The sequence below is a fragment of the Ovis canadensis genome, chromosome 12, assembly GCF_042477335.2.
Source record: "Ovis canadensis isolate MfBH-ARS-UI-01 breed Bighorn chromosome 12, ARS-UI_OviCan_v2, whole genome shotgun sequence".
NCBI classification, from domain to species: domain Eukaryota; kingdom Metazoa; phylum Chordata; class Mammalia; order Artiodactyla; family Bovidae; genus Ovis; species Ovis canadensis.
Window position 1 is genome coordinate 16,957,216 of NC_091256.1, and position 144,179 is coordinate 17,101,394.

At 37.7% G+C, this 144,179-nt stretch overlaps 1 protein-coding gene across 2 annotated transcripts; it reads right to left on the minus strand.

The window, feature by feature from the left end:
- Positions 1-8,238: 8,238 nt before the first annotated feature.
- On the minus strand, positions 8,239-121,129 carry LOC138416344 (complement factor H). Of its 2 annotated transcripts, none has more exons than XR_011247633.1 (22): positions 120,580-121,068; positions 102,070-102,255; positions 101,624-101,729; positions 98,677-98,753; positions 93,804-93,995; positions 88,868-89,038; positions 83,936-84,109; positions 80,046-80,234; positions 79,449-79,625; positions 53,060-53,242; positions 51,157-51,333; positions 47,139-47,315; positions 46,043-46,228; positions 45,752-45,931; positions 41,415-41,582; positions 35,751-35,933; positions 26,328-26,537; positions 25,455-25,628; positions 23,520-23,696; positions 22,247-22,498; positions 9,078-9,459; positions 8,239-8,643 (listed from the first exon to the last, which is right to left on the minus strand). XR_011247633.1 is itself a non-coding variant. In XM_069545282.1 (22 exons), the coding sequence occupies exons 1-22, from the start codon at positions 120,635-120,637 to the stop codon at positions 8,447-8,449; spliced, it is 3,699 nt and encodes a 1,232-aa protein (XP_069401383.1). In that variant the 5' UTR covers positions 120,638-121,129; the 3' UTR covers positions 8,239-8,446. The 2 variants fall into 2 exon arrangements, 1 of the variants encoding a protein (XP_069401383.1); XM_069545282.1 differs by having other exon boundaries at positions 9,078-9,260; positions 22,325-22,498; positions 120,580-121,129.
- Positions 121,130-144,179: the final 23,050 nt, after the last annotated feature.

The window sequence follows — 144,179 nt, forward strand, 5'->3', positions numbered from 1 at the left end:
TTACTTGTTTCTTTTCCCTTGATGCTTTTAATATTGTGTTTTATACCTTGTGCTTTTAATCTTTGTGTTTAATATCTGTTAGCTTGATTAGTATGTGTCTCAGCATCTTTCTCCCGGGGTTTATCCAGTGTTAGACTCTGTGCTGCTTGGACTTGATTGACTATTTCCTTTCCCATGTTGAGGAAGTTTTCAACTATAATCTCCTCAAAAATGTTCTCAGTGTCTTTCTTTCTGTGTTCTTCTTCTGAGACCCCTATAACTCAAACACTGGTGAGTTTAATACTGTCATAGGTTTCTTCTCATTCTTTTTCCTTTATTTTTCTCTTCAGCAGTTATTTCTGCCATTCTGTCCTCTAGCTCATTTATCTGTTCTTATACCTCAGTTACTCTACTATTGGTTCCTTCTAGAGTATTTTTAATTTCATTAATGTGTTATTCATCTCTCTTTATTTCTTCTATGTCTTTGGTAATTGTATTAATTGTGTTAATTGTTTCTTGTGTCTTCTACATCTTACTTTTGAGGCTTTGGAATATCTTTACTGTCATTATTCTGAATTATTTTTTAGGCAGTTTGCTTATTTCCTCTTTGTTTATTTGGTCTTGTGAGTTTCTACCTTGTTTCTTCATTTGTCCTATATTTCTGTCTTTTTTGTTTGTTTGTTTTTCTAACTTGCTCCATGTGAAGCCTCCTTTTCCCAGACTTTAGGGATGTATCCCTTCTTCTTTTTGGTTTTTGCTCTCAGTGGGAAAGGTTGTTTCAGTGGTTTGTGTTGATTTCTTGTTAGGGGTGACTTGAGCCTGTGTTGTAGTGGAGGAAGTGAGTTGTTTTATTTATTTATTTATCTTTCCTGATGCAGACGGCTGTGTGAGGCAGTATAATTTGGAGTGTCTGTGGGAACCCTGTGGCTGATATTGTTTTTGTGCTTTTGCCTTGCCACTCGATTGGGTAAGGTGTCCTGCAGACTATTCCATTGGCAGCCCAGTGATACCAGGCTCTGTTTACAGTTCTAGGCCTTCATGGATTTTGTCAGTAATTAATTTCCTTAATTTCCATGGGAAGGGGGGTGCAGTTAGGAGTTCTCTAGCAGTCTCGGATCTTGGACTCAATGCTCCCATCTCACTTTTTCCGTCTCAGGCACAATTTCCCATCCTGAAATTCTCCATCTCTTCCTTTCATTTTTTATGTCTTATCTTTTGTCCCACTTCATTCCAGTGAGCTTAGCTTGCCACCATGGAGGCCTGTCGTCTTCTGCTATCTCTTAGAGGCTGCTTTGTAAGCATCGTTCAATATCTTGATGAGTTTTTGGTGTATTTGTGGGGAAGCTGGAAACCTCCCCATCTTACTCCTCTGCCATTTTTTTCTACTTCTTTTTATGTATTGCTGTATTATATAAAATTGTGTAGAATTCTATATAAAAGATCCTGTGCATTTAAGAAGTAGCATAACATTTTTGGAAATGGCACAGTATTTAGAGACAGACTAATAAGAATTTAAGTTGTGTCATACCAATGGGATAGATGTGAGGTCTTCAGCGATATACTTTGAGTTGTGTGGCTTCCATCTCATCTGTGAAATATCTACAATCATATACTCAGTATATGAGCTTCCTTTTTATGGTCTTCCCTCATAGCTCATTAGTAAAGAATCTGCCTGCAATGCAGATCCAGGTTCAGTTCGTGGGTTATGAAGATCTCCTGGAGAAGGAAATGGCTTCCCACTCTAGTATTCTTGCCTGGAGAATCCCATGGACAGGAGAGCTTGGCATTCTACAGCCCATAGAGTCACAAGAGTCAGACATGACTTAGCAATTAAACTACCACCATACCCAGTAATAAGGCCCTTTGTGAAGATCACACATATTAATTATACAATATCTTGAAATGTAGTATAGATAAGTATTCAGTTGTTACGAAAACTTAGTTTTTCTTAATTTGATATCTTCATAGGCAATTATCTTACCACTAAACATTCCTGGGGATACAAACTTCAAGGGAAAATAGAAATGTAATCCTCACTAGCAATTCATATCTCCAGATACAAACTGCGATTTCCTAACTCTAAAGAAGAATATAGTGGAGAATGGATTAAGAAACCACACACATAATTCTTCAAATTACTTCATTAGAATATGAACTCTATATTTTAAAGCAGATTTAGATTCATAGCAAATATGACCATGAAATACAGAGTTTCCAAACTTCCCACCAGACACACACACACACACACACACACACACACACACACACACACACGCAGATTGAGATTTGTTTTAAGGATCTGGCTCATGTGATTGTGATGACTGGTAGGTCTGAAACCTGCAGGGCAGCTGGCAGTCTGGAAAATTCAGGAAGGGTGAGTGTTGCAGTTTTTACTTTGGAAGCCTTGAGAGACAGAGTTCCTTTTTCCTGGAAGGAGTTCAGTGTTTTCTCTTAAAACTTTCAACAGAATGGATGAAGTACACCCATGTTATGAATGGTAATTTACTTTATTCAAAGGCTGTGATTAAATTTTAATCACATCTTTAAGATACCTTCAGAGAAACAGCCAAACTGGTTTGACCAAGCTACTGAGTACTGTGACTCGGCCAAGTTGATACCAAATTAACCACTATACAAAATATCCAAGGTGACCTTGGATATTTAGTTCAGGAGACTGCCAACCCAATTATGGAAGATTCATCTAATTTCTTCTCGCTGCTTGCATAAAATACATAAGATGAGCTGTAAATGGAAGAATGAATCATCAGTCATTAAGAAGTCCGTGGGAGATAATTCAAAATTTCTCAGTGGAGCTAGTGGTAAAGAACCTGCATGACAATGCAGGAGACTTAAAGATAGGCATTTGATTCCTGGGTTGAGAAAACCCCCTGGGGAAGGAAATCACAACCCACTCTAGTATTGTTGCTTACAGCATCCCATGGACAGAGGACCTGGTCAGGCTACTGTTCCTGGGGTCACAGAGAGTTGGACACGACTGAAGCGACTTAGCACGGCACAGCACAAGACAGAAATAGAGATGCTGTTATCCAGTGATGATCTGTGTTTTATCCACATGGCTACGAACTTATACATATTAAATCACAAGAGACTGAAAAGGTTTTTGAGAACTTTATATTAGCAGAAATGCATTCAGCATGGACTGAAAGGGACAGGCATCATACACATAAAGGAGGAATGCCTCCAAAGATAGAGTTCTGATAACAGGGCTTCTTTCAGCTGAGAAAGTAGGCTCACTTCTATGGTGCGTTGAAAAGTTGTGGCTGTCCCCCATTCACTTTTTTTTTTTTTTCATAGAGATGTGTTCTCTCAATTGGAATCTAATGAGATTTCTCCTCATGGGTTTTGAGTTTAAGACTTGAGACTCATTTTTTTTTCCACTTTCTCCTCCATTTTTCAATGGTAATGTCTATTCTATGTATGTATTAACATTGTACTTTTGAAGCACATTTCTTGTTTTCTGGTTCATAGGGTCACACGTGAACAGGAATTTTTCCCAAGGATGGACAAGAAACTGCGTCTCACCCATAGCTTATTTGCAAGACATTTAATAAAATGTGGGCCTTAGATTTAACACTGAAAAGGGTGAAAACTTTGGGAGATGTTGGGATTGAGTGAATATATTTGACACTTGGGAAAGACAGGAAGCTGGGAAAGACAGGAAGCTGAGAAGCTACAATGTGTACTGTTATGTGTCAAACAGTGTCCTCAAAGAGTTTTTAGAATCCTTACAGCCAAGACCTAAAAGTCTTAACTTTATTTGCAATTAGATGTCTAACAGATGCAATCAAATTAAGATGCGATCATTTTGTGACACTTAGATTATTCCCATGTTGTGGCTGTTCTTTTCAGAAAAGGCAGAACTACAGCCACAGAAGCCAAATTACTGGTTCTCAGAGGTTAGGGTTTGATGAAGAGGATTGCCTGCAGAAGATTCTTCCGGGGTTATTGAACAGATGGTGCTAGTGGTACAGAACCTGCCGGCCAATGCAAGAGATGTAAGAGCGTAGGTTTGATCTCTGGGTGGGGAAGATCGCCAGGAGGAGGAAATGGCAACCCACTGCAGTATTCTTGCCTGGAGAGTCCCATCGACCCAGGAGACTGGCAGCCTACAGTCCATAGGGTCTCACAGTCAGACATGGCTGAATGCACAACAGCCTGTAATTTGACTAGATGATGCTTATGCAACTGTATACATTGGTCAAAGTTTCAACTCTGTGCAACTCAATTCCTCCATTAAATATAATTACTTTTAAGAGTGATTTTGAAAACATTTTATTTTATTCAATATATTTTCATAATTAATAAAAGATCTTAGACTTAATTATCCTTGATGGATTTAAAAGATTGATTTCTCATAAGGCATTAGTGTAAACCCAAATTTCCTTCCAGGTGTTAGACTTGGGCTGTATAATTGATCATTTGCATCTTAGTATGTGTATAAGGCCACTTCTCCCAAAGAGAATTGACTGTGTGTAGGATCTGTTCATAATTGTTTAATTTAAAAAAAAAGAAGTTTGACATATACAGACTACTATATATAAACTAGATGACTAATAAGGACCTACCATGTAAGACAGGGAACTCTACTCCATACTCTGTTACAGCCTATATGGGAAAAGAATCTTAAAAAAGTGTGTATCTTTAACTGAGTCACTTTGCAAGGCATCTGATACTACACATTATAAATCAACTATGCTCCAATAAAGATTGGTTTTAAAATAAAAAAAAAATAAGTCTGAGATTTGTTCATATTCTCATATTTGCATGTAATGATCCATGCATAGTACATACTCATTTTTAGCTTAGAAAATCATAACCTTTCACTGAAACTGAAAAAACAATTTGTGTTCTTACTGTCCAGATTACTTCCTTAGACTCACTCTTCATTATTTTTCCCAGACTTGCATCTTGTATGTAATCCTTTTTCCCCTGGTGTTTCACATTGCAGACTTACAAAATATGTCTAGATTCTCCTCTCTAGTACTTATTTAAGGTGCCAGATCATGATCTGTTCTCTAGTACCTCAAGTGATGATGCTTTCATTTATCTCCTAGAGGTACATATTTATAGATATATATTTTTTGTCCTATGTTTTCCAAAAAGATTAGATATCTTAGTACAATTAAGAAAAGACTAAAAAGAAAATTGTAACAAATTTTATGTATAAGTGGCCTTCTGAAATACTGGGACAATTGTAAAACAATTCCACTGTTTTACCTCCCACACCTGCACACCAGATTCATGCAAAATGTTAACTTTACAGCACTATTTTGACTTCTTTAAAAGCAAAACCTTCAAATATGCTTAGTCAAAGTCCATCACAGCTTGGAAATTAATACTCCTTACTCAGTGTAAGCATATAAATATGGATGAATATGAATCAAATTTAAATCTCCTATTCCCTAGCTTACCTTCAATAACCAGGACTACACTGATAAAAGATATGATGCTTTTCTTGTCTTTATGTGTGTATATATATATACACACACACACATACATATACATATATGTATATGTATGTATTTACACAAGGGGCTAAAGTAACTATAAAAAAGAATGAATTTTTGTCATTTTATACAACGTCATTAGACTTGGAAGGTATTATTCTTTGTGAAATTTCTCACACAGAGAAATACAAGTACCATATGATATCACCTATATGTGGACTTAAAAGAAAAAGTAATTGAAGGAGACACATGTACTCCAATGTCATCACAGCACTGTTTATAATAGCCAGGACATGGAAGCAACCTAGATGCCTATCAGCAGATGAATGGATAAGAAACCTGTGGTACATATACACAATGGAGTATTACTCAGCCACTAAAAAAGAATACATTTGAATCAGTTTTAATGAGGTGGATGAAACCGGAGCTGATTATACAGAGTGAAAGCCAGAAAGAAAAACACCAATAAAGTATACTAACACATATATATGGAATTTAGAAAGATGGTAACGATAACCCTGTATGTGAGACAGCAAAAGAGACACAAATGTATAGAACAGTCTTTTGGACTCCGTGGGAGAGGGAGAGGGAGAGGGTGGGATGATTTGGGAAAGTGGCACTGAAACATGTATAATATCATATATGAAACGAATCACCAGTCCAGATTCGATGCAGGATACAGGATACTTGGGGCTGGTGCACTGGGATGACCTAGAGGGATGATATGGGGAGGGAGGTGGGAGCGGGTTCAGGATGGGGAACATATGTGCACCCGTGGCAGATTCGTGTTGATGTATGGCAAAACCAATATTGTAAAGTAATTAGCTTCCTATTTAAATAAATAAGTTTAGATTTTAAAAAATTTTTAAAAATGAATGAATATAACAAAACAGCAACAGATTCACAGATACAGATAATGAGCAAGTGGTCACCAGTGGGGAAAAGGAAGCAGGGAGGGACAATAGCCGTATTTGATTAAGAGGTATTATGTATAAAATAAAGAATCTCCAAGGACAAACCATACAACACAAGAAGCATAACCAATATTTTACAATAACTCTAAACACAGTATAATCTTTAAAAATTGTGGATCTCTGTGCTATACACCTGAAACTTGTAAATCAACTACATGTCAACTACAAATTATTTAAAAACAAATTATTTTAAAGATTTGCTAAAACTTTTTAGGTGAAAGTTGATCATGAACAGAGTCTGCAAATTAAACTCATCTTTACACAGAATGACAATAAATGCAGAAAAATGATAGAAATGATCTTTAAAAATCACCATTTTCTAGACAACAGTGAAATAACTGTTTGCAGCCTTGTCATAAATAGATTCTACAACCATTAGTTGAAAAATTTGGAGAAATACTATCTGCAAAAATGTTAACATTTATAGCAAAGATAACTTGTTAACTTTAACAATTTCATTTAAGGGTGAGAAAACCAGCCGTTACCAGCAATTCAGATTTAAATCAATTAGCACCAATGCTGATGGCCATGCTTCTTAGACTAACAAGGTCACTTGACTTGATGCAGTACAAAGTAATAAGATATCACCTTAAATATTCTAGCTTGATTATTTAAATCTACTTTAATAATAAAATTTTTATGATATTTAGAAATTTAAAATGTTTATAGTTAACTGATTTAAGCTTAATATGCTGTTTAAAATGTATGAACAGAAAGATCACCTTTCAGACTGGTGGTGAATGTTTCTAAAATGCTCTGTACCAGCAAAATCAGGAAAACGTTACTAGACCTGGAGTTTATTACCAAATTGATCTCTAAAGCTCCTGTTGTGTCATTTTGCATATTTATTTTAGAAACTATTTTGAGGTTCAAAGTTGATATACACTGAAGACAGAAAAATTCAAGAATTCATGTAAGTAAAAAGAAGTGAAACACCTTTTACACCGATTATCTGTGAATTCACCTCTAGCTATACTAAATAGTTTCTTACATTTCTTGCCAGTATTTTTCTATAAAAGTTATTCAGTGTTTAAAGCAGAGTGTCTTTATGTGTGTCTGTATATTTAATGTTGAATTTTTAAATCACTTATATGCCATGTTATAGTAGTTATGCCATGTGATTGTCATTGTTCTTTATTTGAATTATGTGTACTTTGATAAGCATCTTGTAAAATATTAAGAGATCCAACCAGTCCAGCCTAAAGGAAATCAGTCCTGAATGTTCACTGGGAGGACTGATGCTGAAGCTGAAACTCCAATATACTGGCCACCTGATGTGAAGAGCTGACTCCTTTCAAAAGACCCTCATCCAGGGAAAGATTGAAGGAGGGAGGAGAAGGGGACGACAGAGGATGAGATGGTTGGATGGCATCACTGACTCAATGGACATGAGTTTGAGTAAGCTCTGGGAGTTGCTGATGGACAGGGAGGCCTGGAATGCTGCAGTGCATGGGGTCGCAAAGAGTCGGAAACGACTGTGTGACTGAACTGAACTGAAAATATTATGTATTTCATCATTTTTGGTTTATTCATCTACTGATGAGCAAAAGTAAGATAAACTACTTATATTTAATTGCTGACATAAGTATGACATAGTTTGCTTTTAAATGTTTGATAAGTGATATTATCAATATGTTGAATGTTTTCCATTTCATTCCACACTTTTTTCCCATGTCTTCTAAAACAGAGTTTCAGAAACCCTCAGAAGTAATGGAGAAAGCTTTAAGAAAGTTAGGAAACTGATGGATGGAAGGAGGCATGGAAGTGATTGAATCTCATTTCTTGCTGTAAATGTTTCATGAACAGGACACATAACATTTTGATTTGCCAAGTTTAATGAGGTACTTTTAAGAAGTGATTCACTGGACCCATCTCTCAATTACACTGTCCCCATAATATTTAACACAAATCTGATTTATGATTCAATATGAGTTAAAAAAAAATATTGATAAAATAAACAAAATTGAATTAATAAGGAAAAATCTGAATACATGTACATATTTCAGTTTTACAACTGCATTGAGTCTATCCACATTGAGGATACACCACCTTTCCTTCCCGACAAGTTGTTCGAAATGTATGTAGTGCTGTCCGTGGACGATAACCATATCGACACGTAAATTCAATAGTATCCTCTGTTTTGGAGTAAAGTTTTTTATCGTTTTTCCATTTTAATTGTATGTGATGTTTTCTCATTGTTTCTTCTGAAATTACACATGCCTCTAAAATTAAAGAAAATAAACATAAACCTTTGAGTAATATGCAAATATTTTCTACAGAATTTCAGGGTTTCAAGAACTTTGATCCAAAAATTCTTCCTCAAACCTTTTCCAAACCAATACACTTGAAATGTATAATGTAGGTTTCATCATAGTTAAAAAATGAATGTTATAAGCATGAGATACTTTGTTTAGTGTAATCATTAAGTGTTACAAGATTCATAATGTCAGTTATCATATGAAGAGCTTTCATAAAGGAGCCATAGTTGCTTGAACATGAACTTTTCTAACTTTATTTCTATATACAGATATTAATCCTTGGTGCACAAGCACTAACTGGTTGTTATTTAATCCGTAAAAACTCTATTATAAACAGTTAAACATTATGCTGTGTACAAGGACTATCCTAGGATCCAAGAGAAGTTTAAAGCATTTACCTAAGCATTTTGGTGGTTCTGACCACTCTCCATTCCGACATACTACGTTTCTGTTTCCCTGAAGTTCATAGTAGACCTGACACCGGTACTCAACAATCATTCCTGAAGGATATACTGATTGCAGGAGTGAGGTAATGTCTCCGTTGTCTATTGGTGGAGGAGGCCCACATTTTCCTTTAGAGTCTAAAAAATAATGGCGTTTGCTTTATTCAAAGACAACTCCTACAGTTTTAAACAAATAAAATAAAAATGCAGCCAAATATGTCATATCAAAACTTAAGATTTCTGATGACAGAAATGTTTTATAGAAGGAATTTTAATCACTTAATCAGAAACACACATTTTAAGACCTTATTTTACTACCATGGAAGCACATATAGTACTTTAACGAATATGTCTGCTTTGCAGTGTCCTGATGTTCAAACATGTTTCCTTTCAGAGTATATGCTGGGAAGATGGATAGCTAAGATTAAAAAAAAAATTACCCTTTTATACAACATGTGGCAGTGCCTGTGAAAGGAAACTTTGGCTTCCATTTCTGGACAAGATGAGGTAAAAATATTTGTGCTTACAGCATCTGCTAAGTATTCCTTCTGCCAAATAAAGGCCCTGAACATATTATAAAAACCAACACAGGTGACTGTGAAACAAGTAGTAAGTCAATCTGCTTAGGGACCTTGGGATTCAAAGAGTTACACTGAAGAGAGTCCTTGGGGGTTTCATTTTGCCTTCTATGTTCCCTGAATGGGCCACTGAGACAGCAACCCAGAAATAATACAAGTTCAGAAAGAAAAAAAGTCTCACGAAGCAGTTGATCTCTTTAAGAAAACACCCAGAAAACAGTAGCCTAGCAAGACACAAATAGTTTTCACAATACTGAATTAGTCTACAAATACTACACTAAGTGTGCACACTAACTTCTTGTGTGCACCAGGACCCAGAGACCCAAAACAGACTAAGCCAGAATTATGTCTGAGTGTCTCCTGCAGAAGTACGGGTGAGCAGTGCACTGCGACAGGGGCAGGGGCTCTGGGTGCAGTAGACTTCCGTATTGCATAAGCCCTCTTGGAGGAGGCTGCAATTAACTCCACCACAGAGCTGCCAGAACCTACACAAGACAACAGAAACAGACTCTTAGAGTGCACAAACAAACCTTGTGCACAAAAGAACCCAGGAGAAAGAACCAGTGACCCTACAAGAGACTGACCCAGACTTGCCCATCAGTGTCCAGGAGTCTTCAGCAGGGGCATGGGCTAGTGGTGGCCTGCTGCAGGTTTGGGGGCATTGAGTGCAGCAGTGCATGCATAAGACCTTTTGAAGGAGGCCACCAGTATCCTCTTTACCTCCACCACTGTTTGGCCACAGGTCAAAAAACAAGGAGGGAACACGACCCCACCCATCAACAGAAAATTGAACTAAAGATTTACTGAGCATGGCCCCTTCCATCAGACCAAGACCCAGTTTAATCCTGAGTCAGTCTGTCTCATCAGGAAGCTTCCATAAGCCTGTTATCCTCATCCATTAGAGGGCAGACAGAATGAAAACCACAATCACAGAAAACTAACCAATCTGATCACACGGATAAGTGCCTTGTATAACTCCATGAAACTCTGAGCCATGCCATATAGGGCCTTCAAGTTGGACGGGTCATGGTGGAGGATTCTGACAAAATATGGGCCACTGGAAAAGGGAATGCCAAACCACTTCAGTATTCTTGCCTTGAGAACCCCATGAACAGTATGAAAAGGCAAAAAGATAGGACACTGACATATGAACTCCTCAGGTGGGGAGGTGCCCAATATGCAGGAGATCAGTGGAGAAATAATTCCAGAAAGAATGAAGAGAAAGCAAAACAACATCCAGTTGTGGGTGTGACTGGTGATGGAAGTAAAGTCTGATGCTGTAAAGAGCACCACTGCATAGGGACCTGGAATGTTAGGTCCGTGAATCAAGGCAAATTGGAAGTGGTCAAACAGGAGATGGCAAGAGTGAACATCGGCATTTTAAAAATCAGCCAACTAAAATGGACTTAAATGGGTGAATTGGAATCCCTAAGAAGAAATGGAGTAGCCATGATAACCAACAAAACAGTCTGAAATGCAGTGCCTACATGCAATCTCAAGAATGACAGAATGATTGCTGCTCATTTGCAAGCCAAACCATTGAGAAGCACAGTAATCCAGGTCTATGCCCTGAACAGTAATGTTGAAGAAGCTGAAGTGGAATGGTTTTCTGAAGACATACAAGGACTTCTAGAACTAGCAAGCAAAAAGCTGTCTTTTTCATTATATTGGACTGGAATGCAAAAGTGCGAGGTTGAGATATCTGGACTGGCAGGCAAGTTTGGAGTTAAGAGTACAAAATGAAGCAGGGCAAAGAGTAACAAAGTTTTGCCAAGAGAACACACTGGTCTAGGAAACACCTTCTTCCAACAACACAAGTGAAAACTCTACACATGGACATCACCAAATGTCCATGGAAAACTCTACACATGGACAATACCAAAATCAAATTGATTATATTCTTTGCAGCCAAAAATGGAGAAGCTCTATACAGTCAGAAAAAACAAGACTGGGAGCTGACTGTGGCTCAGATCATGAACTCCTTGTTGCCAAATTCTTACTTAAATTGAAGAAAGATGTGAAAACTACTAGACATTCAGGCACGACCTAAATCAAATCCCTTACATTTAGAGTGGAAGAGACAAATAGATTCAAGGGACTGATAAGACAGAATGCCTGAACAACTATGGACAGTGGTTCCTGACTTTATACAGGAGGAAGGGATCAAAATCATCCCCAATAGAAAGAAACATAAAAAAGGCAAAATGTTTGCCTCAAGAGGCCTCACAAATAGCTGAGAAAAGAAGAGATGCTAAAGGCAAAGGAGAAAAGGAAAGAAAAAACGATTTGAATGCAGTGTTCCAAAGAACAGCAAGGAGAGATAAGAAAGCCTTCCTCAGTGATCAGTGCAAAGAAATAGAGGAAAACAACAGAATGGGAAAGACTGGAGATCTTTTCAAGAAAATTAGAGATATCAAGGGCATTTCATGCAATGATGGGCACTATAAAGAACAAAAATGGTATGGACCTAACAGAAGCAGAAGATATTAAGAAGAGGTGGCCAGAATACACAGAAAAACTATACAAAAATATCTTCATGACCCAGATAACCACAAAGGTGTGATCACTCACCTAGAGCCAGACATCCTAAAATACAAAGTCAAGTAGGCCTTAGGAAGCATCACTGTGAACAAAGCTAGTGGAGGTGATGGTATTCCAGTTGAGCTATTTCAAATCCTAAAGATGATGCTCTTTAAGTGCTGCACTCAATATGCCAGCAAATTCAGCAGTAAACAAAGGTCTGCAAAATGTCAATTTTCATTCCAATCCCAAAGAAAGGCAATCCCAAAGAATGTCACAACTACCGTACAATTGCATTCATCTCACACACTAGCAAAGTAATGCTCAAACTTCTCCAAGCTAGGCTTCAACATTACGTGACCCATGAGATTCCTGATGTTCAAACTGGATTCAGAAAAGGCAGAGAAACCAGAGATCAAATTGCCAACATCCACTGGATCATCAGAAAAGCAAGAGAGTTCCACAAAAAAATCCACTTCTGTTTTATTGACTACACCAAAGCCTTAGACTGTGTGGATCACAGCAAACTGTGGAAATTAAATAGATGGTAACGCCTGACCTGCCTCTTGAGGAATCTGTATGCAGGTCAAGAAGCCACAGTTAGAGTCAGACATGGAAGAACAAACTGGTACCAAATCAGGAAAGGAGCACATAAATCTGTATACTGTCACCTGCTTACTTAACTTATATGCAGAGTACATCATGCAAAATTCCAGGCCAGATGAAGCACAAGCTGGAATCAATATTGTCAGCAGAAATATCAACAACCTCAAATATGCAGATGGCACCACCCTTATGGCAGAAAGTGAAGAAGAACTAAAGAGTCTCCTAATGAAAGTGAAAGAGGGGAGTGGAAAAGTTGGCTTAAAAATCAACATTCATGTTTGGGAATGCATGTAAGAATTAAAGATTTTAAAATTTAAAAAAAATAAATTATATATATATATATATATATATATATATATATATATATATATATATAAATCAACATTCAGAGAACTAAGGTCATGGCATCCAGTTCCATCACTTCATAGCAAACAGATGGTGAAACAATGGAAACAGTGAGAGCTTTTATTTGGGGGCTCCAAAATCACTGCAGATGGTGACTGCAGCCATGAAATTAAAAGATACTTGTTCCTTAGAAAAAAGTTATGACCTACCTAGACAACATATCAAAAAGCAGAGACATTATTTTACCAACAAAATTCCACCTAGTGAAAACTGATTTTTTCAGTCATCATGTATGGACGTGAGAGTTGGACTATAAAGAAAGCTGAGCACCGAAAAATTGTTGCTTTTGAACTGTGGTGTTGGAGAAGACTCTTAAGAGTCCCTTGAAATGCAAGGAGGTCAAACCAGTCAATCCTAAAGGAAATCAGTCCTGAATATTCATTGGAAGGACTGATGATGAAGCTGAAGCTCCAATACTTTGGCCAGCAGATGAAAAGAACTGACTGGAGAAAACCCTGATGCTGGGAAAGATTGGAGGCAGAAGGATAAGGGGATAACAGAGGATGAGATGGTAGGATGGCATCATTGACTTGATGGACATGAGGTTAGTCAAGCTCTGGGAGTTGGTGAAGGATGGGAAAGCCTGGTGTGCTGCAGTCCATGGAGTTGCAAAGAGTCAGACACAACTGAGAGACTGAACTGGACTGATTTAGTCTAAAAACACACGATGGCAGAAACCTCAGACCAATCCTTTCCATGCCTTGATCTACAGGGTCCAAGGAAGCAGCCCCTATTTCCACCCACATAATGAGAGAACTCTTGAGAGTCCCTTGGACTGCAAGGAGGTCCAACCAGTCCATCCTAATGGAGATCAGTCCTGGGTGTTCATTGGAAGGACTGATGTTGAAGCTGAAACTCCAATACTTTGGCCACCTCATGTGAAGAGTCAACTCATTGCAAAAGACCCTGATGCTGGGAGGGACTAGGGGCAGAAGGAGAAGGGGACGACAGAGAATGAGATGGCTGGATGGCATCACCGACTCGATGGACATGAGTTTGAGTGAAATCCCCGAATTGGTGATGGACAGGGAGGCCTGGCATGCTGCAATACCTGGGATCGCAGAGTCAGACATGACTGAGCGACTGAACCGAACTGAGCTGAATGATTGAATAAGAAACCTCTGTCCTTTCTCCTGGTGTCAGAGGCCAGGTGGGAACCTTGGACTTGCACCCTACATGGCAGTAATGGAGGCCTGATTAGTGAAGGAGACCAATAACATCCTTAGTCTCAAGATATAAAAGCTCAAATGTCTGAATACAGTTGAAGATCATTTATCAGACCAAAGACCAGGTAAACCTCAAAAGAAAAAAAGCAATCAACAGAAGACAACACTGAGATGACACAGATATTGAAATCATTGGAAGATGGTTTTTAAAAATCTAGTCCAATTGGTAGAACTAGAAAATAGATTATTAGAAAACCACATGGTTTGACAATATATTGCAGATGGCAGAATGATCAGTAAGTTTGAATATTAACTAACCTTGAAAATAGACTGAAAAGAAAATGGACATAGCTTCAAGGACCTGTGGAAGATAGCAAAGAAGGTTGAACATGAAGTTGAAAATAAAGAATAAGAGATAAAAAAAATAATGGCTGAGTTCCCTGTGCCATCATTCTCTGATGGTCTAAATGTAAAGGAAATCCAAAAGAATGGGGATATGTGGATATGTGGATATGTGTAGCTGATTCATTTTGATGTACAGTGAAACCAACACTATATTGCATAGGAAATACATTCCAAAAAAAATTTTTTTAAATAATGGCTGATAATATCTCAAATAGGGCATATGACTTAGCGACTAACCAAAGAAACAGCTACATGCTAAAACTGCTCAGTGAATTCCAAATGGGACAGAGCCAAAGAACTTAATGTCAAGATACATCATAATCAGTTCCTGTTGTGTTGTTCAGTCGCTCAATTGTTTCTGACTCTTTGCAACCCCATGGATTGTAGAAAGCCCGGCTTCCCAGTCCTTCATTAACTCCCAGAGTTCGTTCAAAGTCATGTCCATTCTGTTGATCATGCCATCCAACCATCTCATCCCCTAATGTCCCTTCTCCTCCTGCACTTAATCTTTTCCAATATCAGGTATTTTTCCAAAGAGTCAGCTCTTCTCATCAAGTGGCCAAAATACTGGAGCTTCAGCTTCAGCATCAGTCCTTCCAATGAATATTCAGGACTGATTTCTTTTAGGATTGACTGGCTTGATCTCCTTGCATTCCAGGGGACTCTCAAGAGTCTTCTCCAGCACCACAGTTCAAAAAAATCAGTTCTTTCGTACTTAGCCTTCTTTGTGGTCAAACATTCACATCCATATATTACTGCTTGAAAAACCATAACTTTGACAATATGAACCTTTGTTGGTAAAGTGATGTCTCTGCTTCTTACCATGCTGTCAAGGTTTTCATAGCTTTTCTTCCAAGGAGTCTTTTAATTTCATGGCTGCAGTCAGCATCCACAGTGATTGTGAAGCTGAAAAGAATGAAGTCTGTCACTGTTTCCATTTTCCCCCATTTTTGACAGACAGTGATGGAACCCGATACCATGATCTTCGTTTTTTGAATATGGCTTTAAGCTAGCTTTTTCAATCTCCTCTTTCACCATTATCAGGAGGCTCTTTAGTTCCTCTTTGCTTTCTGCCATTAGTGTGATGTCATCTGTGTATCTGAGGTTATTGGTATTTTTCCTGGCAATCTTGATTCCAGCTTGTGCTTTTTCCAGCCTGGTGTTTTGTGTGATGTTTAAAGTAGCAGGGTGATAATATACAGCCTTGAAACACTCCTTTCCCAATTTTGAACCAGTTTGTTGTTCCATTCCGGTTCTAACTGTTGCTTCTTTACTTGCATACAGGTTTCTCAGGAGGCAGGCACAGTGGTCAAGTATTCCCATCTCTGTAAGAATTTTCCACAGTTTGTTGTGATCCACACAGTCAAAGATTTTAGTGTAGTCAATGAAGCAGAGTGTTTCTTCAATCCCTTTCCTTTTCCTATGATCCAATGGATGTTGTCAATTTAATTTCTAGTTCTACTGTCTTTCTAAATTTAGCTTGTACATCTAGAAGTTCTCAGTTCACATGTTGTTGAAATTTAGCTTGAAGGACTTTGAGTATTAACTTGCTAGCATGTGAAATGAGCCCAGTTATGTTGTGGTAGTATGAACTTTCTTTGGCATTGTCCTTCTAGAGACTGGAATAAAATCTGACTTTTTTCAGCCCAATAGCCACTGCTGAGTTTTCCAAATTTGATGGAATATTAAGTGCAGTACTTTCACAGCATCATCTGTTAGCATTTGAAATAGTTCAGCTGGAATCCCATCACCTCCACTAGCTTTGTTTGTAGTGATGCCCACTTGAATTCACACATCAGGATTTCTGTCTCCAGGTGACTTGTGGTCATCTGGGTCATTAAGTCCTTTTCTGTACAGCTCTTCTGTATATTCTTGCCACCTCTTCTTAATACCTTCTGCTTCTCTTAGGGGCATACTCCTTCTGCCCTTTACTGTGCCCATCATTACATGAAATGTTCCCTTTCTCTCTAATTTTCTTGAAGACATCTCTAGTCTGCCCCATTGTATTGCTTTCCTCTATTTTTTTGCATTGCTCACTTAACAAGGCTTTCATATCTGTCCTTGCTATTCTTTGGATTCTGCATTCAGATGGGTATATTTTCCCTTTTCTCCTTTGTGCTTTGCTTCTCTTCTTTTTTCATCTCGTATAAGGCCTTCTTAGAAAGCCATTTTGCATTGTTGCATTTCTGCTTCTTGGGGATGGTTTTGCTCACTACCTCCTGTACAAAGTTACAAACCTCTATCCCTAGTTCTTCAGGCACTCTCTCAGATCTAATCCCTTAAATATTTTTATCCTTTCTGCTATATAATCATAAAAGACCCAAATGGCCTAGTGGTTTTCCCTGCTTTCTTCAATTCAAATCTGAATTTCACAATAAGGACCTCATGATCTGAGCCACAGTCAGCTTCCAGTCTTGGTTTTGCCAACTGTGTAGAGCTTCTCTATCTTTGACTGCAAAGAATATAATCATTCTGATTTCAGTACTGACCATCTTGTGATGTTCATGTGTAGAATTGTCTCTTGTATTTTGAAGAGGGTGTTTGCTATGACCCATGTCTTCTCTTGTCAAAAGTCTTTTAGCCTTTCCCCTGCTTCATTTTGCACTCCAAGGTCAAACTTGCCTGTTACTCCAGGTATCTTTTTATTCATACCTTTGCATTCCAGTTCCCTGTATGAAAAGCAGATTTTTTTGGTTTTGATGTTTTGATCTAAAATGTAATATAAGTCTTCATAGAACCAGTAAACTTCATATACTTTGACATTAGTGGGTGGAGCATAGACTTGGATTACTGTGATTTTAAGTGACTTGCCTTGGAAATCAATGGGGATAATTTTGTCGTTTTTGAGAATGCACCCAAGTACTGTATGGAAGGCTACTCCATTTCTCCTAAGGAATTCTTGCCCATAGTAGTAGATATAATGGTCATCTGAATTGTTTGCCCATTCCTGTCCATTTCAATTCACTGATTCATTAAGTCTTGATGTCATAATGAGTTTTTGTTTTTTTTTTTTTAATGTGTAGAGCTTTGTCGTATAGTCTGAAGTCAGGCAGTGCCATTCCTCCAGTTCCATTTTTCTTTCTCAAGATTGCTTTGTCTATTTTTGGTCTTTTGTGTCTCCATTCAAATTTTAAGGTGTTTTTTTTTTTCCTAGTTCTGTGAAAAATTGCCATTGGCAATTACATACGGATTGCACTAAATCTGTAGATTGCTTTTGGTAGTACAGTCATTTTGACAATATTGGTTTTTCTAATTGAAGATAATGGTATATCCTTCTATCTGTTTTTGTCTTTAATTTCTTTCATTAGCATACTACAGTTTTCAGATTACAGATCTTCTGTCTCCTTAGGTTTATTCTCCAAAGAAGACATTCAGATGGGCAAGACACCCATGAAAAGATGTTCATATCACTAATTATTAGAGAGATTCAAATCAAAACTACAGCATGATATCCCTCAACATGAGTCCAAAGAGCTATGCTGGCTGGCGAGTATGTGAAGAGAAGGTAACCCTCCTACACTGTTAGTTGAGACAGCCACTATGGAGACAAGTATTTATGCTCCTTTGAAAACTAAAAATAGAGCTACCATATGACCTTGCAATCTTGCCCCGGGCATGGATCTGGTGAAAAACTTGGTCTAAGAGGAAACACACACCCTAATGTTCATTGAAGCACTATTTACAATAGTCATGATATGGAATCAACCTAAATGTCCATCAACAGAGAAATGGGCAAAGAAGATGTGGTACATATACAATGGAATATTACTCATCCACTAAAAGAATGGAATAATGTCATTTGCAAAAATATGGATGGGCCTAGAGAGTGTTATACTGAGTGAAGTCAGAGAAGGAGAAAAATTGTAAGACATCCCCTATATATGGAATCTTAAAAGAAATTTTGCAAACAAACTCATTTGTGGAACAGAAACAGACTCACAGACTTAGAGAAGGAATTTATGGTTGCCAGGGGGAATGATGGGAGAAGAGACAGGGAATTGGGGTGGACATGAACACACTGCTATTTTTTAAGTGGATGACAAATAAGGACCTACTGTATAGCACAGGGAACTCTGGAGTGTAATGTGGCAGATTTGACAGGAAGGGAGTTTGAGTGAGAATGCTCACATGCATATGTGTGGCTGAGTCCCTTCTCTGTTTACCTGAAGTGAGCACAACAGTGTTAATCGGATATATGTCAAAACTAAGTAAAAAGTTACACAAGATATGTCATGTTCAAATTCCTGAAACTTACAGAAAAAAATCTCATCAGCAGCTTCATAGATATGCAATACTTATTTGGGATAAATATTATGCAATACATATTTGGAAAAAAAGGTTCAAGCATCAGTGGAAATTTCATTAATGAGCATAGAGCCAGAAGGATGTGAGAAAATTTTTCCAAAGCTGGATGAAAATAATTGTCAAGTCCAAATTCTATATCATATAAACTATCCTTTTGAATTAATGGGAGAAAGAAAGAATTTCCTGAACAAAGCAAAACTGAGAGAATTTGTCTCCAGCAGAACTATACTTAAGAACTTTTCAAAAGAAAGCAAAGTAGAAAAAGAAGTTGTGTTTTTTTTTTTAAGGTAAATATAATAAGAATATGATTTCCCTGGGATTTCTTTGGAAGGAATGATGCTAAAGCTGAAACTCCAGTACTTTGGCCACCTCATGCGAAGAGTTGACTCATTGGAAAAGACTCTGATGCTGGGAGGGATTGGGGGCAGGAGGAGAAGGGGATGACAGAGGATGAGATGGCTGGATGGCATCACTGACTTGATGGATGTGAATCTGAGTGAACTCTGGGAGTTGGTGATGGACAGGGAGGCCTGGCATGCTGTGATTCATGGGGTCGCAAAGAGTCGGACATGACTGAGTGGCTGAACTGACTGACTGATGATTTTCCTGCTGATTTTACTATAGTTGTACAAAACTGTCATCTGATATGGTGCTCAATGTATATAGAGAGGATACTACAGACATTTATGTTAAAAATTTTGAGAGAACCAATAAGTCTAAATGGAAGCAAGCATTCCACATTTCATCTGAGGTGGTAAAATGTCAGCAACAGTAGGGAGTGATAAACTACCTGCTGCTGCTGCTAAGTCACTTCAGTCATATCCGACTTTGTGCGACCCCAAAGTTGGCAGCCCATAAAGCTCTCCTGTCCCTGGGATTTTCCAGGCAATAGTGGACTGGGGTGCCATTGCCTTCTCTGGATAAACTACCTATGTGTATTTTAATACCTAGAGAGACTAAGAAAACCATGTAAAGACATATACTCAAAAACAATGCAGATCCAAGTCAAATTATTTTATAATGTTCAAAAATCCACAAGACAGTCAAGAAAAGAAAAACGTTGAGAATTGAAGGAAACACACACAAAACAAATAAGAAAATGGCAGACTGTCCTTAATAGTTAATAAGTTTCGCAAAATATAAATGGTCCTAAATACATCAATTAAAAACCTGAAAATGGCAGGGTAGACACCTAAACAAGACTCAGATGTATGTTGTCTAAAACAAAAGTCGCTTCAAAAATGAAAATATGTTCAAGTGGAGATTGCAAAAATTACACACCAGGCAAAAGTTAACTTGAAAAGTTAGAAGTGGCTAATGTACATGGAATAATAGACTGGTTTCAAATAGGACAAGGCTGTATATTGTCACCCTGCTTATTTAACTTCTATGCAGAGTACATCATGAGAAACGCTGGGCTGGAAGAAGCACAAGCTGGAATTAAGATTGCCAGCAGAAATATCAATAACCTCAGATATGCAGATGACACCACCCTTATGGCAGAAAGTGGAGAGGAACTAAAAAGCCTCTTGATGAAAGTGAAATTGGAGAGTGAAAAAGTTGGCTTAAAGCTCAACATTCAGAAACCTAAGGTCATGGCATCTGGTCACATCACTTCATGGCAAATAGATGGGGAAACAGTGGAGCAGTCTCAGACTTTATTTTTTGGGGCTCCAAAATCACTGCAGATGATGACTGCAGCCATGAAATTAAAAGACGCTTACTCCTTGGAAGAAAAGTTATGGCCAATCTAGATAGTATATTGAAAAGCAGAGATATTACTTTGCCAACAAATGTCCATCTAGTCAAGGCTATGGTTTTTTCAGTGGTCATGTATGGATGTGAAAGCTGGACTGTGAAGAAATCTGAGTGCCAAAGAATTGATGCTTTTGAAATGTGATGTTTTAGAAGACACTTGAGAGTCCCTTGGACTGCAAGGAGATCCAACCAGTCCATCCTAAAGGAGATCAGTCCTGGGTGCTCACTGGAAGGACTGATTATTCTGAAGCTGAAACTCCAATACTTTGACCAGCTCATGCAAAGAACTGACTCATTGGAAAAGACCATGATGCTGGGTGGGATTGGGGGCAGGAGGAGAAGGGGACAACAGAGGATGAGATGGCTGGATGGCATCACCAACTTGATGGACATGAGCTTGAGTGAACTCCAAGAGTTGGTGATGGACAGGGAGGCCTGGCGTGCTGCAATTCATGGGGTTGCAAAGAGTTGGACACGACTGAGCGACTCAACTGAAATGAACTGAGCTGAATGTACTTCTTGTTTTGGATTCCCATCCTGTCTGATCTCTAAACACTGAAGTGTCCCAGTACCAAGTTCAGACTCTATTTTTATGTGTACACTCATTTCCTGAATGAGTTCAGCTAGTTATCGCTCAGTCGCCAAGTCGTGTCTAACACTTTGTGACCCCACGGACTGCTCATGCGAGGTTTCCAGGTCTCTGACCTCTCCCGGAGTTGCCTAAGTTCATGTCCATTGAATCAGTGATGTCACCCAAACATCTCATCTTCTGTCACCCCCTTCTCTGTTTGCCTTCAACCTTTCCCAGTTTCAGGGTGTTTTTCAAGGAATCAGCTATTCACATTGAAGATAACCTTACTAGCATGGGAGATGACTGCAATTGTCTGGTGATCTGAACATTGTTTAGCACTGCCCTTCTTGGGAATTGGTGACGATTGACCTTTTCTACTCCTGTGACTACTGCTGGGTTTCCCAAGTTTGCTGACGTAATGAGTGTAGCACTGTAGCATCATCCTGTAGGATTTTAAATAGCTCTGCTGGAACTCAGCTAGTAACCTACCTTTAAATATCATCCATAGGTACAGCTCCCCACATCTATGTCAGATTTTGTGATCAGGCCCCAGCTGCTTATTCCATGTCTCAAAGTGGAATTTCTTGTGCTGTTAAATGTAACTATGGTTATCTTTTACACACTTATCTTCAGAAAACAACTGATTATCTTAATGTTTTAAGACAGGAAATGTCCCATGATTCCAACTGCTCAAATTTGGTCAACACTGTGATACAATAAACATGTTAGATTACATAATCGGACCACAAAAAAACTGGATTTTGAGCACTATTTTTTTTTTGCAACTAAAAATTATTCCAGAAAGGCTACTTCATCCTTATTTTGATTCAATATAGTTTGTTATTATATTCTCTAAATTGGGCGGACACGGTGAGTAAGATACTCTACCTTTGCACTGAGGTGGTTTTGTCCAAGTTCCATTTAAACATACGACATCTATTTCCCCAAAGAGGTCATAATTCCCAATGCATTCATAACGTGCTCTCTCACCACTTTGATATCTAGACTTCTGATTTTGTATAATAGCATTTTCCACTTGAGGTGGATTCACACAGGAAACATCTGAATAGAAAGGGAAAAAAGTATATCTAATCTAATGATTATCATGAACAGCAAGGATGAATTAGAATGTCAAATACATTCCATGGTTGTTTTGATTGAACAGTTAATCTGTCATGAAAGACTGCTAATTGTCATCAGTTTATATGTAAGGTTAAGGGAAAGGAAACAAAGCAATATTTTTCAGCATGAATTAAACTTCTGTATCTTAAATCTCTTCCCTATACTTCACTATAAAAGTGATACACAATTTTTAGGGCACTGAAAAAAAAGAGTTTTCCTGGAAATCTCTTTTTGAGCTTAGTAAAATAGAAATTATAAAGTATATAAATTCAAAATATATTTATAAACCATAAGCAAAGCATAATAAAAGTATCTTTGACATCAAGATTTGGTTTACATTCCTCCTGTTTTTGAGATATAACTTTAGGGCCTTTCAGAATATAAACACAGGAGGTTCTTCTTTAGAGACTTGATCAAGAATTAACACACTCTGAAGAATACTATAGTTGCAAAGAGAAGATGATTAATTAAAGATTTGGACAGAAAATCTGGAAAAATATTAGAAAAATAAAGTGTAAATTTACAAAACTATACTTTAATTATATTTTGGGGCAAATGCTAAGGACACCACCATCAATGATGTGCATTCCTAACTGTGATTCAGGGGAAGAAGAAGCTGTAACTGCAAGAGGCTGTAGCCATGGGTCCTAAACTGAAATATACACAGAATTCCTTGGGAATCATCAAAACATTGTCCGAGTTGCAGCCCCAGAGGTTTAGATTCAACAAGTCTGAGTGAGCCTGTGAATCTGCTTGCATATCTAACAGTTTACAGAATGTGCTGAGAATGCTCTGCCAGGACTGTGCTTTGAGAACTATTGGGCTACAACACCAAACACTGGGAAAACTGGTTTTGACCTGGCCTAAAAGTAATCTATGTCCATTTAATGATAGTGGAGGCAATTTTCTGCATTATATTACTTCAGATACTTATATACATTTTAAAATTTTACCAAAGTACCTCTGCATGCTGGCCTTCCTATCCATTTGCTCTTAATACACTGTATAGTATTAGATCCATCCAACTGATAATATGATAGACACTTAAAAGCCACTTGTTCTCCTGACTTATAGGAATCCTTCTCCTGATCTATGAGTACAGCATCATCAAAGGTGGGCAAGTTAACACAATTTGTGCCTGAAAGAAAAAAGAATACGCATTTGTTTAATACATCTTTAAAGATTCATAGTGATATTGATTATATTAGAGAAAATAAAGTCACATATCAAACCACGAATATTCTACAGCATTTCTCTTATACCTTGAGACAAATGTCAGAAATCTTGATTTAGTCACGTTTGACCATCTCTATATTATCAAAAATACATTATGGGAATGGTGACATTCTAAGAGGTAGAGCTGGATACTTCTTATATTTAAATTCTCTTCTCCCATGACAGCCCACCTAAATTATGAATGTTTCTATTTTTTGCTTTTATCAAAATGTTACCTTGAGTTATGTTAAATGTCTTAGAAAACTGCATATTACAAAGAGATGATTGACAAATTAACAGCAAATTGAGTAGTGATAAGAGCAGAGTTCAGCCATAGGACAGGAACAGAGACCAGAAATCTGAGATGTATATCAGAGGATGTTCAAACTGCACCCAAGATGATGAGAAAGAGATCGTTCAGAGTTATCAAACTGCCAGCCTCCACTGGATGACAAAAAAAGCAAGGGAATTCCAGAAAAACATCTACTTCTGCTTCATTGACTACACTAAAGCACTTGATTGTGTAGATCACAACAAACTGTGGAAAGTTCTTGAAGAGATGGGAATACCAGACCATCTTACCTTCCTCCTGAGAAAACTATGCAGGTGAAGAAGTATCAGTTAGATCCGTACATGGCCAATTGACTGGCTCAAAATTGGAAAAAGAGTACTTCAAGGGTGTATATTGTCATCCCGCTTATTTAACTTAAATGCAGAGCACATCATGCAAAATGTCTGGCTGGATGAAGCTCCAGCTGGCATCAAGATTGCCGGGAGAAATACCAATAACCTCAGCTATGCCTCAGATGACACCGCCTTAATGGCAGAAAGTAAAGACGAACTAAAGGGCCTCTTGGTGAAGGTGGAAGAAGAGACTGAAAAAGCTGGCTTAAAACTCAACATTCAAAAAATGGAGATCATGGCATCTGGTCCAATCACTTCATGGCAAATAGAGGGGGGAAAATGGAAACAGTGACAGACCTCGTTTTCTTGGGCTCTAAAAGCACTGTGGATGGTCACTGAAGCCATGAAATTAAAAGATGCTTGCTCCTTGGAAGAAAAGCTATGACAAACCTCAACAGTCATGTATGATTTGAGAGTTGGACAGTTCAGAAGAGTCAGGCCGAGTTCCAAAGAATTGATACTTTCGAACTATGGTGCTGGAGAAGACTCTTGAGAGTACCTTGGACTGCAAGATCAAAGCAGTCAGTCCTAAAAGAAATCGACCCTGAATATTCATTCAAAGGACTGATGTTGAAGCTGAAGCTCCAATACTTTGTTCACCTGATACGAAGAGCCAACATATTGGAAAAGACCCTGATGCTGGGAAAGATTGAGGGCAGGAGGAGAAGGGGACAGCAAACGATGAGATGGTTGAATGGCATCACCAATTCAATGGACATTAGTTTAAGCAAACACCAGGAGACGGTGAAGGACAGGGATGCCTAGCTTGCTACAGTCCATAGGGTCACAAAGAGTCAGAAACGACTGAATGACTGAACTACAACAACAAATCAAACTTTTATTATTTCTAGGGTTATTAATTCTCTACCAGAATTCAGAACTTTTCATAGATACTTTGTTAAATTCTACAATTACTGCTTAATTTCATATTTTGGCCATTTATGCTTTGAATTAAAAGATATTTGTCAGCTTTAGAATAAAAGGAAAAATACTATACTTATGCAATCTTGTGGACGAGACCATTGCCCCCCTAAACATCTTATAGATGCAGGTCCATCAGTTCCAAACCCTTCATCACAGTCATAAGTAACTTCTTCTCCATATTGGTAACTGTCGTTCTTGTGAGATACAACACCATTCTCAATATAAGGTGGAACTCCACAGGGAAGTCCTGGGAAGACATGAAAGAATGAATTCATGTTTTGCTATCTTTGAAATTTAATTTGATGTACTGGTCAACATAGTTGGTAGTGTTACTTGAAAATAATAAATCCTTATACAGGAACTTCCATGACATGGGAGGCAAATGCACAAATTTTTCCTAAAATTACCATTCTGGTGTGTGTCCACTTGAGCAAGAACTTGAAACTGAAATTTCCAATATATGAAAGAAACCATCAGTGCTTCTCTAACCAGTCATGAATAATGAAAGAAAAACACATTGAGACTCCACACATCATCTTAGGAAACGTACTATATATTGTAAGAAATTAAAAGGGACATTTTAGGGAAGACATAGGACATTTTTTTGAAACTTAAATAGATAGGAATATAAATAGGTTTACTAATATAAATAGTTAGGTTTGGTTTTATTGCATATCCAGGGCTAATACAAAATAATTGCCAGATTGAAAAGCGATTCTCTATAGAACAAATAATATTAATAACAAAAATGATTAATTTTATATGTCAAATTTGATTTAATATATAAATATATACATTTTATTTTAATACATAAATGACCTATAAATAGATAAGTTACTTGATGTATTTAGAAATCTAATGGATCGAGTCTCATGACTTTGATGACAATTGATTAGTTTTAATGAATGGTACTGAAAATAGATTTTGGTTTGCCTAGTGTCCTCACCTACACACTGAGGTGGAGAGCTCCACTTTCCCATGTGGCATATTATCACATTATTTTCAGGTATCTCGAAGCCTTCTTTACAAGTATAACTTAACTTCGTGCCATGTGCATACAGCCTTTGTTCACGTATTTCTCTCCTTTCTCCTGCAGAGCTAGATGAGTTAACGGTCCCATGGTCTATTTGAGGTGGTTGAGAACATCCAATTTTTTCTAAATGAAGTACAGAGGTCAAAGAGTAAAGTACAAATATAATCTTTAAATTTAACATGTTAATACAATCAAATATTACTTTGGATTTTAAAATAAGAATAAAAAGAAAAGAATACTCAGAACAATTTACAGAATTTTAAAACTGACAGATATTTGAAACTTGCAAGCTATTTGTCTCCATAAACACTATGCTACTACCACTTGTTCAATATGCCCCTTCATCCTTTTTTAAATGAATTTCTTATTGAAATGTTGGATGTATAACAGTATGTTAGCTTCAAATGGGCTACAGAATGATTTTACTTTTACATACATTATAAAATGACTAACAATATGTCTAGTAACAATATTTTCTAACAAATTTACTACAATATTATTGACCATATTCTGTATGCTGTATATTATATCCCCCTGGCTTCCTTATTACATAACTGGAGTTTGTACTTTATTTTTTTTTTATTTTTTTTTTATTTTTTTTATCTTTAATTCTTACATACGTTCCCAAAAATGACCCCCCCTCCCACCTCCCTCCCCACAACATCTCTCTGGGTCATCCCCATGCACCCGCCCCAAGCATGCTGCATCCTGCGTCAGACATGGACTGGCGATTCAATTCCTACATGATAGTATACATGTTAGAATTCCCATTCTCCCAAATCATCCCACCCTCTCCCTCTCCCTCTGAGTCCAAAAGTCCGTTATACCCATCTGTGTCTTTTTTCCTGTCTTGCATACAGGGTCGTCATTGCCATCTTCCTAAATTCCATATATATGTGTTAGTATACTGTATTGGTGTTTTGCTTTCTGGCTTACTTCACTCTGTATAATTGGCTCCAGTTTCATCCATCTCATCAGAACTGATTCAAATGAATTCTTTTTAACGGCTGAGTAATACTCCATTGTGTATATGTACCACAGCTTTCTTGTCCATTCATCTGCTGATGGACATCTAGGTTGTTTCCATGTCCTGGCTATTATAAACAGTGCTGCGATGAACATTGGGGTACATGTGTCTCTTTCAATTCTGGTTTCCTCGGTGTGTATGCCCAGCAGTGGGATTGCTGGGTCATAAGGTAGTTCTATTTACAATTTTTTAAGGAATCTCCACACTGTTCTCCATAGTGGCTGTACTAGTTTGCATTCCCACCAACAGTGTAGGAGGGTTCCCTTTTCTCCACACCCTCTCCAGCATTTATTGCTTGCAGATTTTTGGATCGCAGCCATTCTGACTGGTGTGAAGTGGTACCTCATTGTGGTTTTGATTTGCATTTCTCTAATAATGAGTGATGTTGAGCATCTTTTCATGTGTTTGTTAGCCATCCGTATGTCTTCTTTGGAGAAATGTCTATTTAGTTCTTTGGCCCATTTTTTGATTGGGTCGTTTATTTTTCTGGAGTTGAGCTGCATAAGTTGCTTGTATATTTTTGAGACAAACAATTTGTATGGAAATACAAAAAACCTCGAATAGCCAAAGCAATCTTGAGAAAGAAGAATGGAACGGGAGGAATCAACTTGCCTGACTTCAGGCTCTACTACAAAGCCACAGTCATCAAGACAGTATGGTACTGGCACAAAGACAGACATATAGATCAATGGAACAAAATAGAAAGCCCAGAAATAAATCCACACACATATGGACACCTTATCTTTGACAAAGGAGGCAAGAATATACAATGGAGTAAAGACAATCTCTTTAACAAGTGGTGCTGGGAAAACTGGTCAACCACTTGTAAAAGAATGAAACTAGATCACTTTCTAACACCGTACACAAAAATAAACTCAAAATGGATTAAAGATCTAAATGTAAGATCAGAAACTATAAAACTCCTAGAGGAGAATATAGGCAAAACACTCTCAGAAATAAATCACAGCAGGATCCTCTATGATCCACCTCCCAGAATTCTGGAAATAAAAGCAAAAATAAACAAATGGGATCTAATTAAAATTAAAAGCTTCTGCACAACAAAGGAAACTATAAGCAAGGTGAAAAGACAGCCTTCTGAATGGGAGAAAATAATAGCAAATGAAGCAACTGGAGTTTGTACTTTAAAATCCCCTGTATCTATTTTGCCAACCCCCTCCTCCTTTCTTGCAACTCACTAATTTTCTGTATCTGTATGAGCCTGTTTTCCTTTGATTTTTAGATTCCACAAATAAGTGAAATCATGTGGCATTTGTCTTTTTCTATCTGACCTACATCTCTTAGAATAAATACATCCTAGACATATCCACCTTGTTGCAAATGGAAATCTTTCATATTTTATGGCTTGGTCATAGTTCATATAGTGTGTATATATATAACGCCTTCTTTATCTACGTATATATCAGTGGACTCTTTAGGCGGCTTCCAAACCTTGGTTATTGTGTGTAATGCTGCAGTGAACACTGGAGTGCATATATCTTTTTAGATTAGTGTTTTCGGTTCCTATGAATAAATACCCAGTAGTGGATTAGCTGGATCATATGGCAGTTCTAGTTTTAATTTTTAAAGGAAATTCCACATTCTTTTTCACAGCAACTCTGCCAGTTTACAATCCCACCAACCGTGGCACATAGATTCCCTTTTCTCCACATCTTTGACAACACTTGATGTTGTCCTTTTCATGGTAGCCATTATGACAGGTGTGAAGGGACATCACACTATGGCTGCAATATGTTTTTCCTGGATACAGTAGTCTTGCCTGCAAGTTTTTTTTTTCCTTTCATTACTTTGTATATGTTGTGCCAGTCCACTGTGACCTAAAAAATATTCTTCAGAAGCTGTTGATACTTGTTAGGGTCTCTGGAAGGAGACGGTGACAGAGGATGATATGGTTGGGTGGCAGCACCGTTTCAATGGACATGAACTTGGGCAAACTCTGGGAGATGGTGAGAGACAGGATAGCCTGGCATGTTGCAGTACAGGGGGTCGCAGTGAGTTGGACATGACTTGGCAACTGAACAACAAATTTCTTTTAATTAATTTTTAATTTAATTTTTTAATTTTAATTGGAGGCTAATTACTTTACAATATTGTGGTGGTTTCTGCCATACATTGACACGAATCAGCCATGGGTGTACCCCCATCCCGAACCCCCCTCCCACCTCCCTCCCTATCCCACCCCTCTGCATTGTCCCAGTGCACCAGCTTTGAGTGCCCTGTTTCATGCGTTGAACTTGGACTGATGATCTATTTCACATATGGTAATATACATGTTTCAATGCTATTCTCTCAAATCATCCCCCCTCACCTTCTCCCACAGAGACTAAAAATCTGTTCTTTATATCTGTGTCTCTTTTGCTGTCTCGTGTATAGGATCTTTCTAAATTCCTTATATATGCATTAATATACTGTATCGGTGTTTTTCTTTCTGACTTATATCACTCTGTATAATAGGCTCCAGTTTCATACACCTCATTAGAACTGATTCCAATGCAGTCTTTTTAATAGCTGAGTATTATTCTGTTGTGCATATTTACCACTACTTTCTTATCCATTCGTCTGCTGATGGACATCTAGGTTGGCTCCATGTCTTAGCTATTGTAAACTGTGCTTTGATGAACATTGGGGTACATGCGTCTCTTTCAATTCTGTTTTCTTCAACGGGTATGCCCAGCAGTGGGATTACTTGGTCATATGGCAGATCTGTTTTCTTTTTTTTTTTTTTTAAGGAATCTCCACACTGTTACCCATAGTGGTTGTAGTAGTTTGCATTCCCACCAACAGTGTAAGAGGGTTCCCTTTTCTCCACACTTTCTCCTGCATTAGACTTTTAGATAGCAGCCATTATGACTGGCATGAGATGGTACCTCATTGTGGTTTTGATTTGTAGTTCTCTGACAATGAGTGATGCTGAGCACTTTTTCATGTGTTTGTTAGCCATCTGTATGTCTTCTTTGGAAAAGTGTCTGCTTAGTGCTTTGGCTCATTTTTGGATTGGGTTGTTTTCCTGGTATTGAGCTGCATGAGTTGTTTCTATCATTTTGAGGTTAGTTCTTTGTCAGTTGCTTTGTTTGCTATTATTTTCTCCAATTCTGAAGGCAGACACCTTGCTTAGAATTTTCTTCGTTGTGCAACAGCTTTTACGTTTAATTAGGTCTCATTTGTTTATTTTTGCTTTTATTTCCATTACTCTGTGAGGTAGGTCATAGAGGATCTTGCTGTGATTTATGTCAAAGAGTGTTTTGCCTATGTTTTCCTGGAGGAGTTTTATAGGTTCTGATCTTATATTTAGATCTTAAATCCATTTTGAGTTTACTTTTGTGTATGGTGTTGGAAAGTGTTCTAGTTTCCTTCTTTTATAGATGGTTGACCACTTTTCTCAGCACCATTTGTTAAAGAGATTGTGTTTACTCCACTGTATATTTTTGCCTCCTTTGTCAAAGATAAGGTGTCCGCAGGTGCATGGGTTTATCACTGGGCTTTCTATTTTGTTCCATTGATCTATATTTCTGGCTTTGTACCAGTACAATACTATCTTGATGACTGTACAGCTTTGTAGTATAGTCTGAAGTCAGGCAGGTTGATTCCTCCAGTTCCATTCTTATTTCTCAAGATTGCTTTGGCTATTCGAGGGTGTTTTTTTTTTTTTTAATTTCCATACAGATTGTGAAATTATTTGTTTTAGTTTTGTGAAAAAAATGTTGTTGGAGCTTGATAGGGATTGCACTGAATCTATAGATTGCTTTGAGCAGTATACTCATTTTCAGTATATTGATTCTTCTGATCCATGAACATGGTATATTTCTCCATCTATTTGTGTCATCTTTGATTTCCTTCATCACTGTTTTATAGCTTTCCATGTATAGGTCTTTTGTTTCTTTAGGTAGATTTATTCCTAAGTATTTTATTCATTTCATCACAGTGGTGAATGCGATTGTTTCCTTAATTTCTCTGTTTTCTCATTGTTAGTGTATAGGAATGCAAGAGATTTCTGTGTATTAATTTTATATCCTGCAAATTTACTATATTCATTGATTAGCTCTAGTAATTTTCTCATGGTGTCTTTAGCGTTTTCTATGTAGAGGATCGTGTCATCTGCAAAAGATGAGAGTTTTGCTTCTTCTTTTCCAATCTAGATTCCTTTATTTCCTTTTCTTCTCTGAGTGCTGTGGATAAAACTTCCAAAACTATGTTGAATAGTAGTGGTGAGAGTGAGCACTCTTGTCCTGTTCCTCACTTTAGGGGAAATGATTTCAATTTTTTGCCATTGAGGATAATGTTTGGTGTGGGTTTATCATATATGGCTTTTATTATGTTGAGGTATGTTCCTTCTATGCCTTCTTTCTGGACGGTTTTTATCATAAATGGATGTTGAGTTTTGTTAAAGGCTTTCTCTGCATCTATTGAAATAATCATACGGGTTTTTTTCCTTCAATTTATTAATGTGGTGTATGACATTGATTGATTTGTGAATATTGAGGAATCCTTGCATCCTTGAGATAAAGCCCATTTGATCATGATGTATGATCTTTTTAATATGTTGTTAGATTCTGTTTGCTAGAATTTTTTTAAGGATTTTTGCACATATGTTCATCAGTGGTATTGGCCTTTAGTGTTCTTTTTCTGTGGCATCTTTGTCTGGTTTTGGAATTAGGGTGATGTTGGCCTCACAGAATGAGTTTGGGAGTTTACCTTCCTCTGTATTTTTCTGGAAGCGTCTGAGTAGGATAGGTGTTGAAAAGAAAAGTGAAAGTGAAGTTGTTAAGTCGTGTCCGACTCTTTGCGACCCCATGGACTGTAGCCTACCAGGCTTCTCCATCTGTGGGATGTTCTAGGCAAGAGTATTGGAGTGGGTTGCCATTTCCTTCTCCAAGGGATCTTACCTACCCAGGGATTGAACACAGGTCTACCACATTGCAGGCAGATGCTTTATCCTCTGAGCCACCAGGGAAGGATAGGTGTTAGCTCATCTCTAAATTTTTGATAAATTCACCTATGAAGCCATCTGGTCCTGGGCTTTCGTTTCTTGGAAAATTTTTGATTCCAGTTTCTATTTCCATGCTTGTGATGGGTCTGTTAAGATTTTCTCTTTCTTCCTGGTTCAGTTTTGGAAGGTTATACTTTTCTCGGAATTCGTCCATTTCTTCCAAGTTGTCTATTTTATCGGCTTATAGTTGCTGATAGTAGTCACTTATGTTCCTTTGTATTTCTGTGTTGCCTGCTCTGATTTCTCCATTTTCATTTCTAATTTTATTGATTTCTTTTCCCTTTTTTTCTTGATGAGTCTGGCTAATGGTTTGTCTATTTTATTTATCTTCTCAAAGAACTAGCTTTTAGTTTTTGGGTGTGTTTTTTTTGTTTGTTTGTTTTGCTATAGTCTCCTTTGTTTCTTCTTCATTTATTTGTGCCCTAATTTTTATGATTTTCTTCCTTATACTATACCTGGGGTTCATATTTTTCTAGTTGCTTTAGGTGTAAAGTTAGGTTATTTATTTTTGTCTTGTTTCTTGAGGTAAGCTTGTAAAGCTATGAACCTTCCCCTTAGCACTCTTTTTACTGATTCCCATATGTCTTCAGTTGTTGTGTTTTCATTTTCATTTGTTTCTATGCATATTTTGATTTCCTTTTTGATTTCTTCCATTATTTTGTTAGTGATTAAGAATCATGTAACTTAACATCCATATGTTTGTATTTTTAATAGTTTCTTTTTCCTGTAGTTGACATCTAATCTTACCACATTGTGATCAGAAAAGATCTCTGAAAGGATTTCAATTTTTTTGAATTTACCAAGGCTAGATTTATGGCCCAGGATGTGATGTATCCTGGAGAATGGCCCTTGTGCACTTGAGAAAAAGGTGAAATGCACTGCTTGGGGGTGAAATGTCCTATAGATATCAATTAGGTCTATCTGGTCCATTGTATCATTTAAAGTTTGCGTTTCCTTGCTAATTTTCTGTTTGGATGACATGTCCATACGTGTGAGTGGGGTATAAAATCTCCCACTATTAATGTGTTATTATTCATTTCTCCTTTCATACTTGTTAGCATTTGCCTTCTGTATTGAGCTGCTCCTATGTTGGGTGCATATATATATATATATATATATATATATATATATATATAATTGTTATATCTTCTTTTTGGATTGATCCTTTGATCATTAGGTAGTGTCTTTGTCTCTTTTCACAGCCTTTATTTCAGTCTATTTTATCTGATATGAGTATTGCTACTCCTGCTTTCTTTTGGTCTCCATTTGCATGAAATATCTTTTCCCACCCTTTCACTTTCACTCTGTACGTGTCCCTTGTTTTCAGGTGGGTCTCTTTTAGACAGCATATATAGGGGTCTTGTTTTTGTATCCATTCACCCAGTCTTTGTCTTTTGGTTGGGGCATTCAACCCATTTGCATTTAAGGTAATTACTGATAAGTATGATCACATTGCCATTTACTTTGGAACAATAACATTATTAATTTTTTTCCATTAAATGATAATGTGTCCTGGTATGGACCTCTTCAGGTTCATCTCTTTTTGGGACTGTCTGATTTCAAGACCTGAATGTCTCTTTCCTTCCCCACGTTAGAAAAGGTCAGCTATTATTTCTTCAAATAAGTCTCTGTCTCTCTCTGTTTTAGATCCCCATAATGAGAATGGTACTGATGTTGTCCCAGATGTCTGTTAACCTATCCTCATTTTATAAATTCTTTTTCCTTTGTCCTATGCTGTTTGGGAAGTTTCCACTACCCTGTCTTCCAGATCTCTGATCCATTCTTCTGAATCCTCTAAACTACTAAAGATTTTCGTTAGTGTATTTTTCATCTCAGCTGTTGTATCCTTCAGCACTGTTTAGTCTTTATATTTTTCTTATTCTTAAAATTCTGCTTTCATCCATTCTTCTCTAGAGTCCACTGAACATCTTTATGGTCATTACTTTAAATGCTTTATTGGGTAGGTAGATTGCTTATCTTAACTTTGTTTACTAACTTTTCTCAGATGTTGTCTTATTCCTTCATTTGGAATGCATTTCTCTGTCTCCTGATTTTACCTAACTGTGTTTATTTCTTAGAGTTAGGTGTATTCCTGATCTCAGAGAAGTAGTCTTATGCAGAAGTCTATGGAGCCCAACAGAATGGTCCCCTCTGTAGGATCTGTGCAGCAGATCTAGATGATATAGGGGTGCCCTTCTGTTGTGTCAGTGCCAACTACTCTGGGTGCACTGGTAGGCAAGGTTCCCACCTCCTCCCCAGGTGCCTGACAGACTGTGCCTTATGTGGTGGCTGCCAGCCCACTCATAGGCAGGATGAAGGGTTGATGGAACTGGCTTCAGGGCCTAAGCGCACTTGAGCTACTGATATCACACCCAAGAGCAGGGTGAGATGCAGGTGTAGCAGCTGTGGAGCCCAGTGGAGTCTGGGGTTGGTGTTGTCATGCCGGTGAGTTGTTAAGCCTCTGGTGCTAGTAAGTTATGTATGTGTGTGTTAGGGAGAACTCTAAAGTGGTACTTGTCTCTCATGATGGCTGGTACCAGTATCTATGATCCCATTGTCTCCTATCTCTCTAGAAGTTTCACAAAGAAAAACAAATTAGTCTAACCCAAGCTTCTTTTCCATTGATGCCACTTCACTGGGACACAGAGTATGTGAGATTTTGTATTCCCTTAAAGAACAGAAGAAGCTCTGTTTCCTAACGCCCTCTGGCTTTCTTGTGCACAAGTTACTCTGGACTTCTAAGTCAGAATTTCTGGGGGCTTATTTTTCAGGACCATGACTCCCAGGCTGGGCAGCCCAGTTGTCCCTTCATTCTTGTCTTTTGATCATCAGGAATAAAATTTGCATAAACATAAAATGTACCTGTTATTTGCACAGTAGCCCAAGGAGTTTGTCTGTGTTTCACATCAGAAGTGAAAGAGTGTTCATCAATTCATAAACTGAAACTGTGATTTACTGTTTCAAGATAAATTGGAAGAAAGAGAGAGGACTTCATCTTGCTGATCCATACAAAGATTGTGTGCATGCTCAGTCACTTAGTCATGTCCACTCTTTGTGACCCAGTGGACTCTAGTCCACCAGCTTCCTCTGTCCATGGAATTTCCCAGGCAAGAACACTGGAGTGGGTTGCCACCCTCCTCCCCAGGGGATCTTCCCCATCCAGGATTTGAACCCATATCTTCTGCATCTCTTGCATTGCAAGAGTTTCTTTACCACTGAGCCACCATGGAAGGATACAAAGCTTAGAGGAGTATTAATCTTCTTTAAAGAATATTTTAAACAAACTTATGCATGCACTGCTTACCAATACAACGTGGGATTGACTGCCATCTCCCATCCTTGCACACAATTTCTTCTGCATCTTGAATTAAATAATTTTCTTTACATAGAATTGATATTTTTTCTCCATCCTGATATTTCACTGTAGTTGTCATACCTCGAGCATTGGGAATTTGAGGTGGAGGTGGGCATGTTTGTATTTGTGCTTCTGAAAATATTAAATTTAGATTTCTTGATTAAAAATCATAAGTTCAAATATTAAAGGAAAATTTTTCAATAAACAGAAAGCTCTAATGTTATATCATAAATGATCAAATAATATGATACTCTGTAATTATACTCTTAAGCTTGTTTAGCACTTCAGTATATCACATTTGGTTCATTGTCTCATGGTCTTAGTTTCTTCCTTTTATTCTTCCTGTGCTCAATCTTGCATGATTTACATAAAACGGATTTTATGTTTTTTCTAACCTTTAGAATGCCCTAATTGAATTGCTCACTCAGTTATAGGTACTGAGGAAAAACTTATCAGGGTCATTGTCGGGTTTTTGTTTGTTTGTTTGTTTGTTTTTTAAGCAGGTATTCATGATCAGATATTTTGGAATTAGATTGAAGCCCTCACAAATTTTTCTATCATGGGAGTTGATTAGCCAGATGAGAAACTACATTTAGTTAATAACCTATTAATTTGATGCTGATTCTTGAACAAGGTAAGAGTTAGATATGTTCACTGGGATTTAGAGTGTATTGTTTACAGTAGAGTACTCTCCTGGAGGTACAATTCACTAGCTTGCCTGCACTATTCAATGATATATACATAGATGAATGAACCCTCTTTAATGGATTGGCAAGCCTGGCTTTTTCTATGTGACCAGAGGGTATAAAAGATCCCTCTGTAAACTGTGTCTGAGTCCATCAAATGGAGATACCTCAAATATCCAATTCATAATCTAAAGACAAAGCCTGTTCTGCTCAACTGAGGGAAGACTGTGTGAATACACCTGGAAGAATTTGGAGCCCTCTATGACTCCTTGGTTTTGCTTTCTCCTGTCATACTTCATTTCTATTTCATTAGAAACACTATGCAAGTATAGGCTGGAAACTCATAAATCCTTTCAGGGATCTAACATTTTGTATTAAATTCAGGGAAATATTTGACTGAATACACTTTATTCATCATTAGTAATACCATCAGATTTTCTATGCTGATCTAAGTCAACAGGAGTATTTTTTGTGCTGTGTTGTGCTTAATCACTCAGTTATGTCAGACTCTTTGTGACCCCATGGACTACAATCTGCCAGGCTCCTCTGTCCATAAGGATTCTGGATTCTCCAGGCAAGAATACTTGAGTGGGTTGCCTTGCCCTCCTCCAATGGATCTTCCCAACACAGGACTTGAATCGAGGTCTCCTGCAACTCGGGTGGATTCTTTACCATCAGAGCCACCAGGAAAGACTTGGAATATTTTATGTTTCATCACAAATATTTCTCTTATTTCTGTTTTAACTATTTTGACATTTTTATCAATGTATTTTCAAGAATTTATTTTCTTTTATGTCTGATGTTTAAACATTTTTGTCCTAATAATTTTAATTTGTTAAAAGTCTTACAAAAGTTAGTCTATACACCACATTTCCCCATAAACTGAATCTTTTGCAAATCAGCTATTTATACTTTTTAGCTTATTATAAAAATTGACATTTTACTTTTAGGTTTTTTTTTCTTTCTATGTTCTTTGGATGTATGTTCTTTTCTAGATTCTAGATTGTACTACCTATTACTTAAGTCCCTTTATTTTGTAAAGCAAGTTTTAATCTATACATATCTTTGGTTTTTTTGCTGTATACCATAGATTTCAAAATATACAGTTTTCATTTTACTTAATTTAACATATTTTCTGTCAGTAAATCATAGAAAAATTTTTTTAATTTTCAAGTTTTGTGATATGGATGAATAAGTTGTTTAGCTAGCTTTCTTTTAATTTACAATTGCTTTTAATTTATAGAGAATAATTTGAGGACATATTACACGCAATTGATTAGGAATTCTTTTATCACATGAAAATAATCAGGTGTTTTAAATTAATTATCTGTATTTCAATAAATTAATGTGGACTTCCAGAGAAGGCATATTATGATAACTATGAAGACCTATTTTATAAATATTAAAAAGTTAATTCACAAGGACTACGCCATTATAAATATATAATGTATCTAAGAATATATCAGAATACATGAAGCAAAGATGGGCAGAACTGAGAGAAGAAATAGACAAATCCACATCCCTTTTTAGCAATTCTGAGAGCCTTCCTACTCTGACGGATAAAACAACTAGAAAAAGCTATTTTAAGACATAGGTACATTTTAGAACACTATCAACAATGTTAACCTGATCTAGAAAGCAGAATTCACATATACTTTATATGAAATGGAAACATCACAAAGATAGACAATATGCTGCACAACAAAGAATAAAATTCAAAATATTAAAAATTTACAGAGTGTGTTCTATGACAAGGGAATTAGATTAGAATTCAATAAGAATAAATTATCTATGTAATCAACGATGATAATCTTCAAATTGTGTACAGTAAATATAGGCAGCTCTCTAGATAAAAATCATACCACAGTATTACTGTTAATGGAGAATGAATTATTTAGAAAACCATAAACATGTGAGAATTAAACAACACATTTCTAAATAACTGTTACATCAAAGAAGCCACTAGGAAGATTAGAACATATTTCACATACAGTTAATTGAAAATAAAATTGATACATATTTATAAATTTTTGAGGCACAGGTAAAGCAATGCTTAGAAGTGAACAAAGGTAGTTTTACACAGGTAAAGCAATACTTAGAAGTAAAAAAAGGTAGTTTTACAGGTTTAGATTTAAAAAGCAGGATGGTTTGAATCAATGTTTTCATTTTTTATCTTAAAAAATGAGAGAGTAAAATTACAATGAAGCGATCAGAAAAAAGGAAAATTAAGTCCACAAGAGAGAAAAAATTGAGAAAGATTAATAGAAAACAGAAAATTAAAAAAGGTAAAAATCATGAAATTAGTAAAATTAGTAAAAATTAGTAAAAATTAGACAAGAGAGGAAATGGAAGAAGCTGAGTGTGTTTAAAATGTTAATTTGAAAATTAAAAAAGGTAAAAATCATGAAATTAGTAAAAATTACTAAAAATTAGTAAAAATTAGACAAGAGAGGAAATGGAAGAAGCTGAGTGTGTTTAAAATGTTAATTTGAAAATGATAATGTTGAAAAACAAAACTTTATTCACAAAATGAAGGAGGGAACAACTCTCAATACCAAAAATGAAAGAGGTGATATTACCAAATATACTATAGGATTAAAAGAAAAATAGAATGTTAAGTGACTATTAGAAATGATTTTTCATCAATCAATTTCATAAGTTAGGTAAAATAGAGATATTTCTTGAAAAATGCAACTTTCACACAGTGAGAAGACAATGTAGAAAATGTGAATAGCATACTCCCTATTAAAGAAACTGAATTCTTCAAGGGAATTTTTCGAAGAAACAAACTGCATATCAGATCTCACGTGTGCTCAGTCATGTCCAACTCTCTGCAACCCTATGGACTGCAGCCTGCCAGGCTTCTCTGTCCATGGGATTCTCCAGGCAAGAATACTGGAGTGGGTAGCCATTCCCTTCTCCAGGGACTCTTCCCTACTCAGGGACTGAACCCGGGTCTCCTGAATTGCAGGCAGATTCTTTACTATCTGAGCCCCCAGGGGAGCCTATTTGTATGTCTGGAAAAATTGAAGCAGAAATAGAGACATATCATGTTTATGAATTCAAAATTCAATATGGTAAAGAAGCCAATTGTCCAAAGTTCGTTTCTCATTACAAAGTCATCCTGTTCAATATACAACCCAATATTTTATCAAAATTTGTAAGTTTCCCCTGGAATTTCTATGTTCAAAACCAAAATAACTAAAGGAAATTTGAGTGACAGAAACATACTTGGAGACTATTATGAGACTTTCAGCCTGCTAAAAAGCTAGTTACAAAGGTAATTTGGCAGCAGTGAAGATAGTTAAATGACTAAATAGAAAGTTCAGAAATAAATCAACACTTCCATATTTAACTGATTTTTCACTTCAATGGCTTTTCCACGCATATTCTTAAAATAATTGACAATCCACCCATAAAAAATCAACTTGTACTTTATGCAATCCTCAAATGTTAACATGAGACAGATAACATACTTAAAAATACTCACATAAAGTTATAGTTTCTAGAAGAAACTGTAGAACATACGTACCTCACTACCTGTAGATGTTACTTGTTTCCTTAGAGATGCAGTTGTGTAGCAAGCTCTTTTAATTTTTTATTTGCTACTAATTTAGAATAATTTATAAACATGAATTCCTTGAAATATGTTGGGAATTCCTTCATCATATGAAATAATAAATTGTTTTAATTTAACTATATTTAATAAGCTAATACAGACTTCCAGACAAGGTGCATGACAAAAATTAAGAAATACTTTATAATTATAAAAAAGTTAATTCACAAGGACCAAGCAATCATAAATATATAATGATTAATATACAATGCTGTGCTTAGCCACTCGGTCATGTCCCACTCTTTGTGATCCCATGGTCTGCAACCTGCCAGGCTCCTTTGTTCTTGGGGCTTCTCCAGGCAAGAACACTGGAGTGGGTTGCCTCCATGGGATCTTCACAATACAGGGACCGAACCCAGGTCCCACCCACTGCAAGCAGATTGTAGACTGATCTACCAGGGAAACTCAGGAATTCTGGAGCGTGCAGCCTCTCTTCTCTAGGGGATATTCCTGATCTAGAAATTGAACTGGGGTCTCCTGCATGGCAGGCGGATTCTTTACCAGCTCAACTACCAAGGAAGCCCATAATATACAATGTACACTATGTATCGTCATGGCAGTTATTTAGAAGCTTGTTGTTTAATCTCCAAATAGTTATGCTTCTCTAAATAATTTATTTTCCATCAATACAGCTTTATTGTTGTATGATTTTTATATTAGGATCTTTATAAAAGTATGAATTATGAGGTTGCATATTAGACAGTAGATCTGGTTTTCTATTGATTTGAAGCTTCTTTCTAGATACTCTAGGCTTGTAGAAACTGGTAAACATATTGAGGATAGGGAGTCAAGATGTCATAGAGTCAGAGAAGAGAAACATATTAAAAGTGGAAAATTGAAATGAACCTATTCAACTGGAATTCATCATGTAAACATGACTCAAGACTTTTCAAGATAGTTAAACAAAGATAAATTGATGACCAGATAGATAAATATATATAAATAGATATATAGATTGATACATATAGATATGCCAATAAATGCATAAAAGTTCAGCACAAGCATAAGTACATTTATGTGTAATACACAAAATCAAAAACAATGGCTTTCCCATAGAAATGAGCACACCTACTGCCCAGATGTTAATTTAAATTTACAAAGTCTCTGAGTGGTTTGTCACATAGCTGACTAAGGCACATTATACAATTAATATTTAGACACAGTATTTTGATTAACTTCTAAATTACCTTGCAGATGGAAAATATTTGGAATGATAAATAGCTAAATTTCCTTGAAGGAGACAAAATACTACTTTTACAAGTTAGAGAGATATAGAATACATTTTTTAGAACATTATAGACAAGAGATTACCTTCTTTGCAGTCTACTTTAGGATCCCATTCTCCATTTATACAGATTGAGTGTTTCTGTTCTGATTTTCCTCGACATTGGTAACTTTTGTTGGTGTTATGGTCATATTCAATCGTATGTGCTAGTTTTCCCTCAGTTGACCATTTACACTTCTTAAGTTCATCTGTTGCTATAAAATGAAAACATTCCCTTGAAAAGACTAATTCTAAAGAACCAAATAGCTAAGTATGGCAAAACCAAACAATATTGTAAAGTAAAAAACAAATAAATAATTTTTAAAAATAGCTATGGAGTGAATAAAATAATGACGTTAGAATTTATGCTTACAAATTCCACCAGCCAAGTTCTTGCTGATCAAATTGCATGAAATGAAAAATTATACATGAGCCTGAGTCTTGCATCCAGCTTTTGAAATTTCAGAAAAAAATACCCATCCTAAAGATTTCTGCCTTTTTGACTAGAATACTTTTTGATGATCTACATAGTGAATAGTTATCACATGAATAACTTTAGTCCCAAACTTGACATCTGTGCAAATGTTCATATAATTTGCTTGTTGACCTTAAGCATCTCTGCATTATTTTTAATTCACAATCTTAAAACAATAAAATAAAAACAATTTTCTGTGGACAAAGCATACCAAGTTGCTACTTTATAAATGTTTTTTCAAGAAATGTAATGAAACATAATAAGAAAACTACATCCAAGGTGTTTTGTAAGAATCTTAACTTCTAAGCAAATCTTTTATCTGACACCGAAAATAAACACTTGAAATAAGAAGATGGGTACTTAAAAGTTACAACCTATCTTGTATATATACTTAGAGTCTTTGAGCCACTATGTTATGTATCAAATCATTATAATGCAATATAAAGCCATGATAACAATTTTTCCTAGCTCCAGGATAAGTTAAATATGGACTAAAAAAGCTTAATATATATATATATATATATATATATATATATATACCTATTTCATAAATTTAGTGCAGGTGGAAGTTCTTTTTGAATTTGAAAAAATATCCATATAGGTCATTGGCAGTATATGTGAATGATTTGTTAATAATAAAGGTTAAATGAAATGAATAAAATAAGGAAAGTCAAGTAGTTAGTCAAAGAAAAGAGATGATTTCAAAATGAAATTCTGAAAAATAAAATAACAAACTGAATTGAAAACACACTAGAGGCTTGAGAATTAGCCTGTTTTTAAGATTTCTTCAGGGTGTAGAGGGACAAAAAACCAGTAGTATTCTTCAAGGAATGGTGGCCAAAGGAAGATGTATACTCAAAAGGAGAAATAGTGGCTGCAGACCTCATCCTATGATGGACTGGTTTCTGGAAGGAAAACAGACTTATTTTATTAGGAGAAAACAAGCATAGTAGGAAGAAAGACAAGCTAGATTAGACAGAGTTACAAAATAAACCTTGAGAGAAGAAAACTGGAATAAGGTCTATTATAGCAAAGGGGGACTATAGTAAACTGAATACAGGTAGAGGATTAACCTTTGCAAGGAAAACTCTGAGGTCAGAAGAGTAATAAGCAAACATTTTGGCATTAGGTAGAATGAAAAGTCAAATGAGGTGAGGTCATTTGAGGAGATAGAAGAGGACAAAGATGAGATTTGGTCTTGAAGAACTGGCAATACCTAGGACAGGAATGTGTTCATGAAAATGCAGGGATTAATAAGCAAAAAAATTACTATGTAACTAAATAAACTCCTACTGAATGTCTCCCATCTGTCAACTGGTCTTTTAAGTAGGAGTCTTTCGACATACTGTTGGCAAAGAAAACAGTCAGTCCCTGCCCTCACTCAGGGCCCTAGCCTAAGTCCTACCTTCTTCTTGGAATAATTAATGACTAGAAATATAATGAGTTAATAGGCCTGGGCGTCCAGGGCTCTCTTTGAATGCAGAGCCAGGAAAAAGTCTATTCCAAGAGAAAAAATGAAAGAAGGCAGCTAACATTGATTCTCCTGGTCAGTCATCAAAGACTTGGTCATCCAAAACTCAGTATGAGTCTCTTACAGGGAAATGAGTCAGGGCAGGTTCCTGGGCCCACCCCAAGCACCTCCCATGACAGAGTTACCTACTAATAGGGAGGGCTTGAGCCCACCCTCCCCAGCACAGTAACTTCTCTTTGCAGAATTTGAAACAGATAGAGAAATATTCATTGTTAGAAGCTTGACAGAGGCAAGACTCCTACACAAATGTATCAAATGGGTGTTTTCCTCCTCAACTATAATTCCTGATTTCAAATGTTCTAAAAGAAAGAGTATCATATAAAAGCAAAAATGGCATTTCTGCAATGATAGTTGTATTTTCCTGGTAACTAGTTCAGTTCGGTTCAGGTTAGTCGCTCAGTCGTGTCTGACTCTTTGCGACCCCATGAATCGCAGCACCCCAGGCCTCCCTGTCCATCACCAACTCCTGGAGTTCACTCAGACTCACGTGTAAGAGAAACCCAAGTAAGATGGTAGGTGTTGCAAGAGGGAAGACACACTGGAACCATAATCACAGAAAACTAGTCAATCTAATCACACTAGGACCACAGCCTTGTCTAACTCAATGAAACTAAGCCATGCCCGTAGGGCCACCCAAGATGGGGGGATCATGGTGGAGAGGTCTGACACAATGTGGTCCACTGGAGAAGGGAATGGCAAACCACTTCAGTATTCTTGCCTTGAGAACCCCATGAACAGTAGGAAAAGGCAAAATGATAGGATACTGAAAGAGGAACTCCCCAGGCCACTAGGTGCCCAATATGCTACTGGAGATCAGTGGAGAAATAACTCCAGAAAGAATGAAGGGATGGAACCAAAGCAAAAACAATACCCAGCTGTGGATGCGACTGGTGATAGAAGGAAGGTCTGATGCTGTAAAGAGCAATATTGCATAGGAACCTGGAATGTCAGGTCCATGAATCAAGGCAAATTGGAAGTGGTCAAACAAGAGATGGCAAGGGTGAACGTCAACATTCTAGGAATCAGCAAACTAAAATGGACTGGAATGGGTGAATTTAATTCAGATGACCATTATATCTACTACTGCGGGCAGGAATCCCTCAGAAGAAATGGAGTAGCCATCATGGTCAACTAAAGAGTCTGAAATGCAGGACTTGGATGCAATCTCAAAAACGACAGAATGATCTCTGTTCGTTTCCAAGGCAAACCATTCAATATCACAGTAATCCAAGTCTATGCCCCAACCAGTAACGCTGAAGAAGCTGAAGTTGAACTGTTCTATGAAGACCTACAAGACCTTTTAGAACTAATACCCAAAAAATGTCCTTTTCATTGTAGGGGACTGGAATGCAAAAGTAGGAAGTCAAGAAACACCTGAAGTAACAGGCAAATTTGGCCTTGGAATACGGAATGAAGTAGGGCAAAGACTAATAGAGTTTTGCCAAGAAAATGCACTGGTCATAGCAAACACCCTCATCCAACAACATAAGAGAAGACTCTACACGTGGACATCACCAGATAGTCAACACCAAAATCAGATTGATTACATTCTTTGCAGCCAATGATGGAGAAGCTCTATACAGTCAACAAAAACAAGACCAGGAGCTGACTCTGGCTCAGTTCATGAGCTCCTTATTGCCAAATTCAGACTTAAATTGAAGAAAGTAGGGAAAACCACTAGCCCATTCAGGTATGACCTAAACCAAATCCCTTAAGATTATACAGTGGAAGTGAGAAATAGATTTAAGGGACTAGATCTGATAGACACAGTGCCTGATGAACTATGGACTGAAGTTTGTGACACTCTACAGGAGACAGGGATCGACACCATCCCCATGGAAAAGAAATGCAAAAAAAGCAAAATGGCTGTCTGAGGAGGGCTTACAAATAGCTGTGAAAAGAAGAGAAGCAAAGGAGAAAAGGAAAGATACAAGCATCTGAATGCAGAGTTCCAAAGAATAGCAAGAAGAGATAAGAAAGCCTTCCTCAGTGATCAATGGAAAGAAATAGAGGAAAACAATAGAATGCGAAAGACTAGAGATCTCTTCAAGAAAATCAGAGACACAAAGGGAACATTTCATGCAAAGACGGGCTCAATAAAGGACAGAAATGTTAACTAGTACTCCCATTTTAATCACATGAGTATCTATCAGTAAGATTTAGCTTCACACTTGTTAAGCTATGTTAATATCAGGACAGAAAGATGCATAAAATTCTATTGCTCGTTTATATTTTTCCTCTTTAGACACATATTGGACTATAAAAATCAAATGTTTGGGATCATTATAATTTAAGATCTGACATTTTTCAAGGATAAGTCTAAATTTCAACAGAATTGCTGCAAATACTAAAGGTCGATTTGAGATGTGTATTCTGACCAATGCACTGAGGAGGCTGGGTCCACTCGCCACTAATACACGTGATAAATCTGGGTCCAATCATTGTAAATGCTTCTCTGCAACTCAACTCTACCGAGTCTCCATGGTGATAGGGAGGGACAGAAGGCTTGATATCGCCGTGATCAAGGTCAGGTATATCTCCACAGGTACGCTCCTCCTCTGAAAATCCACAAAAATATGTTCGTCTTTAAAATATTATTTAAATGTGTATATGAATACAAAATAATAGTAATGATTTACCTTTAAATATTACTACTTTTAATACATTACCAATACACACAGGTAAAGCTGTCCATCTTCCATCAACACACTGAATTTTACGAGAACCCTTCATCAGAAATCTGGGCTTGCAAGCATATTCCACGACCTCATTGTGTGCATATTCTTCTTTGTGCATTTCTTTCCCTTTCCCATTGAGAAGTTGAGGAGGTGGAGCACACCCTTTTACTTTCTTTGCTGTAGAAATATTGCATAAATTATGGTTACATTGTGTCTTATAACTGAAAAATCCAGCTAATGCAGAAATTTATTTCTCTAAATGATCTTTTATTTGTTATATAATTTACTTTAGCATTCTTAAACAATGAAAAAAGAACAGTGTTTACTGATTCTGTTACTCATCTTAAACTAGCATATTTAAGTTATGTATGCTCAGAAAGCATGTTCATTATCCAGACATGCTAAATAAATATGCAAACCAGTTACTCAATCTGGGTGTACGAATTATAGCAATACTTTTATTCCACAGAAATACTGTATGAAAACTTTTTGAAAAAAATATCATTTGACAGAAGCATTTGAACAGTTTAACTTTGATTCATATGATTTGATACATGTGACTGTATTGACTTTAAGTTACTTGAACACTCTTTAGACATACTTGAGAACATTAGATGCAAAGCCCACAGTATATAAACTCTCCAATATTAATGGTGGAATTGCAGGAAAAAGGAAAACTAACAAGAAATCCTGCCAGTGTCAGGTTCCTCATGCATTTCTGTGGATTCTCCACCACATATTTCAAGAACCACCCAGAGGTTAATTTCTTAAAGAAGGAAAACTGAGGTATCTGCTACCCAGAACATGTCCTCGGTGAGTATGCTCCTGCTAAGTCGCTTCAGTCGTGTCCGACTCTGTGCGACCCCATAGACAGCAGCCCACCAGGCTTCTCTGTCCCCAGGATTATCCAGGCAAGAATACTGGAGTAGGTTGCCATTTCCTTCTCCACCTTGGTGGGTATATCTCTGCCTTAATGCATTAGACTATAGATGCACTGAAAGTGGACAGAAAATTAAGGGAGGGAAATAAAAAGGTTGATATCTGAAATCCCAACTCTTGCTCCAGCAACTGTCAGATAAATATTTACCTTTACACGTTGGAAGTTTAGGGGACCATCCAAAGTGGTAGCATTGAACGGAATCTGCTCCAACCATAATACGGCCTTGACTGCAGGAGAATTTCAGCACATCCCCAACTTTAAATGTGTCTTTCCTGGGATAAGCATTTAAGTATGCATCCATTTGGGGAATACTGCATTCTCTTTCTATCGAAATAATTGAGTGAGAATATTTAACCATTGCAAAATAAATATCATTTGTGTCACATAAAATAAGGTGCTGGGTACTGCATACACAGAGGACATACATTAATGCACATTAATGTTCTTCCTTGAAAAACATTACATGTTAGGTTTTATACACCCTCTGCACTCATCTGGGACTTTTGAGAAATATTAAGGTATCGAGCAGCAACATATATGTCCTGATAATTTATTTGTAAAGTCAACTTGTTAATACTGGATCTGATTTTATCACTGACATTTATAAAATATAATGCTACTTTTTTGGTATCAAAATGTATAAATATTCTCTCAGAATAAAAGTAAAAGACACAATTTTAAAATTGAATACAAATGAAAAAATGGTATTATATAAAATATAACTGGGACACTAGAACACACAAGAGAGACATTTCTCTTGTATCTGAGTTACAGGTACATTAAAAATCACTTAATTTTATCTACAAGTCTAGAAATCAAACCGAAACATGAAACAAACTGAGTAAACATGTTCAAGGTCACACAGGCATATTCTAGGTGTTTTGATTATGTATATGACAACACAAACATCTAGTCTTATTGTACCTATAAATGATCTTAATTATTAATATATGCTTAATTATTGACTCATTTTAAAAATTATAAATTTATCATTGAAAATGTGTAAAATCTATGAAATTTGTGACATTGCTGTGTGTGGCTTAGTCGTCTAGTAGTGTCTGACCCTTTGTGACCCCATGGAGTATAGCTGGTCAGGCTCCTTTGTCCATGGAATTCTCCAGGCAAGAATACTGGAGTGGGTAGTCATTCCTTTTTCTAGGGGATCTTTCTAACTCAGGGATCAAACCCAGGTCTCCCACATTGTAGGCAGATTCTTTACCATCTGAGCCACCAGGGATTGCTACATATTATCAAAAATTGCATTGTTCTTTATTTGGAATCTTCCTATTGCTAAATCATTCATAAACTTCAAAATTGGAATTTAAGAATTAGAACCTCACCAAAAAGAAGGATCATACTATCTAAAATTCTTCAAACATTATCATAAAATTATATATAAGCTAACTAGTTTTAAAAGTAATGCCCCCTCCCCCCAAAATCAATAACTTTGTTTCTGCTTTTGTTTTATTGTTGAGTTTTGTAGCTTACATGAAAGGTTAATATTGATGAGAACCATTGGGATTCCTTTCCTAAAATTCTATTCCAAACTTCCACATAGCAATACTTCTAATGGTATGTGACTTTGTTTACACATTTTATGCTTATCTTATGTAAAATTCCTATTTTATCATACTGTGTTAAATACTGCTTTAACAACAACAAAAAGATCTTGGCTTTAGGCTGTTTTCCAACTGCTGTCTTCACATAGAGTGACTGTAAGAAAGCCATGATCATCTTAAAAGCCTTTCCCTTTACTTAGAATTGTTAGTAGCTCAGTCATGTCCATCTCTTTGTGATCCCCTGGACTGCAGCTCGCCAAAATTCCATGGAATTCTTCAGGCAAGAATACTGCAGAGGGTTGCCATTCTCTTCTCCAAGAGATCTTCCTGACCCACGGATTGAATCCAAGTCTCCTGCATCGCAGGCAGATTCTTTACCATCTGATCTTTTTAAAATAAGCCAATTGCTTTGCTGTCTCGACTGCTGCAAAGGCGTGTGTCTCTGCTGACGAATGGTTTCCAGGCTTTCTTTGCATATGTCTTCCTACATAAACTTGACCAGCAGTCCCTCCTACTTTCTAAGCACTTGGATTCTTTTGTTCTTAGAATACACTTATTGGAACAATATAATAGAAATATTTTTACTTTTTGGTTCATTATTTGCCTTAATTCATCTTTTTTTTTTTTTCATACTGGCATGAAAGCTCTTGAAAGACATACCACCGTCCCCCACTGTATTCTTCACAATTACTCTTAGGCAACTTCTGGCACATATTAGGTGCTTGCTGACAGCCTGAAAGTGAAATTACCTGGGCTCTGGACACTGTTGAACAAGTCTGGCTGGTTCCTCTAATAAGCTTACCCTGTGTGTCTATCTGAAATCTCCATCCTGACCCTCTTGTTCTCTGTCACAACCAAGCCTTTTCAGAGTTATGTCCGCATGCTGTATTGCATTTCTTACTAATAATTTATTTAGCAGATTCTAAGTAGGTTTTTCCCTGTCTACTCCACCTTAAACCATCTCTCTCACAACTAATGTTGGCACTACATTTGTAGTCTCTTAACCTGGCTTATTAACTGAATTAGAAGTATTCATTAGTATAACTATTCTAATGTAATTAGTTTACAATTTCCTTGACTAAACTGTATGGCAGGCATTATGACAAGTGTATATGAATAATTTATTTTAATAACTAAAAGATCTTTTGAAATATTAGAATATTTGTAAATATTAAATCTTGTTACAGATTCAGAGGAGTGAACAAAGCTTCAAATAGGTTGTTGCCCTTAGATTCATACTTAGCAAATGGTGGAATTGGATATAGAACCATTTCAGGCTGATTCCATAGGAATTACTATTAAGCCAATTTATTATCCCTTGTTCTTAAATCATTTTCTTCTGTCCAATCTATGCAACATTCATTCTGACATGTTTTCTCCTAAAGTCTCTGGGTCCTCCTTTCTTTCTGTCCACTTTGTCATCTATTCTTCTTCTGTCAGACGCCTCAGTGTTGGAAGCTTCAGGACTCAGTCTTGAGCTTTCTTCTATTTTCATTCTACATTCTTTTCTAATCTGAGGTCATCATTTAGAGAGTGATAATCTCATGTGTATATATCCTGGTTAAACCTATGCATTCAACACTACAGTTGATGTATCCTATGTTTATGGTCCCCATTGGCCCAACCACAATGTGTTCAGGTCAAAGTTGTGATGCTCTTGCGAGAGTGTGCTTTCTCTTGACAGTACCATGTACAAAGTCATTTCCATTCGCTCGCTTGCTTATGAGAAAATGGTATTCAAAACATGAGTCCTTTCAATTTTTGCTCTGACAATCAACATTTAGCAATGTTACATGCATTTATGACCAGGAAAATATATCCCAAATCTATTCTCTGTTTGGAACACTTCAGCCAAGAATTTATCTAATCCCCACACTTTTTCACCCCACATGATTTCTTGAATCTTCTCTTGTCCATCATAAGCACAGCATACAGAAAAATCCACAACGGCCTTCAAAAATCCAAATAAAATTATATCAATCCTTTTATTAAAATTCCCTATGCCTTTTCATGAATCATAAAATCAATCAATGTTAATATGTCTTGAAATAACCCAGCTCATCTTTCCTTTGCCTCATATCAGCTTCAGCTCATAAAATCCTCTCTCATTCAATCGAATCTGCCCACCTTCATATATTCCAAATATTACTTTGCTGCCCAAGTTTGCACATAACGCTTCTCTTGACTTGGGACACTCAACATCCACTCAGCTTACCAGAGACTGAAGCCCTATTTCCAACTCTGGATAAAACACATCTGATTGGCAAAATAAAAGAGATCCAGGCCATTGTCCTCAGAACTTGTCAAAGTCAGAAAATAAAAAGCGCCTGTCAAAACCTGCAGAAGTTAACATTCAAGGTAGGAGATATAAGCAGAAACTCAGGAGCAAACTTGAACAGGTTGCAAGACCGTGTCATTTTGGTATTGAGTGAGTCATAGGACTTTAAAACTTCCCCTCCTTCCAGTTTACATTAAAGTAGAAGGAAGCATCATTCCTTAAAGATGATTCTAGATCAGTGTAATTTGGTAAAAATCAAACACTTCTGACAATTACTCTTAAATTTTGCTTATCTTGAAGGAAAGAACATCTGGAAAAGAGCACTTACCATAGCATGCAGCTTTATCGGACCAGCCATCTTGACCACATACTATGGAGTCTGTGGTGCGTCCCTCTCGAGTCTCATACCCATCAAAACATTCGTAGTCCAGCGTGTCATTCAGCCTGAACCACGTGTCATCACTTTTGACTCTGGCCTTCTCAAATACTGGCCTGTCACAGGATTCTAAGGGATAATGGGATTATGATTTCATTTCTAATATTATTTAGTGGGCAATTTGATTGAGTTTCATCTCAAAGGAAAAGGGCTTCACCAATTAGTATGTACTAATCACAAAAAATTAGCCAAGAATGCCAGTGATAAATCACTGTCCTGAAATAATTACTCAAAGTGAAAACAAGTATATTTCTTGCAACATTTTTCTCAACACTTAATGTTCCTGAATTATTTACTTTATGAACATGTTCTTCAGTCGCTATACTTATGCATGTTTTTCCAATGCTAGTATTAAAATAAGCCATTACAGAAGTATTATACTATTTTCATAACAGCGTTTTCTGAATTAATATGCCAAATTAATTAGCAGTTGTGACATATTTGCCAGAGAAAACTTCATTGGAAGGGGTTCAGGGTTGGGAACTCATGTACTCCTGTGGCGGATTCATGTCAATGTATGGCAAAACCAATACGGTATTGTAAAGTAAAAAAATAAATAAATAAATAAAGTAGGAAAAAAAAAAATTTCTACACTATTTCTAGATCACAGAAAGAAAAAAGAAAAAAAGTAATTTTCAAAAGGCAAGTTAATTTTTTAAAAATGTTATAAAATTTTTAAAATTCACATGCTGATTTTCCTTTTCCAACTATATTTCTAATGGTTGTATATTCTTTTCTAGTTATCGAGGTTGAATACAGACATAATTCTTTATTTATAGCTATTTACAAGAAAATATGTTAACAATTAATCTGTTTTCACTAACACCATAGACTGATGTTAATAGTTTAAATAGTTTACTTCAAATTTTCATAATGTGTTAAAGAAAAATTGTACTAGTAAAATATAATAATAGAGATTTTTCATAAGAGTGTTAAAATGGAAAGCTGTCATATATTAAAATAAAATAATTTTGATATGTGCAACTTTTTTCCTTTTAAGGGTGTAGTGCCTGTAGCAGGTATAGACACTGGAAAAAATAAAATGAAAGAGTAGAAAGGGATATTATAAATACTCACTTCACTTAAAGTGAATATGTAAAATATCACTTCAAAAATATTATCATGTAGCTTTGGGATGAATAAGACAAACTCATTAACTGTTCTTAGAAAATCTTCATAAACATCTATGTGTTGCTACAAGAAAAACCTTCAGCACAGCAGAATTTGGTCCTGTCTAGAAGTGTTTCTCTGTCTCCACTAACTAGATGCTTATGAAGATTTCCTAAGAATTTTTCACAAGGATATCTATCCTAGAGACTCAAACGTATGAAATATATATCATATTATCTTTACTTAAAAACATAACTTTTAGGCTTAGGAGCAGAGACTCTGGCTTAAGAGTCTCCTAAAATAAAAGCAGATGCAATCAGCATAAAGGTATCAGCTGAAAATAAATGAATTTATCCCGGAAGAGAGGTAAGGCTCTAAGCAAAATTAGCTTTTAGTCACAGGATGTTTTAAAGTGACGTTGAACTAAATAGTACAATGATATTCTACTCCACTAGTAATTAATCATTAAGGCAAAAAAAAAAAAAAAAACATTTTTCAAAGCTTTGTAATTGATCTTTTCAAATACAGCCATGGAACCACAAAACACTTCATATGACCCTGCCCCAGCAAAAACAAAAAAAAAGAAAGAAAGAAAGAAAGAAAAAAGGAAAAAAGAACAAAGTTAAAGAATACTTCTGTATAGTTATCATCAGGATAAATAATACTAAGATAATGAATTACTTACTAATGCATACAGGTTGAGCTGACCATCCATCTTTCAGACATGTAATTAACCCTGATGTCTTACCATCTGCTGTTACATATCCTGGTTTACACTTATATTCTGTTTGTTTATTTAGGGGATACGTAAAGGCAGATTCAGACAAAAATCCATTCTCAATTCTTATTTCAGATTTTGAACATGTTTCTAAAAGGGAGAAAGCATAAAGAAAAGGTAAGCATATATTTGATACATGTTTCATAAGAACCCAAATAAGGTAATGATACAAAAAAGGGGAGTTGCTTATGACTATAAACCAAGAAAATTTCTAATCATTTAAGGTCCTGTGTAAGAGAAAAAAAAAAAAAAACCTATCAGTTTCCAAAGATATTAAACCAAAACACTTGATTTCTATTTTCTAGAACAAAGCAAGATTTAAAATACTCTGGATCCCTTCTAGGAAATTATTAGAAATCTGTTTGTCTAAAGGATCTGGAATCCCACAGCATGTCAGAAATCTTTTAGCAATGGGTTTCCTTTCCTGGGACTTGTTGAAAGTATTGCCTAGTCACAAGCCAGAATACAGATCAGGTGACGATCACAAAATCTTCCATCATAGTTACCCCAGCCTTTGTCTCTGAGAATTTGAAATGCTGTCATCAAAACTGAGTGCTTAAAGCCATATCAGTACATGGCGTTCAATGAAGATGACAAAGATCAATACATCCATTCATTTTACTAAGGACAAAATGTTGATCCTTCAAACCAGGAATAACTAAACTTGGGAAAGTACAATTCTGTCACCTAATAGACATCTTCATAGAATTCAGCTAATTTTTTAGAGTACTTCATGGATAAAGAAGAAATCAAAAGAGAAAACTTTGAATATTTTGAATTGAATGAAAATAAAACCATGATAAGTAAAGTTTTATATGATTTACGAGATGACACAAAAGTGTGCTGAGGGGAATTTTAAAATTACATAGCAATAATAGTAATGATAAAGACTGAAAATCAATAATTGCTTTTCCTTAAAACTGAAAATAGAGAAGCAAACAAGCCCAGCACATATAATTTGGAAACACTGCAGTGACATTAGTAAGAGAGTGGAATAGGCCACCTTGACCTCTCCTTCCCTCCACAGACACACTGAATTAACAACTATGTGTGTATCAGCTCCTTCTATTCAAAATAGAAACAGTAAATGAGAAGTTCTGCATTCAAGGCAAGTGAGAAAATGCCAAAATCCTAAGGGGGAAGGAAAACTAAGACACATTCCTGCAATAAGATCCATGCAACAGAGGACCATACAGTTTGAAGGGAACACTCAACTCCCAGCTTCTCCTGGAGGAGCAAAGAGTTTGATCCACCATCTAGGTCTCTGATTTTGCAAATGCTAGTCCAGGGTCCAGCTTCCAATTTACCTGCCTCTGGGAGGCCTAGGATTTCCAGTCTCCTGGGATTACAGAAATGAAGTGGCAGTGATGAATCTGTACCAGCACTTCTCACAGGTCTTCCCCTAGTTAATGGAGAGTGAATAACTCCGTTTCTCCATGGAAGGAGTCAGAAGGCACATGTGGACCTTCATCTTTTCCCACTCTGCCTGAGGAGTTGGCTTCTAACTAACCTGTCCCTGAGAGCTGATGAAACCCAACATTTGCATTTGTGCCTGGATACTACACAGAGCCAAATCATGGTGCAGAAGGCACAGGGTTTGAAGTAGCATGCAAGCATTAACCATAGCTCCTTTCCCTAGGTCAGTGCAGAGTGAGCTAGGTGATAAACTCCAATTGCCTGTTCCACCAAGTATTCTGACTTGTAGATCACTGCATACTCTGGACTCCTGGAGGAGGCTGACTACAAACACAGAAGTTTGGATGGGCAGAGAGGTTAGAGGTAACCAAAATTCTGGCCAGGCTGATTGAAAAGGCTGAATTCTGGAAAGGCTCTACTTCTGAGGCCAATCTGTGAAGACTAGGACAAGTGGATGTTTAGTCTAATGCACAGTTTATCAACACAGAGACTCAAGAGAAATGCTCAACTGAGAAGTATGTTCAAATGAGAAGAACAAGATATCCATTGCTTTTTATCCTGACCCAACAACAGAAATTCAACAACCGCCCACAGCAATCCTGACTTGGAGTGAGATGTGGGCTCTATACCATACACTGAGATCCATGATAGCGGAAGAGTAGGTGCACGTGGAGTACATCTCTCTCCACGGATACATCAGGAATACACCTCCAGACACAGATGATCTTGCAGAAAGCCAGCTGAGAACCTGACCACGGGAAAAGAATATATAGAACCAGGCAACCCTCAGCAGGACAAAGGAAGGAGGGCAAAAAAAGACGAGAGTGAGTAGAACTGGATCTGCATCTGGGGTCGGGAACTGAAGCAGGGACAGAGCTACACGGGAGGGCAAATGTTTGCGACAGAGGTGAAGCACTGAGACTGTTGGAGAGTGAAGCAGCTGATCAGTGAGAGTGTGAATGGAATGAAGATCACACAGACAATCCTTGCCACAGCTGTACCTACCAGACAGGGATGAAGGTCCCCTAGAAAGTGCTTCAGGTTGGAGCTGGAACATAGAGATTGGAAAGCAGTCCCATGGCAAGGTCTACTGTTGACTGAAGGGAGATGGTGTGAGGAAACCTGAGAGAGGAGAGAGCAGGGGGGAAATGCTTATGAAGGAAAGCCAGCTAACCTGGAGGCAGGGTGATACTGCTGAGTCACACACAGAGGATGGAGTCATCTCTATAGCCTCTTTCTCTGCACATATCAGCACCAGACAGCTGAAGCAACACAGGGAGGGTGGCCCTCTAAGGACCTGACGTGCAAAGCAACACAGAAGGATGCCAGCCAGGGTTATCTTTAAGTCCCTGATGCGATGAGCAATAGACAATGACCCCAACTTGGGGCCCTGTAAGCGCCTGAAGGGGTCAAGCAACAGAGAAGGACCAGCCAAAGAGGCCCTCTGATGGCCAGGTGCCAGAAGCTAGGAAAAGACTCTAATAGGACCATCACTTCTGCAGCTGAGTCAGTTGGTTTCCTTGCATGCTTAGCACTGTCAGGGTTCCCATAATTCAAGCAGCTGTGTCACCTCCATGCTCAATCCTCACTGGGAAGAGCTGTCAGAAGCTAGAAAAATCCCTAATAGTCACATACCTCCTGTGACAATAGCCACAGCTATATCCGGCGTTGCCATGGTCTTCATTATCCAAGCTCCTGTGTCACTCCCTAGCTCAGTCCCACAAGGACAGTACAAGCAGAGGCTACAAAAATCCCTAGGGGCACCATATTTCCTGCTGTCCTAGCCAGTGGCTCCCCTTAGTACCTGATACTGCCAGGGTCCCTGCAAACCAAGCAACTGCACCACCTCCACATTCGGTCCTCCCTGGGGCACACCTAAGTCCTCCAGGGGAGCCTCAGGAGTAACTCCTGTGGACGACTCACATGCAAAGGTGGAGATAAAACCACAAGTGAAATCCAGGGGCAGGTGGCTAAGGAATAGAACCAAAACATTCCCATCAGTGGTATAAGCTGAAGATTGAATCCACATGATCAACTGGCAGACTTTGTATCTGTGGAATATATAAAGGACAATGGGAGTTCCTGGACAAGAAAACACACTAGCACTGGCAGATGTGGACATTAGAGCAAGAACATGCAAGATTAGAACCAGATTAGAGTCTGAGCTGTGGCCACAACAGGTAAGAGACCAGCCCAGAACTGGAGGGCAACCTAGGGAGGTGAGGTGGGCTGTGACTCACATTGAGGAAAAGGATGCTGACGGCTGATCCAAGAAAAATATTTATTATTCTTATATTTTAATTTATTTAGAAGTTGCTACTGGGGTTTTAAATTTTTGCTTGTTTTTTGCTCTCTGTTGTTGTAGCTGTTGATTTTAATACTACAATTAAATCTATTTACACTTTTGAGAAATTTTTTTAACCACACATTTAATTTCTTTTAAATACTTCTGCCTCTACATTAGTCTTTTGTGGTTTTGAGGGTTGTTTTCCTCTTTAATTTTCAAAGTTTTTTAAAAAAAACTTTTATCACTTTTTTTCCACATATATTCTTTTGCTTGCTTTCTTATTCTTTTTCTGTTGTTGTATTTCTTTAATATATGTAAAACTTCTTTATCTACCTCTGTTTAAATTTGCTTTTCTAGCATTTCTTTCTTTTTCTCCTTTTCTTGCTTTTCCTCATTATGTTTATTAGTCTGTTTTGCTTTAGTTGTTTTGTTCCCCAGTTACATATGGCTCTGATTTTGTTTTCCAGTTTATGCTTTTAGTCAGATTTGTTAATAACTAGTTGATATCATTCTTACTTTCCTTTGCTCACTGGATCAATCTCTTCTACTTTTTTTTTCCCACTGTTTTGGTTTTGTTTATGTGTGTATACATGTGTGTATATTTCCCAATTTTTGTTAGTACTTGTCTGATTTTGCATCTGCCATTTGTCTGAGGTTTGTAGTTTGTTTCTTGTTTTAGTGTGTTTGTTTTATCCCCTTTAATGCCATTACAAACCACTTGTGGTATCTCACTTGCCCAGCCAGATATCAGGCCCAGAACCTTTGAAGTGGGAGCACTGACAAGAGTCTAGACTGCTGTAAACCTCCTAACCCCAGGGAGTATTTATTAGTGAGAATTCCCATAAAAGTCTCCACCTGTATACACCTGGCATCACCCAACTGCCAGCAGCACCCGGTGTAGGATGCCTCACGCCCCCCCCAAAAAAAAAAAACAAGATAAAAACACAAACCCAGTTATCAGCAAACAGGACTGCCACCTCATATGGCCCTGCCCATCAGAGGGGAAAAAAAAAAGAAAACTTATCTCCTTTCACCAGAGTACAAACAAAAGTCACACTCAAAAGAAGCCTACACAAACCAGTGACAAAACCTTACACAGCAAGGGCAGAAGCCAAAAGGAAGGAGGAACTCGACATGAAAGCCTGAGAAGAGGAGACATCAAATGTAATAATGAAAAAAAGAAAAAAAAAGCAAAGGTAAGAAAATATTGCTCAAATGAAGGAACAAACTAGAAGCACACAAGACCTAAAAAAAAATAAAATAAAATAAACCCTAAGAGGAAGTAGTTCAAATACCTGAAAAAATTTCAGAATAATGATGGTAAAGATGTTCCAAAACCTTGAAAACAGAATGCATAAAATGCCAAGAAGCAATCAACACAATTAACACAATTACCAAGGATATAGAAGAACTAAAGAATAAAAAAACAAAAATGAATAACACAATTACTGAAATTAAAAATACTCTAAGGTAAGGTAAGGTGAAGTTGCTCAGTCGTGTCCAACTCTTTGCGACCCCGTGGACTGTAACCTACTAGGCTTTTTCTTCCATGGGATTCTCCAGGCAAGAATACTGGAGTGGATCGCCATTTCCTTCTCCAGGGGATCTTCCAGACCCAGGGATCAAACCGGGGTCTCCCGCATTGGAGGCAGGTGCTTTTAACCTCTGAGCCACCGGGGAAGCCAAAAATACTCTAGAAGGAAACAATAATAGACTAACTGAAGCAGAAGAATGGCACAATGAGCTGGAAGATAGAATGGTTGAAATAGTTACTGATGAGCAGAGTAAAGGAAAAAGAATGAAAATAAATGAGGAGAGCTTCAGAGACCTCTGGGACAGTATTAAACACACCAACATTTGAGCTATAGAGGTCCCAGAGAAAGAAGAGAAAAGAAAGCCACTGAGCAATTTTTTGAAGATACTATAGTTGAAAACCTTCCCAGCATGGGAAAGGAAATAGTCAATCAAGTTCAAGAAGCACAGAGAGTCCAATACAAGATAAATTCAAGCAGAAACATGTCAAGACACATACTAACCAACAGAGATTAAACACAAGGAAAGAATATTAAAAGCAGCAAGGGAAAAGCAACAAGTAACACACAAGGGAAAAGCCATTCAATTCACAGCTGATGTTTCAGCAGAAATCCTGCAGGCCAAAAAGGAATGGCAGGATATCTTTAAAGTGCTGAAAGGGGGAAATCTACAAGCAAGATTACTTTACCTGGCAAGGATTTCATTCAAAATTGATGAAAAAATTAAAACTTTACAGACAAGCAATAGTTAAGAGAATTTAGCACCACCAAACCAGCTTTACAACATATATTAAAGAGACATATAGGCAATAAGTATAAGACAAAGGAAAGACCTACAAAAAACCCAAAACAATTAAGAAAATGCTAATTGGGGAGCGGTCTTAAGATGGCAGAGGAATAGCACGGGAGATCACTTTCTCCCCCACAAATTCATCAAAAGATCATTTGAATGCTGAGCAACTTCCCCAAAACAACTTCTGAACACTGGCGGAGGACACCAGGCACCCAGAAAGGTGGCCCATTCTCTTCCAAAGGATGTAGGACAAAATGTAAAAGACAAAAAGAGAGACAAAAGAGTTAGGAACAGAGACCCTTCCTGGGGAGGGAGTTGTGAAGGGGGACAAGTTTCCAAACCCCAGGAAACCCTCTCACCAGTGGGTCTGTGGGGAGTTTGGAATCTCAGAGGGCAACATAAAGTGAAAGAAAGAAAGAAAGTCAAGTTGCTCAGTTGTGTCCGACTCTTTGCGACGCTATAAACTGTAGCCTACCAGGGTCCTCTGTCCATGGGATTTTCCAGGCAAGAATACTGGAGTGGGTTGCCATTTCCTTCTCCACGGGATGTTCCCTACCCAGGGATCGAACCCAGGTCTCCTACATTGCAGGCAGCTGCTTTAACATCTGAGGCACCAGGAAGAAGGCAACATAACAGGGAGGGGGAAAAACAAACAAACAAAAAAAAAAAACACAGAATACATGCCTAACCACAACTCCAAGCGGAGAAATATCTCAAACGCTCGCATCTGCCACCAGCAAGTGGGGGAGGCACTGTTGCATTACTTAGGGTTAAGGACCAGTCCTGAATGCCCTGAGGACAATCTGAGGGAGCTAACATAAGATAGCAGCACAAACTGTGGGACGGAGGGAGAGAGGGATAAAGAGAGAAAGAGAGACAGAGAGAAAGAAAAGCTCTCACCTAAGCCACATCCTGGCCCGCTCACAGAACAAAGGATTGAGCGAATGCCAAAGGAGAGCTAGCAGGCTGCAGACCAGCTCCTTCCCCGCCACCCCCCCGCCCACCCCCTGCCCCACTGGAGGCAGAGAGGCAGGCAGGTAACAGCCAGAGCCAGAAGGCAAGGGGCAATTTTGGCCCCAGAGACGGCATCCTCCACCAAACTGGGAGCAGGCTCCCACTTGCTAACCACGTCTTCCTGGGATATTGGTCGGTTGACATCTGCCAAGAAGGTTGCAACCTGAGATCAGCCCCTCAGGGGAGACACACGGCACACCTGAGACAGCGCTCTTGCAGCGCACCAAGTAAACCAAGAGACTGGGACCAGAGAGGTGATAAGACGCACTGCACACCTGGGACGGTGTGCTTGCCAAGCACCTGGTTACCTGAGCTCCTTGGACTTGGGAAAGACACAAAATGCAGGCCCAGTCGAGTCTATGCCTTTATGGAGAATCTGAACCTGAGCAGCTTAGACCTGGGAAGTGCATGCAACCTAGGGCCTGCTTTGGAAAGTTCCCCTCCCAAGCAACCTGGAGTCTGAGCAGTGTAGACAGGGAAAGCACAGGCACCATGAGCTAGGGCAACCCAGTGTGGTCCATACACTGTGAGCACTCCTCACACATGCCAGTGATATTTGTTTGCAGTATTCCTCCCTCCCCACAGCACTACTGAACAAGTGAGTCTAAATAAGTGGCCACCTCACCCCCTTGTGTCAGGGTGGAAATTAGACACTGAAGAGACTTGCAAACAGAGGAGGCCAAAATAAACAAATAACAGGGAAGTGCTCGCGAAGTGACAGGCACAACAGATTGAAACCCTGTAGTTAGCATTGACCAAGCACTGGAAGGGGGCTGTAGACCTTGAAAAGAAGTATAAGTTGGAACAAGGAACTATCTGAAACTGAACTGACCCCACACAGCCCTCAAGAGCTCCAGAGAAATTCCTAGATATATTTTTACTATTATCATTTTTTAATTTTTCAGTTCTTTATTATTCCTTTAATTTTCATTTTTATAACCTACTATTACCTTGCAAAAAAGACCCTATTTTGTAAAGCAAATTTCACATATGTATTTTTTATAATTTGTGATTGGTTTTGTATTTTTAATGTTGCATTTTTCAGAGTCTAACCTCTACTCTAGATTTTAAATCGTTGCTTTTTGTTATCGGTTATCAATTTTGTACCTTTAAGAATGTAATCTTCAGTACCCATTTTTACATAAGGGTGTGATTACTGGTTTGATTGCTCTCTCCCCTATTGACTCTCCCTCTTCTCACCCAGGTCACCTCTACCTCCTCCCTCCCTGTATGCTTCTCTACTTAACTCTGAATCTCTCTGGGTGTTCTGGGCTATGGAGAACACTTAGGGAACTGATCACTGGCTAGATTGGTCTCTCCCTTTTTGACTGCCCTTCTTCTCCTCGTGGTCACCTCTATCTCTCTTCTCCCTCTTCTCTTCTCTATTTAATTCTGTGAACCTCTCTGGGTGTTCCAGACTGTGGACAGCACATAGGGAATTGATTACTGGCTAAATTGCTCTCTCCCCTTTGGATTCCCCTCTTCACCTCCTGGTCACTTCTGTCTTCCTCCTCCCTCTTCTCTTCTCCATGTAACTCTGTGAACCTTTCTGGGTGCCCCTCACTGTGGAGATTCTTTTCACCATTTATCTAGATGTTTTATCAGCAGTGCTGAATGGATGGAGAAGTCTTGAGGCTACTGTAAGATTAAGACTGAAAGCATGAGTTAAGAGACATATATCCAAAACTTGAGAACACCAGACAACTCCTGACTCCAGGGAACATTAATTGATAAAAGCACATCCCAAACCCTGCATACCTACACTGAAACCAAGTTCCACCCAAGAGCCAACAAGTTCCAGAGCAAGACATACCATGCTAATTCTCCAGCAACACAGGAACATAGCCTTGAGCTTCAATATACAGGCTGTTCAAAGTCACACCAAACCCATAGACACCTCAAAACTCACTACTGGGCACTTCATTGCACTCAGAGAGAAGAGATCCAGCTCCACCCACTCGAACATGGACTCAAGCTTCCATAACCAGGAAAACTTGACAAGTCAAATGTCCAACCACACCCACAGGGAGCAACCTTCCTTTATTTTTAGTCAACAATAAAGAGGAACCACAAACTTCCAGCATACAGAAAGGCCACCCCAAAGAGAACAATCTAAATAAAATGAAAAGGCAGAGAAATATTCAGAAGGTAAAGGAACAGAATAAATCCCCAACAAACCAAACACAAGAGGAAGAGATAGGGAGTCTACCTCAAAAAGAATTCAGAATAATGACAGTAAAGATGATCCAAAATCTTGAAAACAAAATGAAGTTACAGATAAATAGACTAGAAACGAGGATTGAGAAGATGCAAGAATGTTTAACAAGGACCTAGAAGAGATAAAAAAGAATCAATCAATAATGAATACTGCAATAAATAAGATCAAAAGAACTCTGGTGGGAACCAACAGTAGAATAACTGAAGCAGAGGATAGGATAAGTGAGGTAGAAGATAGAATGGTAGAAATAAATGAAGCAGAGAGGAAAAAAGAAAAAAAGAATTTTTAAAAAATGAGGACAACATCAGAGACCTCTGGGACAATGTTAAATGCCCCAACATTTGAATCATAGGGGTCCCAGAAGACAAAAAGAAAATGAGAAAATACTTGAGGAGAAAATAGTTGAAAACTTCCTCAAAATATGGAAGGAAATAGCCACCCAACTCCAAGAAAGCCAGAGGCTCCAAAACAGGATAAACCCAAGGTGAAACACCCCAAGATACACATTAATCAAATTAACCAAGATCAAACACAAAGAGCAAATATTAAAAGCAGCAAGGGAAAACCAACAAATAACACACAAGGGGATTCCCATAAGGATAACAGCTGATCTTTCTACAAAAACTCTTCAGGCCAGAAGGGACTGGCAGGACATACTTTCATCACATAAAGTGATGAAAGAGAAACGCCTACAACCCACATTACTATACCGAGTAAGGACCTCATTCAAATATGAAGGAGAAATGAAAAGCTTTATAGACAAACAAAAGCTGAGAGAATTCATCACCACCAAACCAGCACTTCAACAAATGATAGAGGAACTTCTCTAGACAGGTAACAAAGAAAAGGTTTATAAGTAAGTAAGTGTTAGTCACTCAGTTATGTCTGACTCTTTGCGACCCCAAGGACAGCAGCCCACCAGGCTCCTGTGTCCATGAGATTTTCCAGGTAAGGATACTGGAGTAGTTTGCCATGTCCATCTCCAGGGGATCTTCCCAAACAAGGGATCGAACCCGCGTCTCCTGCATTGCAGCCAGATTCTTTACCAATTGAGCTACAAGGGAAGCTATTAAGGTTTATTAACTTGAATCCAAAACAACAAAATAAATAGCAACGGAATCATACTTAACAATAATTACCCGAAAATGTAAATGGGTTGAATGCCCCAACCAAAAGACAAAGACTGGCAGAATGGATACAAAAACAAGACCCCTATATATGCTGCCTACAAGCGACCCACCTCAAAACAAGGGACCCACCTCAAAACAAGGGACACATACAGACTGAAAGTAGAGGGTTGGAAAAATATATTTCAAGCAAATGCGGACCAAAAAAAGCAGGAGGAGCAATACTCATATCAGACAAAATAAACTTTGAAATAAAGGCCATGAAAAATTACAAAGAAAGACACTAAATAATGATCAAAGGATCAATCCAAGAAGAAGATATAACAATTATAAATATATATGCACCCAACAGAAGCTCACCGCAATATGTATGGCAAATGCTAACAAGTGTGAAAGGGGAAATTAACAGTAACACAATAATAGTGGGAGACTTTAATATCCCACTCACACCTATGGATAGATCAAGTAAACAGAAAATTAGCAAGGAAACACAAATTATAAATGATACAATGGACTAGTTAGACATAATGAATATCTATATGATATTTCACCCCCAAACAATGCATTTCACCTTTTTCTCAACAGCACATGGAACCTTCTACAGGATAGATCACATACTGGGCCATAACTCTAGCCTTAGTAAATTCAAAAAATTGAAATCATTCCAAGCCTCTTTTCTAATCCCAATGCAGTAAGACTAGATGTCAACTACAGGGGAAAAAAAAAAACTATTAAAAATACAAATATATGGAGTCTAAACAACATGCTTCTGAATAACCAACAAAACACAGAAGAAATTAAAAATGAAATCAAAATATCCATAGAAACGAATGAAAATGAAAACACAACAACACAAAACTTAAGGGATTCAGTAAAAGCAGTGCTAAGGGGAAGGTTCATAGCATTACAAGCTTATCTCAAGAAACAAGAGAAAAATCAAATAAATAATCTAATTGTACACCTAAAGCAACTAGAAAAAGAAATGAAGAACCCCAGGGTTAGTAGAAGGAAAGAACTCACAAAAATTAGGGCAGAAGTAATTGAAAAAGAAACAAAGGAGACTATAGCAAAAATCAACATAACTAAAAGCTGGTTCTTTGAGAAGATAAATAAAATAGAAAAATCATTAGCCAGACTCATCAAGAAACAAATGGAGAAAAATCAAATCAACAGAATTAGAAATGAAAATGGAGAAATCACAACAGACAACACAGAAATACAAAGGATCATAAGAGATTACTATCAGCAATTTTATAACAATAAAATGGACCACTTGGAAGACATGGATGAATTCTTAAAAAAGTCTAACCTTCCAAAACTGAACCAGGAAGAAATAGAAAATCTTAACAGACCCATCCCATGCACAGAAATGAAACTGTAATCAATAATCTTCCAGTAAACAAAAGCCCAAGACCAGATGGCTTCACAGCCGAATTCTACCAAAAATTTAGAGAAGACCTAACACCTATCCTACTCAAATTATTCCAGGAAATTGCAGAGGAAGGTAAATTGCCAAACTCATTCTATGAGGCCACCATCACCCTAATACCAAAACCAGACAAAGATGCCACAAAAAACGAAAACTACAGACCAATATCACTGATGAACATAGATGCAAAAATCCTTAAAAAAATTCTAGGAAATAAAATCCAACAACATATTAAAAAAATCATACATCAGAACTGAGTGGGCTTTATCCCAGGATGCAAGGATTCTTCAATATTCACAAATCAATCAATGTGATACACAATATTAACAAATTAAAAGATAAAAACCATATGATTATCTCAATATATGCAAAGAAAGCTTTTGACAAAATTCAACATCCATTTATGATAAAAAAAAAACCCTCCAGAAAGCATGCATAGAAGGAACATAACTCAGAATGATAAAGGCCATATATGATAAACCCACAGCAAACATTACCCTCAAAGGTGAAAACTTGAAAGTATTTTCCCTAAAGTCAGGAACAAGAGAAAGGTGCCCACTCTCACTACCACTATTCAACACAATTTTGGAAGTTTTAGCCATAGAAATCAGAGGAGAAAACAGAAATAAATGGAATCCAGATAGGGAAAAAGTAGTAAACCTCTCACTATTTGCAGATGGCATGATCCTCTATATAGAAAACCCTAAAGACACTACTGGAAAATTACTAGAGCTAGTCAATGAATATAGTAAAGTTGCAGGATATAAAATTAACACACAGAAATCCCTTGCATTCCTATATACTAACAATCAGAAAACAGAAAGAGAAAGTAAGGAAACAATTCCATTCACAAGTGCAATGAAAACAATAAAATAGTTAGGAATAAATCTTCCTAACGAAACAAAAGACATATATACAGAAAACTATAAAACATTGATGGAGAAACTCAAAGAACACAAATCGATATAGAAATATAGCCTGTTCATGGATCAAAAGTATCAATATAGTGAAAATGAGTATACTACAAAAAGCAATCTATAGATTCAAAGCAATTCCTATCAAGCTACTAACGGCATTTTTCAGAGAACTAGAATAAATAAATTCACAATTTGTATGGAAATACAAAAAAATCTCGAATAGCCAAAGGAATCTTGAGAAAGAAGAATGGAACTGGAGGAATCAACCTACCTGACTTTAGACTATATTACAAAGCTACAGTCCATAAGACAGCATAGTACTGGCACAATGCCAAAAACATAGATCAATGGAACAAGATAGAAAGCCCAGAGATAAACCCACGCACCTATGGAAACCTTATCTTTGACAAAGGAGGCAAGAATATACAATGGAGAGAAGACAATCTCTTTAACAAGTGGTGCTGGGAAAACTGGTCAACCACTTGTAAAAGAATGAAACTAGAACACTTTCTAACAGCATACACAAAATTAAACTCAAAATGGATTAAAGATCTAAATGTAAGACCAGAAACTATAAAACTCCTAGAGGAAAACATGGGCAAAACACACTCTGACATAAATCATAGCAAGATCCCCTATGACCCACCTCCCAGAGTAATGGAAATAGAAGCAAAAATAAACAAATGGGACCTAATTAAACTTAAAAGCTTTTGCACAACGAAGGAAACTATAAGTAAGTTGAAAAGATAGCCTTTAGAATGGGAGAAAATAATAGCAAATGAAGCAACTGACAAGGAATTATTCTCCAAACTATACAAGCAGCTCATGCAGATCAATTTACAGACAAACAAATGACCCAATCAAAAAATGGGTCAAGAAACTAACAGACATTTCTCCAAAAAGACATACAGATGGCTAACAGACACATGAAAAGATGTTCAACACTACTCATTATCAGAGAAATGCAAATTAAAATCACAATGAGGTACCATCTCACGCTGGTCAGAAAGGCTGCCATCAAAAAGTCTACAAACAATAAATGCTGGAGAGTATGGAGAAAAGGGAACCTTCTCACACTGCTTGTGGGAATGTAAACTAGTACAGCCACTATGGAGAACAGTGTGGAGATTCCTTAAAAACTGGAAATAGAACGGCCATATGATCCAGCAATCCCACCGCCGGGCATACGCACTGAAGAATCCAGAATTGAAAGAGACACATGTACCCCATTGTTCATCGTAGCACTGTTTACAACAGCTAAGACATGAAAGCAACACAGATGCCCACTGGCAAATTAATGGATAAGAAAGCTGTGGTAATGGTATACACAATGGAATACTACTCAGTGATTTAAAAATGCATTTGAATCAGTTCTAATGACGTGGATGAAAATGGAGCCTATTATACAGAGTGAAGTAAGTCAGAAAGAAAACACCAGTACAGTATATTAAGGCATATGTATAGAATTTAGAAAGATGTTAATGATGACCCTAAATGTGAGACAGCAAAAGAGATAGGAGGTAAACCACAGACTTTTGAACTCTGTGGGAGCAGGCAAGTGTGGGATGATTTGAGAGAATAGCATTGGAACATGTATATTATAATATGTGAAATAGATTGCCAGTCCAGGTTCGATGCATGAGACAAGGGCCTCAGGGCCAGTGCACTGGGGTGACTTTGAGGGATGGGATGGGGAGGGAGGTGGGAGGTGGCTTCAGGATGGGAGACACATGTACACCCTTGGCTGATTCATGTCAACATATGGCAAAAACCACTACAATATTGTATATTAATTAGCCTCCAATTAAAATAAATTAATTAATTTAAAAAATGCTATAGGAACATACAGCATTAGATTATAACAGTAAAATGCTAATAGCAATATATAAATAATTACTTTAAATGTAAATGGATTAAACTCTCCAACTAAAAGACACAGATTGGCTGAATGGATAGAAAATAAGACCCATATATAGGTTGTCTACAAGGGACCCACTTCAGACCTAGAGACACATACAGACTGAAAGTAAAAGGATGGAAAATATATTCCATGCACATGGAAACGAAAAGGAAGTTGGAGAGGCAATTCTCATTTCTGACAAAATTGACTTTAAAATAAAGAATATTATACAAGATAAAGAAGGGACATTACATAATGATCAAGGAATCAATCCCAAAAGAGGACAAAATTCTAAGCATCTATGGACCCAGCATAGAAGCACCTCAGTACATGAGTCAAATACTAACAAACATAAAAAGGGAAACTGACAGCAACACAATAATGGTAAGGGATGTTAACACCCCAGTTATACCAATGGGCAGATCATCAAAATGGAAAATTAATAAGGAAACACAAACCTTAAATGAAACATTAGACCAAAGGGACCTAATTGATATCTTCAGCATTTTCCACACAAATCCAAAAGAAGACACTTTCTTCTCAAGTGTGCTTGGAACATTTTCCAGGATAGACTATCAGATCAGATCAGTCACTCAGTCATGTCTGACTTTTTGCAACCCCATGCACTGCACCATGCCAGGCCTCCCTGTCCATCACCATCTACCAGAGTTCACTCAAAGTCACATCCATCGAGTCGGTGGTGCCATCCAGCCATCTCATCCTCTGTCGTACTCTTCTCCTCCTGACCCCAATCCCTCCCAGCATCACAGTCTTTTCCAATGAGTCAACTCTTCACATGAGGTGGCCAAAGTACTGAAGTTTCAGCTTTAGCATCATTCTTTCCAAAGAAATCCCAGGGCTGATCGCCTTCAGAATGGACTGGTTGGATCTCCTTGCAGTCCAAGGGACTCTCAAGAGTCTTCTCCAACACCAAAGTTCAAAAGCATCAATTCTTCAGCGCTTGGGTTTCTTCACAGTCCAACTCTCACATCCATATATGACCACTGGAAAAATCATAGCCTTGACTTGACAGACCTTTGCTGGAAAAGTAATGTCTCTGGTTTTCAATATGCTACCTAGGTTGGTCATAACTTTCCTTCCAAGGAGTGTCTTTTAATTTCATGGCTGGAGTCACCATCTGCAGTGATTTTGGAGCCCCTCAAAGTAAAGTCTGACACTGTTTCCACTGTTTCCCCATCTATTTCTCATGAAGTGATGGGACCAGATGCCATGATCTTCGTTTTCTGAATGTTGAGCTTTAAGACAAATTTTTCACTCTCCTCTTTCACTTTCATCAAGAGCCTTTTTAGTTCCTCTTCACTTTCTGCCATAAGGGTGGTGTCATCTGCATATCTGAGGTGATTGATATTTCTCCCGGCAATCTTAATTCCAGCGTGTGCTTCTTCCAGCCCAGCGTTTCTCATGATGTACTCTGCACAGAAGTTAAATAAGCAGGGTGACAATATACAGCCTTGATGTACTCCTTTTCCTATTTGGAAACAGTCTGTTCTTCCATGTCCAGTTCTAACTTTCGCTTCCTGACCTGCATATAGGTTTCTCAAGAGGAAGGTCAGGTAGTCTGGTATTCCTATCTCTTTCAGAATTTTCCACAGTTTATTGTGATCCTCACAGTCAAAGGCTTTGGCATAGTCAATAATGCTGAAATAGATGTTTTTCTGGAACTCTCTTGCTTTTTCCATGATCCAGCAGATGTTGGCAATTTGATCTCTGGTTCCTCTGCCTTTTTAAAACCAGCTTGAACATCTGGAAGTTCACGGTTCACATATTGCTGAAGCCTGGCTTGGATAATTTTGAGCATTACTTTACTAGCATGTGAGATGAGTGCAATTGTGTGGTAGTTTGAGCGTTTTTTGGCATTGCCTTTCTTTGGAATTGGAATGAAAACTGACCTTTTCCAGTCCTGTGGCCACTGCTGAGTTTTCCAAATTTGCTGGCATATTGAGTGCAGCACTTTCACAGCATCATCTTTCAGCATTTGAAATAGCTCAACTGGAATTCCATCATCTCCACTGTAGAGGAGTAATATTACATAGGAACCTGGAATGTCAGGTCCATGAATCAAGGCAAATTGGAAGTGGCCAAACAGGAGATGGCAAGAGTGAACATTGACATTCTAGGAATCAGCGAACTAAAATGGACTGGATTGCATGAATTTAACTCAGTTGACCATTATATCTACTACTGCGGGCAGGAATCTCTTAGAAGAAATGGAGTAGCCAACATGGTTAACAAAAGAGATTGAAATGTAGTACTTGGATGCAATCTCAAAAATGACAGAATGATCTCTGTTCGTTTCCAAGGCAAACCATTCAATATCACGGTAATCCAAGTCTATGCCCCAACCAGGAATGCTGAAGAAGCTGAAGTGGAACGGTTTTATGAAGACCTACATGACCTTATAGAACGAACACCCAAGAAAAAGAGGATAGACTATATTTGGGCCAAAAATCAAACCTCAATAAATGATTAAACATTGAAATTCTATGAACCATATTTCTGTCCACAATACTATGAGACTAGATATCAATTACAGTAAAAAACACAAACACTTGGAGATTAAACAATATGCTTTTACATAATGAACAGGTAAGTGAAGAAATCAAAAGGGAAATCAAAGAATTCTTGAAACAAATGACAATGAAAACATGACAACTAAAAACCTATGGAGTGCAACAAAACAGTTCTAAGAGGGAAGTTTATAGCATTAAAAAAAAGAAGAAGAAAAACATCAAATAGACAACCTAACTTTACACCTAAAACAACTGGATAAATAAGGACATAAAAAAAAAAGTTAGTAGAAGGAAAGAAATCCTACAGATCAGATCAGAAATAAATGAAAAAGAAATGAAGGAACAATAGTAAAGATTAATAAAACTAAAAGGTGCTTCTTTGAGAAGATAAACAAAATTGTCATTCAGTCAAATCCATCAAGAAAAAAAGGGAGAAAAATCAAATCCACAAAATTAGGAATGAGAAAGGAGAGGGTAACAGACAACACAGAAATACAAAGGATCATAAGGGGTTACTATAAGCAACTATATGCCAATAAAACGGACAACATCTATTCAATCTACCAAGACTGAACCAGGAAGAAATAGAAATTATGAACAAGCCAATTACATGCACTGAAATTGAAAATGTGATTTTAAAAACTCCCAGAAAATTGAAGCACAGGGCCAGATAGTTTCACAGGTGAATTCTCTCAAACATTTAGAGAAGAGCTAATGCCTATTCTTATCAAACTCTTTTAAAAAACTGCAGAGGAAGGAACGCTTCCAAACTCATTCTACAAGGCCATCATCACCCTAGTACCAAAACCAGACAAAGACAAAATAAAAAAGAAAATTACAGGCCAATATCATTGATGAAAATAGATGGAAAAATCCTCAACAAAACTCTAGCAAACAGAATTCAAAAATACATTAAAAAGATAGCACACTATGATCAAGTTGGGTTAATCCCAAGGATGCAAGCATTATACTTGTGTATATCCATCAATGTGATATACCATATTAACAAACTGCAAGATAAAACCATATGGCCATCTCAATAGAGGCAGAAAAAGCTTTTGAAAAATTTCAGTACCCATTTATGATAAATACTCTTCAAAAAATGAGCAAAGAAGGAACCTACCTCAACATAATACAGGCCATATATGAAAAACCCAGAGCAAACATTATTCTCAAAGGTGAAAAACTGAAAGCATTCCCTCTGAGATCAGGAAAAGACAAGGGTGCCCACTCTCACCACTATTAGACAACATTGTTTGGAAGCCCTCGCAACAGCAATCACAGAAGCAAAAGAAATAAAAGGAATCCAGATTGGAAAAGAAGAAGCAAAACTCTCATTGTTTGCAGACAGACGATACTATACATAGAAAATCCTAAAGACATGTTCAGAAAATTACTAGAGGTAATCAGCGAATTTAGCAAACTGACAGCATAGAAAATGAATACACAGAAATCACTTGCATTCCTCTGTACTAACAATGAAACATCAGCAAGAGAAATTAAGGTATCAATACCATTTACCATTGCAACAAAAAGAATAAAATGTCGAATAGCCAAAGCAATCTTGAGAAAGAAGAATGGAACTGGAGGAATCAACTTGCCTTTCAGGCTCTACTACAAAGCCACAGTCATCAAGACAGTATGGTACTGGCACACAGACAGACATATAGATCAGTGGAACAAAATAGGAAGCCCAGAGATAAATCCACACACATATGGACACCTTATCTTTGACAAAGGAGGCAAGAATATACAATGGAGTAAAGACAATCTCTTTAAAAAGTGGTGCTGGGAAAACTGGTCAACCACTTGTAAAAGAATGAAACTAGATCACTTCCTAACACCGCACATAAAAATAAACTCAAAATGGATTAAAGATCTAAATGTAAGATCAGAAACTATAAAACTCCTAGAGGAGAACATAGGCAAAACACTCTCAGACATAAATCACAGCAGGATCCTCTATGATCCACCTCCCAGAATTCTGGAAATAAAAGCAAAAATAAACAAATGGGATCTAATTAAAATTAAGAGCTTCTGCACAACAAAGGAAAATATAAGCAAGGTGAAAAGACAGCCTTCTGAATGGGAGAAAATAATAGCAAATGAAGCAACTGACAAACAACTAATCTCAAAAATATACAAGCAACTTATGTAGCTCGATTCCAGAAAAATAAACGACCCAATCAAAAAAATGGGCCGAAGAACTAAATAGACATTTCTCCAAAGAAGACAATGGCTAACAAACACATGAAAAGATGCTCAACATCACTCATTAGTAGAGAAATGCAAATCAAAACCACAATGAGGTACCACTTCACACCAGTCAGAATGGCTGCGATCCAAAAATCTGCAAGCTATAAATGCTGGAGAGGGTGTGGAGAAAAGGGAACCCTCCTACACTGTTGGTGGGAATGCAAACTAGTATAGCCACTATGGAGAACAGTGTGGAGATTCCTTAAAAAATTGCAAATAGAACTACCTTATGACCCAGCAATCCCACTGCTGGGCATACACACCGAGGAAACCAGAATTGAAAGAGACACATGTACCCCAATGTTCATCGCAGCACTGTTTATAATAGCCAGGACATGGAAACAACCTAGATGTCCATCAGCAGATGAATGGACAAGAAAGCTGTGGTACATATACACAATGGAGTATTACTCAGCCGTAAAAAAGAATTCATTTGAATCAGTTCTGATGAGATGGATGAAACTGGAGCCGATTATGCAGAGTGAAGTAAGCCAGAAAGAAAAACACCAATACAGTATACTAACACATATATATGGAATTTAGAAAGATGGCAATGACGACCCTGTATGCAAGACAGGGAAAGAGACACAGATGTGTATAACGGACTTTTGGACTCAGAGGGAGAGGGAGAGGGTGGGATGATTTGGGAGAATGACATTCTAACAAGTATACTATCATGTAAGAATTGAATCGCCAGTCTATGTCTGATGCAGGGTGCAGCATGCTTGGGGCTGGTGCATGGGGATGACCCAGAGAGATGTTATAGGGAGGGAGGTGGGAGGGGGGTTCATGTTTGGGAATGAATGTAAGAATTAAAGATTTTAAAATTTAAAAAATAAAAAACTAAAATAAATAAATAAATAAATAAAAAGAATAAAATGCCTAGGGAAAAAACCTAAGGAGACATAAGAGCTGTATACAGAAAAGTACAAGACACTGAGGAAAGAAATCAAAGACAACATAAAGAGATGGAGAGATATTCCATGTTCCTGGGTTAGAAGAATCAACATTATGAAAATGACTATACTACCAAATATAATCGGAAGATTCAATGCAATCTGTATCAAAATACCAATGCTATTTTTCACAGAACTAGAACAAAAAGTCAAAATTCATATGGAAACACAAAAGACCTGAATAGCCAAAGCAATCTTGACAAAGAAAAATAGAGCTAGAGGAATCAGCCTTCCTGACTTCAGACTGACTACAAAGCTATAGTTATCCAGACAGTATGGTACTGGCAGAAAAACAGAAATATAGACCAATGGAACAAGATAGAAAGCCCAGAGATTAACCCATACACCTATGAATAACTTATGCTTGACAAAAGAGGCAAGAATATGCCATGGGACAAATAGAGGGTCTTTCATAAGTGCTGCTGGGAAAACTTTGACAGCTACATGGAAGAGAATGAAATTAGACTACTTTCTAACACCACACACAAAGATAAACTCAAAATGGATGGAAAACACAGGCAGAGCACCCTTTGTCATAAATCACAGCAAGATCCTCTATGACCCACCTCCTAGAGTAGTGGAATAAAAACAAAGATAATCAAGTGGGACGTAATTAAACTTAAAAGCTTCTCCACAGCAAAGGAAACTATGAATAAGGTGAAAAGACAATGCTCAGAATGGGAAAAGAAAAATACCAAATGAAACAACTGACAAAGGATTAATTTCCAAAACATACAAGCAGCTCATACAAATCAATACCAGAAAAACAAAAAACCCAATCAAAAAGTGGGGAAAAGACCTAAACAGACATTTGTCTAAAGACCTAAAATGGCTAATAAACGCATGAATATATTCTCAATATCACTATTAGAGAAACACAAGTCAAAACTACAATGAGACATCACTTCACACCAGTCAGGATGACCATCATTAAAAAGTCTACAAACAATAAATGCTGGAGAAGGTGTGAAGAAAAGGGAACCCTCTTGCACTGTTAGTGGGAATGTAAATTGATATAGGCACTATAAAGAACAGTATGGAGAGTACTTACAAAGCCAGGAGTAAAACCACTATATGACCCACCAACCCCACTCCTAGGTATATACCCTGAGGGAACCAAAATTGAAAAGGACACATGTACCCCAATGTTCACTGAAGCTCCATCTACAACAGCTAGGACATGGAAGCAACATAGATGTCCACAGATTAATAGATAAAGAAGCTGTGCTACATACATACAGTGGAATATTACTCAGTCATAAAAAGGAATGCACTTGAGTCAGTCCTAAAGAGGTGGATGAACATACAGCCTAGAATACAGAGTGAAGTAAGTCAGAAAGATTATACATGGAATCTAGAGATAGTGTACTGACAAGCCTATTGCACAGCAGCAATAGAGACACAGACACTGAGAACAGACTGATGGACACGGCTGGCAGGGAGGAAGTAGAGGGTGGCATGTACGGAGAGGGTTAGCATGCAAACTTGAACTACCATATGTAAAATAGCCAATGGGAATTTGCTGTATGACTCAAGGAATTCAATCCAGAGCTCAGTAACAACCTAGAAGGGTGGGATGGGCAGGGAAATGGGAGGGATGTTCATGTGGGAGGGGACATGGGTAAATCTATGGCTGATTCTTATTGATGTTTGGTAGAACCCAACATAATACTGTAAAGTAAGTATACTTCCATTAAAAATAAATAAATACAAAATAAAAAACCACCCACCCCTGAAATTCAATATGCCAATGGACCCAGGAGGAGGCTCGCTCATGCATGCATGAGGTAAAAGGCAGACAGATCTCTGTCTTGACTGTGATGCCTACAGTGGCTCATGAACTATCTCAATTCCCTCTCAGCTGCACTCTAGCAGTCCTGGAAAACCTATCTTTAAAATTCATGCATGGAGCTAAGTCCTTCTGTGAAACTCCAGGTATTGACAAGTGGACCTCTGTCTGCTTCATTCACACACCCTTCCACCCTGTGGCCAGATCCCTGTGGTTACAACTAACCCAGAGGGAAGAGCAACCTTTGGCAGACCACCAGTGAGCTCGCACATAAATTTGGCTTAAACCTGTGGCCCAGAACAAGAACACAAAATTAGTAGCACTGAAACATATATATTGTCATATGTGAAGCGGATTGCCAGTCCAGGTTTGATGCATGAGACAGGGTGCTCAGGGATGGTGCACTGCAATAACCCTGAGGGATGGGATTGGGAGAGAGGTGGTAGGGGGGGTTCAGGATGGGGAACACATGTACGCCCATGGCTGATTCATGTCACTGTATGGCAAAAACCACTACAATATTGTAAGGTAATTAGCCTCCTTTAAAATAAAATTTTTTTAAGTAAAAAAAAAAAATTTAAAAAAGATGTAGTGCTACTTTGGGGGAAACAAAGGACAGGCTGTCAGTACCATTTCTTGTGCCCTAATGTATCTAGACAAGACATACAAGCACAGGAATTCTGACAAAATAGGGATGAGAAGTGTCAGCAGGTCAACTACAGAAGATCCGAAATAGCTGTGGAGTCTCTAGCAGGGTTGAAGGAAGTTGTCTCTCACCCAAAGGAGACTGGAACTTTAATTGGAAAAACAGCACCACAAAACTTTAAGGAACATGAACAACATGTATAAAACAAAGTATAAAAATCTTCAGTATTCACATCCAATTGGCAATGTGTGATTTATTCAGTGAAGAATTCAAAATCGCCATTTTAAATAACTCAGTGTGCTATAGAAAATACAGTAAGATACTTGAACAAAAGCAGGAAAACAATAAACAATGGACAAAACAAGCAGTTTAATAAAAATATACAAATCATAAAAAAACAGAAACTCTGGTGCTGAAGGTTCCAAGGATGAAATGAAAAAATTCATTAAACAGCATCAACCACAGAGTCAAAAAAGTAGAAGAATCTGTGAGATAGATGATATATCAAAGTTACCCTGTCTAGGGAGATTAAAAACAAAATTAAATTTAAAAAAAAAAAGGAATGAAAAAGAACAAAGAAAGGCTACATGATCTATGCTACATTGAAAACAGAACCGATCTGCAAATTACTGAAGTTCCAGGAGGAGAAAAGGAGAGGAGGCAGAAAACATATTTAAGGAGTAATGTCTGAGAACTTCCCAAATCAAGGATGCTATTTGAATATCTAAGTTCAGGAAGCTTACAGGTGACCAAACCAAATCAACTTAAAAAATCCTCTACAACACACATTTATAATAAAGTTGCAAAAATCAAAGAAAACTAGAGAAGGCTTCAAGCAGCATGAAGAAAAAACAAACAAGCTAACAAAACAAAAACCTTGAAATTTACTAAGAAGCCTTCATTTGGATCTTAGCAAATCTCTCAGCAGAAACCTACTAGGCCAGGAGAAAGCAGGATGATATATTCCAAGTGTTGAAAGAAAAAACTACCAAAGAAGAATACTTGAAAATATCATTCAGAAAAGAAAAGAATATAAGGATTTCACCAGACCAACAAATACTAAGGAAAGAGAACACAACTAGACCTTCCTTGAGGAGGGCATGGCAACCCACTCCAGTATTCTTGCCTGGAGAACCCCATGGAGGGACGAGCCTGGCGGGCTGCTGCCCACAGGGTCGCAAAGAGTCAGACACAGCTGAGGTAACTGAGCAGGCACACAGACCTTCCTTACTGAAACACTAAAAGGAATTATTGAAGCTGAAATAAAAGAATGCTAATTCATTGCATGAAAATACCTAGTACACTGGTAAATTTAAGTGCACACTCACATTCAGAACACTGCAGTACCTTGAGATGGAATGTTAAACACAGCTATTTAAGAGTTAAAGTACAGGAATATAAAAATTACTATAGCTACAATTATTTTTTAATTAAGTACACATTATAAAAAGAGGTAAATCATGATATCAAAAAGATAAAATGGAGAAGGGTAAAAGGAAGGAGATTTAATATGTGGATGATGTTCATATATTATCAGCATAAAATACAGTGCTCTCTCTGTAAGGAATTTTACGTAAATCTCAAGGTAAACGAAGCAAGAATCCATACTAGATTCACAAATGGTAAAGAAAAGTTTATTAAATGCCTCCTACTACTACAAAAATCATGAATTCAAAGAGGCAAGCCATCAGAGGAAGGAAAGAATTAGGAAACTATAAAACATCCTGTAAAATAAAAAAGATAATATTAATACATCCTTATCTATCAATAATTACTCTAAATATAAAGGATTGCATGTTTGCATGCTAAGTCACTACAGTTGTGTCTGACTCTTTGAGACTCAATGGACTATAGCCCTCCAGGCTCCTCTGTCCATGGGATTTCCCAGGCAAGAACAGTGGAGTGGGTTGCCATTTCCTTCTCCACTGTTCTCTTCTACCTCAATGAAATTCTTAAGCAATTATTTGAATTACTTCTCAGACAAATCGTCCATATCTATTATTTGGGGTCAGTAACTGAAAAACTATTGTATTTCTCTGTTAACATTTTAGTCCTTTGATGTCTATGTCCATTGAAGTCTCAAGTTGCTGTGTTTGCATTTAAAGAAGCAGTCACTCCCTCCAGTCTTTACAGACTGACCTGGGGAGGGAAGTACACTGTCACATTGCTAGGGATTTTGAGACTTTTCAGACCTTTTTTAAGGACACACCTGTCCCATGTACTCAACTCCTCCTAGGAAAGAATTCTGAAGCTCATATGCTTCTATCCACGCAGCACAGTCTCTGTGCTGACAGTTTCCTGGCTGCTTCCCTGGGGCAATGCCAAATGCTCACATTCATGTGCTTTCTCACAGACCCACGGGGACTGGTTGGCTTCTGGATGTCCCACAGGCCATCTGCAAAGGTCTAGGTGCCACCATGGGGACTTACACAGGGAGCTGGCCCTGGGGAGGGGATGTAGATGAGATGAGGGGCCCAGGGGTGAGCAGAACCACAAGCACCGTGTCTGCAATGGTTTGGGGCTCCCTGGTGGGGTCTCCATGTGGTCAGTAGAACCCATGTTCCTTGAAGAATTCTAGCCCTGGATGCTGTGCTCCTGGCCTCTCCCCATCCCAGCCATGTAGGTGACCCCAGTGGCCTGGATAAGGGGAGAGAGAAGAGGGCTGGAAGATGAGGACACAGCACTTGCTCACACGCTTTTATTTTCCCCACAGGTAAAATCCTGTGCTGAGGGGTCTGTCTTGGCACTAAGCAGTGCCACCTCAGGGGCAAAACAAGGCTACTGCTCTAACCTTCAGTGAGAAATCCAGTCTTCAATCTTTGTGCTCTAGCAGCATGCTGTCGTGTCTCTGCTAGACTCCTGGACACCCACAAAGATCCTCTTATCCACAAATGATGGTCAAAGTCTGTATTTATATCAGGAGAGACAGTGAGACTCCTGACATCTTTCTGACCTCACTCTGTTATTACAGGTTTCTTCTTTGTGGATCTTTTCCTATTTTCTTGACTAATGTCTATCAATAGGTACATGTATTTTGTTATATGGAGACGGCAATGGCACCCCACTCCAGTACTCTTGCCTGGAAAATCCCATGGGTGGAGGAGCCTGGTAGGCTGCAGTCCATGGGGTCACGAAGAGTCGGACATGACTGAGCAACTTCACTTTCACTTTTCATTTTCATGCATTGGAGAAGGAAATGGCAATCCACTCCAGTGTTCTTGCCTGGAGAATCCCAGGGATGGGGGGAGCCTGGTGGGCTTCCGTCTCTGGGGTCGCACAGAGTCAGACACAACTGAAGCGACTTAGCAGCAGCAGATTTTGTTACATACTTATCAAGACGTCTATAGGTACACTCATAGACACTTGTAAACAATAAAATAGGTCCGTTGGCAAAACAAGAATTTCATATAAACTTTTTGAGTGGATAATACAGCTGAGTCTTAGAAAATTATGAACACACTGGGATCTCAGCCAAGTTTACTCACTGACACGGATGCATCTGGGAGGAGGAGACCAGCCACTCTCTGTGCAGGTCATTGTGTTCTGATCATTTTGAAGACTGTAGCCTTCATAGCAGCGAACTTTTACAGTTTTACCCTGTAAATATTTTTCTTCACGATGTGGGTTATATCCATTTTCCAAATAATTGAAAATACATTGTCCTTAGGATCATAAAATTAATATGAAAGAAGAACAACATAAATTTGGGAAAATAGTACATTAAAGATTATAGAATTTACATAAGAATGCATTAGTGTTCAAATAAAACATGTAACAATAAAAATGGAAGCTACTACCACATTTGTGGGAAATGAAAGCGATAACATTCCGTATTATTTGCCTTTAGTTTTATGACTAAAATATGTATAAATGATGCAGATATTCTTGTAAAGTCTCTGTATCTCTCACAGGATTTACATGAAAAGCCTCTAGTAAAGGGAAGTTCTATTGGATTTTTTGCTCATAGAACTCATCCCTTGGCCTTACTGTTGTAACATAATACTTAACTGTACTCACTTGTCAACTTTTGTCTCTTCACTCTTTCAAAGATTATGCATATAAACTTAAAGAGGTTTACTTACTGAGGCATGGTTCTTCTGGAGACCATCCTTGTGCTGTGCAAGTCAGGTGGTCCCAGGAACGTTCTGAAGGAGGCACAAAATACCGATCACAGTAATAGAGAAACTGTTGATTTACATATGCTGGAAAGTATCCTCTGTATGAATAATATAGCCATCCATGTTTGATTACTGGATAATCACAAGGTTTCCCTTGGAATAAAAAAAGCAGAAATAATGTTTTACCTCAGTATACAATTTGAATTAATATTTCATCTATGAATTATATCCTTGTTCAGTTAATTACACTCATTGCATTATGCTTTCTAGGGAAAAAAAGTTATAGAAAATTCAGATCATTGAAGTGTATAAGGAACTCCTTGCTAATGAAGATCAAAGTATGTCTTGTGGGTCATATTATGTAAAATGTGTATGTGGATTCTCTTGGTAGGAAACTATTACAGACCTATTAAATAAATTATCCTTAAGTACAGAAGTCCCAACCTTGGTTGACTACATTAGCATCTTAAGAGATGAAAGTACAGATTTTATCTTGTGGCTCATCTGCTTTCTTTTTCTTTCTTCTCCATTCTCATCAGAAACCAGAACCCTGACATTTATTTTCATACCAAGTCAATATAGGAATCAAACAGATTTTTTTACAATTATCATTCATTAGTTGACTTTTCTGTTTATTGGAAATATGTGATATATAGAGAGAACCACAACAATTTTTCATTGATCAGATCACACAGAGTAACATTCTTATTTATCCATCAAACTAGACATTAAGATATCTTTTCCCTTGCTTGTCTAATCAGAAAAGTGAACAATGAATAATTCTTAATATTTAAATGGTTAAGATGAAGGGAAACCCTTGTCACTTATGGTCTAATTTTAATTGGAGAATGATGTATTTTTCAGTATTTCTTACAAATATTTTTAATGAGGTATAACATAATTACATTTTATTGTTATTAGCATATATTGAGTAATTTTCATGTATATGCTTGCTATGTGAATTATAACATTTGATTCTTTGCATATCTTAATCCATTTCTTTAACAAAGACTTGTCAATTATACCCTCTCATGGCCTATAGTCTGCATCTCTCATCACTGATAGATTTCCCCCACTCTTTGGAAGCTTGTCTGCATTTTTAAGTTTGAAATGCTTACATAGTTTGATTCCTCTTAGGTGATAGTTTAGGTCTCTGTCCACTACTTTTCGGAGATTAGAACATTGTCTCTTCAGCCTTGAATTTTACAAATTTCACCATGTATGTTAAGATATGTGTATCTTTCAATAATTCTATGTTGGGCAAGTTTGAGTCTTTGTATTTGCAAGAACCAAGTGAAAAGAACTCAATTAACCTTGTCATTACATTGTAGAGGAGAGATCTGAGTTCTGATGATCTGATTTCAGAACTAGTACATTTATCATTTTGATGCATCATAGAATATGAATACAGTAAAATAATCCTCTGACACTCACTTCCAAAAGGTACACAAAGAGGGCATAATTAAGTAAGCATCATTACTATCACTGGCGTGAGCTATTTTCCTCCTCTCTTTTATTTGGACACATGTGAATCTGTCTTTGTCTCTCTAACCAGATCATTTATTGAAGCACATATAAGAGTCCACTATAGTTAGAATGGCATTGACTTTGTCAGGACTCAGAACAGCCTCTTTCTTCTCTTACACTCCTACCAACACAGGTTCAGGTCTCATGAGCAGGCTTGGCTGTCCATCATAATGTTGGCTCAGATTGATCTCAAAATTGATAAAAAGTATTCACTCAGTTTTAAAGTGTTTCTAGTCTTTCTGTACCTCTGTAACTTACTCCAAAGATCCAGGCCCAGGATCTTATAATTTTTAAATTTTAATTTTAAAGGTAATGTTATTAGGTCCAACCTCACACATGGGAGTCGTTCTGAGTGATGAATTTGTCCTAATATAGGTTCACTTTCAGCACCTGTGTATCATTCCAGATGCATCTCCTTTGCAGCATTAAACCAGCTGATCATACAAAAGAGGAAGGGAACAGGCCTGACAACAAAGTCCTGCATCTGATAATCAGCTCATCTAATGAAACTATGAATATTGATAAACTATTTAAGTAGTTTCCTCATGTTGTCAACAAGAACTTCACAAGGTGCCTTGTGGGATAACCTTGTTGTGATATAAATAGAATTGGGTTGATCTACCGTTTTCAAAGGGCTTCCCTATGGCTCAGTGGTGAAGAATCCATCTGCAATACAGCAGACACAGGAGATGTAGGTTTCATCTGTGGGTCAGAAAGATTCCCCTGGAGAAGGAAATGGCAACCCACTGCAATATCCTTGCCTGGAGAATTCCACAGACAGAGGATCCTGGTAGGCTATAGTCCAAAGGATCACAAATAGTTGTACATGATTGAGCGACTAAGCACACAGCACCATTTTCATAAATCCATCTTAAACAAGATTAAATATTTTTCTTAAAATTCTTATGCAGATTAAAATCTGTTTCATACTGCTAATACCTTCATTTTAATGGAACTTATGCTTTGAAAATTCATTTTAAATGTATGCTTGGAATTACCATTAAGGTCATTGAACTGTTTTATATCATTACAGTTTTCTTTCATGGAATAACTGGTTTAAGTATGCTGAAATTTTACAGTGTACTGTTAGAGAGAATATTGTTTAGAGGCAACTTAGAGGAAGTTGAGGAGTAAAGGAAGCATACCCAGAAAATACTCTGTTCAGCTGACCTGACGTTTTTCTATATTTTATGGTTTTAGGAAAGTCCACAATGCCTTCCACACTCCTCTCTTCAAACATTAGAACCTAAGTCCTCACCACTGAGTGTGCAGTTAGTGTTCATTTCTAAAGAATACACATGACTGAATGACAGTGTGTGACCAAGTCATACCTGGTGTAGAGGATTCCTCCTCCCTCTCTGGGGTCACTGCCCCTGAGGAAAGCTAGCTGTCTCTCAAGTGACCTGCAGAGATGCCCGGCTGGTCAGGTACTGAGGCCTCCCCACAAAGCCAAGACAGTGAGCCAACTTTGAAGCAAAGTCTCCAGCCCAGCTGAGCCTCCAGGTGACAGTGGCCCAGGTCAATACCTTGACTGCCAGCCATGCATAGTGATTCAGAACCAGACAGTGAAGCCCCTTCCTCATTCCTGACCCACAGGAGCTCTAAGAATATGGAGGGGTGTTGTCCTAAGCCAAAATGTTTTCTGGGAAATGTGTTAATTTGGCTATGTATCTAATACAATGGTTTCCCAGTGGGCACAAGTGTAAAGAAGCCGCTTGCCAATACAGGAGACATAGTACATGCAGGTTTCAATCCCTGAGTTGAGAAGAACACCTGGAAGAGGGCACTCCAGCATTCTTGCCTGGAAAATCCCATGGAGAGCGAAGGTGGCAAAGAGTCAGGCATGACTGAGCAATTTAGCATATGCGCATGCAGGCATCTAAAACAATAGGTGCTATGTGATGATATTTTTACTCAATGGCTTAGATCCAGTATTACAATTATTTTGCATGCTAAGTCGCTTCAGTCGTGTCTAGTTGTTTGTGATCATTGTAGACTATATCCTGCCAAGCTTCTCTGTCCATGGGATTCTCCAGCCAAGAATAGTGGAGTAGGTTGTTAGAGATTTATATATTCAAAAACACAGCCATATTTTATCTTTGAGTGGCAAAAATGTAAAGAGTTTTTAGTTTACAAAAATGTTTTTATTCCTTATTAGAACTGCCTACTTCAAGAAGCAAATAATGCCTCTAAAAGCCCAGAATTAGCATACAGAGTAAGGCAGATACTTGGATTTGCCCTATGCATAGGGCATGGTGCCCCATTGTTGTATGTTTAAGAGAAAGAAATTTCACAATTAAGAAGGTCAAGATATGAATGGAACATACAAGCACATCTTGGAGCAGGTGCCCAGCCATCTCTGGTACATGTTGCCTCAGTTCCACGGATTTCAGGAATAAAACCCTTTTTACACTCGTAAGTGATTTTATCTTGACCTCTGTATTTGCTTAATTCAGGTCTGTACACACCATTTGGAATACGAGGAGGATCACATATTATTTCTGAAAAGACAAAAGGTATGTTCACAGTATAGAAATCACATCCCTTAAAATAATCAATTATATAAAATATAAAAGTGGATGTTATTAATTTGTTCTTAGTACAGCACAAAAGTCAGTAAAATGAGCATAGCCTCATACCCCTCCTGCTGTATCACTTACATTTCCCTTCACTGTGTTTCTCGTCTGATATATCTATACCCTCAGTACTCTTGAGCCTCCTTTTCTCCACAGTCAACACACAGTTCATGATATTCCACATCTGGCAAAGAATTCATGATGTATCACTTCAGCTATTCTTTCCACTTTATGCAAGTTTCTCAGCTTCTGTATTTCTACAAGTACTGTTGGCAAATATTCTCCTCCCTCCAGACACTTGTTGCAATAACACACCCTGTCCTTTTGAAGTAGACTTAAATACAGGGATTGCATAGGGCAATGAAATGAATGTGGAAGTAATGTTTTCCTTTAGGGAGGGAGTTGAAAAAGTCATTGAATTTTCATATTCCCTTTCCCACAGCTACAGTGATTAAAGAAGAACATGGAAGGTCATACCTCCATTCCCTGATTCTGACAATTAAAATAATGAGGAGGGTCCCTGCTGACCTATGTTTTCTGGGAAATTTGTTAATTAAGACTATATATCTAATACAATGGGCTTCCCAGTTGGCACAAGTGGTAAGGAATCCACCTGCCGATGCAGGAGACATAGCAGATGCAGGTTCTGATGAAGTTTGGAAGTGAGCATATATGGAAAATAAACTTTAGTTTCTTGAGCCACTAAGATTTTGGAACACATCATTCTTATTGTAGTCAAATAACCTAATCCAGGTTTCAAAACTCCTTTTAGTATAAAGACTCAGGTAAAAGGTGTCTGTTGTAAATACTGAACTCCACCATTGTAGGGCAGAAGTAGCCATCAGTCAGTTCAGTCACTCAGTTGTGTCTGAATCTGCGACCCCATGAATTGCAGCACGCCAAGCCTCCCTGTACATCACCAACTCTCGCAGTTCACTCAAACTCATATCCATCCAGTTGGTGATGCCATCCAGCCATATCATCCTCTGTCCTCCCCTCTTCCTCTTTCCCCCAATCCCTCCCAGCATCAGAGTCTTTTCCAATGCGTCAACTCTTCGCATGAGGTGGCCAAAGTACTAGTACTAGCTTTAGCATCATTCTTTCCAAAGAAAACCCAGGACTGATCTCCTTTAGAATGGACTGGTTGGATCTCCTTGCAATCCAAGGGACTCTCAAGAGTCTTCGCCAACACCACAGTTCAATAGTATCAATTCTTCAGCACTCAGCTTTCTTCACAGTCCAACTCTCACATCCATATATGACCACTGGAAAAATCATAGCCTTGACTAGATAGACCTTTGTTGGCAAAGCAATGTCTCTGCTTTTGAATATGCTATCTAGGTTGGTCATAACTTTCCTTCCAAGGAGTAAGCATCTTTTAATTTCATGGCTCCAGTCACCATCTACAATGATTTTGGAGCCCATAAAATTAAAGTCTGACACTGTTTCCACTGTTTCCCCATCTATTTCCCATGAAGTGATGGGACCAGATGCCATGATCTTCGTTTTCTGAATGTTGAGCTTTAAGCCAACTTTTTCACTCCCCTCTTTCACTTTCATCAAGAGGCTCTTTAGTTCCTCTTCACTTTCTGCCATAAGGGTGGTGTCATCTGCATATCTGAGGTTATTTATATTTCTCCTGGCAATCTTAATTCCAGCCTGTGCTTCTTCCAGCCCAACGTTTCTCACGATGTACTCTGAATAGAAGTTAAATAAGCAGGGTGACAGTATACAGCCTTGACGTACTCCATTTCCTATTTGGTACCAGTCTGTTGTTCCATGTCCAGTTCTAACTGTTGCTTCCTGACCTGCATACAGATTTCTCAAGAGGCAGGTCAGGTGGTCTGGTATTCCCATCTCTTTCAGAATTTTCCAGTTCATTGTGATCCACATAGTCAAAGGCTTTGGCATAGTCAAGAAAGCAGAAATAGATGTTTTTCTGGAACTCTCTTGCTTTTTCCATGATCCAGCGCATGTTGGCAATTTGATCTCTGGTTCCTCTGCCTTTTCTAAAACCAGCTTAAACATCAGGAAGTTCACAGTTCACGTATCGCTGAAGCTTGACTTGGAGAATTTTGAGCATTACTTTACTAGCATGTGAGATGAGTGCAATTGTGCGGTAGTTTGAGCATTCTTTGGCATTGCCTTTCTTTGGGACTGGAATAAAAACTGACCTTTTCCAGTCCTGTGACCACTGCTGAGTTTTCCAAATTTGCTGGCAGATTGAGTGCAGCACTTTCACAGCATTACCTTTCAAGATTTGAAATAGCTCAACTGGAATCCCATCACCTCCACTAGCTTTGTTCGTAGTGATGCTTTCTAAGGCCCACTTGACTTCACATTCCAGGATGTCTAGCTCTAAGTGAGCGATCACACCATCGTGTTTATCTGCATTGTGAAGATCGTTTTTGTACAGTTCTGTATATTCTTGCCACCTCTTCTTAATATCTCCCCCTTCTGTCAGGTCCATACCATTTCTGTCCTTTATTGAGCCCATCTTTGCATGAAATATTCCCTTGGTATCTCTAATTTTCTTGAAGAGATCTCTAGTCCTTCCAATCTGTTGTTTTCCTTTATTTCTTTCCATTGATCACTAAGGAAGGCTTTCTTATCTCTCCTTGCTATTCTTTGGAACTCTGCATTCAGATGCTTCTATCTTTCTTTTTCTCCTTTGCTTTTCCCTTCTCTTCTTTTCACAGCTATTTGTAATGCCTCCTCAGACAGCCATTTTGCTTTTTTGCATTTCTTTTCCGTGGGGATGGTCTTGACCCGTCTCCTGTACAATGTCACCAACCTCCGTCCATAGTTTATCAGGCACTCTGTCTATCAGATCTAGGCCCTTAAATCTATTTCTCACTTCCACTGTATAATCATAAGGGATTTGATTTTGGTCATTCCTGAATGGTCTAGTGGTTTTCCCTAGTTTCTTCAATTTAAGTCTGAATTTGGCAATAAGGAGTTCATGAACAGAGCCACAGTCAGCTCCCAGTCTTGTTTTTGCTGACTGTATAGAGCTTCTCCATCTTTGGCTGCAAAGAATATAATCAGTCTTATTTCAGTGTTGACCCTCTGGTGATGTCCATGTGTAGAGTCTTCTCTTGTGTTGTTGGAAGAGGGTGTTTGCTATGACCAGTGCATTCTCTTGGCAAAACTCTATTAGCCTTTGCTCTGAAGTAGCCATAGACAATACATATAAGAAATGGGCATGTCTCTGTTCCAGTAAGTCTTAGTTTACAAAAAAGGGACAGGCTGGATTTGAGCTAGGGCTATGGCATGAACCACACATGGGACAACAAACTGGCTCAAATTTGAGAAAGGAGTACATCAAGGCTGCATATTGTCACCATGCATATTTAACTTCTATACAGAGTACATCATGTGAGTTGCTGGACTGGATGAATCACAAGCTGGCATCAAGATAGCCAGGAGAAATATCAACAACCTCAGATATGCAGACAACAGCACCCTAATGGCAGAAAGCGAAGAGGAACTAAAAAGCCTCTTGATGAAAGTGAAAGAGGAGAGTAAAAAAGCTGGCTTAAAATTCAACATTCAATAAACTAAGATCATGGCAATCGGTCCCATCATTTCATGGCAAATAGAGGAGAAAAACTGGAAGCAGTGGCAGAATTTATATTCTTGGGCTCCAAAATCACTGCAGATGGTGACTGCAGCTATGAAATTAAAAGACACTTAACTCCTTCGAAGAAAAGTTATGACAAACCTAGACAGCATATTAAAAACCAGAGACATCACTTTGCCAACAGAAGTCTGTCTAGTCAAAGCTATGGTTTTTCCTGTAGTCATATACGGATGAGAGAGTTGGACCATAAGAATGCTGAGCACCAAAGAACTGATGCTTTCAAACTGTGGCGCTGGAGAGGACTCTTGAGAGACTCTTGGGTAGCAAGGAGATCAAACCAGTCAATCCTAAAGGAAATCAACCCTGAATATTCATTGGAAGGACTGAAGCTGAAGCTGAAGCTCCAATGCTTTGGCCATCTGATGTGAAGAGTTGACTCACTAGAAAAGACTCTGATGCTGGGAAAGATTGAAGGTTGGGGGAGAAGGGGACAACAGAGGATGAGATGGTTGAATGGCATCACTAACTCAATAGACATGAGTCAGAGCAAACTCTGGGAGATAGTGAAGGACAGGGAAACCTGGCATGCTGCCGTTTATGGGGTTGCAAAGAGTTGGACACAACTTCATGACTGCACAACAACTGTGTGCTACACAATAGTGTGCTACCCCTTGACGTAGTCCTTTCTGATTTGTAAAGTTCTACTCAGTCATTTATATCAACTTTGTTAGTACACAACAAGGATCAATTTGCAATAATCTTTTTTTTTTTTAAGTCATGCTTTCCAGGTGGCTCAGTGGTAAAGCGTCCAATGGAGGAGACAGAGGTTCAGTCCCTGGGTCAGGAAGATACCCTGGAGAAGGGAGTCCCAATCCATGCCAGTATTGTTGCCTGGGAAATCCCAAGGACAGAGGAGCCTGGCAGGCTACAGTCCATGGGATCTCAAAGGAATCAGACATGACTTAACAACTAAACAACAACAAATAAACATCAATACTCCATTGTCAGAAAAAATAAACTGCTTAATGGTATGGAGTATATGAGTTAAAGGAACTGTAATAAAATATGCAACAAAAGATATAGAAGAAATGTAACATTACCTATACAAGCAGGAGCTGGAGTCCATCCAGATTTAGTGCATATTGTATCTCCCCTCTGACCATATTCAAAACCGGCTGCACATCTATACTGAACTCGTTCATTTGCCTTATAAGTTGCCTTTGGAAGTACAGCGTGTCCATTTAAAATGACAGGTGGTTTGCAGAAAATTTCTAAACAAAAGGGGTTAAATTCCAAAATGTCCATTATATGTCAATTCCAATATGTCCATTATATCCCAGACATAAGTTATATAAAGATACAACTTTTGTTTCCATTCCGTTAAGTAAATTAGGCCACCAAACAAAGTCCTGTTTTGACTTGAATGCTTGATGAACAATTTATCAGTTGTTCTTAACATTCATTTTGGAAGAAAGTTAAAATTCTGATTTAAATCTTATTGCTGATTTATTTAGTTGGGGGATAAATTAGTCCTCTTGAAATAAATAATGTCCAGTAACTTCATCAGCTATATATATAAAACTGAATACCAAAGTAGTTTCATTGTGCTTTATGTAAAACAGCCTATACATACGTATCCTGGTTTTCCATATCGTTTGCTTTATTTTAGATTAATGTTATATAAAGAAGATACTTGTTATAACTTAAGCATTTTATATATTATAATATTCTGAATGAATCTGAACATCAATGTCTAGAGCTGTGGGAAATTACATCAAAAGGATATTTACCCATTTGGTATTACTAAATATTTATGTTGTACCCTGTCCTTCATTTGTAGAAAGCTAGAAAACATCATGTACTTAATGCCTTTCTCTTTTTTTCAACTTTTTCTAAGCTTTGTTTTTATTTTTACTTTACCTAATTTTTATTGGTATTTATTTGCTTTACAGTGCTGTGTTAGTTTCTACTGTACAGCACAGTTAATGAACTATATGTATACGTATATCCCTTCTTTTTTGGAATTCCTTTCCATTTGTGTCTCCACAGAGCACTGAGTTCCCTGCGCTATATAGTAGGTTCTCATTAATTTTCTATTTTATACATAGTATCAATAATGTCTCTATATATGTCAATCCCAGTCTTACCATTCATCCCACTTCCCCTTTCCCCTTGGTATCCATAAGTTTGTTCTCTACATCTGTGTCTCTGATTCAGCTTTGTAAATGAGATCAGCTCTACCGATTTTTTCAGATTCTACATATATGTGTTAATACCCAATACTTGATTTTCTTTCTGACTTACTTCACTCCATATGATACTGCATAGGCCTCTTCTACATAAATCATTTTTTAAAAGCTTTTCATAAAAATTTTCAAACATAATCAAAAGTAGAAAAAATACGTGATCTCAATTCCAAATCATTTAAACTTGCTTTAAAAAAATAATAATTAGCAATACATAATGAACTTTTTTCATATCATTCAATATTCTTTTACCACATAATATTTCCAGTTGTAATGCTGAGGCACTTATTAAGTGTTCTAATACTTGCATATAATGGGAAAGTAAAAATTAATGTATTCAAGAAGAATATATGTGTTTTTTGAGGGAAAACATTCTCATGGAAATAATTTACATAGAAATAACTACAGAATTTTTTTTTAATATGAAGGAATTGTATCACAGATATTGCATTCAACTTAGATGAATTCATGTAGTTCTGCTATGTAATTAAAATACCATATTTTTTTAAAGTAGGTCAAATTTGATACATAACTTCAGCAAATGATCTGTAAAAATTATATATATATTTTGTTATTGATAATAATTATTAACAAGATACTTTATCAAAGAAATTAATTTAACTCGTTGTATTACATCTCCAAAAAGCAACTGACCAGCTCTTGTGATTGCCATCCCTTCAAGTTTCTGTCAAAAACAAACAAACAAACAAACAAAAGCTGGCCATCATCTTTCACACTGTCCTCTCTCAAACATTTTCCCCTGGGATTCCAGCAACAGCTACTAATTTCCCAGATTCTATTCTCCCTTCATCTCAATCTTTTCTTTCCTGTTTGCAACTTAATGATATTTTTCCTGTTACTTCACTATTCCACTTAAAATGCTGCATTGATTCCCAAACCAGTCTGCATAAAAGCCTAATCCTTCAGCATGGTGTGTGCCACCCCTCAGAACCTTGGACTGCCCATATTCACTCCATCACTGACTTGTTCTCTGCCTGCATCCTACGTTAAGGCCCCTGAGAACAATGGAAACAAGGGGCTTCATGCTCAAAGAGGCCTCAAAGCCATTGCCCCTTCCTCTCCATCTGACTGGTTTGCTTTTCCCTGCCTCAATTCATCTAAAGATTCTCATTCTTCCTTTAAGACATGTTTTGCATCAGTCATTTCTGAAAGATTTCACTAACCACAGAAACTTATGCAAAAAACAAGCCCCACCCACAATCCTCTAGAGCTTCCCTGTTCACTCAGTTGGTAAAGAACCTGCCTGCAATGCAGGAGACCCAAGTTGGATCCTGGGTCAGAAAGATTCCCTGGAGAAGAGAATGTCAACCCACTCCAGTATTCTTGCCTGGAAATCCCATGGACAGAGGAGCCTACTGGCTACAGTTCATGGGGTTGCAAGAGTCAGACACAACTAGGCAACTAAATCACAAGTCCCACCATATGATCTTTAGAGCATATGTAACTACTACACTGCATATAAATATGTTCATCTTTATTAACTCGAAATAGTTTTGTAAAAAGGACTTTCTAGGAAGAGGAACACTTCTCTTTGCGTCTCACTGTAGGACAGACTAGATTAGGAAAATGTAAATAATTTGGAGATATTAGATAATGTTAAAAATATATATGGTAGAAATTTATCCCAAACAAGTATTGGTAAAAAAAAAAAAGGTATGGTAATTTTAAATAAATTGGACATAATACATTATGACAAAAGCAAAAACCATCATGAGGTTCTCAAGGGAACATTTCACACAAAGATAGGCACAATAAAGGAGAAAAACAGGAAGGACCTAACAGAAGGAGAAGTGATTAAAAAGAGGTGGCAAGAATACACAGAAGAATTGTACAAAAAAGATCTCAATGACCCAGATAACCACAATTGTGTGGTCACTCACCTATAGTCAGACATCCTGGAGTATGCAGTCAAGCGGGCCTTAGGAAGCCTTGCTACAAACAAAACTAGTGGAGGTGATGGAATTCCAGCTGAGCTATTTCAAATCCTAAAAGATAATGCTGTTGAAGTGCTGCACTCAATATGCCAGCAATTTTGGAAAACTCAGCAGTGGCACAGGACCGGAAAAATTCAGCTTTCATTCTAATCCCAAAGAAGGGCAATGCCAAAAATGTTCAAGCTACCACACAATTGCACTCATTCACATGCGAGCAAGGTAATACTCAAAATCCTTCAAGCTAAGTTTCAATAATGTTTGAACAAAGAACCCCCAGATGTACAGCTAGATTTAGAAAAAGCAAAGAAACCAGAGATAAAATCACCAACATCTGCTGGATCATAGAAAAAGAAAGGGAACTCCAGAAAAAACATATATTTCTGCTTCATTTACTATTCTAAAGCCTTGACTGTGTGGATCACAACAAACTGTGGAAAATTCTTTAAGAGTTGAGAACGCCTGACCCTCTTACCTGCCTCCTGGGAAACCAGTAGGTAGGACAAGAAGCAACAGTTAGAACTGGACATGGAACAACTGACTGGTTCAAAATTGAGAAAGGAGTATGTCAAGGCTGTATACTGTCACCCTGCTAATTTAACTTACATGCAGAGTACATAATGCAAATTTTAAAAAGCAGAATCATCACTTTGCCAAAAAAAAAAAAAGGTCTGTATAGCCAAAGTTATGATGTTTTCCACTAGTCATGTACTGATGTGAGAGCTGGACCATAAAGAAGGCTGAGTGCTAAAGAACTGATGCTTTCGAACTGTGGTGCTAGAAGACTCTTGAGAGTCCCTTGGACTGCAAGGAAATCAAACCAGTCAATCCTGAAGGAAATCAGTCCTGAATATTCATTGGAAGGATTGATGCCAATGCTGATGCTCCAATAATACTTTGGCCACCTGATGCAGAGAGCCGACTCATTGGGAAAAACCTCTGATGCTGGAGAAAGTTTAGGGCAGGAGGAAAAGGAGGCAACAAAGGATGAGATGATTGGATCGCATCACTGACTCAATGGTCATGTGTTTGAGCAAACTCTGGGAAATAGTGAAGGACAGGGAAGCCTGGTGCATTGCAATTCATGGGGCTGCAAAGAGTTAGACACTGCTGAGCAACTGAACAACAATAAAATCATCATATTGGTCATGAGGCCAAGGTCAGCAGTATTACGACTGAAGAAATGCTGATTTACAGGTTACTACAGAACTTTTATTTACAGACAAAAATTTATTTAGTGGATTCAATTCAGATCAGCAATATTTATACTAAACTTCCAGTGCAAGTATAAAACAGGACCACTTTTAGAAGTGTTATTCAAAGACAGAATGTCATCATGATACATCAGTAGAGATAAACATTGAATGTTTAGTTTTTCAAATATAAAATAACCTTTTAGAGTTTTAATATTAAAACTTATAGCAGAAATGCTTAAAATTTTAGTTTAGTCATGAGTCAATTACACTTTAATTATGGTTATGAGAATGGACTTTAATGTCATATAACCTAGGTTTGAATCTTACCTCTACCATATACACCATGATCATTTTGGACATGCAATTTAATTTCTTTGCACCATGATTTCCTCAATTATGAAACAGACATGAACACAGTACATAAATTACATGACCATTTGGAAGGTTAAATAGATGACACTTGTAAACAGTTTAGATTACCTACTGTAAAATAGTAAGTGCTGAATTAATGCTAGCGATTGTTAGTATTTTTCAAATCCTATAGGATGCACAATGTTTTGAAAGGCATATTTTCATGAAAAAAAAAAAAACTAAACTCATGCAATTAATCAAACCAACAGTAAGTGAGTAAGTTTATCTTACCTACACATTTTGGAGTTTCTGCACTCCAAACACCACCTGCTGAGCAATGTATTTGTTTGGGTCCATTCAGCATGTAGCCTGAATTACACTCAAACTGTACCACTTGTCCATAGGTATATTCTTGGTCTGGTTCCAGGGCACCACTGAAAATTTTCCCATTCTCTGGTTCTGCCACCGGGAAACACTTAACAACTGAAAAAATAAACATAACTTCTTTTAATGAAATTGGAAAACTTTAAAACCTTATCATGAAAAAATGAGTATATATAAATTTGACATTATTGGTTGTATATATTGTATATATACTGTATATATATACATTATATATATATATATATATATCCAACAGCAAGATTACTTTTTTAAAGATGTGTTTATTTGCTAAAACTGTTAGCCAGAAATAAATTCTACTAAGTAAAAACAAAGAAAAACAATAATAGTAGTAAGCTTATCTCTGATTCTTTCCTGTGGGAGTAAGCAAAAAACACTACCACCTTGAGTTTTGTAATGAAAGTATATATATTTTCACTTTCATTTTTAATGAAAGTGTATATATTTTCCATGAACAGTATGGAAAGGCAAAAAGATAGGATACTGAAAGATGAACTCCTCCAGTCAGTAGGTTCCCAATATGCTAGTGGAGATCAGTGGAGAAATAACTCCAGAAAGAATGAAGGGACAGAGCCAAAGCAAAAACAACACCCAGCTGTAGATGTGACTGGTGATAGAAACAAGGTCTGATGCTGTAAAGAGCAATATTGCATAGGAACCTGGAATGTCAGGTCCATGAATCAAGGCAAATTGGAAGTGGTCAAACAAGAGATGGCAAGGGTGAACGTCAACATTCTAGGAATCAGCCAACTAAAATGGACTGGAATGGGTGAATTTAACTCAAATGACTTTTATATTCCTACTGTGGGCAGGAAACCCTTAGAAAAAATGGAATAGCCATCATACTCAACAAAAGAGTCCGAAATGCAGTACTTGGATGCAATCTCAAAAACAACAGAATGATCTCTGTTCGTTTCCAAGGCAAACCATTCAATATCACAGTAATCGAAGTCTATGCCCCAATCGGTAATGCTAAAGAAGCTGAAGTTGAACAGTTCTATGAAGACCTACAAGACCTTCTAGAACTAACACCCAAAAAAAATGGCCTTTTCATTATAGGACTGGAATGCAAAAGTAGGAAGTCAAGAAACAACTGGAGTAGCAGGCAAATTTGGCCTTGGAATACAGAATGAAGCAAGGAAAAGGCTAAAAGAGTTTTGCCAAGAGAACACACTGGTCATAGCAAACACCCTCTTCTAACAACACAAGAGAAGACTCTACACATGGACATCACCAGATGGCCAGCACTGAAATCAGATTGATTATATTCTTTGCAGCTAAAGATGGAGAAGCTCTATACAGTCAGCAAAAACAAGAATGGGATTGACTGTGGCTTAGATTATGAACAACTTATTGCCAAATTCAGATTTAAATTGAAGACAGTAAGGAAAACCACGAAACCATATGACCTAAATCAAATGCCTTATGATTGTACAGTGGAAGTGAGAAACAGATTTAAGGAATAGATCTGATAGACATATAGTGCCTAATAAACTATGGATGGAGGTTCATGACATTGTACAGAGGATAAGGATCAAGACTATTCCCAAGAAAAATAAATGCAAAAAAGCAAAATGGCTGTCTGATGTGGCCTTACAAATAGCTTTGAAAAGAAGAGAAGCCAAAAGCAAAGAAGGAAAGATATACCCATTTAAATGCAGAGTTCCAAAGAACAGCAAGGAGAGATAAGAAAGCCTTCCTTAGTGATCAATGCAAAGAAATAGAGGAAAATAATAGAATGAGAAATACTAGAGATCTCTTAAAGAAAGTTAGAGATACCAAGGGAACATTTCATGCAAAGATGGGCTCAATAAAGGACAGAAATGGTATGGACCTAACAGAAGCAGAAGATATTAAGAAGAGATGACAAGAATACACAGAAGAACTGTACAAAAAAGATCTTCATGACCCAGATAATCACAATGGTATGATCACTCACCTAGAGCCAACATCTGGAATGGGAAGTCAAGTAGGCATTAGGAAGCATCACTATGTAGAAAGCTAGTGGAGGTGTTGGAATTCCAGTTGAGCTATTTCAAATCCTGAAAGATGATGCTGTGAAAGTGCTGCAATCAATATGCCAGCAAATTTGGAAAATTCACAGTGGCCACAGGACTGGAAAAAGTCAGTTTTCATTCCAATCCCAAAGAAAGGCAATGCCAAAGAATGCTCAAACTACCCCACAATTGCACTCATCTCACATGCTAGCAAAGTAATGCTCGAAATTCTCCAAGTCAGGATTCAGCAATACGTGAACCGTGAACTTCCAGATGTTCAAGCTGGATTTAGAAAAGGCAGAGGACCCAGAGATCAAATTGCTAACATCCGTTGGATCATCGAAAAAGCAAGAGTTCCAGGAAAAAAACATCTATTTCTGCTTTATTGACTATGCCATAATCTTTGACTGTGTGGATCACAACAAACTGTGGAAAATTCTTCAACAGATGGGCATACCAGACCACCTGACCTGCCTCTTGAGAAATCCGTATGCAGGTCAGGAAGCAACAGTTAGAACCGAACATGGAACAACAGACTGGTTCCAAATAGGGAAAGGAGTACAACAAGGTTGTATATTGTCACCCTTTTCATTTAATTTATATGCAGAGTACATCATGAGAAACGCTGGGCTGGATGAAGTAAAAACTGGCATTAAGATTTCTGGGACAAACATCAATAACCTCAGATATGCAGATGATATCACCCTTATGGCAGAAAGTGAAGAAGAACTAACAAGCCTCTGGATGAAAGTGAAAGTGGAGAGTGAAAAAGTTGGCTTAAAGCTCAACATTCAGAAAACAAAGATCATGGCATCTGGTCCCATCACTCATGGGAAATAGATGGGGAAACAGTGGAAACAGTGGCTGACGTTATTTTGAGGGGCTTCAAAATCACTGCAGATGGTGACTGCAGCCATGAAATTAAAAGATGCTTACTCCTTGGAAGGAAAGTTATGACCAACCTAGAGAGCATATTAAAAAGCTGAGACCTTACTTTGCCAACAAAGATCCATATAGTCAAGGCTATGGTTTTTCCAGTGGTCATGTATGGATGTGAGAGTTGGACTGTAAAGAAAGCTGAGCACCGAAGAATTGATGCTTTTGAACTGCGGTGTTGGAGAAGACTCTTGAGAGTCCCTTCTGTCCTGGGTGTTCACTGGAAGGACTGATGTTGAAGCTGAAACCAATTCTTTGGCCGCTTGATGCGAAGAGCTGACTCATTTGAAAAGACCCTGATGCTGGGAAAGATTGAGGGCAGGAGGAGAAGGGGATGACAGAGGATGAGATGGCTGGATGGCATCACCGACTCAATGGAGATGAGTTTGAGTAAACTCCGGGAGTTGGTGATGGACAGGGAGGCCTAGCGTGCTGCAGTCCATGTGGTCGCATAGTCAGACACAACTGAGCGACTGAACTGAATTGAACTGACATATTTTGTAGTAGCCAAAAAAGTGTTTCTTACATAACTGAGAAATATAAGTTGGAGATACTTAAATACAAAATTTCCATTTAAGTCCCACAATAATACAAAGCTGTATCCTTAAAAGGTATAAAAGCAAACTTTCTGATTATATGTACTTCAATAAATAAATAGTCTTTAATTTTTCTTCTTCTTCTATATCAAAATAACTAGAGCACTTTTTTTATTTTCCTTATTATTTTCCAATATCCCTTAGGTTTAAGAAAGTCAACCTTTATTTTAGAATAGAATCTCCCAGGATGCTTGTTAAATGGAAACTCTGTGGCTAGCTCCCTGCCCTATCACCCAAGGAACACTGATTCAGTCGATCTTTATGATCCAAAATTTCAGTTTTTAAGAATCACTCCAGATTATTCCAGTGTGGATGTTCCCTAGAACATTTATCCCCTTCCTCTCATTTCTGTTGATGAAAGATCTCCCACTCTCTTTTTCAGAAAACAGGAATTTTGAGTGATCAGTTTTTCTTTCCTTCTTCCTCTGCCTCTGTCTTTTTCTCTCTCTTTCCTCCCTTCCACTCTCTCTGACTTGCATTTACCTCTTCTTTTTCCTCTCTACTTACTCATCACCATTCAACTAGGAAAAGTTATTTTCATGATGACAACAGATTATTCTTTTTATTTTATATTGAAGTATAGTCAACAATGTTGTGATAGTTTCAGGTGGACAGCAAAAGGACTCTTATTTTCTTGATGACTACAGATTGTAATCAGTGGTTTAAAATCTGAAAACAGGATGTGCAATTTTTCCATTCTCTCTGCTTTATGGATCAGTTAAGAAAGGGCAGAGCTCTTCTTTAGTTTCTGGCTCTTTTCAGTAAACTAAAACCATAGGAAAACTCCTCGTGTCAGGCAGGAGGAAGGAGATGCCTAAACTATGTTCTCTAGTTAAGCTTTTATCTGAGATCCTTGCATTTGGGTAGTTATTTGGCTGAGTGCACCTTTATTAATAAAGCTGAAACTCTCTTCATTTTAATGTGATATATATGTTATTCCCAGTGGTTAGAATCCAAAAGGAAAAGCAAAACTTAGATTTTTTTTTTCTAGTCTGTAATACTTGGACTATTAGATTAGATGAACCTGTATTTATTTGTGGTTATTGAAACATTTAACAGCATAGCAATAAAAGATTACATCCAACTCTGTACCATAGTAGAATCCACAAAAATAATTTGAGTAAGAAATATTTAATTATGGAATTTAAGAATATTTAATGTAACACATTTCCCCCAAAAATCCATATTTTAAACATATGCTTTAATATACTTGTAAATCAGTTTTACATCTACCTTCACATATGGGAATATCATTGGTCCATCCATTTGTGTCACATTCACGGAAATTCATCTCACCCAGCATCTGATACCTGAAAATCAAAAATAACAGAATTGTGAGCTGATGTGTGTTTATGTGCACTTTTAAGTTTGATACCATTTCAAATATCCAGAAACTCTATTTCAAGGAAAACTATTAATAAGAGCACATGCTTCCCTCCCGCCTCAAGAAAGACCCTTAATTAAGCCCTCAGGTGCATGGACTTAAATTATCAAAATCCTTGGTTTGTGAAACAAACTCATAACTGTTTCATGCACTTTTATTTTTCCAGTTGAGTCAGTTAATGAGGTACACTTAACAATGTAATAAGCTCCATGAACTATCACTAAAATCAAAGATAAAAAACATGAGATGATGATAAAAGCAGTAAACAACAGTTCACTGTATGTTACCCCAGTCCACTCTTTTTCCATATTTCTATCCATAGTCCTACCCTCCACAATTGTGATATTTTCTGGACACTGTACTTTTTTTAAACATGATCAAGGACAGTGCTAGCAAGAATATTTCGGTGTGGCTTATTGTCAGCACTTGTCTCCATCTCTCATCTCCATCCTGGTGATGTTTTCCAGAGTGTGGTCACCAAGCCAAGTCCGCTTACATAAGTAATTCAGTGTGAAATTATACTAACTCATCAAGCCTGAGCTTCAAACCAAAGATGCTGTACTTGCATGGGAACAATGCTCAATGTCATGTGGCAGCCTGAATGGGATGGGGGTTTGGGAGAATGGATACATATATGTGTATGGCTGAGTTCCTTTGCTGTGCACTTTAAACTATCACAACATTGTTAATTGCTATATTCCAATACAAAATACTGCTGCTGCTGCTGCTAAGTCGCGTCAGTCGTGTCCGACTCTGTGTGACCCCATAGACAGCAGCCCACCAGGCTCCTCTGTCCCTGGGATTCTCCAGGCAAGAATACTGGAGTGGGTTGCCATTTCCTTCTCCAAGGCATGCATGGTAAGTCGCTTCAGTCGTGTCTAGCTCTTTGCAACTCCATGGAGGGCAGCCCACCAGGCTGTCCTGTCCACGGGATTCTCCAGGCAAGAATATTTCAGTGGGTTGCCATTTCCTTCTCCATACAAAATACAAAGCTTTAAAAAAAAAAAAAAAAAAAAAAAACCTTCTCAAATTTATTACATTTGACAATTGGAAGCAAAAAGACATTTTTTTTTAACTCAAAAAATAAATAAGGAAAGGCATTTTGACAACCACAAGCGAGAGAATTTGGGGGAGAAAAAAAAAAGGCCTCTTACAAACTTCCAAAGAATTGTACCTGGACAAACATTTCCTTTGACCCTGAATGAGAGCTGTCCTGCTAGTTACACAAGTGAAAAAACGCTCTCCTTCAAACACGTTGCCTTCTTGGATTGGGGTTGATTTGTTTCTAATTCTCTAAGGGAAGAAATCGTTACAGTAGAGTAAATGGAAGTCACGGGAACTTGAACTCAAACTTTTACTCTGTGCCCCTGTCACCCGAAGGAACAAGATAATTGGTTGTCAAAGGTTCTTCTGTGGCTCCTTTATTGGCTCCGCCTAACAGAGGAACATTTCCTGCTGACTATTTTCCACCAGGGACCCAGTCATTCGCGCAAACCTCTCTACGGAGTTCTGCGAAATTCTACACAAATCCTCCTACTGCCACCGGCTAACCCCGGAAATTCAAATTTCTGGGGAATGAAAATAGAACCTGGGGAATAAATCTAACCTTATTTCCCCTCCGCGCTAAGTTTCCTTTGGCAGGCTCACAGGGTCCCGCATACCGAAGCCGCAAAGCCAGCCCTTCCGACGGCGCTCCCAGCTCAAAATGGCCGCCCGGGCGCCTCAGCCTGGGGCCCTGTGCTGGCGCCGCGCTGCCCACTGCGCCCTTGAACCTGAGCCCCGCGCTGCCCGCCCGCGGGAATCCCCCAGCCCGGCCCCGCGTTCCCCGCTGAGGAGACCCTGAGAAGCAGCCCAGCTTGCTCATAGCCTGCCGTACTTATTTCTCCCACCAAGTCCGTGATGTGCTTGCTATGTTTCTGCTTTTGTAAGTGAGGAAATTGGAATAAAGAGCTATTTTCTAAAAATACATATAGTTATTAAGTGGTAGCGTTTTGGAATACGGACTTACTTCAAAGCCTAAGCTCTAAAATATTCTATTGCCTCAAATCAAGAAATAAATAGGGAGTGAATAGTGATTCCGCGTGTAATTTCTTCACCCTATGTATATTTATGTAATATAAAAGTACAACAATCCAGTTTTCCTATGTATAAAACTTTCTTCAAAACAAGGTGCTGGGAGTCACAAGAAAGAAGGAACACTGAGGAGGTCACAACACAGGGTTAAGACTAGCTGAGCTGTGGGAATCCAGCAGGTGCTTAGAAGGCACAAAGTCACCTCTTCTGAGCATAGCAGCATTTTTGGTCTGCATGATGAGTGTAATTTACAGATTGTGGAAACTTAAAGAATGATAGTTATTATTTCAGTGTTCAGTTAGTCTGATTTCTCATAAATTGTATAAAATTTTATCAAAATAAAGCCACGTTCTCTAATTTTGTTACCATTCCCACTGCCCCTGAGATATGGAATTCTTATTCTGCACATAATAGGATACGGTGAGGACTCATTGCAGAGAATTTTTATTTAAATGTGTACAATTTTCCCACTCTCTTGTAACTTATACTCTACCAGAGTAATTATAATTCGTTTTAATTGTTCAATGTTGAGGAGATGATCATATTATCCAAATATAATGATTTTCATTATAGTTTACATTTTCAGATTACTTGTGTGTTACATATAAAAATGCTCATAGAAAAATATAATAACCTTAAACACATAAATAAGGTCAGTTTCTATTTACTCTTTCCAGTACGAAAGATCTGAATTATAAACTGCTCTTTCTGTTGATGACATACCCCTCATCACACGTATAAACAACTTTTGCACCATATTCAAACTGAGTTCCTTCTGCAAGATGGAAAGAACCAAATGGAGTGTCTCCAGGGTGTGCACAGGGCTTTTCTAAAATGAAAAAGAAAAAGAATATGATGCTAGCATGTAGCACAGAGTAACAATTTACATAGGAGTTAAAGAACAAGGATATCTGATATTGTTTTAGAGAACAGAATTGGAAATATAGAAAAGTGAAAAATGCCAAAGTTATATGTATGACATTTTTCTTTTAATTTTGGAAGATGACAACCCCTTTTTAAGAATGATGAGGATATATTGCTTTGTATTTAAATGACACTAGTGATAGAATTCAGCCAGTATTGCCACAATAGCATTTGTTAGTTATTTATTAATTAAATAGTTATTTTCATGACTTTTCACAGTTTTCACAAAAGTAGGAATTACTTACTCCGACATATCCTCGATGGATAAAGAGACACCCATTTTCCACCCTTGCACACCATTACAATACTCCCCAGAGTTCTGTATCCAGGGCGGCATTTATATGTAGCCTGAGTGCCCTCTTGATATGTTTGTTCAGTCCAAGAACCTGAAAGGATTTCTGTTTCCTTTCTGGGAGGGGGTTCTTTACAGTCTACAAAAAAAAAAAAAAAAAAAAAAGGTGTTTAAATACAATGAGAAATGCAGTATTTTTAGGTTATTTTTGCTTTAAAGAAAACCTATACAGGTCCATCCAATGTAAGTCTTAATATATATTTTTTAACCTTACAAAAATTAAATCTGCATAGATTTATAAGAATAACTGTCAAGATAAATAGTTACACTTTCAGTTCAGTTCTGTTCAGTTCAGTCACTCAGTCGTGTCCGACTCTTTGCGACCCCATGAATCGCAGCACGCCAGACCTCCCTGTCCATCACCAACTCCCGGATTTCACTCAAACTCATATCCATCCAGTCGGTGATGCCATCCAGCCACCTCATCCTCTGTCCTCCCCTTCTCCTTCTGCCCTCAATCCCTCCCAGCATCAGAGTCTTTTCCAATAAGTCAACTCTTCGCATGAGGTGGCCAAAGTACTGGAGTTTCAGCTTCAGCATCATTCCCTCCAAAGACATCCCAGGGCTGATCTCCTTCAGAATGGACTGGTTGGATCTCCTTGCAGTTCAAGGGACTCTCAAGAGTCTTCTCCAACACCACAGTTCAAAAGCATCAATTCTTTGGCACTCAGCTTTCTTTACAGTCCAACTCTCACATCCATCCATGACCACTAGAAAAACCATAGCCTTGACTAGATGGACCTTAGTTGGCAAATTAATGTCTCTGCTTTTGAATATGCTATCTAGGTTGGTCATAACTTTTCTTCCAAGGAGTAAGCGTCTTTTAATTTCACGTCTGCAGTCACCATCTGCAGTGATTTTGGAGCCCCAAAAAATAAAGTCTGCCACTGTTTCCACTGTTTCCCCATCTATTTCCCATGAAGTGATGGGACCGGATGCCATGATCTTTGTTTTCTGAATGTTGAGCTTTAAGCCAACTTTTTCACTCTCCACTTTCACTTTCATCAGGAAGCTTTTTAGTTCCTGTTCACTTTCTGCCATAGGGTGGTGCAATCTGCATATCTGAAGTTATTGATATTTCTGCTGGCAATCTTGATACCAGCTTGGGCTTCTTCCAGCCCAGCGTTTCTCATGATGTACTCTGCATATAAGTTAAATAAACAGGGTGACAATATACAGCCTTGACGTACTCCTTTTCCTATTTGGAACCCGTCTGTTGTTCCATGTCCAGGTCTAACTGTTGCTTCCTGACCTGGATATAGGTTTCTCAAGAGGCAGGTCAGGTGGTCTGGTATTCCCATCTTTTTGAGAATTTTCCACAGTTTATTGTGATCCACACAGTCAAAGGCTTTGGCATAGTCAATGATGCAGAAATAGATGTTTTTCTGGAACTCTCTTGCTTTTTTGATGATCCAGCACATGTTGGCAATTTGATTGATTTCTATAATTCTGCTCTTTTCTAAGGGCTTCCCTGGTAGTTTAGCCGGTAAAGAATCCACCTGCAATTCAGGAGAACCTGGTTCAATTCCTAGGTTTGGAAGATCCCCTTGGAGAAAGAATAGGCTATCCACTCCAGTATCCACTTCGCTGGTGACTCAGACGGTAAAGAATTCACTGCAATGTGGGAGACCTGGGTTCAGTTCCTGGGTTGATACAATCCCCTGGAGGAAGGCAAGGCAACCCACTCCATATTCTTATCTGGATAGTCCCCATGGACAGAGGAGCCTGATGGGCTACAGTCCATGGGGGTCACAGAGTTGGACACGACTGAGAGATTAAGCACAGCACCGCACATTCTTTCTTAAATTCAGGAAATACTAGGCACTATTCTAAGGTTTGAAGAAACAAAAATGGATATGGAGACAAAGTGTTGTCACTCTAGTAAGGAAGTTATTGAATATGTATTCAAAGAGATGACGTATCCAGGTGTCTGAAATCTTCATCAAGATCTTGTACAGTCTGCTCTACCACCAATTCTATATAATCTCTTGAACCTCAGTAACCTTGGGGCTGGAGCAGTCAAGTGTATGTGTAAACGTGATTGACAATCCCAAATTGAAACCCACTCTGGCACTCTAGCAATTAGAAACCACTGAAGATAAAAAGGAGTAAAATCGAATCCCTACTTTTCTCAGAAAACTGTCATTAGGAAACATGAATTCAGGAAATAGAGTAAATTGTAAAAAGTATATACATATTAGAATGTTTTTAATTAAAATCCTATTTATGAAGATTTAATCTATACAAAATTCAAAGGAAAATTTTCTGCAAAATTATTTTCCACACAAAAGCACTTCTTGCAATAACACAACCAAAAGAAAAATACAGGAGGATAATAGAACATTTTCTTAAGAATGGCTGATAATATAACCATTACTAAAATAAAAGACATCACAATTAAGTGTAACTGATTTTTTTGGGCAAATTTCAATGACAAAAATATAAAGGGAATGACACCTGATTTTGCAGAAAAAGAAATGTTATAAATATTATATTAAATAAAATTAGAGGTATAAATCACTAAAGCAATTTGATGACAATTATAAAGAATCTTAAAAATGCTCATGTAAATTAAAGATTTTCAAACCAAAAAAAGATCCTAAAGCAATAATAATAGTTTTTCTAAGATTCTTATGTACAGAATGTTTATTCCAACATTTTCATAGTGGAAAAAATAAGGTATGTTAATGTGAATATTGTCATATTGTAGTACATTCACCTGAGGAAATATTTTATGGTTTTTGAAAATTGTCTTTTGGGAAATATTTAATCATATGGCTAAATGTTAGCATAAGAGTAAGGGGGAAGGTATTATAGATTTTTTGTTTCTAATAAAGATATACTATAGTGATCAAGGATCAGAATGGTCAGTAGTTAAAGCTGACTTTTCAGCAGCAGTAATGGAAACCAGAAGATGTTAACTTATCACTTCTATCTGCATAAAGCAATAATTGTCTACTTAGAATTCTACATAAAGGAACAAATTTTTTAAGGTTCAAGATTTCAATTAATGGAATGTGAGAGAATTTGCTTTATAGATTCACATTAAGGGAAAATAAAATATGTACTTTCGAAAAAGGAAAACTATCTCAGATATAAGGTTTGTAATGAAAGAAAAACAAAAACAGCACCTAAACAAATAAGTCTAAGACAACACCAACTGTGAAACAATAAAACTGCAGTCTTATGTAATTTAAAATGCATATATATTCATACATACATACACATACTAAAATACAGGACAACCATGTGTTAACTGAGAGAATAGAACAGAAAGTGAAGGATATAACTTGAAGGATAACAATGTCCAGAGGAATGAAGAGATATGAATCAGCTGTGATAGCTTTGATGAGGGGTCAGCCTGACTGGGCATCCATCCTCAGTTATTTAAACCAACACTAACCTAGGTACTGCTGAGAAGCTACATGACCAGATATAATCCTAAACACTTAATTTTAAACAAGCTGATTATCCTGGATAACTGGTGTGGGCCTGATTACATCACTTGAGTGGCTTTTAAAGCAGTACTGACCCAGAGAGATGTTGTGGGGAGGGAGGTGGGAGGGGGGTTCATGTTTGGGAACGCATGTAAGAATTAAAGATTTTAAAATTTAAAAAATAAAAAACTAAAAAAAAAAAGAGAGAGAGAGAGAAGAAACTGTACTGTGGACTCAGCTTCCTTACCTGTGCTCCGCCCTATGATGTTTAGACCTGCTTACCCACAGTGCAGGCTACCCTGGTGTTTCGAGGTAAAGAATCTGCCTGCTAATGCAGGAAATGTGGGTTTGATCCCTGATCTGGGAAGATCCCATAGAGAAGGAAATAGCAGTTCATAAAAGACTCTGAAATGCAGTACTTGGATGCAGTCTCAAAAATGACAGAATGATCTCTGATCATTTCCAAGGCAAACCATACAATATCACAGTAATACAAGGCTATGCCCCTACCAGTAAGGCTGAAGAAGCTGATGTTGAACGGTTCTGTGAAGACCTACAAGACCTTTTAGAACACACACAAAAAGATGTCTTTTTCATTATAGGGGACTGGAATGCAAAAGTACCAGATCAAGAAACACCTGGAATAACAGGCAAATTTGGCCTTGGAATACAGAATGAAGCAGGGAAAAGGTTAATAGAGTTTTGCCAAGAGAATGCACTGGTCATAGCAAACACCTTCTTCCAACAACACAGCAGAAGACTCTACATATGGACATCACCAGATGGTCAATACCGAAATCAGATTGATTATATTCTTTGCAGCCAAAGATGGAGAAGCTCTATACACTCAGCAAAAACAAGACCGGGATTAACTGTGGCTCAGATCATGACTGCTTATTGCCAAATTCAGACTTAAATTGAAGAAAGTAGGGAAAACCACTAGACCATTCAGGTATGACCTAAATCAAATCCCTTACAATTATATAGTGGAACTGAAAAATAGATTTAAGGGATTAGATCTGATTGACAGAGTGCCTGAAGAACTATGGACAGAGGTTCGTGACTTTGTACAGGAGGCAAGGATCAAGACCATCCCCAAGAAAAAGAAATGCAAAAAAGCAAATTCGCTGTCTGAGGAGGCCTTACAAATAGCTTTGAAAAGAAGAGAAGCCAAAAGCAAAGGAGAAAAGGAAAGATATAAACATCTGAATGAAGAGTTCTAAAGAATAGCAAGAAGAGATAAGAAAGCCTTTCTCAGTGATCAGTGAAATGAAACAGAGGAAAACAATAGAATGAAAAAGACTAGCAATCTCTTCAAGAAAATCAGAGATACCGAGGGAACATTTCATGCAAAGATGGACACAATAAAGTACAGAAATGGTACGGACCTAACAGAATCAGAAGATATTAAGAAGAGGTGGCAAGAATACACAGAAGAACTATACAAAAAAGATTTTCACAACCCAGATAACCACAATGATTTGACCACTCACCTAGATCCAAACATCTTGCAATGTGAAGTCAAGTGGGCCTTAGGAAGCATCACTATGAAGAAAGCTAGTGGAGGTGATGGAATTCCAGTTGAGCTATTTCAAATCCTAAAAGATGATGCAGTGAAAGTGCTGCACTCAATCTGCCAGCAAATTTGGAAAAACTCAGCAGTGGCCACAGGACCGGAAAAGGTCAGTTTTCATGCCAATCCCAAAGAAAGGCAATGCCAAACAATGTTCAAACTACTGCGTAATTGCACTCATCTCAGATACTAGTAAAGTCATGCTCAAAATTCAACAAGCTAAAGTTCAACAGTACATGAACCATGAACTTCCAGATGTTCAAGCTGGATTTAGAAAAGGCAGAGGAACCAGAGATTAAATGGCTAACATCCTCTGGATCATCGAAAAAGCAAGAGAGTTCCAGAAAAACATCTACTTCTGCTTTATGGACTATGCCAAAGCCTTTGACTGTGTGAATCACAACAAACTGTGGAAAATGAAGGAGATGGGAATACCAGACCACCCAACCTGCCTCTTGAGAAATCCATATGCATGTCAGGAAGCAACAGTTAGAACTGGACATGGAACAACAGACTGGTTCCAAATAGGAAAAGGAGTATGTCAAGGTTATATATTGTCATCCTGCTTATTTAAATTATATGCAGAGTACATCATGGGAAACGCTGGGCTGGAGGAAGCACAAGTTGGAATCAAGATTGCCGGGAGAAATATCAATAACCTCAGATATGCAGATGACACCACCCTTATGGCAGAAAGTGAAGAAGAACCAAAGAGCCTCTTGATGAACGTGAAAGAGGAGAGTGAAAATGTTGACTTAAAACTCACCATTCAGAAAACAAAGATCATGGCATCTGGTCCCATCACTTCATGGGAAATAGATGGGGAAACAATGGAAACAGTGGCAGACTTTTATTTGAGGGGGCTCAAAAATCACTGCAGATGGTGATTGCAACCATGAAATTAAAAGATGCTTGCTCCTTGGAAGGAAAGTAATGACCAACCTAGATAGCATATTCAAAAGCAGAGGCATTACTTTTCCAATAAAGGTCTGTCTAGTCAAAACTATGTATGGATGTGAGAGTTGGACTGTAAAGAAAGCTGAGCGCTGAAGAATTGATGCTTTTGAACTGTGGTGTTGGAAAGACTCTTGAGAGTCCCTTGGACTGCAAGGAGATCCAACCAGTTTATCCTAAAGAAAATCAGTCCTGAATATCCATTGGAAAGACTGATGTTGAAGCTGAAACTCCAATACTTTGGCTACCTGATACGAAGAGCTGACTCATTTGAAAAGACTCTGATGCTGGGAAAGATTGAGGGCAGGAGGAGAAGGGGATGGCAGAGAATGAGATAGTTGGATGGCATCACAGACTCAATGGACATGAATTTGAGTAAACTCCAGGAGTTGGCGGTGGACAGGGAGGCCAGGCATGCATGCTTCAGTCCATGGGGTCACAAAGAGTTTGACACAACTGAGTGACTGAACAGAACTGAACTGAACCAGTATTCTTGCCTGGGAAATCTCATGGACAGAGGTGCCTGGTGTGTCACATTGGGTCGCAAGAGTAGGACACGATTTAGTGACCGAAGAACAATAAACAGCCACAATTGCATTGGAGAACTTCTTTCTTCTGATAGATCTATATCTTGATAGGCAGTTAGGTAGGTAAATAGATAGATAGATTTCTGTTGTTCTGTGCTGCTAAGTCATGTCTGACTCTTTTGGAACCCCCTGGGCTGAATCCTCCAGCAGGTTGCCATTTCCTTCTGCAGGGGATCTTCCTGACTCGGGATTGAATCTGCATCCCCTGCACTGGCAGGCGATTATTTACCACTGAGCCACCAGGGAAGCCAGATTGATAGATACATAGATGAAAAACTTTTACTATTATGTTTCTCTAGTTGAACCCTGGCTGATAGATGAATACTAACCTTTGAAAAGAAGGCATATTTTAATTTCTAAGTTAATTGTCAAAATTATAGAAGCAGAATTTTGATAAAAATTCCATCCTGCTGGACAGGAAAAGATTAAATAACAAGAAATAACTAAATCAAAAGGTGGCATGTCAAAGAGAGGGAAAAATACAGAAATGGGGATTGAATGTTAGATTTTAACTCAAACATAGCAGTAATTTTATCAGATAGAAGTAGACTAAATATAGTTCAAAGTCAATGGTCTTTACTAAATTAGTATCTCTGATATTTGCACTCCCATCCTCACTGCAGCATTACTTAGAATAGCCGAGATAAGGAAACAACTTAAGTGGACCTTGACAAATGAATGGATAAAGAAAATGCTCTATATACCTATAGTGGAATATTATTAGGCCATAAAAAGAGGTCAGTTGTGCCATTTGCCACAACATGGATGACTCTTGAGGGTTTTTGCTAAGTGAAACAAGTCAGAGAGAGAGATTAAAAAACTATGATATCACTTACGTGTGAGGAAAAAGAAAGATAATGGGTAAAAGACGAATGGATTTCACCAAAAAGAAAATCCAGGTTGATCAATAAACTTATTAAAAACTGCTCAAAATGCAAATAAAAATTAAAACCATAATAAGCTGCAAATAAAATAATATGACATTGGCAAACTTGTTTAATGTCTAAAAATCCTACTACTTGGAAAGATTGTGGAGCATTAGTAACTGTTGTTGGGAAGGAAAATTGGAACTCCCAGGACAGAGAGGAACTTAGCAACTCACAGTGAAGTTGAAACTATCTTTATCACTCAGCTATTTTCCAGCTGAGCTATTTCAAAACCAAAAGATGATGCTGTTAAAGTGCTGCAATCAATATGCCAGCAAATTTGGAAAACTCAGCAGTGGCCACAGGACTGGAAAAGGTCAGTTTTCATTCCAATCTAAAAGAAAGGCAATGCCAAAGAATGTTTGAACTACCACACAATTGCACTCATCTCACATACTAGCAAAGTAATGCTCAAAATTCTCCAAGCCAGGCTTCAACAGTACATGAACCATGAACTTCCAGATGTTCAAGTTGGATTTAGAAAGGGCAGGGGAACCAGAGATCAAATTGCTAACATCTGCTGGATCATTGAAAAAGCAAGAGAGTTCCAGAAAAAAACATCTACATCTGCCTTATTGACTACGTCAAAGCCTTTGACTGTATGGATCACAACAAACTGTGTAAAATTCTTCAAGAGATTGGAATACCAGACCACCTTACCTGCCTCCTGAGAAATCTGTATGCAGGTCAAGAAGCCACAGTTAGAACTGGACATGGAACAACAGACTGGTTTCAAATTGCGAAAGAAGTACATCAAGGCTGTGTATTGTCACCCTGCTTATTTAACTTCTATGCATAGTACATCATGTGAAATTCTGGGCTGGAAGAAGCCCAAGCTAGAATCAAGATTGCTGGGAGAAATATCAATAACCTCAGATACGCAGATGATACCACCCTTATGGCAGAAAGTGAAGAAGATTTAAAGAGCCTCTGGATGAAAGTAAAAGAGGAGAGTGAAAAAGCAGGCTTAAAGCTCAACATTGAGAAAACTAAGATCATCTGATCCCATCACTTCATGGCAAATAGATGGGCAAAGAATGGAAAATGAGAGACTATTTTTTGAGGCTCCAAAATCACTGTTGATGGTGACTGAAGCCACAAAATTAAAAGCTCCTTGGAAGAAAAGCTATGACCAACCTAGACAGCATATTAAAAAGCAGAGACATTTGGCCAACAAAGGTCCATCTAGTCAAGCTATGGTTTTTCCTATAGTCATGTATGGATGTGGGAGTTGGACTCTAAAGACAGCTGAGCACCAAAGAATTGATACTTTTGAACTGTGGTGTTGGAGAAGACTCTTGAGAGTCCCTTGGACTGCAAGGAGATCCAACCAGTCCATCCTGAAGGAAATCAGTCCTGATTCATTGAAGGACTGATGCTGAAACTCCAATATTTTGGCCACCTGATGCGAAGAACTGACCCATTTGAAAGACCCTGTTGCTGGGAAAGATTGAAGGCAGGAGAATAAGGGATGACAGTGGATGAGATGGTTGGATGGCATCATCGACTCGATGGACATGAGTTTGAGTCATCCCCAGGAGTTGGTAATGGACAGGGAAGCCTGGTGTGCTACAGTCCATGCGGTCGCAAAAAGTCGGACACTATTGAGAGACTGAACTGAACTGAAGAGCTATTTTATTCCTAGGAATACACTAAACCAGATTTTCATGTATGGTAATATTTTATAGTCATATGTGGTTTTTTTTCATAATTAAAAATGGAAATAACTTCAAAGTCTGTCAACTATTGAATGGATTGAAATTTGTGTATGTTTCTGCATTTCAACATCACACCAAGGCCACAAAATGGTAAAGAAACAAATGATAGCAATCACATGAAGTAAGAAAACATCAACGGTTACAAAATTATTTCATCTACATAATATTCAAGAACAAACACATATAAGACGGCTGTGTATATAGACCTTTAAAAACTATGAAGGAAGTGCAAAAATATAATTACTATAAATATTAAAATAATGTTTTCTTCTGCAAGAAAGGAAGGGGTATTAATCCAAAAGAAACCCAAGGGTATGTTGGGGATGCTCAGAAAGCTCTATTTGTTTCCATGGGCAGTTTTAATTATTTTTAATACAGCACACATATTTTATTCACTCATATACTTCACAACAAAGGTATTTATTATGTAATAGAATCTGCCTATACCATATGATTCTTATTTTCTGAAAAAGTAATTCATTAACAACATGACATATAAAGAGAGGAATAGATACAATTAATAATGAAGCTAATGTCTACTTATTATAATTGATAATCTTTTCAAAACTTCTTGCTACTTAATTTAGATATAACTACTCTCATTATTAGGATGATTTCATTAGTATATGCTCAACACATTACTTAAAAAATGGCAAAGTCAAAGATACTTCTCACCATATTTATTTGTTGATATTATTTTCATTGCTAAACTTCATTTCTTAGTTGGTTTTATAATAATGGTCTAACATTCTATTCTAGAATTTCTTTTCATAAAGACAAGGGGAAAAAATACTGAGCTGGATCCCATTTTGAAAACTTTCCACATTTCATAGAACAGAAAGTTCACATGAAAATTCATTTTTCTGTAATATATAACACTTATGTGGGCTTTCGTATGCACTAGTTTTTCCTTGACGTTTTTGCAAATCTGTGGCACATTTGTTAGGGAACTTTTGTGAGTCCACATTAGTTTTGATTTCTAAAATTTAAGTAAACATACTTTCTCTCCACTAGATGGTGTGAACACCCCGCCATAAAACAGCACAAACTGCCTGTACCTCTACCTACCGGCGCCCCCTCCCTCTCCCCAAGAAGCCCGAGCTTTTGGTTTCGCTTTTTCAAATTAAAGATCTTTTTTTTTTTACAACATGAAAATTTTGTGTTTAATTACAGGATAATTCCACTTTCTGAATTCAGATCCACTTCATGGCATTCAGGTTACTGGAAAAATTAATCTGTCCAATTCCAAATGTAGACGGCAGCATCATGAGTGGAGCACCAATTTTCACTAATATACTACCATTCTGACGAATTTAGTTCCTATCCTTTCCTCATGCTTATGCAAGGAAAAAGTAAAATTTTCTTATCCATTAGCTTATTCAATTTAAATGATTTTTATTAAAGCAATGTAGTTACACAAAGGATATTTATCCCTCTGTTACTTGCTTTGAACAACCAGATGTGAAAGACAAGAATACATCACTTTCATAAAATCTTCCTACTAGTTTCTCACAATATTTACTCTATGTAGACATATTTACTATAAAAAGAGTTCTCATATTGATTACACTTCAAATGATACTAAAGCCTCTAGTGCTTTTTCCATGAACTTTTTTTTTTCTTTTTTCTTTTAGTAGATGAATCATTTACCTGAATGAGTTCAGGACTCTGAAAGAATAAATTTTAAATTTTATACTTAACCACTAAGGTACAGCCATTGTGGAAAACAGTTTAGCTGTTCCCTAAAAAGATAAACTGTTAATATATGATGCAGCAATTCCCAGGGGGCGCTAGTGTAAAGAACCCAATGCAGGAGCCAATACAGGAGACGTAAGAGGCATGAGTTCAATTCCTGGGTCAAGAACATCTTCTGAATAAGGGCATGGCAACCCCCTCCAGTATTCTTACTTGGAAAATCCCATGGACAGAGGCGCCTAGAGGGCTACAGTCCATTGGGTCACAAACAGCTGGACACAATTGCATTAACTTAGCACACAAAGTGTGCTAAAGTGGTTATGAATGGTCAGCAACTCAACTCCTAGGTATGGACCCAAAAGAAATGAAAGTAGGGACCTGAATAGATACTTGCATACCAATACTCAAAGGAGCACAAGAGCCAAACAATGGAAACATCCCAGTGTCCATCAATAGACAAATGGATAAACAAAATATAGCAGATATACAATGGAATATTACTCAGCCTTATAAATGAAGGATACTTTGATACTTGCAACAACATGGCTAAATCTTGAAGACATTATGCTAACTGAAAACACACAGACACATCCAAGAACTTTAAATGGCATCTCTTGTCTCCATCAGAAAAAGATATTACCATCAACTACACTGTTTTTTCATCTTTCCACTGCCATCTCTAAAATGTTAGTTCTGATTACCATCATCTGTCAGCTTGATGATAACTCAACCTGCTAACTAGTTCCCAAGCTCCCCTCTTACATTAGCATCAAAGCCACCAGTGATTTTTGCAAATTTGGTCATGTCGTTTCTGGGATTAAAATTCCCGGACTTCTCCTTATCCTTGTATGTTTCTTCCCCTTGGCTTTAGAATCTGTATTTGGCTCTTGTCATTCTCTGATTTCATCTTATCGCCTCCATCGTTTATTCACAATGCCAAAGCCACCATAGTTTGATTGTTTATATTTAGTTGAACATCTCAGATGAATTTTTTCCCTTAGGCCTTTTGCACATGTTGTTTCACTCCTCAGTCTCTTTAACCTCAGGCATTTGGTGACTAGCTGTCTCATCTTTCAGGCTCTATTCACATGTTGCTTCCTCCAAGGGATCCACTTATCTCTAGGCTCCAAGACCCACTGGACACCCCACTACCCCTTCTGTGTGATGTTCCCTCAGCCCCTGCTTCACTTTCTTCACAACATAATTCATGATTCAGAGTCATGTTTATGTTTACTAGAATTTCATCTGTCCTCCTATCAAAATGTAACTTCCCAGAGAATAAGCACTATCACAACAATTGTGGGGATACATATGAAAAGAGAAAGGGGAGAAAAACAGCACACATGATGCTCAATTTTACCCATGTTATTTGGACAAGTTCAATTGATTAAAGGATTAGAAATATGGATTGGATTCCTCTGGCATTATAGGGCTACTTTTAGTCCTTTGAGTATACATTTGAATCTCCTTAAAATCAATATCCTCCTTGTCACCCCTCACCTGGTTAACTCCTATTCAACTGTCAGAACCTACCCATGATGTCATCACAACTCTGATATATTTCCCTCTCCTCATTGCACTTCTTACAAACCAATTCCTCAACCCCACCCTACTCCATTCTTTCATTCCAGTCTGAGTATATTGCCTTCCCTAAGTGATCCTATAGTGTTTTCATTTATCTCCACCAAAATATATGATAAAGTAAATATATTAGCGATATATAATAATCATTGCTTTTTTTCCTCCCAAGTAGGAGGTGCTTGGAAAGTGTTTATCGTCATAGTGCCTGGTATTTAGCAATCACTCAAAAAAAAAAAAGATTATTGAATGAACAAAAAGAATGAATGAATAAATGCGAAGCTAACCCAGAGACTTTCCATTTTATCTGAAGATTATGGATAACCTGCAAAATGTCAAACTGGATGAAGCACAAGCTGGAATCCATATTGCAGGAAGAAATATCAATCAATAACCTCAGATATGCAGCTAACACCACCATTAAGGCAGAAAGTGAAGAGGAATTAAAGAGCCTCTTGATGAAAGTGAAAGAGGAGAGTGAAAAAGCTGGCTTCAAACTCAACATTCAAAAACTGAAGATTATGGCATCTGATTCCATCACTTCATGGGAAATAGATGGAAAAAATGGAAAAAATGACAGAGTTTATTTTCTTGGGCTTTAAAATCACTGCAGATGGTGACTGCAGCCATGAAATTAAAAGACATTTGCTCCTTGGAAGAAAAGCTAAGACAAACCTAGACAGCCTATTAAAAAGCAGAGACATTACTTTGCCAACAAAGATCCATCTAGCCAAAGCTATGGTTTTTCCAGTAGTCATGTATGGATGTGAGAGTTGAACCATAAAGAAAGTTGAGTGCCAAAGAATTGATGCTTTTGAATTGCAATGTTGGAGAAGACTCTTGAGAGTCCCTTGGACAGAAAGGTCAAACTGGTCAATCCTAAAGGAAATCAATCCTGAATATTCATTGGAAGGACTGATGTTGTAGCTGAAGCTCCAATACCTTGGCTACCTGATGTGAAGAACTGACTCCTCGGAAAAGACCCTGATGCTGGGAAAGACTGAAGGCAGGAGGAGAAGGGGATGACAGAGTAGAGATGGTTGGATGGAATCACAGACTCGATGGGCAGGAGTTTCAGCAAGATCATGCTGAGTTGGTGATGGACAGGGAAGCCTGGCATGCTGCAGTCCATGGGGTCACAGTCGGATGTGACTGAGCTGCACTGAACTGAATGGATAACCCGGAGAAAAGGCATCGTAGATGAGAGCAAAAGTAAAAGATAAGACAAGGGTACAAATGTTTAGTGCTCTGTTGCATGAACCCCCAAAATTTAGCATCTGTAAAATTCCGTTCTACATCTTATTTTGGGGTCCTATATTTGAATTTATTTTATACTTTTTGAAGTTCAGAATCATTTTAATTTAGTTCAGAAAACTTTAAAGGGACATTTCTATAATCACTTTTCTATCTATTACATTTCTGGTTAACAAGGTTTAGGGGAAACTTGGCTCTCTCAGTCAAAATGTCAAAACAAATAAAAGTACTCTGTCAAATCTTTTTACTTGTATTATTTTGGGGATTTTTTTCCTGTTCCATTACTTTACTTTCTCTGAACCATTTTTATAATGTTTCCTTTTAGTCTTAAGCTAAAATGCAACACTATTTTTTCAGTGACATCATGTCCCTTTTAAGCACTGTGTCCTGAGACTGGTTCAAGATGTTAAGAAATGGGTAAAGTGCACATTAGTTAAGTGACCACAGGACAGGTTGCTTGGCAGAAGCTCAGGGCAGGCAGGTGGGGGATGGTGTGTGGGGTGAGAACGGGGAGGAGGAGAGCTGAGAAGAAGGAAACATGGCCAAAAGCGAAGGACCGTCACAGACTGAGGGAATAAAAATGGGTCAACTCAGACTGAGGCTCAAGCCCTAGCCATAAAGGCCCCCAGGTACAGAATGCCTCCTTATCTGTGCTTCCACTTGTATTTGAAAACATACTTCGAGCTAAGAATAATTTTGAAGTGAAGTGAAGTTGCTCAGTCGTGTCCGACTCTTTGCAACCCCATGGACTGTAGCTTACCAGGCTCCTCCCTCCATGGGATTCTCCAGGCAAGAGTACTGGAGTGGGGTGCCATTTCAGCAATACTTAAAGAATTTAGTTCTAATTTAAAATTGCGTGCTAAGGCAGTTCAGTTGTGTCCAACTCTGTGTGACCCTATTGGCTATAGCCCTCCAGGCTCTTATGTCAATGGAATTCTCCAGGCAAGAATATTGGAGTGGGTTGTTATGCCCTCCTCCAGGGGATCTTTCCAACTGAGAGATTTAACCCGCATTTCCTGTCTCCTGCATTGGCAAGCTGGTTCTTTACAACTAGCGCCACTTGGGAAGCCCCTGGTTTAAAATTATGTGCAGGCAAAAGAGTAGAATATGCATTCCCAGGCTGGACCTAAACTTAAAATCAGCAAGGCTTTCCCTCTCCTGGCCGTCCAGGGGGCATTTGCTCCACCCTTTGTCAAAGAACCCAGAGAGCACTTCTTCCATCAGATCTTAGTTCCTGGAAACACCTCATCTTCCAAATTGCTTATTCTGTTCTTGCTACCCTTTGCCCACTAAAACTGTTGCAGAAAACTTATCAACATGTAATTCACAGTGAATCATGATGACTAAATTTAACTACCCCAACTCTTACTCACATATGGCCTTCCACATAAATTTCAGACTGGTTGAATTTATGGTATTATTAATATGTACATTTTAAGAGAACAGAAGATATTGACAAAAACTTTTCTATTGCTCTACTTTAAGTCACACCATATAGGTAAACACTCACACTACTAGATCTGAAAATGTGAGATTTTCTGGAGAGGATGGATTCTTACTTATCTATCACACTAGAATTGAAACACAGAGTTAAGTTTTCTAGATTAGATAACTATATGTGACATTCACATCTATCCTTGTAAAAGAGCAATTGTTATTAATTTATAATTAATTCTTATCATGTCAGTTATTTTTGCATTAAAAAGTATTTTTATGAATTTATAATTAATTTTTATGATCACAGTATCAAATTTTTTACATCAGATTTAACTCTGATTCAAAACCACCTTGTACTTGAAACAGTAAAATATATTAAAAAAATGTTCTCCTCTCTGTGTTGGAATAGAATCTCTCTGATATGTAACATATTTCAGGTCCTGAAAGAATGTTTTTATCCTTTTAACCTCCAGAATTAGAAAACACATATCTTGCCAAGCAACATAGCCATCATGCCTTGGACACGCTTCAGCTATGTTTTGATTTATTTACTTTAATCATCCTGGAATTTGGGGGCCATGGTTAATTTCAAAGTGTATACACTTTTTGGATCTTAAAAGGTCTTCTTGAAAAATTGGTCACTAGATATTCCAGAAGGCAGAAACAATGTGTTATAACTGAGGAACTGTCATTCTAAACTCTATAAATCTGACCAGATTCTTAGTAGCCTGGGGTGACTCCCCTTGAAGCAGCTGATGTTCTTGTTCAACTAAGGATGAAAGTGCAGATAACCTACTGCATTAAAAAGGTACTACTTGGTCTCCAGGATAAAGGAAAACTAATGGAGAGGTGCGCTTATAAATTCTTCCTGTTGGTTACTATTCCTCTTCAGTAGTGATTAGTATTGTTAAGGAATGTTCACTCCTAACAAGACAAAGACCATGTAGGAAATGCTGAAATGCTATATCTAGTTGAGTGAAGCCCATTGTGATAGCAGACACAACTGTCTTTTCTCAATGTCTCAACTTAGCATTCAGTATTCAATTTAGTATTTCTCAACCTCTCAATTTGTATTCTGTAGTTATTTCTACACAGGAGACAAAAAAAGAGGCCAGTGTTGAAGTATATGTGTATATTTTTAAATGACTAAGGCCACTCTTTAATAAAATTTCTGTTAGGTATGCTAGACCAATGAAATTGATTGACATTTTGAACTAATAGTTTCAGATATATTTGGTGAACAAGCAGTAAAAGAGCAGTTCTATACCCACTGAAAAAGTGAAAGTCATTCAGTCATGTCCGACTCTTTGTGACCCCATGGACTTATCCAGGCCAGAATACTGGAGTGGGTAGTCTATCCCTTCTCCAGGGGATCTTCCCGACCCAGGAATTGAACTGGGGTCTCCTGCATTGCAGGCAGATTCTTTACCAACTGAGCTATGAGGGAAGTCCACATATCCACTGAAAGCTCATGTAATTTTTCTCTACTAGCTTGTGCATTGAGGGTGTTTTTTGTGAAAACCATGAGGCTAACCTAAACATTACTTTAAACACTAAAGCTGTACTTTATCTAGAATGTGACCAGGTTGATACCCATTCTCACTGTAATGGGTATAGTGCTAATGCTCAGTTCATTAGTGAAAACTGATGTCACATTCTAACATACATCGACGAAACATAAAATACAAATGAACTGAGTCGTCTGGAATAAATTAGAAATGCAAGGACTTTAAATCACTGCTACTTAGTTTTTGTCATTTATTCTTTGTAGCAAACAATTTTAATAATAATTCAAATTCCACTTTGTTATAACTGAAACAGTTTAATTAAATTTAGCATCAATCCTTAGCTTTAAACATGAGCTAGAAACAAATCTTCCCTAGCTTGACAAATGCAGTCGACAGAAAACCTCAGCAAACAGGATGTCAATCAAGAAGCACAAAAATTATTCTTATTAAAGAAAAGACAGAAACACTTATGTACAGAAAAAGATGCTTGGTATTGATAACATTACATTGTTCCAGAACTCTTTGCCAATATAATCATCTCTTCGTATATTTTGTTGTAATATTAGTTATTATTGCAATATTTTTATGGATAGGGAAATGATTACATACCTAGTTTTAAAAAGTGGCTGAATATAAGGTTTATAAGCTAAAAATCAAGCAATTGCATATTAGCATGTATAACAAGAAAATAATTTATCTTTAAAAAAGTCTTAAACACATTCGAGAAAATCTGAAAAGATTACTAAAGGATATACCTTAAAAAGAATAACTGCCTTTATTTTCTAGATTGAACCATCCTCAAGAATAGGGGTTTTGTTTATTTGCTAATATTCTTCATTGCCTAGAGGTTGACTTAAAATAAGCATTTGATCAAAATTTGTTGACAGTGAAAAATGCTGGGAATTCATAAATGATAACTTAAAAAAATGTCAATCAAACATCTATCCCATAATTGGTTACCTAACATGAACTAGAAAACCAAATATCCTCCACAAAGACATTTTTTTATCTATGAGGAAAAAGTAATAGAGTTTAATTATCCAGAAATTTTCTTATTGATATAAAGAAAAAACCCTGCACTCAGATGTACTACTCCTAAAGGCTATTCTTCTAGAATATCTTATACACAAATTTTGAGGGGAAAAAAAAAAACTATTTTTTCCTTTCAACAAAGGTTGCATATGCAATTTTTTTCAAATTTATAGATTTTCATTCTAATGATGAGAGTGGTGTTTGACCTCAAGACTTTTAAAGCCATCACAGTACCAGTTGTAAATGATAAGTAAATTTTTCTTTAGAAAGATTTAACATCTCTAACTGAAATAAGTCCAATCATTGTAATAAGAAGGCTTTTAATTTCTAATTTATTTTCTTGTTCTGTATATGTTCACATACTTCTTAATACTTTCACATAAGGTGAAAATTTTAAGCAAAAAAAAAGTAAAGTGCATTCTATGATAATTGCAATTATGACATGTTACAGTTTTTGAAAATAATTATTAAAACATTTTCTAAAATTTTCTATTAAATGAAATTATGATGAATGATCAGATATGCCATTCAAATAAGCTGCTTATATTTTTTGACATTGTTCACAATGTCAAAAGTGTCTCACACAGGCGGCCACAGAACAGTAATGAAATCACATCTTCTAGACCAAGTTTTTCCTACTGCCATAAAAAGCATGTTAGCAAATGTTTTGCAATATAGGAAAAAATAAAAAGCAAAACTCCTACCTTCTGCGACACAAACGGTCCACAGCAGAAGCCACACGATTTTTGCTGGAAATCTCATTTTGGAGACCCTTCGGGGCACATCTAGCGTTGACAGTGCTCACCACTGTGTCAGGTTCTCCTCTGCTAAAAACTGTGAAAAGTGCAGGAAACCACTTGCTCCAAAAGGAAGTTGAAACACAGCTTGGGAAATAAAGGGATTGCTAGATGTCCCGCCCATCAGAAACTTTGCAAAGCAAAAGAAAAATCTCAGTCAGGAGCCCCAGCAATGCCAGAGTCTGAACCTGACTCCCACTGAAAGTGAATGCCGTGACCTGCCCTTGATTTGTTTTTTTAAACCCAGGCTGGTTCTCTGGAAATGTTCAGGTTCTTGGAATGTGCATAACTGGTAATACTCTCTGCATTTCATAAACCCTCCGATTAATCAGACCTATCCATATCTACCATCTGTAACCTCAGGAGATTAAAAAATAAATAAATAGAAGCTCTTTCAAATTCATTTACAGAACTTGAGGTTAGGCAATGCTTTCACAATCAAGACCCAGACAACAGGAATAGACTTTGCCAAGAATGCAAGTGCTGGCTGATTTGGAGGCCTGCTTTTCCTGCAGTTCAAGAAATTAATCTCTTAAGGATTTGTTATAAATGTGTGTAAAGCAACAGGCTCACTCTCTTTAGGTACAAAAGGGTTTAATAATTCAAAATTCAAGAAGTTGAAATGCTGAATTTTTTAAACTTTGTACTGAAATATAATATACTTAAAGAGACCTAAGCAAATGGTTTGCTGAATATAGAGAAAGTGAAGAAACACATGCTAAGAGCACCAGGTGAAAAACAGCTTCTCAGGAAAACCCCAGCACCCCCCTAAGCCCCCAACCCCATCCTCCCATTCAATACTTTAGTCAACCTCAATCCTGCTCCACTGTACCCTCTCCTGATTTTTGTGCACAGGGGACAAATTTGCCTGGTTTTATATTAATACTGTATATACATCTGGCAATAAGATATTCATCTTTTTTGTGCTTGGAGTCCTCCACTGAAAACAATGTTTCAATTATTCAACCACACCATTGGGTGTTGCTGTAGATTATCAACTTTTTTTGCTGTATGATATTCAATTCTTTGAGTTTCCCTGGTGGCACAGATGGTAAAAAAAAAAAAAAAAAAAAATCTGCCTGCAATGCAGGAGACCTGGGTTGCATCTCTGGGTCAGGAAGATTCCCTGGAGAAGGAAATGGCAACCCACTCCAATATTCCTACCTGGGAAATCCCATGGACAAAAATCCCATGGTGGGCTACAGTCCAAGGGGTTACAAAGAGTCTGACATGACTGAGCAACTAACACTTTCATTTTCACTCAGTTCTTCGACTATGCCACATTTTATTTACCTGGTGCCTGTGAGTGGGCATCTAGGTAGATTGTGGTTTGGTGGGAACACACAGAGTGCTGCTATGAATACCATATTATGAGGTTTCAGTAAGCACATGCCCTCATTTCCGATAACTACATACTGAGGAATGGAATATCAGGACATCATATATGATTATGTTTGAGTGTAATAGGGATCATTAGACATTTTTCCGAAAAGACTCTATCAGTTGATATTCCCATCAGCAAGTTGTAAGTTTTTCCACACCCTCAACACACCCTCTATCTTTGTAATTTTTGCCCTTCTGGTGAGCATAGAACAATACACCTTTGTGGCTTTCATATGCATTTTGCTGATAAGGAATGGAGCTGAGTGAATTCATGCCATGAGGAAGCATTTAGCTGAGCTACAGATGATTTAAGCCGTTTCTTCAAAGTCAAAAAACATGGTACTAGAACTAGATATCAAACCCAGTGATCTGATTACCTGAATTTTATTTTTTATGCATACAGATCTGCCCTTTCAAATTATTTGCTTCCCATAGTATTAAACACTTGTAAATTAAAATAGTATAAAATATTTCCATGTGTATTTTAGTAAATGCTTCACATTTACCTATTTATCTTATAATTATGTAAACATGAATATTCATTGGAAGGACTGATGCTGAAGCTCCAATACCTTGCCAATTGATGTGAAGAGCCAACTCAATAGAAAAGACCCTGATACTGAGAAAGACTGAGGGTAGAAGGAGAAGGGACTGACAGAGGATGAAACAGTTGGATGACATCACCAACACAATGGATGTGAGCTTGAACAAACTCTGGGAGATAGTAAAGGACAGAGAAGGCTGGCATGCTGTATTCCATGGAGGTGCAGAGTCAGACATAACTTAATGACTGAACAACAACAGCAATCACCCTAAAGGCTTTTAATGTATACACAAACACACACACACATACATACACATTTATGTATGTGTGGATAGAGATTTTACACATTTATGGAGATTTTAAAGAAGGCAATGGCACCCCACTCCAGTACTCTTGCCTGGAAAATCCCATGGACGGAGGAGCCTGGTGGGCTGCAGTCCATGGGGTCGCGACTGAGCGACTTCACTTCCACCTTTCACTTTCACGCACTGGAGAAGGAAATGGCAACCCACTCCAGTGTTCTTGCCTGGAGAATCCCAGGGACGGGGGAGCCTGGTGGGCTGCCGTCTATGGGGTCACAGAGTCGGACACAACTGAGCGACTTAGCAGCAGTAGCAGCAAAGTATTTCAGGGTGATATTCCTTTACAAATTTTTGCTTTATTTGCAGAAGATGAACATAAGATGTCACTCAACTATTCAAGTGAAAATAATGGCTTCAAATTAGTTTCAACAATATCTTTTAGATGTATTATTTTTACCATTTTTTCCTTTTTATTTGATTTCAAAGACCTATGCTTAAGACATTAGTTGACAGCTTTTGTTGTCCTTTTTATTGTCCATCAGTATTTTTAAAAAGCAAATGTTTATTTCAAAGAGATTTAGAAAAACATAAAATTACCTACATGATATTATTTCATGACATGAATTTGTTATATGCTGTTACATTACCATAGCAAGAACAGATAGTAAATAGTTAGCCATTATACTAAAATTAAGCCCCAAACACTCCAATTTATTCTCATTATTCACATCGACACTTTCTCAACAAATGTGTTCTATGTATAGTAAGGCAAAAAGTTAGGCAAAATTTTACAAGGCTTAACAGACTCTATTTTTAAAATTAGAAGTAATATCTGCACTCAATAACAAATCAATATTATGTAACACAAGAGGAAATTTTCCCCAAAGGCTCTATTTGGGAGGGTCTCAAGAGGTCTCCTGAAAGTCCCTTGGACAGCAAGGAGATCAAGCCAGTCAATCTTAAGGGAGATCAACCCTGAATATTCACTAGAAGGACTGATGCTAAAGCTGAAGCTCCAGTATTTTGGTCATTTGATATGAACAGATGACTTACTGGAAAAGTTCCTGATGCTGGGAAAGATCAAGGGCAGAAGGACAAGAGGGCATCACAGGATGAGATGGCTTGATGGCATCACCAATGCAATGAGCATGAACTTGGGCAAACTCCAGGAGATGGTGAGGGACAGGGAGGGCTGGCATGTTGTGGTCCACATGGTTACAGAGTTGGACACGACCGGGTGACTGAACAACCACAAGGATATTTGGAATACTTGGTTATTAAATTCTAATTTACGGGAAGAGGACATCCAAGCAAAGACTCTGAGGTATGAGAATGTATCGAGAGTGTCCTAGAATTAAAAACAATATTAACACCATGTAGTGCTGGTGTAAAGAACCCACCTGCCAATGCAGGAGACATAAGAGATGTGGGTTCAATCTGTGGGCAGGAAGATCACCTGAAGGAGTGCATGGCAACCCACTCCAGTATTCTTGCCTGGAGAATCCCGTGGATGGAAGAGCCTGGTGAGCTACAGCCCATAGGGTCACAAAGAGTTGCACATAACTAAAGTAACTTAGTCTCTCAGTCAGTCTCTCCCATCAGGAAGCTTCCATAAACCTCTTATCCTTATCCAACAGAGGGAGAATGGAATAAAAACCACAATCACAGAAAATGAGTCAAACTGATCACATGGACCACAGCTTTGTTAATTCAATGGAAGTATGAGCCATGCCATGTAGGGACACCTAAGATGGACAGATCATGGTGGAGAGCTCTGACAGAAAAAAAAAAAAACAACACATGATCCATTGGAAAAGGGAATGGCAAACCACTTCAATATTTTTGCCTTGAGAACCCCATGAATAGTATGAAAAGACAAAAAGATATGACACTGAAAGGTGAACTCCCCAGGTTGGTAGGTGCCCAATATGCTGCTGGAGAAGAATGGAGAAATAACTCCTGAAAGAATGAAGACATAGAGCCAAAGCACAAAGAATGTCCAGTTGTGGATGTAACTGATGATGGAAGTAAAGTCCGATGCTGTAAAGAGCTAAATTGTATAGGGACCTGGAATGAATCAAGGTGAATTGGAAGTGGTCACACAGGAGATGGAAAGAGTGAACATTGACATTTTAGGAATCAGCAAACTAAAATGGACTGGAATGGGTGAATTTAATTCAGATGACCATTATATCTACTACTGTGGGCAAGAATCCCTCACAGTCAACAAAAGAGTCTGTAAGGCAGGGTGCAATCTCAAAAATGGCAGAATGATCTCTGATCCTTTCCAAGGCAAACCATTCGCTATCACAGTAATCCAAGTCTATGACCCAAACACTAACGCTGAAGGAGCTGAAGTAAAATGGTTCTATAAAGACGTACAAGATCTTCTAGAACTAACACTCCAAAAGATGGCCTTTGTATGATAGGGGACTGGAATGCAAAAGTAGGAAGTCAAGAGATACCTAGAGTAACAGACAAATTTGCCCTTGGAACACAAAATGAAGCAGGACAAAGGCTAACACAGTTTTACCAAGAGAATGCACTGGTCATGGAAAACACCCTCTTCCAACAACACAAGAGAAGACTCTAAACATGGACATCACCAGATGGTCAATACCGAAATTAGATTAATTATATTCTTTGCAGCCAAAGATGGAGAAGCTCTATCCACTCAGCAAAAACAAGACCAGGAGCTGACTGTGGCTCAGATCATGAACTGCTTATTGCCAAATTCAGACTTAAATTGAAGAAAGTAGGGAAAACTACGAGACCATTCAGGTATGACCTAAATCAAATCCCTTACGATTATACAGTGAATGTGACAAACAGATTCAAGAGGTTAGATCTGACAGACAGACTGCCTGAAGAACTATGGATGGAGGTTCATGACATTGTACAGGAAGCAGTGATCAAGACCATCCCAAGAAAAACAAATCCAAAAAGGCAAAATGGTTGTCTGAGGAGGTCTTACAAATAGCCGAGAAAAGAAGAGAACTGAAAAGGCAAAAAAAGAAAAGGAAAGATATACCCATTTGAATGCAGAGTTCCAAAGAATAGCAAGGAGAGATAAGAAAGCCTTCCTCAGTGATCAATGCAAAGAAATAGAGGAACACAATAGAATGGAAAAGACTGAGATCTCTTCAAGAAAATTAGAGATACCAAGAGTAAAATTCATGCAAAGACGGGCACAATAAAGGACAGAAATGCTATGGACCTAACAGAAGCAGAAGGTATTAAGAAAAGGTAGCAAGAATACACAGAAGAACTATACGAAAAGCATCCTCATGACCCAGATAACCACAATGCTGTGGTCATTCACCTAGAGCCAGACATCCTGGAATGTGAAGTCAAGCAGACCTTAGAAAGTATCAGGATGTACAAAACTAGTGGGGGTGATGGAATTCCAGTTGAGCTATTTCACATCCTAAAAGATGATGCTGTTAAAACGCTTCACTCATTGAAGTCAATGAAGTCGGAAAGAGTAAGATAAATATCGTATTCTAATGCATATATAAAGAATCTAGAAAATTGGTACTGAAGAATTTACCTGCAGGGCAGCAGTGGAGAAACAGACATAGAGAGTAGACTTGTGTACATGGGAAACAGAAGGAGAGGGTGAAATGTATGGAAAGAGTAGCATGGAAACTTACATTGTCATATTTAAAATAGATAGCCAATGGGAATTTGCTGTATGGTCAAGAGACTCAAACAGGGGCTCTGTATCAACCTGGAGGGGTGAGATGGGGAGGGAAATGGGAGGAAGGTTGAAAAGGGAGGGAATATATGTAAATTTATGGCTGATTCAGTTTGAGGTTTGACAGAAAACAACAAAATTCTATAAAGCAATTATCCTTCAATAAATAAATAAATTTTTAAAAAATGCTGCACTCAGTATGCCAGCATATTCAGAAAGCTCAGCAGTGGCCACGGGGTTGGAAAGGTCAGTTTTCATTCCAATCCCAAAGAAGGGCAAAGCCAAAGAATGTTCAAACTACCACACAATTACACTCATCTCACATGCCAGCAAAGTAATGCTCAAAATTCTCCAAGCCAGGCTTCAGCAGTATGTGAACCATGAACTTCCAGATGTTCAAGCTGGATTTAGACAAGGCAGAGGAACCAGAGATCAAATTGCCAATACCCTTTTGATCACTGACAAAGCAAGAGAATTTCAGAAAAACGTCTACTTCTGCTTTATGGACTACACCAAAGCCTTTGACTGTGTGGATCACAACAAACTGTGGAAAATTTTCCAAGAGATGGGAATACCAGACCACCTGACCTGCCTCTTGAGAAATCTGTATACAGGTCAGGAAGAAATAGTGAGAACTGGACATCGAGCAACAGACTGGTTCCAAATTGGGAAAGGAGTAGGTCAGGGCTGTATAATGTCACCCTACTTATTTAACTTCTATGCATAGTACATCATGTGAAATTTCAGGCTGGATGAAGCACAAGCTAGAATCAAAATTGCCAGGAGAAACATCGATAACCTCAGATACGCAGATGATACCACCCTTATGGCAGAAACTGAAGAGGAGTGAAGAGCCTCTTGATGAAAGGAGAGTGAAAAAGTTGTCTGAAAACTCAGCATTCAAAAAATGAAGATCATGGCATCTGGTCCCATCACTTCAAGGCAAATATACAGGGAAACAATGGAAACCATGAAAGATTTTACTTTCTTGTACACTGAAATCACTGCAGATGATGACTCAGCCATAAAATTAAGAGACTTGCTCATTTGAAGAAAAGCTCTGATTAACCTAGACCATATATTAAAATGCAGAGACATTCTTTTGCTGACAACGGTCCATCTAGCCAAAGCTATGGTTTTTCCAGTAGTCATGCATGGATGTGAGAGATGGACTATAAAGAAAGCTGAGCAACAAAAAATTGATACTTTTGAAATATGGTGTTGGGGAAGATTCTTGATAGTCCCTTCAGCAGCAAAGATATCAAACCAGTCAATCCTAAAGGAAATCAGTGCTGAATATTCATTTGAAGGCCTAAGGCTGATGCTGAAACTCCAATACTTTGGCCACCTGATGGGAAGAACTAACTCATTGGAAAAGACCCAGATGCTGAGAAAGATTGAAGGCAGGAGGATAAGGGAACAATAGAGGATGAGATGGTTGGATGGCATGACCTACTCGATGGACATGAGTTTGAGCAAGTTCCAGGAGTTGGTTATGGACAGGGAAGCCTGTCACACTGCAGTGCATGGGGTCAGAACGAGTTGGACATGACTGAGTCATAGAACTGAACTGATCTGAAGTGACTTAGCATGAATAGCATGCATTGACACCAGCACACCAGCACAGGAAGCTATGGAAGAAGCAAGAGGGGCTTTGTTAAGGAGAGGTTTGAATTCCAGATAAGATATTTGTAAATCATTGTATAAGCAGTATGTAATTGTTGACGTGGATTCCTTACCAGCTGAGCCACAAGGGAAGCCCATAATTATTGATAGATCTAATCAAAGGAAAGGAATGTAGGAGAGGCAGTTTAAGTAGAATTGCTTTCACTGTTGTATTAGGATAGATGAAGAGAAAAGGACTTGGAAGAGTGGGTACAAATCAAGCAGATAATTGGAAGAATTCATCATGCAACAATGATGTGGAAGCTCAGTAAGACGAAAAAAGGAAAAACTGATGAAAACAATCAGAGCTTCATTTCCTTTGAAACAAATTAGGTTTAAACTTCAGGGTTTCTCATTTGAGCAGGAACCATCAAGGACCTGAGAGGTACCCTAGTGATGTTGCTTCATGGTCATATATTTTCATAAAAATTGGAAAGAAGTCTTAATTGCAAGAGAATAAACTACTGTCTTTTTAAAAATTTATTTATTTTAATTGGAAGTTAATTACTTTACAATATTGTATTGGTTTTGCCATACATCAACATGAATCCACCACAGGTATATACGTGTTCCCCATCCTGAACCCCACTCCCTCCTCCCTCCCCATACCATCCCTCTGGGTCATCTCAGTGCACCAGCCCCAACCATCCAGTATCATGCATCGAACCTGGACTGGCGACTTGTTTCTTGTATGATATTATACATGTTTCAATGCCATTCTCCTAAATCATCCCACCCTTGCCTTCTCCCACAGAGTCTAAAAGACTGTTCTATACATCTGTGTCTCTTTTGCTGTCTCACATACAGGGTTATCATTACCATTTTTCTAAATTCCATATATATGTGTTAGTATACTGTATTGGTGTTTTTCTTTCTGGCTTACTTCACTCTGTATAATAGGCTCCAGTTTCATCCACCTCATTAGAACTGATTCAAATGTATTATTTTTAGTGGCTGAGCAATATTCCATTGTGTATATGTACCACAGCTTTCTTATCCATTCATCTGCTGATGGACATCTAGGTTGTTTCCATGTCCTGGCTATTATAAACAGTGTTCTGATGAACATTGGGGTACACGTGTCTCTTTCAATTCTGGTTTCTTCAGTGTGTATGCCCAGCAGTGGGATTGCTGGATCATAAGGCAGTTCCATTTCCAGTTTTTTAAGGAATCTCCACCCTGTTCTCCATAGTGGCTGTACTAGTTTGCATTCCCACCAACAGTGTAAGAGGGTTCCCTTTTCTCCACACCCTCTCCAGCATTTATTGCTTGTAGACTTTTGGATCGCAGCCATTCTGACTAGAGTGAAATGTCTTTTCTAATCTGATATCCCTCTCATTATGCTTCCATTGAGTTTAATTGGTTTCACCAGCTTTGGAGAACTCAACCAAGAAGTCAAAGGGAGAATGCATGGAGTTGGAGATGAGTGAGGTATATTCTATAGTCACAAGTGTATATGATTTGTTGACTGTTGTTCCACGTCTTCCTCTTTTAAATATATATCAGGATCAACCTATAGAAAATGTTGCCTTCTTTTTCATACCAACATGTTCATGTTGTTCAACTGCTAAATCATTTTTGATTCTTTGCCCCCCATGAACTGAAGCATGCGTGGCTTCCCTGTTCTTCACTCTCTCCCAGAGCTTGTTTAAACTCATGTCCCTTGAGTCAGTGGTGCCATCCAAACATCTCATCCTCTGTCACCCCCTTCACTTTCTGCCATCAATCTTTCCCAGCATCAGGGTCTCTCCCAAAGCATCAGCTCTTTTGCATCAGGTGGCCAAAGTATCGGAGCTTCAGCTTCAGCATCAGTCCTTTCAATGAATATTCAGGGTTGATTTATTCAAGATTGACTGGTTTGATCTCCTTGTTTTGAGAGCACCACCACTATTGCAAATACAAATTAAAGTTTCAAAAAAAAATGAAGAGTTCATTATCCCTTCTGTAATTAATTTAAACTAGGAACAGTTTTTCATTATCTGTCACTGTTTCTGGTTTGAGGTTAACTTTTCCTCTCCTTACTTACTCAGGTATGTAATTATCTCCTTTCTCTCCTGACAGAAAGAGTTTAAAACATCTTGACACATTTCCTTGTCATCTTTCCTCCTGGATTATCCTGAAAAATAATATACAAGTTGTACTATACAAATATGGCCTTAGGTAAAGATCGTTCTTCTAATTTATCTTAGAATCTCCCCTCATTTACATGGAGAAGCCCTGAACATTCCAGAGTTTGCTTCCCTGCTCCTTAGGAGGCTAGAAGTTTTTCTTTTTCCCATGGGGACACTGCCAGCATAATCCAATTTAATAATTTGCATAAAAGTGAAGAACAATGATTCTGGATTTTGCTTAATTCCAGCTGAAACAAAGTGAAAACACACAATGCCCTCAGTTCCTATTTATTGCACTTATTCTATTAGGTACATATCTAACACTAGATTGCAAGCACTTTCAAATAATTCAACACTTAGGAGGAAAAAGAAAAAAAAAATGTTGATATCTTCTTAGCAATTCATTCAAGCATATGGAGCACATGCAGAAAGCTTTAAAAGCCCTCAGAGAAAACTAGTTTTCTCTTCCCTAATGTCCTTTTTTCCTAGTTCCTAGGCATTCACTATAGGGTACAACACACAATGTAATTGCCCATTTCGGAGCTTTTCTAGATATCTGTGAGCAAAGGCAACTGATGGCCCCTGCAACTGGCACTGCTTCAACCTTCCACACTCTATTAACCTATTAGCAATTAATAACTTCTGTATGTCAGGTGCTATATTAAAGCTATTACATATTTTAACTCTCAGAAGCCTTATGAGACAGTTCTATCATTCTCTTTTTCCACATAGGGAAGCTGAATTTAAGAGAGGATTATGTGACTTATTTAAGTTATGTTAGAACCCAGATTGTCTGGTTCCAGAGTTAAATATTTAAACACTAGGCTCACCACCTTTTCTGACTCCAAGTGTGTATTATTCCCAAGCTTCATCATCAGCTTCTCCTCTGGAGAGAAGAAACTCTTGGAGCTGGACTTTTTTCCAGCCTCTAATGAAAACTCAGAGTTATACAATGCAGTATTTTTTATAATGATACCAACCTATGTTCTGGTAGATGATAATTTTTTGAAAGTCATCTTTCTAAAAACATCTAATAAATTATCTACTGTAAGGTAGAAATAATCATTTTGGGGGGCAGGGGAAATAAAGTGAGTCTTGCCTATGATATGTAGTTAGCCAAAATTAAATGGTCAAAAACCCAGTTAATATAACCAATTGGGTCAGATTATATGCCATCATTTGAATGAAATTCAAATACAAAATGATACCAAAGAATTCACAATTGTTTAAATTCTGATGTGTATCAACAATCAAAAGAATAAAACAGATGTAAAAATCACACTGGGTACATGATCAGGTTTTAACCATGTTGCTTTTGATATGAAATAATTAGATTCTATATATATATATGAAATATATATATATAAGATTATATATATATATATTTAAGAATCTATTTAAGAATATATATATATATTTAAGAATCTATTTATTTCATATCAAAAGCAACATGGTTGCTGCTGGTTCCAGTATTAACACTTTATATTCTATTAAGAAATCCTACTAATCATTAAACATCATGTTACTGATAACACTCATATTTAATGTCATCATCAGAAAGATTGCAAAACATATACTTTTTCTTTTCAGATATTCTATAAGAACAAAATTCTTTCACAAGGAACTTCTGAAATGAAGAATTTTAAAATAATATTCTCCAAAATTTTATTTTATAGAAATACTCATAATTGAAAGATTATTTACTAACAGTTTTGATACACCAGAAGATGACCCATACTCTTAATTACTTGTGAGTCTCCTTAATAGTATTCCAGTTTTAACTGTTTCCCTCTCTCAGAAGAATGATTAGAAATAAACTTGAATGCAAAGATTTTGACGATCTCTTAAAAATGCATATAAAATCTATTTTTTAATTGTTCACAGATTAAAATAGTCATTTCCTGAAAACTACAGTGCTAGGGTATCATATGTAAAAAAATGGTAGAATTACTGAATTAAATAGTCAACAGTACTTGTCTCATATTTTATGTCTGGTCCTCTCAGTAGCAGTCCAAACTCAGGCCTATTGTAATGATCTATTTCATGGAAAAAGGGTAAGAATGACTATTCTGATACTGACATCTTGAACTTGTTACAGGATTTAAATTTAAAAGACATTAATAGTGGGAAATATTGGTTCTACTAAGGCACTCCTATGATAAGATTTGTAATTAATAATCTCCTTATGTGCTTAAAGACAATGGTGAAGGTCAGTTGAAATCTATTCTTGATGAAAAAAATGGTTGCTTTGAGCTGTTGATGTAATCCCTCTACAAGGAGGATCTGTCCTGAGGCAAACACAGCACAGGGTGAAAGGAGCCAAACAGAAGTACTGGTCTAGACTTTAAGATATTTTAAGATTGAACTACATGCTGAACTTCATAACATGGAAGGAAATGATATCCTGATTCTTAGCACAAATAACTGGGTGAAAAGGAAAGCTGAATTATATTACGCAGTAGGGAAAGAAAAGTGAAGGAAGGAAGAAAGACACACCGAGACAAAGAGATAACTCTTACTTCAATATGAACTCACCTGAAAATTGATTATGTATTGTTGGCTTTAAAATAAATTTAGGAAGGACATTTCTAAAACGACAATGAATTTATGAAGTGTTAGAGATGCAATGAATTTTTGCATTTCAACAATTTGAAAGTGTTGCCTGAGAATGTTATCCTAATTCTCACACCCAAAAAGCATGTGGAAGCATGTTATCAGCTACTTTGTTGACTTTACAGAACTGCTGATATAAAACTTAAAAAAATTTTTTTTTTATTTTATAGTGGAGTACAACCAATTATCAATGATAGCTTCAGGTGGACAATGAAAGTTCAGGAATACGCATGCGTGTATCCCTTCTCCCCCAAACTCCCTCCCATCCAGGCTGCCACATAACATTAAACCTAGTCTCCTATGCTATGCAGTAGGTCAATGTTGCTTATCTATTTTAAATATAGTATGTATCCATTTAAATTATTATCCATTTAAACATAGTGTGTACATGTCCATCTCAAACTCCCTATCCCTTCCCCCATCCTTTACCCCAGTAACCATAAGTTTGTTCTCTAAGTCTGTGAAGCTTTTAGTTTTGTAAATTCATTTGTATCATTTCTTTTTAGATTCTATAAACAAGGGATGTTGTACAATATTTCTTCTTCTCTGTCTGACTTACTTTACTCAGTATGATAATTATTATAGTATCTGAAAAAAGTGTAAACTATTTTACATTTATCACTTAAAACTTTTGCAATGCTGGTTCATGATTATGGAATTATTTCCTCACCTCTCAAACATTTCCCAACTAGTCTTCATTTTGGCTTCTATCTGCCATCACAAACAACTACCTGGGAACAGTCCCAGGAAATTCTCTAATCATTTATCCCTTTTTGGTGTATTGGTTTCTCTGGACTATTCTGATCACAGAAATTTATTTTCTCACAACTACTGGAGGTCAGAAGTCTGCAGTCAAGGTTCCAGCAGAGCCAGACCACCTCCAGAGACAGTGAGGAAGAATCCTTCAGTGAGCCTTCCTGCCTTCTGGCGGTGGCGTCAATCCTTGTAATTCCTTGGTTTGCAGTGCTGCCACCTCGGTGTGTGCTCTGTGGTCATGCGGCCGTCTCCCCTGTGGCTGTGTCTCTATACTTATATGAATAAATCTCCCTCTTCTTTCTCTTATAACAACACCAATCTATGGATTAGGGATCCTGCTCCAGTTTAACTTAATCTTACTTGATTATATCCACCAAATCCATATATTCAAATGAGGTCACATTCACTGGTATGAGGTTAGGACTTGAACGTACTGTTTTGGGTAACATGGTTCAACCCACAGTATTCAGTCAATAAGAATCCCCCATATTCTGTCTGATGCGTTTGAAACTACCGGCCTTTCCTCTTGATAATCCCCTTGCTTGTCTTCCATGATACTGAATTTTTCTGTTGTCTGCTTTAACTTTGTTTGGCTGTGTCTTCTTGACTGTTTTATCTTGTTTTCTACATGCCCAGAATTTTGTCTTTAGTTCTTTATTTTCCCCCATAGTCTGAGTCTCCATGCATTTAATAAGCACATACTGGTAACTACATGTATTTCTATTTGCTGGAAACTGGCTATGTAGAGAAAATTAATCATAGTTTCTGCTTGGAAATTTACAGTAAAACTGGGATATATGTAATATATCAGCAAGTATAAAGCTGAGTAAAAGGAAGATAAATAATTCAATAAGAAAGTTTGCAAAATTGAGAAGACACAAACCAGATTTTGACAAAAAAAAAAGAGAGAGAAAATGAGTACATATTCACCAGGTTACTTTTCATGACTTTCTACTACACTTTTGTTTTTCTTGATGGATAGGCTTTAATGATAAAGTGTATTTCTTTAAAAAATAAAAGAACATCCATATTGCTTGTTTCCACTTGTGTTAATTTTTAATAACTTTTTATAGAATAGTTTTCAATTCATAGAAATATTGCAAAGATAGTGCCAAGAATCCCTCAATACTTCAGCTACCCCCACACTTAGCATCTCACATTGTAGTTGTTGCTATTCAGTCACTAAGTCGTGTCTGACTCTTTGCAACCCCATGGACTATAGCCTGCCAGGCTCCTCTGTCTCTGGGATTCTTCAGGCAAGACTACTGGAGTGGGTTGACATTTCCATCTCTAAGGTATCTTCCAGGACGAGGGATCTAACTTGTGTTTCCTTCATTGGAAGGCAGATTCTTTAACCACTGAGATACCAAGGAAGTCCAGCTTCTTACATTACCCATATAATCTTTGTTACAACTAAAGAACCATTATCAATACATTGTATTCAACTAAATTCCATGCTTTACTCAGATTTCCTTCGGTTCAGTTTAGTTCACTGGCTCAGTCGTGTCCTACTCTTTGCCACCCCATGAATTGCAGCACGCCAGGTCTCCCTGTCCATCACCATATCCCGGAGTTCACTCAAACTCACCTCCACCGAGTCAGTGATGCCATCTAGCCATCTCATCCTCTGTCGTCCCCTTCTCCTCCTGCCCACAATCCCTCCCAGAATCAGAGTCTTTTCCAGTGAGTCAACTCTTTGCATGAGGTGGCCAAAGTACCACCTTTAGCATCATTCCTTCAATTTTAGCATCATTTCTTCCAAAGAGCACCCAGGGCTAATCTCTTTTAGAATGGACTGGTTGGATCTCCTTGCAGTTCAAGGGACTCTCAAGAGTCTTCTCCAACACCACAGTGCAAAAGCATCAATTCTTCGGCTCTCAGCTTTCTTTACAGTCCAGCTCTCACATCCATACTTGACCACTGGAAAAACCATAGCCTTGACTTGACAGACCTTTGTTGGCAAATTAATGTCTCTGCTTTTGAATATGCTATATAGGTTGGTCATAACTTTCCTTCCAAAGAGTAAGCATCTTTTAATTTCATGGCTACAGTCACCATCTGCAGTGATTTTGGAGCCCAAAAAAATAAAGTCTGACACTGTTTCCACTGTTTCTCCATCTATTTCTCATGAAGTGATGGGACCAGGTGCCATGATCTTCGTTTTCTGAGCGTTGAGCTTTAAGCCAACTCTCTCACTCTCCTCTTTCATTTTCATCAAGAGGCTTTTGAGTTCTTCTTTACTTTCTGCCATAAGGGTGGTGTCATCTGCATTATCTGAGGTTATTGATATTTCTCCCGGCAATCTTGATGCCAGCTTGTGCTTCTTCCATCCCAGCATTTTTCATGATGTACTCTGCATAGAAGTTAAATAAGCAGGGTGACTATATACAGCCTTGACGTACTCCTTTTCCTATTTGGAACCAGTCTGTTTATTCCATGTCCAGTTCTAACTGTTGCTTCCTGACCTGCATACAGATTTTTCAAGAGGCAGGTTAGGTGGTCTGGTATTCCTATCTCTTTCAGAATTTTCCACAGTTTATTGTGATCCACACAGTCAAAGGCTTTGGCATAGTCAATACAGCAGAAATAGATGTTTTTCTGGAACTCTCTTGCTTTTTCAATGATCCAGTGGATGTTGGCTTACCTATTGTCCTTTCTTTTTCCAAAGTCCCACCCAAATTATATTATATATAAATATCAGATTTTATTTAGTCATCATGTGTTTTAGGCTCATCTGGACTGACAAGAGTTTTAGACTCATTTCCTTGACAATTTTGAGAGGGACTAATCAGCTGCTTTGAAGAATGTCTCTCAGCTGCAGTTTGTCTGCTGTTTTTCTCATGACTATATTGAAGTTATGCATTTAGGGAGGAAGCTTACAGAAGGAGTGTCATTCTTATTACATTATATCAAAGGTACCTGCTATCAACATGACATCACTGATGACGTTCACTGGTGTTATCTGGCTGAAGTGAAGTTTGTAAGATTTCCACACTAAGCTATTTGTCCCATCCTGTATTATGTTTGTTGTAAACCAGTTACTAAGGATAACTCATACAGGAGGTGGGAAGTGAAACCCCAGCTCCTTCATGGGAGGGTCTACATAAATTATTTAAAATCCTTCCATACTGAAAATCTGTTTCTTCACTCCCACTTACTCCATCATTTATATATACCAGTATAGATTTTCAGATGTTTCTCTTTTTTTAAGTTTTTTTGTTGACCATTAAAAAAAATAATTTTACCTATTTATTTATTCACTGCGCTGGGTTTTCATTGCTGCCCAGGCTTTTCTCTATTTGCAACAAGCGGGAGCTACTCTAGTTGTAGTGCTCTAGCTTCTCATTGTGGCGGCTTCTTGTTTCAGAGCATGGACTGTAAAGGGTCAGTAGTTTTGGGACTGGACTCTATAGCTGGGCTCCTGGCCTCTAGGGCACAGGCTCAATAGTTGTGGTGCACAGGCTTAGTTGCTTCACGGCATGTGGGATCTTTCTGGATCAGGGATCGAACCCATGCCTACTGCATTGGCAGGAAGATTCTTTATCACTGAGTCACCAGGGAAGCCACTGCAGATGTTTATTCTTTAGATGATAATCCAATTGTGCGTGTGTGTGTGTTAGTTTCTCTGTCGTCTCTGATTCTTTGTGACCCCATGGACTATAGCCTGCCATGGTGCTCTATCCATGGGGATTCTCCAGGAAAGAATACTGGAGTGGGTTACTATGCCCTTCTCTGGGGGACCTTCCTGACCCACGGATCAAATCCGGGTCTCCTGCATTGCAGGCAGATTCTTTGCTACCTGAGCTAACAGGGAAGTCCATAATCCACCATTACATATTTACATTTTTTCTCAAATTGTCCCAACTTTGGCCATTGAGAATTCTTTTAGGTTGATGCCAGTGTACTTTTGGCATGTCCCCAGCATCTTGTTTGTTTGTTTGTTTTTTAAGCACATCCTTACTTTCTAGCACTACAAGTTGATTCAGGATCATCTTATAGATTTCTGCCCAAGGCCTAGAATCAGTGTTTTCTCTGAGAAGCCCTGATTTCTTCTGTTGGAGAAGAGTATAGAAATAAAGTTCTGGATATTGACCTATGCTTGTTTCACTGGAGTGCTATTTTCTTCCAGGTTCTTTCAGCCAGCAGAGCTAGGAAATTTATGCATATATCTCAGTCTATGTTTATACATATACCTATGATAACTTATATATCCACCCATTTGTATATTAAGCCAAACATGAATTCAGGCTAATGGATCTGACTCTAACCTAAAACTATTAATACAAGGTTTATTCTAGCCTTCCTCCTTGCTTGCCTATCATCTTCCTTTTCAATGGTGAGAAGCCTGGTTCCCACCATCTAGTATCTGTTTGCATAAGTGAAAGTGAAAGTTGCTCAGTCGTGTCCTTCTCTTTGTGACCCCATGTAGCCCGCCATGTTCCTCTGTCCATGGAATGCTCCAGGCAAGAATACTGGAGTGGGTTGCAATTTCCTTCTCGAGGGGATCTTCCCAACCCAGGGATCAAACCCAGGTCTTCTGCATTGCAGGCTGATTCTCTACTGTCTGAGCCACCAGGGAATCCTCTGCTTGCATGAGTGCATGCTAAGTCATTTCAGTCATGTCCAACTTTACAGCCTTATAGATTGAAGCCCACCAGGCTCCTAAGCCCATGGGATTCTCCAGGCAAGAATATTGGAGTGGGTTGCTGTGCCCTCCTCCAGGTTATCTTCCCGATCCAGGAATCAAACCTGTTTCATATGTCTCCTGCATTGATAGGTGGGTTCTTTACTACCAGCACCACTTGGGAAGCCCAAACATCTATTTAATTTTATTTAATACTAGTATAAGAAGGTTAAACTTTATTGTTGTTTTTGTCACTGTCTTTGAAACAAATTATTTTCCAATTAACAAGAGATTTGGCAAAAAAATGGAAATTATTTTATTCTTTGAAGAACATTCAATAAAAATTGTATTCAGAGAAGATTATTTGAAGACATGATCCCTCAAAAGCCTTCATGATCCAGATATCTACCACAGAATCAAGACAATGAAAAATAATGTATGAAAAAAGTATTTGCAGATAAATATGGTTTTATTTACTGTAAATCAATGTATCTTTGATGAGAATGTCTTTGGTTTATGTTTAACCATTTCCTAACTACAAATTATACAGAAAGAACACCCTTTTATTAAGTATTTATGAATCAGGCTCTTTGTATGGCCTTTTTCATGTTATCCCATGTAAAAGCCTTACATTTTCATAAAAAAATAATGCTCCATGATTTTGATTGATAGATCTTTTTCAAATGTATTTTACCTTCTGATTCTCCTAAATGCTTATGAGGAAGAAATTCATAACTCCATTTTACAGATGATGAAGCTTTCTTGAGAGAATATAAATGAACTGACTGGGGAATAGCCAGTGGTAGAGCACTGATTCTAGATTGAGTACTTTTTGGTGACCACTACTCTGTGTCTTATATGGCATTTTACAATGATTTAAAGATCCAGGAAGTTATAGCAGAGTTAAATACACTCTCATATAAATTTATGAGGCTTCCCAGGTGGCTCAGAGGTGAAAAAAAAAATCTGCCTGCCAAGCAGAAGATCCAGGTTTGATACCTGGGTTGGGAAGTTCCCTGGGGAAGAAAATGGCAACCCACTCCAGCATTTTTGCCTGGGAAATTGCATGGAAAGAAAAGGCTGGTGGGCTACAGTCCATGGGGCCCCAAAGAGTTGGACATGACTGAGCCACTAAGCACAGCACACATAAATGCATAACACTGTTAGAATTATCAACCCATGTCCATATAGGAAATAATTGGATTAGCTAGAGCAGTGCTTTCACACGACCTTCAGTTTTATAGCCTTTAGCTTCACAGTTCCAATAATTTTCAAAGTTGCTTAGTGTAGCACCTTTTCTCCCCTTTCTCCTTTCAGTGAGGCTAGGTCACACTGAAAGGCTAGGTCACACATTTATATTACACTTTATATTCTTCTACAGTCTGTATTTCATCCTGAGTTCCCTCAACTTTGGAATTTGGGGAATTTGGTTATATTAATGTTTACTCTTGTACTAATAAGTTTTATGAACTGTTGATAAAACCATAGTGTCATCTACCACCACCATACAGAATAGTTTCACTGCCCTAAAAAATCTTTTGTTTCACCTAATCAAATTATGAATTTTAGCTCACTAATTTTTATTATCTGATTCCCTTGTACTCCAGTAAATCTCTTACTGTCTTGGCTAAGGCCCTGAACTGTCTCTCCTCTGAATTACTATACTGGAGGTTGGGAGAGAAGGGGAATATAATGCTGAAACATTCATTTTGTTTCCAAATAAGGAATTCCAGCTCTGAAAAACTACTTTCTTTTGCATTATACTTCTTAATGCATCAGTGTAGCAGTTCAATGAACCAAATCTGGCTACAACAATATTTAAAGAATTTGTAACCATATCTATATTTTATTACATTGTTTATCTTAATTTATTTGTTACAGCTTTTCATAATTGTGGCTGTAGTATCATATGCTGACAGTAGTAGAAATTCTTCAAATGTTTCATCATTAAACTTCAGATTTCCATCTTTTCGTATTTATTTCATTAAGAAACCAAATAACTGAGGTTTGCCAAATATCTTTTTATGGTCTATGGCAGCTATCAGTGGGTTTTGAAGTTTTGATTTTTTTTTCTTTTAAAATATTTGTTTGTTTATCTGGCTGTGTTGGGTCTTAGTTGCAGCCCTAGAGATCCTTGTTGCATCATGTGGAATATTTTTAGGAGTGCACAGTCTCTCTAATTGTGTTTCACAGTATCTAGAATGTATGGGTTTCAGTTGTTGTGGTACACAGGCTTAATTTCTCCACAGCATGTGGGATCTTAGTTAGCCAAATAGGGATTAAGCCCACATTCCCTGCATTGCAAGGCAGAATCTTAACCATTGGATCACCAAGGAATCTTGAAATTTTCACTTATTAAGATAGCTATGTCAAGAGACTCCATAAGTTGAGGCATCAATCACTAGTGAATAGGCATCTAAAGCTTAAGAAAACAAATTTCTATTTATATAGAAAATAAAGTTGTTTCACCAACTCTATCCTGAGAAAGTTAACTTTACCTTCAGCAGGTTGACACCAAAACCTGGGCAGTTCAAAAAAATTAGAGATGGGACAAGCAGGAATAATGATTAGGTATATGATCTGGCCCTCTATTTAGCTCACAGATGGAAGACTCCAAACATTCTTGAACTTGCCAGAGAACAGATTTTACATGGCTGTTATTTTGTGTTTTATGTCTGAGCTGTCCAAATCCTGGAGTTTACTCAAACTCATGTCCATCGAGTTGGTGATGGACTGGCTGGATCTCCTTGCAGTCCAAGAGACTCTCAAGAGTCTTCTCCAACACCACAGTTCAAAAGCATCAATTCTTCGGCACTCAGCTTTCTTCACAGTCCAACTGTCACATCCATACATGGCCACTGGAAAAACCATAGCCTTGACTAGACGGATCTTTGTTGGCAAATTAATGTCTCTGCTTTTGAATATGCTGTCTAGGTTGGTCATAACTTTTCTTCCAAGGAGTAAGCATCTTTTAATTCCATGGCTGCAATCACCACCTGCAGTGATTTTGGAGCCCCAGAAAATAAAGTCTGACACTGTTTCCACTGTTTCCCCATCTATTTCCCATGAAGTAATGGAACCAGATGCCATGATCTTCGTTTTCTGAATATTGAGCTTTAAGCCAACTTTTTCGTTCTCCTCTTTCACTTTCATCAAGAGGCTTTTTCATTCTTCTTCACTTTCTGACATGAGTGGTGTCATCTGCATATCTGAGGTTATTGATATTTCCCCGGCAATTTTGATTCCAGCTTGTGCTTCCTCCAGTCCAGTGTTTCTCATGATGTACTTTGCACATGAGTTTAAGTAAACTCCTGGAGTTTGTGATAGACAGGGAGGCCTGGCATGCTGCAATTCATGGGGTTTTAAAGAGTTGGACATGACTGAGCAACTAAACTGAACTGAACTGATACTTGCAGTTCTTATGTCATGTAGCTGATTAATTAAAAATAAGAAAAATAAATTTTATCTCACCTCCATTTCTTCCTTCTCTGATGCTCGTCTTTTTCATACAGAAGCAAGCTTTTGACTTATTTTCCTCTGCCTATGGAAAATCTTTTAATATACCTTGTAGGGCAGGTCTATCAGTGATAAAATACCCCAGTTTTCTTGTCTAACAAAGTCTTTCCTGCTTCATTTTTTGAAGGATACGTTTTACGGGTATAGAATTCTAGGTTGGTAGATTGTTCTTTCAACACCGCAACTATTTCACCTACTCTCTTCTTCTGTGTTTCTGATGATAAATTACCAATAGTTCTTACCTAATAGGTAAGGTTTTTTTCCCCTTCATAGACACTTCAGGATTTTCTCCTTACTTTGCTTTTTAGAAGTTTGAATGTGACAGCTTGAGAGTAAATTTTGATATTTATTCTGCTTGCTATTGTCTAAGCTTCTTGGATCCATAGTTTGGAGTTGGTCAATAATTTTTAAAAATTCCTGGCCAATACTACTTCAAATATTTTTTCTGCTCTCTCCTATGTTTCTTCTCCTTCTGATATTCTTATATATTTAATATATATAACTATAAATATATATGTATATGTATATATATTATTACTTTTAATTTTGTCCAAGATTTCATAGTGGTGCTCTGATTTCTAAAATTATTCTCTTTATCTTTGAATTTTAGTTTGGAAAATTTCTATTGACCAATCTAGAAGCTCACTGATTCTTTCATTGGCCTTGTTTAGTCAACTGATGAGTCCACTAAACGCATTTTTATTTCTGTTACATAAATTTTGATTTCCAGTGTTCCCATCTGATTATTTCTCAGAATTCCTATCTCTGTTTACATTTCCCATATGTTTGTGCATGTCGTCTATTTTATCCATTTAGAGATCTTAGCATATTAATCATTGCTATTTACGACACTCTGTCTGATAATAACAACATCTGTGTCACATCTGAGTGTTATTCTAATGTTTGCTTTGTGTTTTCAGACTATTTTTGTTGTTGCTACCTTGTGGCACAGCTTGCAAATGTTTGCTGAATTCTGGACATTTTATATCAGGTAATAGCCATGAAATTAAAAGACGCTTACTCCTGAGAAGGAAAGTTATGACCAACCTAGACAGCATACTAAAAAGCAGAAACATCACTTTGCCAACAAAGGTCCATCTAGTTAAGGCTATGGTTTTTCCAGTAGTCACGTATATATGTGAGAGTTGGACTGTGAAGAAACCTGAGCGACGAAGATTTGATGCTTTTGAACTGTGGTGTTGGAGAAGACTCTTGAGAGTTCTTTAGACTGCAAGGAGATCCAACCAGTACATCCTAAAGGAGATCAGTCCTGGGTGTTCTTTGAAAGGACTGATGCTAAAGCTGAAACTCTAGTATTTCGGCCACCTCATGAGAAGAGTTGACTCATTGGAAAAGATTCTGATGTTGGGAGGGATTAGGGGCAGAAGGAGAAGGGGGTGACAGAGGATGAGACGGCTGGATGACATCACTGCCTTGATGGACATGAGTTTGGGTGAACTCCGGGAGTTGGTGATGGACAGGGAAGCCTGGTGTGCTGCAATTCATGGGGTTGCAAAAAGTCGGACACGGCTGAGAGACTGAACTGAACTGAATAGGAGTTGAGGTAAATAGGCCTCTATCATGAGAATTTATGATCTTATCAGGATCTGAGGTTTGTTTCATATTTGCTCAAGCTATAGGTGCCACAGATTTCAAATTTCTCTAGCACTTTTGACTTTGTTTGTCTGCTGGAATTCAGGCTTTCCTGCATACCCTCCTGCAGAAAGAATGTGTTTTACAGCAGTTTCATCTGTGATCAGTAGTAATCCCATAGGTGTGGGAACAAGGTGTGGGAGGGTAAATGTTCTATAATTTTCCATTTAAGTCTCATTCTGATAGTGGGCTTTCCTCTTTGACTTGTGACCTTCATAAGTGTTTTTTTGTTTGTTTGTTTGTTTGTTTGTTTTTTAATGGCCTTTAGAAAAATCCCCCCTCTCAGCATAAAACAGGGAGGGGTCTGGAGTGAGAGGAATGTCCTTCCCCATAATCCCAAGATAAGGCTCAGGTCAAGTTTTTTCTCTTGAGGAGAAGGACTTTGGTATGGAGAAGGTCTGGGCATATTTCACAAGCATTATTCTCCCCTTGCCCCTGAAGACTCAGAAGGGGCATATTTTTCAGATCTTCATTTTGAGAACCTGGTGGGGTTCCTGGAAGTAAAGATCACAAAATTGTAAGGGTCTCCTAAAGCCCCCAGGAGTTTCTCATCTCATTCTATCAATTATCTCCAATAATTGTCAAGATGGTCATTTAAATCTTGCTAGTTTATGGATCAAGTGACTTGTGTTCCAGATAAGCA

What these genes read in the sequence shown, in the direction of transcription:
- LOC138416344 (XM_069545282.1), bottom strand. Translation starts at nt 120,637, where the DNA reads ATGAGATTTCCAGCAAAAATCGTGTGGCTTCTGCTGTGGACCGTTTGT. An exon ending in TCCATCGAGGATATGTCGGA is followed by an intron (nt 101,730 to 102,069) that starts GTAAGTAATTCC and finishes TTTTCATTTTAG; the next exon opens with AAAAGCCCTGTGCACACCCT. An exon ending in AGCTCAACCTGTATGCATTA is followed by an intron (nt 51,334 to 53,059) that starts GTAAGTAATTCA and finishes ATTATCCCTTAG; the next exon opens with AATCCTGTGACAGGCCAGTA.